Source organism: Sturnira hondurensis, unplaced genomic scaffold (genome assembly GCF_014824575.4).
Source record: "Sturnira hondurensis isolate 20B ecotype Veracruz unplaced genomic scaffold, ASM1482457v3 Scaffold0013515, whole genome shotgun sequence".
Classification (NCBI taxonomy): domain Eukaryota; kingdom Metazoa; phylum Chordata; class Mammalia; order Chiroptera; family Phyllostomidae; genus Sturnira; species Sturnira hondurensis.
In genome coordinates this window covers 7,818,144-7,936,475 of record NW_028086146.1, presented here as the reverse complement: position 1 = coordinate 7,936,475, position 118,332 = coordinate 7,818,144, and the positions used below count along the sequence as shown (strand labels likewise).

The following is a 118,332-nucleotide window of genomic DNA, read 5'->3' as shown; positions in this document are numbered from 1 at the left end:
CTTCCAGGACTTCCTGGAAGTCTATTTCCTTTGCCAGATTGGGGAAGTTCTCCTTCATTATTTTTTCAAAAAGTTTTCAATTTCTTGCTCTTCCTCTTCTTCTGGCACCCTTATGATCCAGATGTTGGCATGTTTAAAGTTGTCCCAAATGTTCCTAAGCCTCTCCTTGTTTTTCTGAATTCTTGTTTATTCATTATGTTCTGGCTGAATGTTTATTTCTTCCTTCTGCTCCAAATTGTTGATCTGAGTCCCAGTTTCCTTCCCTTCACTGTTGGTTCCCTGTATATTTTTCTTTATTTCACTTTGCACAGCCTTCACTTCTTCATCTGTTTTTGCAACCATACTCAACCATTTCTCTGAGCATTCTGATTACCAGTGTTTTGAACTCTGTATCTGATAGGTTGCCTATTTATCTCTTCAGTGCTTAATTTTATTTTTGGAGCATTGATCTGTTCTTTCATTTGGGCAAGTTTGCTTTGTCTCGTTGTGGCTGTTACATAATAAGGGGCAGCGGCATTAGGTATTCACAAGGGTGAGGCAACTCACATTACTGCGTTCAGCACTGTATGTGGGGAAAGGGTCCAAGAGGGAACAATGCTTGATTCTCCACTGGCTTTCAGTCTCTTTCCCTGCTACCCATAAGCAAATTGGGCCCTTCTGGTGCTGATTCCTGGGTGGGTGGGTTTGTGTATGTTCTAGGACCCTGTGGGTCTCTCTAGTGAACTGTCCTGTGAGGCTGGGAGTTTTCCCTGCCTCTACAACACCCACAGGTTTTTACAGCCAGAGGTTTTGAGTCTTTCTTTTTCCATGCTGGAACCCTCAGTTGCGTGCTCTGTCTCACTCCCCAGTTGTTCCTCCCTGTTTATCCACACTCGAATGTGGGACCACCCAGTCCTCCAGTCACCACCTTGCCACGCATCCTCTCTGCTCTGGCCACCTGTCTCCACTCCTTCTATCAGTCTGCATGAACATTTCTTGTTTAACTCCTTCATTGTTAGACTTCCATTCAATTCAATTTTCTGGCAGTTCTGGTTATTTTTTTGTTTTTAAATTTGCTGTTGTCCTTCTTTTGGTCATGGGAGGAGGCAAAGTGGATCTGTCTATGGCTCCATCTTGGTCAGCCCCCCCTTTTTATATTTAAAAATAGCTTGAAGCCCATAAGAATTTACCCACAAGAATGACTTGCCGGGGCTCGCTTGCTCTCTGTGGCAGACGCAGCTCTATCTCCTCTCCAAGACCATGTGGGCCAATAGGACAGACAGAATACATCATATTGTGTGGCTGGGTTTGCTTTGTATGTGTGGGAGGGTCATGTGGGGGAAGGCGCTAGTCTCCACAGCATGAACTCTGAGAGGGCAGCAGTGAGTGCCTCAGCATTTCATGGCCCGCCCCAGAAATGATGAGGAAATCCAGGGGCTGTCAGGCTACTGAGGCACCAGGATTAGGACTTTCTTTTTCTTTTAATTTACTGATTTTAGAGAGAGAGAGGAAGCAAAGGAAGAGAGACAGACAGACAGACACATCAATTTTTTGCTCCACTTATTTATGCATTCATTGGTTGGTTGTTGTATGTGCCTTGACCGGGGTTTGATCCCCCACAACGTGGTATATTAGGATGAGGCTCTAACCAAATGAGCTACCCAGCAGGGCATGGATTCGGACTTTCAGATGAAGAGGGAGAAGGAAGACCTCTGGCAAGGCAGAGAGTTGGCTCTAAGGTAAGAGAGTTGAAATATATGTGGTGGGTATTGGGCCTTTATTTTGTGATTGGTTGTGGGTGCTTTTGAATGAGCCAAGGTTACTGAATGTCCTTAGCCTGGGTGAGAGTGGAGGGTGATTTATTCTAGGTTCTTCCCCAGAGGAGGTCAGGATGAGAGCAACGTTGAGGGGCTTGAGCCACAGTCTTTTAAAGACCTTCCCATCCAGCCTTGGGAAACCCAGAAGCCCAGCAAAGAAATGGACAAAGGATTTTTTCTTTTTTCCTTCCCACTCTTTCTCTTGTTTCTCCATTCCTTTGTTCAGGGCCTCCGTTTTCCAGGCACTGTGCAATGCTTCACAAGTACATGATCATGTGGGTGTGAAGAGTGAAGACTCTAGAGTGAGAGCTGTTAGATTTGAACCCTGATTCTGCCATTTACTGGCTGAGTGACTTGGGCAAAAAACTCAAGCTGGTTGTGTCTCAGTGTCCTTCTGTGTGAAATGGAGGCAAAATTAGTATACACTTTGTGACATCATAGATAGATGACTCCACACATTTAAAGCACTTGAAATTAGTGCCTGGCATAAAATAGGCACTCTGTAAGTATTAGTTGTATTAGTATTATTATTCTCATTAAATTATTTGCAGAAAGCCTTTTTCTTTTTTTTCCCCCACTAAGGACACTGAGGCTCAGAAAAACAAATGTGTATCAGAGGCAATTTCCAACCTGGTTTGCCTTGTCTCTAAACCTCTTGTTCACTGCCCCTTGGTTGTCACCTGACTGTCCCTGAAACTGGTGCATGCTGGGTAGTTCAACCTAAAGGGTTTGAAAAGTTGAATTGATTATTCAGTAGAGTAACAGGACAATTAAGGTTCCTTGACAGAAGTTGGAATGAGGTGAACCACTCCTTGTTTAGGCCAACAAAAGATGCTTTCTGCTCTTATTTCCTGTCATTGGAATATTATGTTTGTAAATTGCATTTTTAGGAAGCCCTGTCCCACTCCAAAATAAATATCCCTGTTCCTTTTTCTCCGGGAATTAGAATTCAAATTGGTATCTTGAACTGAGATAAATATCACCCCTATTTTAGTGCGATGGCTTCTAGGAACAGACTGTATGTAAGAGGAGCCGTTGTTGGAAGTGCTGGGTTCATGGGGAGAGTTCCTTGTCATGAAAGTTCATTTCGTCTTTGCATGAGGAAATTCAGCAGAGGCAAATGATGACATCCTTTGTTTACCAAGTCATGCGGCCTCCCAGCCCTTACAAATAACTAAATTGATTCCATAGCCTTGCATGGAATCACTCAATTTGTATTTATTAAGCTCCTGTGTTGGGCTCAGTAGTGTACTGGGCCCTGTGAGGGAGAGGATGGGTTGTGCTCAGGAGTGTGAGATCCACTGGAGTCTCCAGACTTAGGGCAATGAGCTGTTTCATGTGTGATTATCAAAAGGCGTTGCAAACTCAAATGCTTTCAGGACCAGGCAGGACCTATGACTGTCAGAAGCAGTGGGGTTTGAAATAATGGTGAGTGCTGGGGTGTTATTACACTTCCTTCACCTCCTGCAAGGTGTTTAGATTCTTCAAATTCAAACCTAAAACAGCAAAAGGCTCTGTGGCCACATAAACGTGGTCTGAAGCTGGATCTTGCCCACAGCCACCAGCTGGACTTTTATTTAATAGTATGAAATAGTAACAACCGAATTTGTGGAACTTTATTTATAATCAAGTCTCATATTGATTAACTTAATGATACCAGGCAATATCTGATTATGGACCAAGATACTATTACTTCTCTAGGTTCCATTTGGCAAGAAATAATGGAGTCTTCGGGTCAGGTGCCAAGAACTTATTTTTGACATTAAGGAATAGAAAGACCAGGTGGACAAGAGGTTTGGGGGAAGGTTTGGAGTCTAAGGAAGGGTATGTGTTTGGAGAAAAAGGGAATACCCTCTAAGGATATCTTCTGATGTGTCCTAAATATTGGGCCTGGTATTTTAGACTTTGTGCTGTAGACAGTAAGAAACCATTAGAGTTTTCGGATGGGAAGTAGACAGTTAACTTGATGACCCTGTTCAGGGTGGTCAGGGAGTGGGTAGGAGCTGGCAGCAGGGAGACTTTAACAAAGCCATTGAAGAAGTCTGGGAATTAGAGTCTGGACAGGGTGGGAGGGTCATAGAATGAAAGGAGTTCATTAAACATGGAGAGTGGGGAGAAATCACTGGGCACCTTATTTTAATGGTGCTTGAATGGTGTGGAGGAGGTAGAGGGTGAGTCTGGCTTTAAAAAAGAAATAGTTAAGTCAGAATGCCTGGGCTGAGTTGCAAAATGAGGGTGAACTATTTAATCACCGGGAGTGAAATATTGATTGAGAGAATAATTTACTCTGCAGATAGAAGGTCACAGTGTTCTTCATTTTGTAGATTCACATTCTTCATGACATGAGGTGAGATGAACTCAGGATGAAAAGAGCAAAATGGGCCAAATAAAGCCTTTTGGAGAGGGATTTGTTTTTCATGGTGTTTTTTGGTAGTAGGGTCAGAGTAGGGAACCCTCAGCATTATAGGGTGGGGGTGCCATGAGGCAGGGTGGGTACTAGAGGCAACGGGGGCCTTCTCTTCAATGTAGTTTTTGTTACTGTTTTCTCTGAATCTTGTTCCTGTTTTGAAGGTCTTGTCGTAAGTAGAACTGAGGATCATCAAAGTACGCATTATTTATTTGAGAATGACAAGGGAAGAGAAAATGCAGGAATACACCATGTTGAGTAATTTATGGTTGAAATGAAGCTAAGCCACAGACGACCCACTTCACAAGGAGACAGCCCTGCCACGCAGGCTCCAAGGGGAGGGATTTGAACAAATGAATGAACTGCTGTAGACCTGCCTTGTCACCTCTGACCTCTTAGGGTCAAAGAGGGTCAGAGAAATTGTTATGATCCTAAGTTACAGTAGAAATCTTGGTGATTTTGAAAATGCAATATTCCATTTAGGAAAAGAGACTAAAGAAGAAATTTACAAGTTTGACCTTGGGTAAGTTCAGTTTAAAAGGATGGTACAAAGGTCAAAAGGAAATGTCTAATAGAAGTTGGAGATGTAGAGCTGAAGTTTGGCCAAGAGGGCAGGGCAGGCGAAACCAAGGGCAGCTGTAGATTTAGGGGATACACATTTTTATTAATCATCTGAATAAAGGTAGCACTGGGGGCCATAGTAGTGGGTGAATTTCCAATGAAGAGAGTGTAGAGAGAGCGACCAGAGGAAATGGAGCTTCTTCATTCATTCCACATTTGGGGGATCCCTGTGTGTCTGGCACAGGTGGGGTGCCTGGCAGAGACCAGGTCCACAGGAAGGGGGCAGCAGGAGGAGGTCACAAAAACTGCTGAAGGGCAGGGTAGTGGGGAGAGGTTTGGGGCAGAACCTTGTCATGTCTTAGAATTCAAAGGGAGAGAACTTGGTGGAAAATGAGCTAATTAACAGTGGCAAATATTGCAAAAGAGTGAAAATTAGTGCCTGAGAAACTGCTTGTTGGATTTTACCAGTAGGACATTGGTTTGTTTACCTTGGAGCTTATAATGTTCCTGATCTCAGAGGAAATGCTTCCAGCTTTTCAATGCTGAGTGTGCTTGCTGTGGGCTTGTCATGTAAGGCCTGGATTATGTTGGGAAATGTTCCCTCTATTTCTAATTTTTAAAAACTTTTTATCATGAAAAGTTGTTGAATTTTGTCAAATGCTTTTTCTGCATTTATTGAGATAACTGTGCGATTATTACCCTCATTTTGTGAATGTGATGCATTGCATTTATTGATTTGTCTATGTCGAGCTACTATATCTCAGGAATAAATCCCACTTCATCATGGTGTATGATCCTTTTAATGTCCTGTTGAATTCAGTTTGCTAATATTTTGTTGAGGATTTTTGCATCTACATCTGCCAGGGATCTTGACCTGTAATTTTTTCCTTATAATTGTCCTTGTTTGGCTTTGTTTCAGAGTAATGCTGGCCCTGTAAAATGAGTTTGACAGTGTTTCCTCCTTCCTCTACTATTTTTGGGAACAGTTTGAGAAGGATTGGTACTAACTCTTTAAATGCTAGAGATTACCAGTCAGGCCACTGTGACCTGGACGTCTCTTTGTTGGCAGGTTTTGATTCCCCCTGCTTTCGTTTGGCTTCCGTTTGCATGGAACTTTCAGGATCTGGAAGCACCATATCTCAGTGGTTAGGAACACAGACTTTGGAATCAGGTGGGAGGTCCACCTGTGTGCACTTGGGCACCTTAACCTCTCTATGTCACGGTTTCCTCATCTGGAAAATGGAGGGCAATACTACCTGCCTGACAGGAGTGTTGAAAAGAAAAACAATGAAATTAAGCATGTAAAATAGTTAGCAGTGCCAGGGTTATAGTTAACACTTGGTAAGTGTTAACAATAATTATTATTTGTCTTGAAAAATTGAGGCCCCCCATATTTGGGTTAGACTATTCTAGCACTCCTGGCCTTCTCTGACTCTCAGTGCCTGATAAAGAATGTTGACACTGGAGCCAAATTGCTGGGCTACCTATTCGTGTGTGATCTTGGGAGAGACTTCCTTAAGCTTTTTACCACTTTCTCATCTATAGTACGTCCCAACGTTGTTGAGATTAAATCAGTTAGTATTTGTTAAGTGCTAAGAACAGTGCCTGCCATATAGTAACTGCTGTGCACACATTCGTGAACTAAATAAAAGTGAGTCTCCTCTGTGTTGTTGTGGCTGTTGTTTCTTGTGGGGAGACATGACAGCCCATCCTCTCCTGTATGCACGCTGGTAGGGGGAACACTCCTCCTTCAGCGCCCACGGCAGTTAGGTGTTAGGTCAACACCTTAAAAGAAAGGGGACCTTTATTTGCCTTAGAGTGTCATTTCTATGAAAGACGAGGCCCAAGAATAGGGTAGGTGGCCGTCTGCCTGGAATGGTATGGGGGCGAAATTTTCTTAGTGCCAGAAAGGCAGCCTGAGTGTCCTTGCAGCCCGAGACCACCGTGCTGAGTGTACTGCTCATGTTCTCATTAACTGCAGGTAGCATATTGTTCTAACCTAACTGGCCCCTCCTGACTGAGCAGAGTCTGGAGGTTGTATGTGTTTAATGTGAAGTTGGCACGTTCCTGTCTGGCTGAATCAGGAAGTGGAAGATTAGTTGGTAAATGCTAGGAATTAAAGCCCGTTTGGCATGCTGCGAAGACAAAAGCAGTTATTGAGGCAGGATCAGCCACTGTCCCTCTGTTGCTAAGGGCGACTGCTCATATGCATAACATAGCTCTGAGTTACACAGTAGTGGTTCTCTGACACCTGCCAGACCCTCCCAGTTTCGTAAGACCTAGACTTTCATCATCCTCAGATTCTTGTTGGAGAGCCTTCCCTTGACCTCCCCCCACCCCAGAGTCCTCAGCTCAGGCAGTTTTTTTCTGTCCTGTTATTATTTTTGCCAAGCTAAACTGATGACTTTGGAAACACAACACGAGGACTCCTTAAATGAAAGTCACATTCGAATGCTTGGAGGATGATCAAAGTCATCTTTAAAATGAGCACGGCTTCAGTACTTCGTGAAGGTGAGTCCATGAAGTACAGCACTTGTGTGGTGGTGGAGGGGTGCCTTTTCCCCTGCAAACACCCTCCCAGGACCACACATTTCATTTCAATCAGTCTTGTCCTTGCCTCGGAAAAGGGATCTTTCCACACCATCTGAACAAGATACAGTGCACCCTGGCTCGTGCCTCGTTTCTACCGTTGGCAGCCAGACCTTTGACTCTGAAATACCCAGCTGCATTATTTGCATTCCCTCAAATGCCCTGACATCAGAGACAAGAATGCGACTTCGCATGACCTTGCTGATAGCTATTGAGTCAATGAGGAACAGCAGCTACTAGAGTCTACAGTTTGGAAAATGTGTGTGTGTGCATGCATGTGTGTTGGGATCCAGATACTACTATTCAGGAGTTTGGTTGATTCTGGGCCTTTGTTTCTAGTGTCTTTGCCTCCATCTTTCAATAAGCGGTACTTCTGTGGGGGGAGCACCTCTCTGTGTGCTATCCTGGTACTGCTCTGAGGAGGGCAGTTTCCCGGCTGCAGGCTGGCGAGGCCTTCTAGACGTCAGACTCTAGAAGAGGCCACTGCTTTCCTTCTTCTGCAATCAGAACACCAGAAGGGATGTTGATTTTATCTTGGCTCTGGGGGTGTACTAATAACTGTTCTGAACTATGTGTTATCTTAAAATTGGCAGACCAAAGAGAGATTTGCAGATGAAACCACAAGTGTCTCCGTAATCCTGGAGAGATGTCCTCCAAGTCACACATGGCACTGGTCTCTCTTAGTAGATAGAAATGGAGCAGTTGTATGGTCGATCCTAATGCTTTCTGAGGAATTTGGTGGCATTCTTCACCCTGGGCCAGTCATCTCCATTCATGGTCAATAACTTCAGACACTCGTGAGCAATCACCTAATCCAGTGGATCAGTGTATGTTGTTCCCAAAGCTAATTTAACAAGGCTCACTTCTTTGTGTTATATGGATTTTACTTAAAAAGTTAAGATTGCAGGGGAGGGAGGCACATTCCCTACCACGGGGGTATTTGTAAAACCCCACGTGGAGCCCAGAACTAAGTCCCAGCATGGGGAGTACAGTCGCACGAGATATACAGGCTCAGAATGGCAGACGTGAGCCTCATGTCACTAATTTCAGGACTTAACAAAAAGGGGTGACACATGAATGTGCCTCTCAGCCTCACATGCAGCCTGATCACAAAGCCCCCTCTCTGTCTCAGGCCACAGAAAAGAGGATTGCAAACATTTTTCGTTTAGTCCTCATGCGATACTTTACAGGGGAAAATATTCTAAGTCTTATACTATTCATTTTTAAATTTTATTTTTACTTTCTTTTTATCATTGACACTATTACAGACGTCCCTATTCCCTATCCTCCCCCACCCCCTTGCCCACCTCCACCCAGCTGCCCTCTTCCCTCTGGCCATCACCGCACTGTTCTCTGTGACGACGGGTTGTATGTGTATGTTCTTTGCTAAATCCCTTCACCTTCTTTCATCCAGCGCCCCCACCCCTCCCCTCTGACAGTTGTCAGTCTGTTCCATGTATTCACACCTGTTTCTATGTTGTTCATTAGATTCCACACATAAGTGAGGTCATATGGTATCTGTCTTTCCCTGACTGGCTTATTTCACTTAGTCTTATGCTATTTAAGTGAAAATGTCCTACTTTCAGAGTTTCCCCTTCATGGAATGGGAGTTGTTAATATATTAAGTCTCACTAGGTTCGATGTACTGTTTGCTCTAATAACTCAGTTAATGCCAAGTGACGAAAGCTACAATCCTTAATCATATCAGTGACAAAGGTCCCAATAAACTGGATAGCAATTGAAGTTGCATCTCTACGGATTTTGCATGTAAATGGGGGGTGACGGTGTAGGGCTCTTTTTCTAGGGGAACACACTAGTGTTTATCCAACACATTATGTGACAAAGTCTCTGCTAAACGCATCTTACACATTTTCTCATTTCATTTAAAGCAATCTCAAGGGGTAATATTTATCACCATTTCACGGAAGATTAAACCAAGGCCAGATTATTGGCAAGGGCCACAAAGCTGGTAAGAGGCCAGAGCTGTGTGCCTATTCACTGGTCCTTTGCTGGGCAGTTAAAAAGAATACAGAATATTCTGTTGCATAAAACCCTCTAGAATTCTGCCAAGGCTCTGCATGACCAGTTCCTCTTTCTATTCCAGGAGGGAAGGTTCTTACACACCCGCCAAGCCAACGCTGTTGCTAGCCCGCTGCTATATTATAAGCCACACAGTTTCCTCATGCTACTCTAAGAATGGGATGTTTTAAATGAAAGGTCTTGTATCCAGTGGGCTCAGTAATATTTGCTCAAAAGTAAGTCATATCTAGCACTGGTAACGCCATTCTTCTGCACGTGAATATACTCTGGGTGAGATCAAAATCGTACAGGGGGAGGTCCCTACTCAGGTTCGCTAGTTTTTCCAAACAGACCTCTCTCTTTTAAAGGTTCATGGTGTTGGGTATTTTATCCCATGTTGCCAGAGAGAAAACTGTTCTGAATTAGTTTGCCAGGAAGTGATATGCATTTTTATGAGACACCGACTGTCTCAGTGGGGCAGAGAGACCTGCCGTTCCCTTGTCTCCCACTCACTAGCAGGTCCCCTTGCGGAACCCCGACATGACTGAGGCTCCAGGCGGGACCGTGCCACCCTTCAAAGAGCTCTCTGAATACAGCCACTCATAGTGTGCAGTGACATCTCAGATGGCAGGGTCAATCCTCCGGGGAAACCAAGTCACCATCGATACGGCGGCTTTCGCCCACTGTAATTTCCAACCAAACCTACCTTCCTCTTCATCGTAGTCAAAGTATGGGCAAGCTGTTCATAATGACACTGAATTTCAACCTTTTAATCCCCACTGATGGATATGAAGAATTAAGATTACTTTCCCTCAAGCCCTGCTTTTTAATTTTGGAGCATAAATACAGTTTTGGAAATGATAACCTATGTACTGTCTGTACTAACTGACCACGCCTCCACCTTCCCATGTCCGCCTAGGTGAAGTAAAGAACAGATAGAAAAAGGCAGGGAAGGAAGAACGATGTTTATTGAGACTGAAATGGAATATTCTCTTTGACGAGTGAACAGCACAGTGTGTGAAGAGGTCAGTTACAAACTGACTCCAAAATGAGGATGACCTGCAGTTTGGGAACCACTCTGCCAACTCCAGTGCCTCGAATCGGAGAACCGTGCAGCAGGGTAGACTGTTTGGCCCAAGACAAATTACTGATTAACCACATTATACTTAGATTGACTATCCATAAACAACACCAGTCTTTGCATTTTAAAACTCACATTCAATTACTGGTTCTTATTTATGATGTTTACATGTCAATCCAGTATCATTCTCTTACAATTTCTGGTACAAGTGGTCAATACTGAGCATTTATTGACTTTTCCATGGTCTTTGGCACAATTTCTGGTTTTTTAAATAGGAAAGTACAGGCTTACATGGGCTACTCAACACTGCAGAAGCACAAGTATTTTGGATCTCAATGGAAACACAAGTTTATGTTAAGCATTATTTACAAGATGTGAGCTGAAGCACAGACCTTAATAAGATTTCATAAATTAGCAAGAGAATGACAAAGGATGATTTTAATAAGCTGGGCCAAGATTACCAGACTACCAGTCAGAACAGGCCTCCCTGGAGGAGGAGACAAGTGACATACAAATGAGTTTTCCTGAACTGCTGAGCCCAGGGTTTCAGGTTGTGGGATGTACCCTGCAAGAATCAGGGTGGGATAGTGCTGTTCTGGTCAGTGTGGCTTGATCAACCTCTCAAATCGGTATTAAAATACAACTTAGCTGGTAAGCGTGCCACTGTTGCATGGGCCCTAATGGGTACAAAAGGGCAAAGTACTGTCATTTTTAAGTAGGTCTGACTGACTTTGGTAGAATGAAGCCTTCTAGTTGGATACAGACACACCCAGCCTTATGTGAGTGACCCCTTTGTGTATAATCTTATACAGAGCTGATGTGGATTCCCTTCCAGCAGAATTTGGAAGTTGTAATGAACGGCTGTGCCACCTCAGGGTATCAGCCTGATATGTCTGTGCTTTGGGGCAGACTCCTAGACGTGAAACGGCCGAACGCCACCCTTACTCGCCAGTGCTCCCAAGAGAGGAGTCTGACAAGCCCCAAAGCAGATCTGGACTGGAATCATCATTATTCAAGTATAAGGAGAGCTCTTTATTTCACATTGACAGTTCGATTCTGATCTCTGTCGGACAAATTATATGAAAATAGTATTTACACACATATATACCTAGCTCAATACTGAACACTGGGTAGTAGTTGCCAGTGTCCCGTACAGTACATTGACAAGAGAACCTCCCTTCCTCCCAGACCCGATGCCCACCTCACAACTGCTGTTGCAGAACTGTGTTGGTCTGTTTTCTTTCAAAGCAGTGTCTTTGAAATTGGCCAGAGATGAGTTCGAAATGGACAATTTGGCACATTAACTGGGGGAGGGGGTGGTTGAGATGCATTGTAATTTATAAAAACGTGAGATGTCACAGGAATTCCATGCCAATACAAAGCCTGAGTAAAAATTTGTAATCAGTGACAGAGTATTTTTTTAAAAGCCCTAAACACTGGTCTGTGCATGAGAAACCAATTTCTTTTTCACATCCATTACCTACTTCCAACAGCTGCTATGTTACATGCTTCCGAACTTTATCATAGAATTTTACAACTCTAAATAATACAGCTTTCCTTTTAATCAGTTTCCTTTTATCTTACCCCACCCCCAAGTCCCAGAACCTGGAGAGCAAAAGCTCTGAGTCCAAATATAGAAAATAATCTGAGGTCTGTAATATCAGGTCAAATGTACAATTGTTTTTCTTTCCCTCAATGTTTGAAATTGCTAAGAGATGTCCTTCATCATTCCCAGTCATCTGAAGCCCAGGGCTCTAGAACTGTGAGGTCTGGGTGAACGAGACGGTGTCAGATTTGTCTATGGCAAAACCTCCGTTGACATAGGACTTCTTGGTGTCTGAGTCTTCATTATTGAGTGTCGTGGTTTCCACAGCAAAGGGGTTCACGAAGTTGACTTCAGATGAAACGCTCATCTGCTCCAGCTCCTTCTTGGACAGCTTCTCCACGATGCCTGTCCCGAATGTATCTCCGAGGACGTTCACCATGGTCCTGAACCGGTCCCTGGGGGAGGCAGAGGGTAAGTCAGACAGGGGACCCAGATTTCATTTTCCTTCACCGCTGGAGAGAAGAAAGGACCTGAAGTTGTAAGTTAAGCAAATGCAGACAGTGCGGTCTCCCGGCTGGCTGACCAAAGGCTGCTCTCCGCACAGGCCTGGGGCAGACAGTGGTTCACAAAGGGACAGAATGAGCAACCCCCCCCCCCCCCCCACCCATGCCTGAGCTCCCNACCCCCCCCCCCCCCGCACCCATGCCTGAGCTCCCAGTAAGTCACAGTGACTCCCATAAATTCGGCACTAATACCCCTAAATTCCCTCTTTTATTCCCAAAGAAATGGGAATAGTATTCACAGATTATCTGGGGGGAGCTGAGGAAGAGTCAAAATTTAGTAAGTCTGTACTCCCTGAAACCTATACAATTAACCAATGTTACACCAATAAATTCAATAAATTCAATAAAAATGAGTAAATACATTCAGTCAATCTGTCACTTCCAACCCCTGACTTGTGGGCATTTCCAGGAGCTCTTCTGGCTCAGGCGAGAGAACTGGGATGTTTTGTGGGTGGCGTATGTGCCACGTGTGTGTCCCTGGTGTACTCGTTTCCTCACCACACTAGGCCACTCCATAAATGAGCCAGCAGAGATGCCACAGAGCAGGGTCAGAAAACACAGGTTTGCCTGGGAATGGCTTTCTCCTCGAGGCACCCCCAGTTAATCTTAACTCCCAGAGGGTGTGGAGAAGAAGCTGAAGGCAGGAAGTTGTGTGGGTAAAGAAGGCACACTGGTGAGAGGTTGCTGGAGTATAGTTGGTAGGAACTATGTGCATGAACATTCTTGTGGAAACTACACCTGCAGGGCAGAAAAGGTCAACAGTGCTTACCCATGTGCATTCTGGATGCCCTTCTCCATCAGAAAGAAAAAACTGAAGCATATGTCTCAATGGTAGGGCACCTTTGCAAGAAAGGACCTTGTAGAACCAACCAGCTACTAAGAGGGCCCCGCATGGCACAGCCTCCCAGGTTCAGGAGCTTCTGCTTTCTGAAGTCCTTAAAGTCTTTGAAGAAGATTTGATCCTCAAACCATGTGGAATGTTTCTGTTCCCCTTTCCTCCATCTCAGCAGCCACTTGCAAACTACACAGCCCTGGACTCCTCAGTAAGCTTGGGCTGGTTCTGAGTGAAGGCTCACTAAAGACCTACACTTCCCCTGATGGCCAGGGGACAAAGCCAGACCTAGAGGCTGGAAGACCAATGCACAACGTGGGTGTCAACCAAGGAGAGAGCTGGGAATCAGGCTCATTCCAACTTTCACCTTGGGGGTAACAAAAGGCATATTCTTACTCTTACCCTGAACATATCACAGCTGCTCTGCTGTGTTCCTCAGGTGTGTGTGTGTGTGAGAGAGAGAGAGAGAGAGAGAGAGAGAGAGAGAGAGAGAGAATGAATGAATTGGAATTGGTTGAGGCCTGAATGGTCTTACCCACTCTAGTTTTAACAAGACTTGCCTTTTATTGAGCATATACTGTCTGCCAGACACCATTCTATATTAGCTGACTTAGTCCTTACACCAACCCAATGAGATAGACAGAATCCTACCCATCTTACAGATAATGCAACTGGATCTCAGAGAGGTTAAAGAACTTACTCAAGGTCAAAAGCCAGTAAGAAGACACCGAATGGAGATTCAAACCCAAGTCAGTCCTACTGCAAAGCCTCTGCTCACACTGCTGCCCCTGATGGTCTGATGCTTGGGAAGATAGGGTGATTTTGAACCAGGTGGTTCTGACCTACAGCTAAGATAGGCTAGGGTAGCCTATGGGGTTTGGAATGTCTGGTGCCTTCCCTAGTTGCATTTTTTTAAAAAGGGAAAAATCTGTAATCCTTACTGGAAGACATTTTTTCATTGCTTTTAGAGAGAAAAGGAGGGGGGGGGAGAGAGAAGCATCAACTGGTTGCCTCCCACACCCTGCTGGACCAGGGGTCACACACACCTGGACCAGAGATCATACCTGCAACCTAGATGTGTGGCCTGACCTGAATCCACAACCTTTTGGTTATGGGACAACACTCCATCCACCTGAGCCACACTAGCCGGAGCCATTCCTGGCTTCTTCACTTTATTAGTTTGTGTTTATTTCATCTAATACCCAACTCCTAATCTTGAGCATTACCAGGTATAATGACTAGTACAGGGCACTGGCTTTTTAAAATCACTGCTTAAAGTTATGAGGAATTAATTTTTAAGCATGTTATCAGATGGCCTGGTCAGAGGGAAATTAAAGCAGCAACAGATGGCTCATTAGGCAATCTGAGGAGAGAATGATGACAGACTGCAGATTCCACATGGCGGCTGGGAAGCCCGCCTCCCCATCCGGCAGCAGCAGCAGCGCATTTATTCCAACTCACAGGAACCAGTCGACAGCAATGATCAGGGTGACATCCTCAGTGGGCAGGCCCACGGCGCTCAGCACGATCACCATGGTCACCAGGCCGGCCTGGGGCACACCAGCAGCTCCGATGCTGGCAGCTGTGGCTGTGACGCTGTAGCCAGAACACAACAGCATGAAAGGAGTTAGACACCCACTTCTTCCAATGGTTTTCGGTTAGTCCCAATGGCTGTTCCTGCTGTGTCCCCAAATTAGCCAGCCAGAAGCTGTTATCTGCTGAGTGCCAGCTCTGCCTCATTAGAGGGCAGGGAGAAACTGAGGGGAGCATGATCTTCGTCCAGGGGAGATACGGCAAATCACTCGAATGCAAGGACTGCGTGAGTGGTGCACAAAAAAGTGAGCGAGAGAGAGATTTAGGAAGAAGACAGAGTTTACCAACTGGGGTGTTTATGGAAGGCTTTATCTACCCATTCATCCAAACAAGTGACAGCTACCTCCCTACCTGAATTCTTTCTCCCTTATCCCATCCACTTACCCAATCATTTAATGAGCATGTAATACGAGCCAGGAATCTATGTTGCCTTGAAGGTCAGAGGGATAGTGGAAGGGCATTTTAGGTGAAGGCAAAACTGGAAGCGTTCAAGCAGATTTTACTCACCTTTTTGACATTACAAAACTCTTTCTCTCTCTGGGAGATGCCCTTTTGGGCAGTGCATTGAGAAATAGCTATGACTCCTGTCCAAGGTGTAAGCCTTTACTCCTGACTGCTCCGTTTTGCCAGTGGATTCACTTTGTGCAAAAGAAAGATAGATGTGGAATCTAGGTGAGGCAGCCATGTGAAATTCATTACTACGTATTTAAAAAGATCCCTCTTGGGCAGATAAAACATGGCACTGGGAATTTTTCCCTTTGGAATGTATAGTTTTTCATCACCAACTTCTTTACTTAAATCTGGTCATGTTGGAGGAAACAAGGGCTGACCATGCCTTGAAAAGTCCTCATAAAGCCTCAGAGTTCTTATGAAGCTGAGTCTATTGCCCATTCATCTGCCTAGCAATTGGTCACAGGCGGTGTTTGAGGGTATGGTTAAACTCAGGCCAGAGTTCCTTGATAAGTATATCTTTCCTCAGTGGTTGTCACCACCCAACTTCCAGTAAATTAGAGATTTTTGGGGTGTTCCAATTCCTCTCAACATTTCAGGTCTGCATAATCCTTTAGATCTGATTTGACTTATGTATTTGTTAACCCTGAGTTTATTTCAATGCTTGTTGAAAAAATTTAAACTGAATGCATTGAGGGTTTTCTGTGTCAGAAGTAATATGTACCCATGTCCACAGATCCCTCTCAGAACCCACAACACATCAATGTTAACGATGTGGTCCTTATAAACCTGAGGCTGTGCTTGGAACTTAAAATTGCTTTAGTCAAAACTCTGCTTTTGACCATGACCTGGCTTACTAAACTTCAGCTATTTAACTGGCTTTGGTCTGAAGTATAAATCTTCAGATAAGGGAAGAAATTTTACTGACACCATGTCCTTAGGCAAGTACTTCTCTGAATCTCTTTCCCACCTGTTAGATGTAAGTGATGTGTTTCCTTTGCGGGGCTGCTGTGAAGACTCAGTGAGGCAATACATGTAAAGCACCTAGTGCAGCACCTGGATATAGTAGATGCTTAAAAACTGACACCATTTCTGCTACTTCAGCAGTGGCTGCTATTCTATGACCACTGCTGCTAGTATTATTACTACTACTGTAACAGGGTGCAGCCAGGGCCTCCCCAAAAGAGAGGTTTGTAATGGGGTACAGAACTCAGGGTGTCCGAGAAATACTAAAAATATAAGATGTCCTCAGCCCCACAGTCTGAACTGGGGGATGGGACACATGGAACAGGGCCACGCAGAGCTATTACGTACAGCCACAGCTTTGCCGCTAACCTCTGGCATGGTCATTTAACACATCTATGACCTTTAACTGGTTTTATAGATATGTTAAATGGCTGCGGTTGTGTTTTGAGCCAGAGAGATGGGAGTGACTTCCACCCAGGATGTAACTGGGAGGCAACTCCCCCTTGGTTACAGCACCTGTTGAGAGCTTGGAGATGGTTCAGTCCAAGCCACGAGGCCGTGCCTACCCAGACTTTCTATGGAAGGCCAGGAAAGCTGGAAAAATATGGGAATGCTGGCAGGTGTAGCTGACTGTGGGAGGAGTCAGAAATGGGGCTGCAGAGGAAGACAGGCATTGGGATTTAAACCCAGGCACAACAGCCATACGAGGGGGCCCCACACAGCTTTGGCAAGAGAGGGAACCATGCAGGTTCGGCGTGGTTTGGAACCAGGTGGCTTTGGGGCTCCCTTTGCCACACAGCCTAGGAAGTGGAAAAGCAATATATAGCAGTGACATAGAGCTCTCTCTAAGCAGTTTGGAAGAATGCAGGAGAGACACTGCGGGAAGGAAAGGGGCAAAAGGACTCTTGCTGGTGGGCCAGGAGAAGGTGTCACATGGGTTTGGATTAAGAACTGGAGATCCCGGCAACACAGCAGGGATTACTGGGAAGAACTGGGGGCTGCCTGAGCCACAGACTTCTATTGCTTTTCCTGAGATGGTTCCCTGGACTGGGCAAGGGGGGAAGGAAGGACTGTGTGTCTGTGGGTGTTTTAAGGGACTTTTGGGGGGGGTGTTTTAAGGGACTTTAGGGTTTTAATGAGGACATTAAGTCATTACTCTAAGTCTGTATAACTTTTTGAATAAATACTTCCTTTCCTTTTCACCAATCTCTGACATTCAGAGATGTGATTCCCTGGTGGCAGGCAAGGCGAACCTAGTACAGGGGGACCCCAGAAGGGGGGTCCATTTGGTAACACTGCCACAAAAGCAACTACTAGTACTATTACTGCTACCTTTCCCCTCAAGTTCTTTCTGGGCCCCAAATGTTATCATTAGCTTTCATTATAAGAAAATGTATCCTAGTTTCAGTCAGTTGTAACCTTTGGTAAATGAATGCTACAAAAAAATCACAAAAGAGTATGTTTTGGGTGGACAATGCCTGTATTTCTTTGATGTCCAGTCCAACAGGGCCACATAAAGAAATAAACTATAGGCCCAAAAATCTCTTTAACCACCAACCACAACAGTAACTTGTACAATTAAAAATAACATTCACTAATTCATTATCTCCTGGTCGAGCCAGAGAGGATGTTTTACTTTAAGTCAGGGATTACTCTGGACCTTGCAGATCTAACTGGCTCGGGGCCAGCAGTTACCAGCCAAGTCAGATAGAAGGATATACCAGAGCAGGGAGGAGGTTTTTATGTGAATTATTTAGCCTCAAGGCCCCAAGTTCATTCCTCCAGCAGGTTTTTTTCTTTTTTAAAGGTTAGAGAGATATAGGAAACTTATGACTGAGGCAGAGGGAGGGAATTCATCACAAGGTGGCAAGTACCCAAAACACTGGCATCTCATACAACCACTCCTTGGAAATCAGCGCAGTGCAGCCAGGATTCCACAGCCCGAGGTGAGGGAGGTGGGAAAGGCATTTGGGAGTCTAAAAGTAGCAACTGCTGGAACCACAGTGGCTGTGGCAGGGGCTCCCTTAGCCACGGACACTTCTCCACAGCTCGTGCGGCCTCCACAGAGCTGCCCAGCGGATGAGCCAGATGGCCTAGTTTGTACTTCAGCTAATTTCAAGAAAACTTCAATAAATACTTTATGACCTGGGGTTGGGGAAGATTTAAAGATGTACTGTACTGTTAGAACTTATTTTATGCCTGGAACTTATGCCTATGCCAAGTGCTGGGGACGCAAGAGTGAATTAACTCTGACATGTTCAGGTCATCCTTGAGTAGGTTCAGGGACCCCGTTTAGTCATAATCTTCCACTCTAAACTGAAGTCTCTGATGCACTCTAATCGCAACCCACACTCCGAAGCTGCGCTGACCAGCAGAACATTCTACAGTGACAGGACCTATAACGCCGGCACCTATTTCTGCAGCAACGGAACCTTCTGTGTCTGCTCCACCCAATTCGTGTGTGTAGCTCACAGCCACCGTGCTGAACAGAGCTGCTCCAGACGAACAGCTCTCACAACGTCACTAATGACATTTTCACCATCGACTTGAGAAGACAATTTCGGTCTCCATTTGCAGTATTCTCTGCAGTATTTGGCTCCAGTGACCATTTCTTCCTTGAAAATCTCTCTTTTCTGGGTTTCAGTGACACCGTGGTTTCATGGCCCTCTTCCTAACTTTCTCTCCTTGTCATTCTTCTTCTTGGGTTCTTCCCTCCCTGCCTGCCTCTCAGGTTAGGATTGTCCAGGGTTCAGTCTTTGGTCCTGTTCTCCACTGCGTGGACTCTCCCTAAGGAATGTCATCCATTCTGAACATTCACTGAGTGCTCACCATGGAGGCATCATCCTAAGCATTTTATACGCATCATGTAACTTAATTATCACTTCTTGGATAAAATGTTGGTATTATGGTTATCTTCATTTTATGGGTGAGAAACAAACTTAGAGAATTCAAGAAACTTGGCCGAGTCCACAGCAAATCATGGTAAAACTCATATTCAAACAGATGACTGACTATCAGGCCGAGGACTCTGGCTTCTGTATCTACAGTTAAGACCTCACTGCTCACTGCCTATGTCCACCTGGGTGTTTTAAAGGCATTTCAAATGCCTTTAGGACAGGGTCCAGAGAGGAGAGGGGAGAGAATCATAGGGGAAAAGGGGAGGGACTCACATGAATAAGTATAAAGGACACATGGACAATAATTAAGGTGGGGGGCAGAAATGGGAGGGAGGTGGGGAGCACTGGGGGTGGGCAGGGCAGGGAATATAAAACAGAAAACTGTACTTGAATAAGAATTAAATAAAAAATAAAAAACCAAAAAAACCCCAAATGCCTTTAGCTGTGTTTAGTCCTGGGAAGAGACTTTGTAGACTAAGAACATCACTCCACCACTGGATCACTTGTGATGTTCCTTCACGGGTGACTTTTGCTAGAGGCAATTCTAGTAACGGTGATGGAAGTGCGTGTGACCCCAGGCCTCACCTGACAGTGATGATCTGCCCGATGCCCAGGTCCAAGCCATTCAGCTGTGCAATGAACACAGCTGCCACCGCTTCATAGAGGGCAGTCCCGTCCATGTTGATGGTAGCACCAATGGGCAACATGAATCTGGTGATCCTTTTGTCCACTTTGTTCTTTTCTTCAGCACAGCGGAACGTGACAGGCAGTGTTGCCGAACTGTGTGGTAAAAAGACAAGGAACTTACGGCTTAGAAATGCAGGTCCTCAGTCCCTGCCTGAGGAGACACTCCTATCCCCAAAACTAACCCCAGAGACCAAAGCATGCTGGCACTTCTGGCAGGCTCAGAAATCAAAAGGTGCTACGGCTGCCATTGCTCCAAGTTGCAGCATAACCCTTCCCGGGCTGCAGGCCATGCCAGGAGGGCAGGACAAATCCAACAGGGTGAAGAAATACGTTCAAGGACATGGGAAGAGAATATGGACATTGTTTCTTGAATTCAAGGCAGCTACAGCATCCACACGCTACAGTCAGTGCTTCATCGACTGTGGTGGGAGTTGATAGGCGTGGCCCAGAAACAATTTCTCGATGCCCCCTTCTGGTTACCTGGAAGAGATCATGAGGGCCGTCAGGAGAGCCTGGGCCATCCCCATGGCGAATCGGAAAGGGTTCTTTCTTACAATTATGAAATATATCAGTGGGAGAATTATAATGGAGTGGATTGCAAGTCTGTAAACAAGAGAGAGAAACAGGTTCATAAGTGATACCACCTCTCATTAACCTTTTTTCAAACAGCTTTTTTACTCATAACATATTCAACTTTTATACTGACCCAATGAGAAAATGAGAAGTAGGGCAGGAATACATGTCTCCATTCCATATATGAAGATAAGAAGATTCACTCAGCAAATGGAGCATCTTGTCAAAGTTAGGTGCCAAGCCAGTGGCTGCACCCACATTTCAGAGCTCACAGAACAGTCACATCACGCTTCCCAGCCCTGTACACACTATTCCTGCTGACTGTGCTCAAATGCGTTCACTTCCTTTCACTTCTGCTGCAGAAACCTAACTCCTCCTCACAGGCTCCATAAAACTTCCCCTCCTTCAGGGAGTCTTCGCTTGCCTTTCCACATCCAGCCGACTCCTCCCTACTTAGTGACTCCGTGGCCCCATCCAAATCTCTGGTATAGTCGTTATCACAGCCCTTGGCCACTCTGGTGGCGCCCACTGTCTAAGAGGGGAGTGAGGAATGCAATAAGGAGGAGGACATCCCTGCTCTTCTGCAGTCAGGACTGACACTCTGTGTTACTCCTGTCTTCCAGAACTATTCCTTGCTTCACGTGGAAATATGTAGGTTACCCAAAACAGGAGCTTCAGAAATGAGACCAATTATGCAGATGCTATGTAAGTGGCAACTTAGAGGTTAAAGATCAGTTATGTGAAGATAACATAATCATTGAATATACGGTTCCTGGAGGTCTAGAGAGAGGATCTTCTGGACAAAGGGCTTGTGGCTAAGAACCATGAGGGACTGACTGATGTAGTTTTCTGTTAGAAACCTAGCAAGGGTAAGAGGACAGAAATCAGCAGAACCCCTCTATGAAATGGCTCGGCACAATGCACCTCAGCCCTATCGCTGCCTGAACACAGCCCCTGGCCTCTCATAGGTTGATGGTCCTGCCTCCCTTAGCACTGGGGCCCTGGGATATGACTGACCCTCACACTGTAGGAACCCAGGCTTCTTCCCTGTTGGCCATCAGGACTATGCTTTTGGTAAACACAGGGTAAGTAGTAAATGTGCAGTGGAAATTCCCCATGGTGGTCAAGTTCCAGTAAGTGGGCTGATTATTCAATTTGGGTGTGCGGGGCACTGACCTGCATGAGTCAAACTGGTGATGTTTACTCATTCCCGTGGTCCACATTTCTCAGCACATGTGACGTATCCTGCCCCTGACTAGGTATCTGGGGGCACCATTTATAACCCATCCCCTTGGCAAACCAATAACTGGGCTGAAATAAATATGTAAATGACCTGTCTCCCGCTGCCCTTCAGCTTTACACAATTCCTACCAGCCTGAACATTTCCCCAGCACTCTCTCTGGCCCTGTGATGACGCAGGGGGTGACAGCAGTCACTAGCCCCACCAATAGGCTTGCAACCAACCAGCCATCTTGCTCTTACTTGCTTGATTTTTATTTAGGCCCCGCCTAATTTCTTTCAGGGTCAGGGTGCATGGGAGTTATTATTACTTGCTTGGTTAGTTAGTTTATATGCTTGAGGAAGTGAAGGCCTGGAGAGAGCCAAGACTGAATACCAATGGGTTTTGCTCTTGTTTTAAAAAATTATTTGAACACAAGTAATAAAAGCAGTGACAGAGGCTGGTCCAGGCTGTTCTGCCAAGATCCGGCAATGAGCACAGTGAGATCCACCTCCGGCACAGCTGTTAAAGGGCAGTCCTGCCCCCCACCATGCCGCTCTCTTATCGCTGAACCCCGTCTTCCCCTGCACGTGGGAGAGAAGCTCATTTTAACCAACTGAAACCAAGCCCCTCATGAGTTCAAGTGAGGTTTCTATTTCTCCTCTTGTGTCTGACATACCCAGTGAGGACGGTGGCCATGTACATGCCCAGCTTGCGGAATATCTCCCAGTCTTCCACTTCTATGATCTTCCCAGCGATCAGGAATACAATACCGAATGGCATGTAACTAGAAAGTAAGCACAGCATCAGCAGGTGTTCCCTCGCGGTGGGATTGTTGGGGAGGAAGCAAGCCAGGGCCTGCACCTCGGCTCTGCACACACTCTCGGCCGGCAGCAGCGCAGCACACACGATGACGCTAGGCTTACAGTTTCACCTCCGCTTCAGGCCCTGGTGACCACAGTGGCTCCAGGTTTCAACACCTGTGCACACCCTATATTCTACCCACCTAAGCTACCATAATGGGACAAACTTGGCAAGAAGGTGTGGTTATTGTGCACCTGAAACCTATATAACTTCATGAACCAATGTCACCTCATCAATAAAAAAGAAAAAAGAGGCCGTGGTCAAACTGTTGTGCAATCCATTCCTTGTTCCCAGTACACAAACATTTGACCAACGGTCACATCTGAGAGGTCATTTTAGCGTGTTCCTCCAAAGGCAGTCACTATGCTCCTTCTAGCCATAGTCATCTTGTTTCCCAGGTAAACGTCTCAGCAACAGAGCAATAGGGTCAGTAGCAGGGGTGGTCTTAATGGCTGTTCACGGGGCTCTCATTACATGCTTTGTGTTGGCTTAAGTATTTTACAGGCATCAATTCACTTAGTATATATACTTCTCCCAACCCTAGTGGTAAATTTTATTACTATCATTTTTAATAGATGATGGAGCTGAGGTTCAGTGGGATTAAGTGACTGAAATAACTGAGCCCTTTATTTATGTCACTGTCACGTCTACACTCTGGAGAAAATAACGTTAAACCAGCTCGATGTGAGTGAAGGGGGACAGAGGACTCGGAGGAAAGCTGGACTCTTCAGCATCTCTAGACACAGGGCAGACACTCCAGCAGCTTCTGTCTGGATGGGTCAGTGCTCTTGCCGCACCTGTTGTAAGTACTTTGAATAACATTTCTGCACGGGGCCTAAGAAGGAAAGCACTTGTGTTCTGACGTGCAAGGAATCCCTTCCCATCATTCCTTCCTAGTCACTTCTTACACAAATGTTGGATGGGCATAAGATGATGGAGGGCTTTGGTAGAGAAGACAATGGCTGGTATCTAGACCTCTGTAGTGACAAAAGTAGTATGTGCAATGACTTAATACTCCAGTGCCTTGATGGTCAGGGTTCACCTAGAGAGGGTGAGTCAGTTCAGAAACAAAAAACTCTTGGTTCTCATATTGAGGGGACAGTTTTGGGGGGAAGCAAGATGGCAGTAAGGGGCATTTGCTCACCACATGATGATCTGAACGATTTTCATGGTTGCGTCGCTCAGAGCACTGAAGAAATCCACCAGAATCTGCCCCTTTTCTCCCATTTTTCCAATGACAAGTCCAAAGACGAGGCAAAAGATAATTAAGCCCAGGACATTTATGCCATCTGAATACATGCCTACGATTTGGTATTCCTTTGTTTTGTTCTGTGGATTGAAACCAAGAAAATATATTGATGCATGATTATAATCTTGTTAGACTGCACAGGCATTACAACAAGAAGATACAATAGCCAAACATAATAAATAGTGATTTACGAGTCAGAGTCAACAACACTTTGGGGAATTTAACTAAGAAAACAACCCCACCTACAACTACACACATATCAAATTTTTACTACCCTCACCCTTAGCCATTGAGATTTATGTAAAGTGTTCTTTTTTCTCTTTCTCTCAACAAATGCCTATTTGAATATTTCTTTTGAAGATTTCTTACTCTGGGATGTTTTTACATTTTTAATAAGAACTTTAGAATCAAGGCATTTTCAGGGTTATTTTAACTACTAGCTACATTTGGAAGCTGCATAACAAAGACAGGAATTAATAATGTTGGAAACGCAGTATTTACTAGTGTGGACTTTTTAAGGACATTTTACTATTTTATGCTGATAATGAAGCATGGGAACATTCCTTACTGCCACTAATTTGGGTAACCAACAGAATTTTGGAGATATAAAAGTTAACCAGAGTCATACTACTATGCACCATGTCTTTGCTTTATCCTGGGTGAGAATAGCATGAGCTTTACTGAGAGATTTCTAAAGGACATAATGTAACCGGATGAGCACCTGGGGTACAGTCATTTCTTAATGATTGATTTAATTGAACAAATATTTATTGAGCAGCTAGTGTGTGCCAACTGCATAAAGTCTTACAGCATCAGGTTTTACAGTGCAGCTGGAGACACAAAACTAACCATAAGAAAGATAAGCCAATGATAGCAAGATGGTGTGTAATTAACTGCATAGCGAAGCTAAGAGTTACGGGTGTCATATGGAAACTGGGGAGATGAATGAGGGTTGTGAGGTTAGGGGAAGCTAGGCCTCAGGAGTAGGCAGCCAAAGGATGCAAACATACTCCTAAAAAGTGGTGAACAAAGGCAAATGCCATCATGCACTGGACCGCTGTACCTTGCCTGGATAAGTCCTACCCACCCTTTATGACACCCAAACGAATTTAAGCCAACCAGCGGAATGCCCCAGAGTACTCTGTTCTTCCCTATCGAATATTCACCACTCTTCACATGAGGGCAACTGCCACATCTGTCCTTTCACTATTCCAGTCCTTTGTTCAGCAGGGACTGGCTCATGGAGGTGCTCAGAAAATCCTTGTGGAACCACATCACAAGGCAGGAATAAGGAGTAATTGAAGAGGTGGATCTGGATAGAACAGAGGGGGCCCGCTGGGAAGTAAGCTTGGAAACTGGGGACATGCCAAGTTGTGGAGAGCCACTGAACCTATCAGGGGAGTTAAGGCATTCTCTTTTTATTAATCCTCACCCAAGGACATGCTTATTGATTCTAGAGAGAGGGGAAAGGAGGGAGAGAAACATCTATTTGTGCCTTTCTTATGTGCATTGACACAGGACCAAATGCACAACCTGGGCATGCACTATGACCGTGTATCGAACCTGCGACCTTTTGGCTTTGCAAGATGATGCCCAACCAACTGAGACACATTGGCCAGGGCAAGTTAGGGGCATAAATTCATTCTGCAGGAGGAAGCAGGGAGCCAACTGTGGCCTATTTAATTTTAATTCCTGAGTCTACTGAGTATTTCTCTTTTCCTTAAGTCTTTCCTTCCTGTGTGACGGCAGAGAACATTCAGGACAAATCTACTATAGGACTAAAAATGTACTATATCAGGCCCATACATTCTAGCCTCCACTAGTGAGATCCCCAAAGCCCTCAAAGCCCATTGATTTTAACGATGAGTTTATGGCAAATTCTTGGTGGCAAAACATACCCTGAACTGAGATAAGACTTCTTAGGGTCTATTTCTCTTACTTGGCAGAATATTCATGCACTTGTTGCAATGCACAGATGTACCTGATTCTAGAGTGCTGTTGCCAATACTAAGGATGGCGTGTGACGTGTACACACACCACCTGGCCCATCCAAAGTGGACAACTCTGGTCTCTGAAAGGCATCTGGGCAGAGAGTTTCAAATAAGAAATTGTGGGCCTGCATTCTGTGTTTACATCGTCTTGCAAATCTACAGTGGTTCCCAGAGATGCCCAACTCAACTCTGAGGGGGCGCAGAGGGGCAGAGGTGGCAAGGCTCATTCTCCTCTCCATGTGGTTCAGCTGCTTCTTACTGCTCTTGGTAGTTATGTTCTACACAGTGGTCACCAACACTGAAGTAGTGAATATTGAGTTATTCTTTTCTAGGGAAAATGCATAATTAAGTTCCTGGGAACCAATGTGCACAACATTTCCATCAAATAAGCAATATACAATCTTACTTTATGCCTGCTGCTGTTCAGAGTCACCTTTTTTAACTCACAACCAACACACTCATGCCTGAATGAAGTCTATCTAATATCCTACGTGCTCCATAAGGCAAATTGCAGCCTTCTTGCATGTAGGTGCCACAGACAGCACTTTAGCAGTACAGGGCATTTTACACAGTGAAATTACTGAGAGAAGTATAAAACTGTGGAAAATGTGGCATAAACACACCACAAAAAGATACTTGTTTTTAGTATGAGAGCTGAAACAACAAGGCAGAGGATAGCCTTGTTTAACCTCAGCTGGGAACATATGTGCATTGGGAGACTTAAACTTTTCACCACTCTTAGCATATCTACAGATGACACATGAAAGCGCCTCAGGTGTTGAGATTTTGAGGTTGCACACAGTTTAGCAAGGAGGTGAATTCACAAATGCAGAAGGCATGAATAATGAAGACTGGCTGTATGTGCACGCCCCGCTCACTCACAGCTCAGCCCCTGCCTCCTGGGGCGGGGTACAGGAGATGAGGAAGGAAGGGTACCTTGGACACAGCAGTAGTCATGACGGCTGTGACAGATGCTTGCGTCGTATTCACCCCTGGCTCACTGGGAGACTCCACTTCCTTACGCGTGGTTTTATACTGCATGTTGGAGGGGGGGGGAAGACAAAGAAACAAACAAAAAACAGTTCTTTAAGCATCTGAGGTTAAACCCCAGGAATATGGTTACTTTGGGCAAAGAAGCACCATGGGAAGGTTCAACCTCTCATGCCTCTGTTGACGCCAGGTGTTGACAGAACCTCCTGTGAGGCTTTGGAGCCAAAAGAATTGAGAAAACCCCTGCCTCCCACAGCCACCATTCAATGCTGTCAAAATGTTCTCTCACTTTCCTAATAAGGGAAAAATTAGTGGAGCAATAATGTGAAAGAAAGTACAGGTTTTATTTATAGGTACGTTAGCAGATAGACTCCACAGGAGTCCTGTCATTTTTGTTTCTATTTATGTATTTATTCATTTATTATTTTGATGCCGACAGAAATCTCATGACTTTGATAAATGCAGTTGCTACGACTTTAATAAACACCAACAACTATAAGGTTGTTCTGACCTCAGCAATCCTTTTAGGGCTGTTCTGCGAGGTTTCTGTTGAATCCCCTGTCTGGTTCTGTGGCGCTTCCACAGAGAGGGTTAAGGAGAGCTCCTGCACCATTATTCCAGGCACCTACGGCACTCCTCCGAGGCTCTGCCAACACGGAGAACCTTACAAGTGACCACTATGGCCGAACCGCAGAGCCACCCCTGAGACAGAGGTGGTTCTGTGCTGCCTGGAGGTCGGCAGTGAGCAGTTTCATTGCCGTTTCTGTTGGTGTACACAAGGGTCTCTGTGCATATATTGATATAAATGAATTTAGCAGTCTGTGATAGACTCAGCTAAGTGCATAGACAAATGAGAGAAAAAGACCTGAAGAAAATGGAGCAAAGAGATTTTTAAACTTTCCTAGAGATAAAAACCATCATGGTTTTGTTATGCTGTTTTGTAGAATGCCAGCAATGGAGATAGAATGACTGAGGAAAATACCAGATACCAGGGACACCGGCCACCCACGTGGGTCAGACACTAATGTCCCTGAAAGAGGAGGAGGCGGGCTACTTTTTTCACCGCTGACAGCCTAAGGTTCTCCACAAATATAATGTGGTCCTCCAAAATGCCATGTTTTAAACACCTGTTGTTTGCCGGTTTTCTGACTTGCTCTGTTGGAGCCCTTTTTGGGGGAAAAGCACAAAGGAAAGGGAGCAATCTGAGCCATGACAGGCACTTAACTGCACTGTGACCCAAGAGCAGGGGTCCTGAACACAGGAGTCCCCTGAAATTCCTCTGTTCACGGGTGTACTCTCTGCCATTTTTGGTGGCCTAACTCTGTTTATTGGGTCACAGCAGGAAAAAAATTTAATTGGCAGCAGGAAGAGGGGAGTGATATGGACAAAAGTCAGTGTTATTACCTGCTGAAAACAGGCCTGGACGAGGTTCTCGGGGAACATATTCCTGTTGGAGACAGGAAGAGCAGGGTTATGTTAAGGCAAGAGCTCTGTTTTGTTTGTCACACCGCACACCCTGGTGGGGATGAGCAGAACATAGAATCAGTACTCTGGTTTCTCGGCTGGCTTTTTTGCATAATACTTCCTTATATTAAGATGTATTTTTCCCTGCTAAGCTTCAAACAAGTACCCAGAAAGCTCTCCGAATCAGCCATGCCTTAACCAACTCACTGAGTAACTGATGTGCACGCTGTCCTGGATGAAACACCACACTGGCAGGCGGACAATCACCGTTAGGAGACTTTGTTAATATTCTACACAATTCTGTTCTCATTCACGAGAATGTATGCTCACCAAGAGTCCATTGCAATTCTTCCCAAATTCTTTATGCCAATTGCAAATTATCATTGTAATTACTAAATAAGAAGTTATGTAAATCAATGAAATATCAGTGCAAAAAGAAAGGTATGGTTTCTATGAAAACTAAGCCAAATGCCTAGAAACTCAATCAAGACGAGTGACTAAAATTTCTATAGTTAAATTAGGCATGGGAAGCCAATTGAAAGGAAGAAAAACTGTAAGGGTTTGGCACTCAGCTTTGCCTGCAATTTCTAAGGCTTACTTTGCTCTACTTTGTGGAAACTGAATCTGGATTCAGGGGTGTACAAACTTTTGGCGCCTCTGGGCCACACTGGAAGAAGAGTTGTCTTGGGCCACACATTAAATACATGGTGACATGTAATCACAAAAAAATCTCATAATACTTTAAGTAAACTTATGATTCTGTGTTGGGCCCCATGTGGCCTGGACACCCATTAGATGATGCATTTCTGTTGCATTCAGCAGCATATGTAACAGAAATGATAGAAAATTACAATCAATTCACACACTCAAGAAAAAGATCTTGACCCCACATAAGAAATTTGGCAAATAAATGCATTAAATTTTATTATTTTTTAAATTAATTTTATTTATTTATCTTTAGAGGGGAAGGAAAGAAGTATCAATGCATGGTTGCCTCTCATGAGTCCCCCACTGGGAACTGGCCTGCAACCCAGGCATGTGCCCTGACTGGGAATTGAACTGTGGTTGTTTGGTTCCCAGGCCCACGCTCAATCCACTGAGCTACACCAGCCAGGGCAAATTGCTATTTCTTAACTGATCAACTTCCAGCCCTGATTGCTTCAGATTAAGATGCTTTTTCCTGTACAGTTAAAAAATGTTTTTCTTCAAATGCACTTCCAACTGACCACCCAACCCAGCCCAACGTCTTAATGCAACATGTGCACTTTCTGCATCTCTGCCCATCTTCAGTCCTAACAGAGGAGCTTATCCCTTCCATGCCCTGCTGGAACCATGGCCTGGCAAGCAGAACTGGCTATGTAATTTGCAGGGTCCAGGGCAAAATCAAAGTGCACAGTAATTTAAAAATGATTAAACATTTCAAGATGCCAACAGCAGAGCACTAAACCAAGCACGGCCCCGTGCGATCACACGTGCTGAACGCCAATGAAGCCACCCTGCTGGCACCACACTCACCTGATCAGGTCTAACATGGCATCCACCGTACTGACGTCGGGGCGGCTCCCTGTCCTGTCAATTTCTTCTACATTCTGGCTGACACCAGGCTTGATGGTCACCACCAGCACAATACCTGTGGTCAAGGATAGCACCCACAGAGCATTACGACCTTTCCAGGGCACCTGCCACCGCCTGTACATCCTTCTTTGAACCAGTGTATGGTGGGACCAGGCGGGATGGGCATGAGGACCCTGGGGGCAGCCAAAATGCCGAATCTCCACTGCAACCTCAGCAGCAGCCTTAACTGCTTTCCATTTAAATGAAGCAGAGGGAACGTTTCAAGTGTTTAAAAAAAAAAAAACTTTTTTAAGGTTTTATTTACTTATTTTTAGAGAGACAGGAAGGGAGGAAGAAAGAGAGGGAGAGAAACATCAGTGTGTGGGGGAAACATCGATTGGTTGCCTCTTGCACGTGTCGCATTCAGGGACGGGGCCTGCAACCCAGGCAAGTGCCCTGGCAGGGAATTGAACCAGCAACCCTTCACTTTGCGGGACAACGCTCAACTGGTCGAGGCTCCTGTGTTTTTTTTTTTTAAATTCTGTATATTCCAGAACTGATTCTGGAAACATTGCTGATGAGAATTGTTCTTTTTTTCTTTTACTTTGGCTTATGAGGTCAACCTAGGCAAGAATTGGGGTGAGGGTGATCCCTTTTCCAACTCAGGTCACTTGTTCAGTGTTTTCCTGACCCTTTTACCCACGGATGTTGGTTATTTCCAAGAGGGTCACACAGAACAAGCCTTATCTTCCTTACATACCACAAGTCTGGAAAGTTGTCATGTAACCCAAAAAAGCGTTAGGGCTGAGAATAGTGTTGTCCCACGTGACTCTCCAGGGGTGGAATGAGGCAGAAACAGACAGGAGTTACAGGGAGATCATTCTTCTCATGGGGAGGAAGAACTGCCTAAGCAGAGAGCCTCTGACACCACCCTTTTGGCCTTCAGAGGTCATGGGTTCCTGTCACCTGAGTGTCAGAGCAGAGGTGGGAAGCTGTAGGAGAGACCAAGGCACTGGGGGTTGTTTGATGGGAGAGAAGTGAAGGGAAAAAAAAACCCATGCCCTGTATCACTCCTCCTCTATTCCAAGAGGGCAGGGCTTCAACGATGCCAAATGGGTCAGTTTTGCAAGTGGGAGGAGTCACTGGGAAATGGAAAAGCCACGAGTGGCCATGGCCCACTCTTCCCGCTCAGGATTGTGGAAAAGATGTACATCCAGCTTTTTCCCCTTTGTGTTGACCTCCCTCAGGCACCGCATGAGGAGATGCAGCCTTGGTTGAGTTGGGGTTCAGGCCCTCCTGGGCTCCTGGTGTCATAACTCTAAACCCTCACCACTGCTCATCGGCTCATTAACGCAGAGTTGCAAGGGTCAAGGCTGGCTGCACCTGAGTACATTCCCTTCCCCTCTTCCCATTTTGGTCGCCCCTCTTAAAATATCACACAATGTCACAAAGGACGGACCATACTTTCCTCACAAAAGGACGCCAAAGGTACAAGAGCAGCTCTATTCCCTGAGAACGTGCTTCCTATTTCAAGTGTAATTTATACTTGGCAAGGCTCAGCTGTTAGCTCCCAGTACAATGTGAAGTTTGAAATGTACTCAAATGCTATCTTTCTGGAAATCTTTTTTAATAATACTCAACTCCACTATTACAGACTAATCAGTTTAAAGATTTTAAAAGCTCTCGGCTTCACTTCCTTCTCCCTAATGATCTTGAAAAGCCATAGGACAGCCACCCTCTTTCTGTTTATCACTAGAGGCTTTAAAAAATTTTAATTTATTTATCTTTAGAGGGGAAGGGAAGGATAGAGGGAGAGAAATACCAATGTATGGTTGCCTCTCATGCATCCCCTGCCAGGAACTAGCCTGCAGTCCAGTCATGTGCCCTGACTGGGAATCGAACCATGATCCTCTGGTTCGCAGGCCCATGCTCAATCCACTGAGCTACAGCAGCCAGGGCTACTAGAGGCTTTAAGAAAGAGCACCCTGGCTGAAATTCAGTCAGCATTCTATTTTAAGGTGGTGTATAGACTTCAAGCCAAAAAGGTTCATGGTAATGTAACAATACCACTTTCTGATTAAAAAAACAAAAACAAAAACCACGAGCATTATTAAAAGCCCAACCCTTTTAAATGAAAACTTGCAATTATATAGAGGAATAAAGATTCGGCAATAAATTTTACCTAGAATGACAGCGATGACAGTGGTACAGAAATAATATATGACGGCACGTAGACCAATTTTTCCAGATATGTTGGAATCCAGTGCAGCAACACCTGAAAGAGGGGAGAAGTCAAATCACTTTACTTTCTAAAAGACTGATACCCAGGACTAGTAACAATTCGATCCTGATGGTGTGAGAGAGTTGAGAACTGTTGCTGGATCTGCTACTCCTGTTGCACACATTTGGGTGAGATGCACAGGGTGAAAAAAGCACTTCGAAATTCCAAACCCAAAATTAAGAGATGCGAGCCTCACGAGGGGCACGTTCCCTGACTGGCAAACCCTCACTGCCGCAGCCCCCGGTGACGTCCCTCACCCCTCTGGCCCCTCGTGGGTGGTGGTCATGAGACACGGTCAGAGGGAGTGCCCCTTGTGCGTCTGCTCTGAGAGCTTCACCCAGATTTGCACATATGCCGCTCCGCATCCTTTTGGAATTCCGTATCAAGGAAGAGCTTATTTTCAAGAACTGAGATACTTCTTTCATCACATAATGAAAATCATATAACCCCTTCTGTCTTTTGTCAGGAAGCTCAGAGTCAAAAGCTAAATTTTACATGTGCTCGTAAAAGTAATATATGTTCATGAAGATTATCTAAAACACAAAGAAAAATACAAAAAAAATCACTTCAGTTCATCCACCATAGTTAATATTCTGGTGAACTATCTTCTAATATTTTTTTCATTTTTGTAAACACAGTTGAGATAATTTTATAGATTTTAATCCTCTTTCTTACTACCACTATATTATGATCTTTTTCCCTTATTGTTATAAACTCACCCTGAGGATAATTTTAAAGGCTTCTCTCATGTGGCTGCACATAATGTATTTGTCACCCACTTACGCTGGATCTTTAGGTGGCCAAAGTCAGTAAGCCAGAGTAATGTCATTTAACCATCCTGGCTGGCATATTTCCTTCTTCTTTTGATGATTCTCAAATCACTTCCATGTTAATTTTATTGTGCATGGCTTTGATTGTTACATACCTTAAAACTTCCATTTTAAAGAGGCAGCATATAAATAAAAATTGTACGCGGGCCTGCGAACCACACGATCGCGGTTCGATTCCCAGTCAGGGCACATGCCTGGGTTGCAGGCCAGTTCCCGGCGGGGGACTCACGAGAAGCAACCATACATTGATATTTCTCTCCTTCCCTTCCCCTCTAAAGATAAATAATAAAATCTTTAAAAAAATTGTGGAGAGCATAGGTGATTTAAGAGGTATAAGGCCATATTGTTAGATGTAGTTTCAAATGGTTTTTGACTGCCAATAAAATTACTGAACGCTGCCTGGGCAGCAAGGGTTGTGTAGAACGCCAAGGACAGCTGCAGAGGTGGGAAGCGTTCAGCCCTCCTTGTTAGAAGGCCTTGCCTCCATCAAAGAGGCTTATATAAATGGAGTTGATGACGCAGCTCTGTAAGTAAACTGCACGGAGCAAGCTGAGAAGCAGCTGAATCATCTCTCAGTGAGCTATCATTTGGAGGTTTCAGACTATCCTGCCTGATTTCCAAAAAGAGAATCACATTCTGAATCAACTGATCACCAAAGAAAATGATTTTTACGAGATTTCATTTACCTTTAGAGAGAGAGGAAGGGAGGGGAAAAAAGAGGGAGAGTAACATCAGTGTGAGAGAGAAACATCAATTGGTTGTCTCTCGCAAGTGCCCTGAGAAGGGACGGAACCAACAGGCATTCGTTGTGACCAAGGGACTCTTTGCTTTCGGAATGAGGCCCAACCAACTGAGTCACACCCATCAGGGGCAAAGAAAACTAGTTTCCTGAGCCTGTATGATGTGTGGCTTGTCCCACACGGTTTGCAAAACCTGAAGTACAGCATGGCAGGAAACGTGGAGAGGTTGCATCAGCAGGCACAAACAGCTTTACAGTCACTCCTGTCTATTCTTTTTAAGTGACTGGAGGGTTATGCTCTTTACATATAATTGAACATACTTAATACAGGAAAACCCTATAAGGAAGCTATCATTTCTCAATCTAAACACAACATTCCTCTGGCCACTGATTGCTTCTTTGGAAGTTAAAATTTTGAGAGGAGGGGCTCTGACTTCTTTAACAGCCACCCAGGATGCTGTTAAGGGCCCATTCACCAACCTCCAAGACGAGGTTGTACAATTACTCCATCTATATCTATCCATATTTATCTATCTATATATATGATGGGCATATTGCAATCGTCACATCCTGGAATAACCATAATGATAGACGCTATTCTCTTTCTTTGGGAAAAATACAGTTTGGTGTGCTCAGGGGGAAGGCAGAGGTGGAAGATGGTAAGGCAATAGATGGTAATGGAAAAAATACAATAAAAATAAATAAATGAATGAATAGGAAGCAAAGCAAACAATAATGCAAACATGTAAGTTTGTTAAGTATATCATATGATTAATAGTAATTATGTATAACAATATGCTAGGTTAAAAAAAACAAACAAGAAAATCACCAGATTAACAGAACTGAGTAACCTGCATGCAGGCACCTGCATGCCTGACCCTAATAGAAGATGTACTTTCAGACACACTGGCCTTTGGTAGACGTCCAATTTACCAGATTCCAACCCCAAAGATGCTGATGAGTGACAGGCTCACAGGGTGGCCGCAGAACTGCTCTTGAGTATGTGCTTCACGCCCTCTCAGGATTTTCTTTCAGCAGTGAAACAAATTAGATCTACATGGGTAACTGTTTCCAGCACACGTCAATATGTCTCAATTTGTCTTAATGTTTTGGCCAAGGGCTGGTGTCTCTGCTTCTATTCCAGGACCCAGCTGCCAATAAAAAGCTTCATACTAATGATTCTCGGTGGTAAAATCTTAAACAAATATACACCCCAAAGAGTCAGTCAGCTCCTCCCTGCCCAAGTGCAGCAACTAACCTGTCATTATTTTCAGAAAGAGCTTTGTTTTTCATTCCTCAAATTTACTGCAGTCCTATAGTTGTCCTGGACATTTCGGAAATGTATTCAAACCAGCAATTGTATTTCTCTGCCTCTCTAGGGTTGTCCTTCTACTGCTCCAGTCATCACTGACTGGGGGCAGAGCTGACCCTGAATCCAGGCTTGTGGACGAGTTATAAGCTGATGTTGAGGATGGGGCGGTGACCACCAGAGAGGGAAGGCACATATGCAGAGAAACAGCCTCATCTTCGAAAGCCTCTATGAAAGGAACACTACAGAACTTAATTTGAATATAAAATGCCTGTCTGAAAGGTCTAAATGTCCCACCTGCCAATAACAAACGATGAGGACCACAAGGGTGACACCAGACACCATGTATGGAGCGATGACTTAATGTTGAGTGCATCATCTTTAATTCTCACTGTAGCCCTAAAAGGCAGGCATTATTCCTCCCATTTGATAGAGAAGAAAGCTGTAGCTAAGAAAGGCTAAGTAACGGTCCTGCAACTGAATGACGAAGCCAGGATCCTGAACCCAAGTCTGACCCCAAAGGCCACATTCTTACCCACTGCATCACGCTCGCTCTGTCCACACGTTACTGAGTTCTAGATTAGTGCTGCCCAACAGAATCCCTTTGATGATGGAAATGTCTTCCAGTTGTGCTGTCCACTGCAGTAGACATGAGCCACATGTGGCTAGTAAGCAACAGAAATGTGTCTACTGTGAGTGAGGAACGGAATTTTAATTTTAACTAATCTCAATTTAAATAACCACATGTGGGTAATGGCTACCATATTGGACAGCATGACCTCTAGCCCTTCCCTGAGTGTCCAGCATTGAGTGGATGCTCACCAATGCTGAATGAACAAAGTCGAGCTTGGCTCAATTACGAAACTCAGGACACTCTTTACCGGGCCAGCACAGGGGCGGGGGAGAGAGTAAAGGTAAACCATCACCTGGTGCGCATTTCCATCGCCACACTGACCACGTTGCTCTAAGGCCTGAGGCTTCTTTTTCTCTGGTCCCCAGTGCATCAAACAGGGTGCTCTGTGAGTGTTGTGCCCCGGAGACAGGGGTACAATCCAGAATTGTCCTTGGAAGTTAGGGGCACCTGCTAGCTCTTTATTTTTCACTTTGGGAAGAGGCTCTGATGAGCTGAGGTGCTGGCTCCTGGCCACAACAGTAATAATCTATTAAACTTTTCAGAAAAACACCACAAAGGAAGCAATTGTGTGGGCTAAACAATAGCACATTTTAAAAATAAAAACTCAAGGGCAAAAGACTCCTCCGAGAACTCTCTGATTAAGCTTACCGCCCACAGGAGAACAAAGTTTTCGTGACAATCTCTCCATGTTGCCATTAGGGTGTCAGAACTAATTGCTACTGGAAGCTTTTTTGGTCTGGCATTTGATGGTGGTTACTAATTGTGAATGGAAACAACATCCAGGAAACTCGCTGGTGCATCCTTGTGTCCAGATGACTCCTGTCTCCCTGTCACCAGCAGAGAGGCCACCAGCACGGAGGGAAACAAGCACTGATTAGCTTCGGTGGGACAGACTGCGCTCAAATCCTAGCCTTCTCCTACCAGCCTTAGTTTCCTCATCTATGAAATGGAGGTTTTAAATGACTCTGCACTCTAAAGGGTAACTGTGAGGAGAAAGAGAGCCTCATCTGTTACAGCTGTCGTGAGCCTTGAAAACACCTGTGACACACCTGGCAGAGCACCTAGAACACAATTTGTACTCAGTAAAAAGCCTCCATTGTTCTTGAATGAAATGATCGCCGTGAAGCCTATCACTGAGCAAATGGAAGGCATTTAACAAGGGTAAGCTCATTCATTCCCTAACTCTGTCTTCCATAATCCCTCTGTATTCCCTCCTCACAGGGTCACTAAAGAGATCTTTAAAAACATAAATCAGGGCCCTGGCTGGTGTAGCTCAGTGGCATGAGCGCAGGCCTGCGAACCACAGGATCGAGGTTCGATTCCCAGTCAGGGCACATGTCTGGGTTGCAGGCCAGTTGCCGGTTCCTGGCAGGGGGCTCACCAGAGGCAACCATACATCGATATTTCTCTCCCTCTCTCCTTCTCTTCCCCTCTAAAGATAAATAAATAAAAATCTTTTTAAAAAAACCATAAATCAGGGCATTTCACATGCATGCATAACCTTCTGGTACTAGAATAAAACGAAACCCTGCAGAAAGGGCGCTGGCCTGCCTCCCTGCCCCAGCTGGGCCACCTTCCCTCCCATCACCCCCTCTCCCCCTGGGGCCGACTGAGCTCCCCACCACTTAAGGGTTTTTCATAGGCTCTTGCCTCAGCTGGACTACTCTTCCCTACCCTTCATTTGGCTACTTTCACGCCCTTTCCTCAGAATCCTTCCCTGAGTCTGCAGAATGAATCAGGCTCCTCTGTTTTCCTCACTTGCATCTTGTTCATGTCATGTTTCACATTTTTTTCATCAATGGGTTTATTTAACACCTGCCTTTCTCACTAGGCTATAAAGTAGCTCCTTGATGGCAGGAGACCTAGAGAGCGGCCTGTTCGCCAGTGTGTACTCAGTGGCCAAGTGCACAGAGAAGCCTGACAACCACATGGGGACTGAATGATTAACCTAGTCCTTTAGATTCAACTGCCTGCCCCCAGGACCCCTCTTCCCAGAGTCTGGCTCCTGGGCAGCAGAATGTTCCAGAATGGAACTCAAGAGCCTGTGTCAGTCCCAGGGTCTGTGTGACCTTGCAAAAGCGCCTTACTTTCTCTTCAACCTCCTGTTTCCTCATCTCTAAAGATGGGTAAGATCCCACCCACTGCACTACTACACTAGGTTTCTATGAGGATCTAATAAACAAATTCACTGCCCACGGAAAACAAGGCTGGGTATGATCTCACTCTGTTAATCCAGGGTACAGGGAAATCTCTGAAGCTGGGATGGAAAAAGGGAAAAGGCAGAGAGGAGCACGCAAAATATAGCCCATCTACTTTCTTTAGAGACATTAATATAAGACGTCCCTTAAAATAGTCCTATCACCAGCATACACTGTTCTCTGAAGTTAACAAAAGAACCTGGTCCTCAGGCAGAACCAGCTAAAGGTCACTTTGCCGCCTCTGTCAGCAGGTCCACATTTGATGTTCAAAACATGTCAAGAAGCAGCGGGTTTTATCCACTCATCTACTGACGGGCACTTGAACTGCTTCCATTTCTTGGTGATTGTAAATAATGCTGCAATAAACATAGGGGTGCTTACATTCTTTCGAATTCGTGTTTTGAGTTTCTTCGGATGTATTCCCAGAAGTGGGATCACTGGGTCAAAAGGCAGATCTATTTTTAACTGACGGAGGGCTCTCCATACCGCTTCCCACAGGGGCTGCACCAGTCTGCACGCCCACCAGCAGTGTGGAAGGGTTCCTCTTTCTCCACATCCCTGCCAGCACTTGTGGTTCATTGATTATGAGACATTTACACCATAGAATACTACTCAACTGTAAAAAAGAAGCAAATTTTAGCCTTTGTGACAGCACGGATGGAACTGGAGAACCTTATACTATGTGAAATAAGCCAGTCAGAGAAAGACAAATACCATATGATTTCACTCATGTTGTGGAGTCTAAGGAACAAGCTGAAATAACAAGCAGAATAGAGAAAGACTCATACTAGAGAGTGGGATGAGAGCTATGGAGGAGTTTGTTGGGGGTGGAGGGACTGAGCAAAAAGGAAGAAGGACTCGTGGACATGGACAACAGTGTGGTAATTGCAGGGAGGAGGGGACACAAGGGGGATAAATGATAATGGGAAAAATACAGTAAAAAAGAAGAAAAGAGATATAAGATCATGTGACATAAAAGAAGGCTATAAGCTTATGTGATCGCCTATAAGCAAAAAACAAAAGCAAATTAAAAAATTCTGCACTCCTCCCACCAAAAAACAAAGCAGTGCGTTGGTCTCCTGCTTTCTCAGCAATCTGGGGAGCTGTTTTAATACTTTTTCTAATCCAACAAAGTGTTGTGGTATTTGCACCAGGACCAGTTTCTTAGGAGACCCCATGAGCTTTTAGAAGAGCATAAATACAAGCATTAAACACACCTCAGAGGATCTGAGGAACTCAGCCACTGCCTTCAAAGCTTGTTATGAATGCTTTGACAACAGGATAGCTGAAAGGTTAGCGAAACTTTTGTGTTTTTTTACCACAATGTAATTATTATTAAGTTCTTTCTTTGCGAAACTGGCAGCTCAGGCTTCTGGGTTGAAGTTACTTGAAGGCTGGTGAACTTTATAAACCAGTGGCAGAGTAAGTCCTCTTTATACTGTTTTCATTTCTAGAACGGACGCATTGTGTGAACTCCCTCGTGCATGGCGCAGTTCTAATCCTGGCCCTATAGTTTGTAATGCCAATGCACAGACTTTATCTTCTGTGGATGGAAAAAGGGTCCACGGAGGTAACCCCCCCAGGGTGACCTGATCATAAATTCCCAACTGGGTAGGTCGTGGTGGGTAGTCATGTCCCAGGCATGTAACAATTTTAGTACAAGGTTATTGTCTTTGCCTTAAGCAAGCCCTGTGCATTGTTTTTGTGCAATTGGTTAACATACCTTTGTGCATGGGTTAACATACCTTTGCAATAGGAATAACCCCCCCTGACGAGAGAAACTGCAAAACTGTCATTCTCTGGAGCATTTGAGATCTTGCTTCCTGGCCACTCTTGTCCATTTTGCCTCAAATAAACTCTTGCAGAAATTGTCTACAGGTCTGGATGTTTCTCACATCAATACTTCTGACAATGTTAGAAGAGAGTAAATGGAAAAACTAGAGAGCTTTAAATGCACCACCACACAGTACTATCATTTTCCTATTTTACAGCTGAGGACAAGTTAAGCAACTTGTTCCAAGTTTCGCAGTCAGTTAACGGCAAAGCCAGGACTCAAACCTGGGCAGTCTGGCTGTTATGGCTGTGCCCTTAACCACTACACTCCCTTCTCCCTCTACCTATGTCTGTTGATACTAACAAAGATTCTTTGCTTGACCAAACTTTAGTCAGGCTCCTGAATCTTCTCCTAGGCCCATTTACACCTCCTTGTAAAGTCTAGTTTTAGCAAGAATCCTAATTTAATTGGAACCCTTCATTCTTGACATCTGATCACTATGGGTGTCTAATTAGGTTCCTTGTCACCCACCATCCCCCAGGTGATGTGTGGGCAACCCTGGCCTGCCTTCAGTATGAATCAGGTTAGGGCAGTTTAGCCAGAAACGTCCTTACCCCTGACGCTTCCTCTTAGTAATTCATCTACTATTCCCTTTGCTCTGCTGGCTGGCCCTTAGTTCCTTCTTGCTCATGCTGTACTCATTCGGCGTTGAGCTCAGTATCAGTTCCCTACTGCAAAACCCCACTGCAGGGGTCCCTATACCTATCACAATGAGCTGGAATGAAAGTCTGCCTGACCATCTTTACCAAGTGTTATTTTCTTCGACAATACTTCCCCACTGGAAGATTGTTGATGGTGTCCCCTTGGAGAAAACGGCACTGGAGGTTGTCAATGCCATAACGTGCTTCCCCATACCTACAGGCTCAAGTCCAGACCCTCAGGAAGGCACACAGACCTCATGAAGCCACACACTCGCTTTTCCATTTCCATTCTTCCTCCCCATGTTTCTGGCATTCCAGTCAGTCTCACTGTCCTCCCAAGATGCCATGCCTTCTGCTATTTTCTCCTGCCTGGAATGCCCACTCCACTTCACCTGATTTTTAACTTCTCTTCAGCACTCCACCTCAGTCCTCCCTGCTGCTGTCCTCATTCCCACAAAGCACTTATCACACAGCATTGCAATGGACTCCCCTTCCTTATGGGACAGGACTTTTCTTTGTGTCTAAGTGCCTAGCATAGAGCCTAGGACAACAAAAATGGAATGAATGAGTGAATGAGTGGTCCCATGCCCATGCATTCAACACCTAGGAATTTCCTTAGAATCCCTGCAACGTTTCTCAGTCCTTTTTTTTTTTAAAAAAATTGTTTTTTAAAGAAACAGAATTAGGTTAACTCATAGTCAAACAGAGCTGTGAAACCAGACTAGTACCAGTTGAGGCAGAAGGAAAGTCTGGTGGACTCACCAGGCTTTACTATCTCAGAGAGAGGCTAAAGCAGGGATACTTTCATCCTGTCACTTTTCATTTTACTACTGTTCCAAGTGGTACATTCCCATTCCTTATACACCACGTGACCCCACCTTCTTTGGACAAATGGCATTGTAGAAATGCAGTTAACACAGCTAAGTCCTTTGGCTTCAATAGCTGTGTTCTAACTCAACATAAATTTAAAAGAAAAACTATAATTTTTTAAAGAGGAAGAGGAAGGGAAAAAGAGGAAGTCAGAGGGAGAGAGAGATTTGTTATTCCACTTATTTATGCATTCACTGGTTGCTTCTTGTATGTGCCCTGAATGGGGATTGAACTTGCAACCTTGGTGTATCAGGATGATGATGTAACCAACGGAGGTATCTGGCCAGGGCCAGAACACAAATTTCTTGATGGTCTTAGGGAAATGTTTACGTCATGTGTGCGAAGCTGCTTAGGCAATCATGTTTTCTTGATTTCCAGACAAGGCTGTGAGGAAAGAGAACGGAGGTACACTTTGAAATGCAGGCAGAACCTATTTGCCCCAGATGTTGCAAGTGAGGCAAAGGTGTTCATTCTCAGCCTTTATAATCTTAGGCTCCAGCATGGAGTTTTAAGTTTATAAGCCACTTTGAAATGGCAATTTTCATAGAGACCAATTTTTATAAAATACCACCAATGTTTCAAGAAAAGCATGCATACTTTTCCCCACAGCTGAAGTTGACATTAAATGCTCTTAGCTACCTAACAGTGAGCCGTACAACTAAGTGATGTATTGATTTTCTACTCTTACACCTGTTTTTTAAAAAATATTTTATTTATTTACTTTTGAGCGAGGAGAAGGGAAGGAGAAAGAGTGGCAGAGAAACATCAATGTGTGGTTGCCTCTCATGCGCCCCCTACTGGGAACTGCCCTGCAACCCAGGCATGTGCCCTGACTGGGAATCGAATCGGTGACCCTTTGCTTCACAGGCCTGTGCTCAATCCACTGAGCTACACCCACCAGGGCTACTCTTACACCTTTTTGCCTAAGAAGGGACTCATGGACAGACCTGACTGGCAGAAGACTTGGGGTCTACCACCAGGTGGGTGGCAGAAATCTCAGCCTCTCCTGGATGTTTTTCTATTGGTCTGTTTTTATACAATAGGGATTAAAAGTGTTTGCTGAATAAAATAAACCCCTTTTCAGAAGGGCATATGACACAGTTTTTTCCAATACAGGATGTGGGCCAGTTTCCAGGCACACAGATGCTTATAGGTTAATGAATACATACATTTTTTTAAAATGCCATCCCCAGCCCAAGTAATCCAAGTGTGTTATCTACAGAGCTCAAATGTAAAAACAGGAGTCTCCAAAAGCCTAGACTGACTTCACTTCATCTTGCCCCATCCCTGTGTCCTTCAGGTCTCAGCAGGGCCTCTAGAGTCACTGCTTGGTATGCCTGTATTTGCTCAGTGTGTTGGTTTATTTTGTCACCTGGATCCCACATCAACTAGACTGTATCTTGAGAGTCAGAATCTAATCTCTCATCTCAGCAGGGATCAGCACCCAGCTGGCCTCCCATTCTTTTGTAAGCAAATGTTTTGCTGGCACAGAGCTATGCCGCGCAGTCATGTCCCCATTGTCTGTGGCTGCTCTCCTGTGTCAGCCCATTGGGTGGTTGAATAGAGACCCTGTGGCCGAACAAGCCCAAAATATTCACTACCTGACCCTTTATAAGATAAGCTAGCATACTCCCATTTGAAAATAAACTGACTCACACAGTTATTCTCTATCTGTTTAATAACTACTGTTTATATCTAAGCTTTTAATTTTTTTTTTCATTAAAATGTAGTAGAAAACCTCTGTCCTGAGAGATGAGATCAAGCCCTACAAATTTTGAAATCCTGATGCAGAAGTTGGAGTAACAAACATTTAAAAGTTGGGAGCAGTTTAAAAAATATTTTTTCATAGTGGAATCTCAATTCATCTTTGGATACACTCCCCACAAAGGTAACTCCATTACTCAGCCAGTGCCCTGTGGAAACTGGGGAGTCATTGACAAACATCACGAGAGTTTTTATATCGAAATCTTCAGGGTTAGGACCAATGACTCCGTGGTTTGAGGTGGAGGTATAGGAGTTTTCTTGGCTAGGTTAAACTCGGAATGCACGGAGCTGCAAACTGGTGTTGGTTCTTGATGAGTCAGCATTTGTAGGGAATCCAGAGTAAGATACCACAGTTGTGGGTGGGAATGAGCATCTTGCTCTGGAGGGGGAACTACGCACAGGAAGCAGCACAGACTGGGCATAGACTAAACTAGATGGAGTCCAAGTCCTCCACGTTGGGTGGGTGTGCCACAACCCAGACGGTACTAATGGTATTTGTTCTGATGGGTCTCCTGATGGGGCCCACCGGTCAAAGCCAGTCCCTTGGGGCTGTGACGGGGTTTCCTCTGAAGCAGATATTCCACGATGGCGATCACTGCAGGAAGAGGTTGCTCCTGCACCAAGACAGGATGGAACTTTTTGCTCTTAAGATCTAGCACTGGGTGATGGGTCTGGGGTGCAGCACTGCAAGAACATCTTCGTGTGGAAGAATACGCTGGCCCCAGACTCACAGAGGCAGGGACAGCTAAGCAGAGGGGCAGCCCTCTTAAGGGACCTCGAGGCTCTCGGAAGTGCCCCTTCAGGGAGCAGCTTGATGTTGTTGTTGTTTTATCTTTCATCCCTCAATGTTTCATAAAACGTTGTGCCAAATGGCAGCCTAGTCACAGCTGTGCTATGAAGATTTAAATTCTCATTCCTATGTTTGGATGGAGAAGCAAAGTGGGGAGTTCCTCAGACACCAGGGGCGGCAGCTGTGCCCAGCGGAGCACTTCTGGCCCAGTGGCCCATGGCAAAGCAGCTGGAGTGGAAGAGATGGGGACCTCCCCGCTGAGCATAACATCCTGGAAGGATGCTCTGGGAACCTCTGGATGCGGGAGCTGAAGGGCTGTTTCATTCCTGAGCTGGTCATAGGAGGCTCAAGTCATGGTAAGTTTGGTATGAAAGAAAATGAGACCTGAATTTACACTCACTGGCTGGTGAGACCTGGACCAGGGTTTTCCAGAGCCACAATTCTCAGGCAGGTTCATAAGCCACTTCTCCTGCTATTTCCCTCATGGTTTGTCATAAACACAGCTTTCAAACCTAAATGGTAACAGGGCCCGCATTGTGCGTGGCACACATGTGTCACTGGTATAAATTATGGGTAAAATTCTGTGAGTGCCTGCACTGTCTACAAATGTCCCGAGATTCTGTCTACTGTGCCTTCTCTCTCTCGTTTTAAGGCAAATTCCAACAGCCATTTCATCCCTACAAAATCCTATATGCGTTAAAAAAATAGGGACATTTTCTTACATAACTAACATCATTATCACCACTAACAAACTTATCAACAATTTCCTGGCACCATCTAATAGCCATCTATATTCAAATTTCCCTGATTAACATGACATCTTACTCTTACCATCACACGAAGATATGAGGGATCCATCACACAAGGGATTCTTCTTGTTTAAACAAAAAATAGCTATAAAGTATTTTTATGTCAGCAGAGGCTTTGATGGCAGAGGGCTTTTTTCCCTACTTGTTAGTCTGGCAAGAGCATCTCTTTTATGCAGAAGCTCAGATTTTTAGTCTTGGGTCTCAATTTTTGCTATGTCTCTATCTTTAGTTTTTGTGTCCTTAGGGCTCACACATTCAACTCTCTCCAGCTTCCAACATGCATCCTCTGCTGGCCCAGTTAATGTACAAAACAAGCTACTGATCTGTTGGACTTACAAAGGCTTTTGAAATGTGGAAACAGCTCGTTTTGTGTCTTTACCCTACTGGCTGTGCAAGGTGGGTAGGCTGAGCTCCACTGCAGGGTTTCAGAAGGACCGCACACCAGGTTAGGTGGCATGGAGTTGCGGGGACCTGGCAGAGCTGGGGAGGAGGGGCAGGGAAACTATCAGAAGCAAGGCCGGAGGGGTACCACACAGGATCCATCCCACCCACTTCTTTCTTTTGTAAAAAAAAAAGAGAGAGAAAGAAAGAAAAGAAAATACTAAACAAAACAAACAAAAATAATGTGTTTGCCTTAAAAATGTAAAGAAAGCCGAAGGAATCAAGTTTTCTTACTGTGCAGATCTAACCATTGTTAATGGTTTGGTTTTGATTTCAACTTTTAATAAAATTTAGATTGTAAATAACATGCAACTATGTAGTTTCTTTAATGCTCCCACTTTATATATTTATATATATATAAGAAACATTTCCACATCTCATTAAATGTTTCCAAAACAAGGTTTTATATAGCTATATGGACTCCTAACTTTGGAGTTGTGGAATCCATTTCAATTGCTTGTAACCTATCACCATTATTTTATTTTATTTTTAAAAAATATTTTATTGATTATGCCATTACAGTTGTCCCATTCCCCCTTCACTCCCCTCCACCCTGCACACCCCTCCCCCACCATTCCCCCCTTTCATTTATGACCACATGTCTCAAGTTCTTTAGATTCTGTATTTCCCATAGTATTCCTGCCCTCACCCCTATCTATTTTCTACCTACTGTCTATGCTACTTATTCTCTGTACCTTCTCCCCACTTCTCCTCCCCCCACTCCCCTGTTGTTAACCCTCCATGTGATCTCCATTTCTATGGTTCTGCTCCTGATCTAGTTGCCCTCTTAGTTTGCTTTTGTTTTAGGTGTGGTTGTTAATAACCTGGTTTGCTGTCCCTTCAGAGTTCATATTTTTAACTCCTTTTTCTTAGATAAGTCCCTTTAACATTTTACATAATAAGGGCTTGGTGAGGATGAACTCCTTGAACTTGACCTTATCTGAGAAGCACTTTATCTGCCCTTCCATTCTAAATGAAAGCTTTGCTGGATAGAGCAATCTTGGATGTAGGTCCTTGCCTTTCATGACTTGGAATACTTCTTTCCAGCCCCTTCTTGCCTGTAAGGTCTCTTTTGAGAAATCCGCTGACAGTCTGATGAGAACTCCTTTGTAGGTGACTGTTCACTTATCTCTTGCTGCTTCTAGAATTCTCTCCTTCACTTTAATCTTGGCTAATATAATTATGATGACGCCTTGGTGTTTTCCTTCTTGGGTCCAACTTCTTTGGGACTCTCTGAGCTTCCTGGATTTCCTGGAAGTCTATTTCCTTAGCCAGACTAGGGAAGTTCTCCTTTATTATTTGTTCAAATAAGTTTTCCACTCATGGCTGTTCCTCTTCCCCTTCTGGTACCCCTATAATTCAGATGTTGGAACATTTAAAGATGTCCTGGAGGTTCCTAAGCCTCTCCTCATTTTTAAAAATTCTTGTTTCTTCCTTCTTTTCTCTTTGGTTGTTTCTTTCTTCCTTCTGATCCACTCCCTTGCTTTGAGTCCCAGTTTCCTTTCCATCACTATTGGTTTCCTGTGCATTTCCCTTCATTTTAATCAGTTTAGTCTTCATATGTTCCTCTAATTTGTGACTATAATCAACCAATTCTGTGAGCATCCTGATCACCAGTATTTTGAACTGTGTATCTGAAAGGCTGGCTATTTCTTGGTCACTTAGAATTATAGGCTCTGGGGCTTTGAGCTGTTCTTGAGTCATAATGTTTGGTCTGTTCACACTTGTTATGTATGAGGGGCGGAGCCTTAGGTGTTCACCAGGGCCAGGTGACCCAGTTGCTGGGTTGTGAAGCTGTATGTGGGGGCAGAGTCAGAGAGGGAAAAAAATGGAGTTTTGCTCCACTCCACTCTCTCTGATTTCTGTCCCATCTGCGGTTTCCCACAAGCAAATTGGGCCCCTCTGGTGCTGGTTCCCAGGTATGTGGGCCCATGTACTCTCCAAGACCCTGTGGGTCTCTCCAACAAACTTTCTGTGGGCCTGGGAGCCTCCCCCGGCCCCTCGACCCTGAGAAAGTCTATCCAGTTGGTGCTTTCAGGCTCTAATTCCCTTTGCTGGGGCCCTAGCCAGAGCAGTCTGTCTCACTGTTCCCTCCTTTGCTTGGTTTATCTGCGTGCGAATGTGTAACCGCAGCCAGCCAGCTGCCCTGTGCCCTCACTGGGTCCGCCCATCCCACGCCTGGGATCAACCAACTGCCTCTGCCTCTGCTCCTGGGTCGGTAGGAGAGAACAATCTTTCCAGCCCGACCCCACTGCACCACTGACTCCGCCCCTCTTACCGGTCTGGCTGAGTGGTTCGTTGTTGTTGGACTTCTGTACAGTTCAATTCTCACTGTTTTGGCTGCGTTTTTGTTTCTAAAACTTAGCTGTCTTTAAATTTAGTTGTGGGAGAGGGCACAGTGTTTCCACCTACGCCTCCATCTTGGCCAGAAGTCACCTATCACCATTATTTTAATAAAAAATGCTACCATGAACACCCTTATTTTAATAAAATATGGTACCATGAACACCCTTGCACCTAAATCTTTGAGCATATCTCTGATTATTTCTTTATGCTAGACTGCACGAGACAGAATTTTAAGTGGAAAGACCAGAACATTTTCCAAACTGCTCCCCAGAAAGTTTGCTTCAATTTATATAGCAACCAAAATGTATGACTGAGCCTATAACCTTGCCAACACTAGTATTATTACTTTTTTCTTTTAGTCTGACAATTCAAAACATGAACATGGCATCACTGTTCCATCCTACTTTGTTTGTGACCCTTGAGCTTTTGGCCCTTTTACTGCTTCACATCAAAGATGTGGTAACGGCTCTGCTCTCTAAGGCTTGTTTAACTGCTGGGGCTTTAGTGAAGGATAATTGTCAGAAATTACCAGACCTGTGCTATAGGTACAAAACCCAGCTGGGTTATGTGGGTGGGAATGCTGAAGGTTGTAAATCATTTCCTAGAATATGTGCAAGGATGAAGTAGCACCAAAACAGCCAGACTGCAAACATCTGACTAGTTGCTGACTGCCAAGAGCAGTAATGTTTTCAAACATCCAATATCATACAACTAGTAATACATGTATAACCTTTTCTTCTAAAACCTAGTTTACTTCATGAGTTTTCGATTTGCTGCCTGCTTTGGATCAAACTTCCACACCTTCCTCTATAGACACTAGATTTAAATAGTATTGATCATCAGGTGGCTTATGAGCTTTGTGTAACTGCATGCAAAATACAGTACATATGTACAACTGTGACCATTTTTCTTGGGAAATAGTCCAAAACTTTCATCATATTCTCAAAGGAGCCTAAGAGAAAAAAAATTACGAGTCTTTGATATGGTGAAAATACTAAAGGGTTGTAATAGCAGTGCTTACAGGGGCCAGAGGTTGATATAAATTGAATGAGAGATTAGGCAATAGGGAGTGGTGGAGACTGCGGCATCCTGAAATGCATTTACTCTAACTAAATAGAATAGCTGTCTTTGAGCTCCAAACCACTGTTGGTGTGTGGAAACATAGGTTCATTGTTTCTTGATCTTAATTTTTTTCAGAGGAAACTAGAAATCTGGATGCTTACATAAAAATCTTCAAAGTTTTGTTTTTTAAAGATTTTACTTATTTTTTAGAGAGAGAGAAAGGGAGAGGGAGAGAAAAATCAATGTGCAAGAGAAACAATGATTGGTTGCCTCTTATACATCCCCAGTCGGGGACCTGGACTACAGCCCAGGCATGTGCTATGACTGGGAACTGAACTGATGACCTTTTGGTTTGAGGAACAATACCCCACCCACTGAACCACACCAGTCAGGGTGAAATCTTCCAAATTTTAAATGCTTACAATAAGTTCAAGTTAAATAAATAAACATTGTATGGCACCAACAACTAGTCTGCTGATTTGGCCCTCAAGATGCAGGGCCTACAAGAAGCCAGTAGCTCAAAACATAATTAAATTCATAAATAAAATAATTAAAAGCTCTCTTTATGTTTGTAATAAGCAAACATCAAGACCATTTAAGAACAAGGCTCCCAAAGAATTCTAGTCAGATTCGTTTGGCCTTTGAAAAGTTCAATGGCCAAATCTACAGCTTTTCAAGCCACGCGGCTGCTGAGCACAGAGGCCCTGACAGCGCCCAGTGCTGTCTACAGATCAGCCCCTGGTGTCCAGCAGCAGCGGTGAAAAGTGTTCCAGAAGAAGGGATGTCAAGAATCCCAATATGACTGCATAACCACTACACTGTACACCTGAAACTAATACAAAATATTCTGAATGTAAAATGTTATTGAGAAGTAAAATTTAAAAAGTCCCAACTGCATATTTATATAAAAACTTGGGTTTCAAGCTGACAACACTAGTAGACTGTTAAGTCACGTTTTGTTTATGAAGTACAAGAAACTATGAAATGAACAGAGCAGCTTGCCAGACCCAGACAAATAATATTTTTGTAAACCAAATCAATCTCAATCTCGATCTACATAAGGGAGTTGGCTTTTTAAAGGGAAACTGCAATATAATGATCACTAGAGAAAAATCATTTTCAAATTCAACTGTGTCACAAGTTCAGATGTTAGTATACTAGGCTTTTAATACATGGTGCAAACCCGTAATTGAACCTGTCCCACGGGATGTGGCTGCTGGCGCCTGGGCTAATTTCCAGGGCAGGAATGTTGCAAGTTCTGAGCTGTGTGGAGGAGTGGAAGTGGGTGAGGAGAAGGGGTGAAGACCCTGAAGGCAGCTGCTGAGAGGACGGACGGCAGGACAGAGGGCAGGATGGCTGCAAGTTGAGAAACAAATGAGTGACCTACAGAAAACATGGTGAAAACTGACAACCACATTTCCCCTGAGAACACTGGCTGACATTTCAGTGGAAAAAAACTTGCCTTTTTTTGATTTTTAAACTTCTGTGCCCTGGGTAGTTTTTATAGTATGTCGGTCAAACACAGATTTGATCTGTGGTGGAGAGCACTACAGGCAGCGCAATGCCACAAAGCAATGTCACTTTGTGATTAATACAGTATTTCCACTCAAGTGAATATTATACACTTTCCAGGCAAGGAATGTGCGTGTGTGCATGTACTGTGCACCAAAAACATTTGGATTTCCCCCATAATTAGAAAAGAACAACGTAAGTGAAATCTCCTTAAATAATCGCAGGGAACATGAGTTTTCTCAAAGTACCTGTGATCATACTGGATATGATCAAGGGCAAAATGATGAGTTTCAGCATCCTCATTAGGATTTCTCCAGGAAACGCAAAGTAGAACTTCTCCAGATTAGAGAACTTGCCGTATTCTCGAACCAAGACTCCTATGGCAATCCCTAAGAAAAACAAAAATGGAAAAGAAAAAAAAAGAATGACTGAGTTCTCTTGTATACATTTCTATGGAAAAAGACTCACCTATAATGCAAATTTTAATGAAGAGAAACAGTTCAGAGAATCTCCCATGAGACTGTAAATTTTAGACTTAAAAATCAAATCACATTGTGATAAGTAGAAAGCACACATTGTATGGTAAATCTGTAAAAAATATTCTTCACATGAAAAATTTGTTTTCATTTATTTTCCTCCAATCATCTATTATAATGACAAAACATCAAATATACTGTGAGAAAATAAGTTAATATGTTAGCCAACCCAATATAACTACTTTGTTTTTATACACCACCCTTATTCTTTTTCTAGCTTAGATATCTTATATATTTTATAGCTTACATACCAATTTAAATTTTCTCCTGTTTTATCATATTACTCTTTTCACAATTTTTATAAAAAGCTCTTCTGTTTATGTAACTTTTATCATTTTAACAGCACCATAAGATTCAGTTGGTTTGATATATTTACCATATTGTTGAACTCTAATGCTCTGCATTCTTTTCAGTCCTTTCTAGAAATGACATGTTCAAGTTTGTCTAATCAAGAGACTTTAAAAAGTTTCTAGTCTTGAGTAGTACCTTGGACATTTAGGCCTCTAATTATGCGAGTAGGGGAATGTTCAATTTCAAGAAACATTACACACTCTATAAAAGCTTGCCTTAACAAGATGTCTATAGGGAATCCTTCCATTGTGATGACTTTGTAACTCAAAATCACAAATTTTAAATATTTCTTCTTTATTCTCTTCCAAATGATCCTAGTAACATCCAACTGCCCTACACTATCCCACTCTTTAAATACCCCCATTCCCAACCCCTTCTTTTTAAACCAGCTACTGAAGATGACTCGTAATCGTAAGTAAAATGGCATAAGGGCAGGCAGATTCATGGGGGCTGTTGCTGAATGCATATGCTCATTCACAACTCCGAAAGTTCCGCGTTGTTGGGCACAGTTAAGAGTTTTAGGGCAATGAAGAGAGATGTGAGTTATAATTAATACTAGAATTTTCATTTAAATTCAGGTTTACTTCCCATGGCTATTAGTAGACCAAATAGTTGAACCTCACAAGATACATCTGTGTAGTAAACTTATTCTTATATTAATTTTATATTCGCATATATTTTACTTTTGCCTTGATCTCTTTCCTTTGTGCATGCATTGCTAAATTTCTGATCAGCCACTTTAAATTTGGGGAGGACCAAACATATACACATAAACATTTCTTAAACTGTTTTTTAAATATCTTAAAAAACAAGAAGCCAGGATCATGGCCTCTTCCCATGGACAAAACCAAGGGGGGGTGGGACCAGGGGAGGGAGGTGGGGAGGGCTGGTGTGGGGGGAGTGGTGGAGGGAAAATGCAGACAACTGTACTTGAACAACAATAAAAAATAAGTAAATAAAACACATTAAAAAATAAAATAAATACTTCATGCTGCTATACTGTATGCCCGAAACTAATACAAAATAATATTGACTGTAAACTGTAACTGAAAAATAAAAATTTTTACAAAGTTTTAAAAATTATAGCTCAGACAGAAAAACTATTATCAATCCCTTTTGGTTTGTATTTCAAAACCTAGTATTAAAGACTCCTGAGTGGTTAAGATATTTAAAAAACATTTTAAGTGAACTTAAAAAGCTTTTTGTGCTCACTACCTACTTAATAAACTGCCTACATTCTGCTGTTCTATATTATGTGGTAAGGATACTCTGTAATGCTCAGCTAAAAAAAAAAGCAAACAGACATTTTCTCTCACACTATTGAGATTGCTTCAAGTAAATTTCTGGCTGGTATGTCAAAGAGAGCTCTGTACGTGAAAATAAAGGAGATGTGTCTGTGCTCAAAAACCAGCCACAAAGCGCTCTGTTGAGCAGCAAAGAAGCCAAAGCGCTCGGATTGTGGGGTTTACATTACTAACAATTAACTGTGCTTCCAATCACCTCCACCCAAATGAACGCTGGGCAGTTAGAACGACTTGTGCTTGCTTTTTCAGTGTTTGGCCAGATGTGGGTCTTTATGGCAGAGATAAAAGAGTCACCACAAGGAGTCATTTGAAAGCAATGAAAGGTGACAGGCACTATAAATAAATAGGTTACTGTATTTAGTAATGAAAGCTTTCTCTCAAGCTTGCTCTTGAGTTATCACAAATTGCATTCCAGTATTTCTTTCTTTTTTTTAACTGAAAAGAAGAATATAAAAACCAACCAAGACCTGGAAAAGCAGTCGGGAGCTTCACTCTGAGCCCCACATGCCATCCCTGGGACCCTCAAGTACAAAACATAGCTGGCAAATGACCTCAGACAGGTGTTATACCTAGGAAATGGGTGTGCTTTTGTTTGGTCTTAAACGAGTTTGGAAAAACTGGATGTGGGATAAGAAAAATCACTGGAAGATTTTTCAGGTTCCAAGGTGAAGTCAGGATCTTGCAGGGCACAATCCTTCCCTACTTTCTTCCAGAGACAGAATCTTGGTCTGGATTAAGGAGCGTGGAGAGGCCTTCAAAGCAAAAGGCAGCATACTGGGAATAAGTGCCCATCTGGGGTCGCACAGGTCAGACCCACCTGGTGAGCCATCTGTGAATGGAATAGCTCTGTGGAGTCCTGCAGCAGGGCCCATAAGGAAGCCTGGAGGTAAAACCATTACCTAGACCTCTGCAGCCCCCGGAAAATACTAAGAGCTCATTCCCAGGCTGCCTTCCTAAACACGGGCAAGATCCCAAGCAGGTACTGAGGCAGCTTGGGAAGAACTCGGTGTTAGAAGGACGGGCTCCAGTTCTGCCTCCACCACTTCTAAGGTGTGTACCTGGGCCATAACTTCAATCTTTCCCAATAGCCAAGAGCTGGGATTAGAGGTAGGGGCAAAAGGGTTGGACCAGGTGCCTTCAAAGGACCCTCCTAATGCCTAAAACGCTGTGATCATCTCTGAGCTGGGTGTCCTCAACTTCGAAATGTAGAATCATAGGAGCAGCTCGTTTGCTCCTAAAGAGCTGGCGGTGCTTTCTCCAGTTTCCACACTAAATGTTCAGTAGCTGGCAAACCAGGAAAAGGAGAAACTAGGGAGGAACGCAATTAGGAGCTCAGCTAGAGATTTCTTCTTTAGGTTCACGTGCATACATTTAAGCTTAAAAGAGGAGTGTCATCTCTTCATGTCCACATTGTCTCAAACAACGGCTAGTTCAGCAGCCTTATCTTGGGGGCAGTGGGAGATTCCCCCCCCCACTAAGTTTATGGAAAAATTATTCGAGAAATAAATATGAAAATCAAAATAAACAAAAAGCAACAATTACATGAACAGGTTGAATTACATGAATTACATTACAGGTTGTGGGTTCAATCCCTGGTTGGGGTGTGTACAAAAGGCAACCGATCAATGTTTCTCTCTCTTTCCCCCTTCATTTACTTCTAAAGTCAATAAACATATCCTTGGGTAGGGACAAATAAATAAAGAACTCTCATGTAGAGATATGTATGGAAAGAGATTCTGTCTCGCTGGAGAATCCTGATTGATACAGTGGCATATTTGTCTGGCTTCTTTCACTTAGCATAACATTTTCAAAGCTCACCTATGTTATGGCATGTAAGGGTTTCTGTCTTGTTTTTAGTATTTTTCATTTAATAGTATATAATAAATATTTCCTCACTACACATCTTCATCTTTTAAAATGCTGGATAATGTGACTTTGGATGCACATATGTCTGGTCCATCACCCAACTGTTACACATCTTCCCATTTTTGCTGCATGTTACTGATTTTCCTAACAACCAAAGGGTACGGGTACAAAAGAGGACGTAGGGGATTTAGCTATTGTACATTTTCACATGCAAGGGAGGAAAGCATATTATACACTTTCTTTGTAGTACATACATTTTTTTAAAAAGCAGTAACAAATCAACACTTGTTAACATCCAACTAGATGCCACGAACTGTACCAAGAGCTCAAGGATGGGGGGGGGGCAGGGGGCGGAGTTTAAAATGAGAATACAGTTTTATCATTATTGCAATAATAAATGCCTTCCTTCATAGATCTGTGGCTAGTGGATCTGTCTGCGGTCAAGGAGGAATGTGGTTTGCATGTGCTGTCGGTAGCAGGGGTGGTTAACATCGCGTGGTCCATTACTGTCTGTCTGCCGCCTGCAGTGGAAAGTCCGTGTGGTCTGGGAAGGCTCTAACAGGTTTCTGCATATGCCTCTACTCATCAGCATGTACCACGTTGTTTGTGTTTGAAATTTTGACTTACGTGGTGTTAGTCTGGATGTATTATTTTGCAACCTGCCTTTTCTATTGAGATTTTTTTCCCCTTTTATCTCTGGGGTTTATTCACATTAATTCAGGTAGATCCATTCTAAGTGCTGCTGAGTATTCTATACCACACTCCTATTTTGTTTTTGTTTTCTATATAATTAACTGCTGCTCTTATCTAATGATTTTTCCTTTTTTTTAAGGTGTATCCTTTTCTTTTTCTAATTTTTTGAGTTGATTGCCTACCACATTAGCTTTTTTTGCCCAATATATTTACTTAAGAGTATACATTTCCTTCTAAATTCTGTTAGTGTGACAAATTATTAGTATTTTCACTGTTTAGTTCTAAATGTCATATAATTTCTGTTGTAATCTCTTCTTCAAACTACATTTTTAAAAAACATGCTTTTCAGTATAGTAATATTTGGGAATTTAAGGGTTTTTAAAAATTCCTTTTTATCTCTCCATAATATATTTTGATGAATTTTCTTAGACCAGTTTTCCAATTTACCAGTCCTTATTTTAGTTTTATCAATTAGATGTTTAATTCATTTATTAAGTTTTAAAACCCTCTGTCACTTCTAGAATTATAGAATCCTTTTCCTACAATCACTTTTCTATTTTCCAGTTTCTATTCCATTTGTTTTTCTTTAATCTTTTAAAATATCCTTAGTATGTATTCTTTCAGACTCTTGTATCATCTCCAGTTTCGGGAACATGTATTCTCACACGCCGCAGGCCAAACCCACGGAGGCCAAGAAGAGGAGGGGGAGGAGGTTCACACAGACCGACAAGACAGAAACGAACAGAAAATAACACGTGCTGGCGAAGATGTGGAGTACTGGAACCCTCCTACACTGTGTGTATGTGAAATGGTGCAGCCTCTGTGGAAAACTATTTGGCAGTTCCTCAAAAAATAAACACAGAGTGGCCACAGGACCCAGCAATTCACACCTACATATATACTCAAGGGAAATGAAAGCACATCTTCACACAAAATGTGTACATGAAATGTTCACAGCAATGGTATTCTTCACAGGCAAGATGTGAAAAACAAACTATTAACTGAGTATTAGATCAACAAAACATGGTCTATCCATACAATGGAGCATTATTCAGCTACAAAAAAAGAGCGCCATACGGATGCACGCTACAGCATCGGTAGTCCTGCAACACTTCATGCTCAGTCAAAGAAGGCAGATACAAAAGGCCACACACTATATGACTGTATTCTTATGATATGTATAGAACAGGCAAATTCATAAGGACAGGAAGTAGATTAGTGGCAGCCATAATTATGATAAGGATGAGGGCCAGGACCTAACTTGCTAATAGGTTTCTTTTGGGGGGTGTTCTGAAATGTTCTGAAGTTACATAGTGCTGATGAATGTACAACACAGTGTGCATACTGAACACTACACTAAACTGTACACCACAAAATGGTGAGTTTTATGTTATACAAATTGTATCTCAACTTTAAAAAATACACACATACTCTCAAACTAAGCCGACTTAAAAAAACAGACAGTTAAGAATATTATATACAACTTATTTTGATTTGTTGACAATTTGATGGCTTTTTCATGGGGTGGAAGAGAAGATAAAAACATAGGGGATCATTTTTTTCTTTTAATTATCATACTAACAGCACAAAGATTGTCAAAGATGTGGCATTTTGTTCAAACTGCCACTTAGTAGGATACGTGTCAGCTTACCAGATCTGAAGGCTTCACCATCTGAATCTAACAATTTGAAAACCCAAGTGAAGCCAGACATTTTGTTAAAAGCTCAAAAGAAGATAATCAATTTTTTTAAAAAGTTGTGATGCTAGACTAGTTCATAGTCCACAAAGGTGTTTAAGAGCTCAATTTTCAATTACAGGGCATAAAAATAAATCAAAACAACCACAACCAACAGAAAACCAGGATTATTCTGAGAGCAGTATGACCTGCAAATTCCTGCAGGAAAAGAAAAATCAAACTAACGTCCTAGAAAAAAAAAGTCGCTGTCATTAATTAATCACTTGCATCCTTGCTGTATTTTCCTAAGCTCTGTGGAGTGAAAACTCATTGTCCTGGTGCTCATGGATTGCCTTCAGGTGAAGAGAAATGTCCCATTAGAAATTCCATCTGTCACCCAGATCTGGAGTTTCGTCTGCTGTAATAGTTACGAGCTGTGTGACTTGTAGGGAAGCCACTGAACCCAGTGAGGTGTCCACATCCTCATCAGGGGAACAATAGCTTTGTCGAGTGGCTCTGGGTGTGTTCAGTGGTTATAATGAATGCAAAGGATTCAGCCCTACCCGTGTCCCACAGGAAGGCCCAGTAAGTTTTATCTACGGCGGAATAACAACATTCGATAATAGCAGCAGCAAAAGGGGGAAAAAAAACAGCTTTCAAAACTATATCCTGGTGTAAGGAAACAACAAGCAGGAGCATATAGTGGAACAAGGAGCCAGGAGGCTGGATTCTAATTCCAATTCTACCACATAATTTAGCTGCCATTTAATGCTTTCGTGTTTGGTTGCTTCACCTAAAAACTTCAACGAAGGTTATCTCAGAAATGGGGGAAGCAAATGAGAAAAATGTATGTAGGAAGTCCTTTGTGAGCTAAACCAATGTCTTGTATTCTTCTCACTTTATATTGTATTTATCTCATTCTTAGTTGTTTCCATGTTCATAAAGACCATTCAAATTATAGAGAGATTAATGGTGGAAAATTTGGGACCTGAAGACATACTCCCAGTGGAGTGCTGAACAGAAACTTCTAGTATATAGAGTAGGCAGAAGCTCAAGTTTTATTTCAGCTCAGCTCTTAATTGTCTTCAAACCAACAAGCACTTATACAAAAAGCAGTGTTAGCAACATGATGGGAAGGCGCTGCATCCTAAGCAGACAGAATAGGGAAAATATGATGAAAGTCAGATACAGCTGGCACTTGGGAGACCGCTTGCCCTTCATTTCCTAGCTCCTGGGACAGTGAACAACAGCCTTCTGGTGCTTTCTTTTTTCCACCAGGCAAGAAGGAATGTTATCTGCCTCAGGGACTTGGGATAAGGATTACACGGAATCGAGTACAGCGTGAGAAAGTTCTTTTCCTCTTCTTCCTCCTTCCCGGTGGATTCCGCCCTGAGACCGGAGTTGAAAGGTGCTGGAGGGAGCAGAGTGATCTGGTATTTTTCTCTTCCCTGAGAGACACAATGGGACTGCTGGCTGCTCCGCCTGAAAGAGGCCACTGACCCGGCACTCACAGGCAGTGGGGCATAACTTTCCACCCACCCCGCTAGGAAATAAGAACTCCTTGGTCGCCTTGCCTAAAATCAAAAGGAGGGACTAATCCATTCTTAAACATGGATTTTAAATGCATCTTAATTATTTTCACCACTTACATCAAAGATTGCCAAGTGTTCAAGGCAAGGAGTTTGGGCAGTAGTAAGAGACCCAGGCCCCTGGGGTCTGTGGGGGTCCCCACAGTTCCAGCTGAGCACCATCACATGGAGATGGTGGTCTAGGGTGGCCTCATTGTCTGAACTTTTAACAGAGAAACTAAGAATCTGGGTTGTTGAGTAAAAGGAGTGGGAGAGAGAGAAGGCAAGACAATGAGAAACTCAGATCCATGAGCTGGGTCAGGGAAGGGTTTGATGAGATGATGATGGTGCTTCATTAAATCATTGGTTTCCCAGAGAAGAGGAGGTCAGGTAGAGCCATGTTGATTCTCCCGTGTCCCCACTGTCTTATCTCACCTGTTTGCTCAAACTAAATCCACCAGACTGGTGCTCAATGTGTCAGGAACCAGCTGATGAGAATTGTATTCCCCTGTCCAGACGTTCAAGCCTGTTCAGGGTTAAGTTCACAATGGTGCCTTTGGAAGGAAGGCTGGGGTGAAGGGCTCAGCTCTGAAGTCAGACACACTTGATTTGGAGCTGGCTCTTTCAGAGACTTCTCTTCCCTGGTGGCAGTTCGCAAAGGAGAAACCAGGCCAACCCTAGTACCAAAGAGGTTTTCTACCACAATCTGGAATGGAAGGCCAATTACAAGAACATGGCTTGAATTCTGAAGGACATTTTCAGGTGGCTGAAGGGAAGGAACTGTCCTGACAACTTCAAGTACTCTTACTTGAGAAAGTACCTGCCGGAGGAGGGTGGGGCACAGAAGCAATCAGAACCCAGTCAGTGCTCCCCACATGGACTGCCTGGCCTCCAGCGGGCAGGGGATTCTGACAGCCTGCAGCCTGGAGGGACATGTGGGGGAGAATGCTTGAGGTGGGCAACCAAGTGCCCACTCTGGCTGGAAAGATAACTCTTTTGCCAAGAGGATGCTGGGACCCAGAGAAAGAATTCTCTGACTGAAACAGCCTAGGGGTAAAACCACATGGATGTCTGGAGGAACCCAGCCAGGCTGAGTAAGCGCTCCATCTCTCCACCACTGGACATTCCCCTCCACGATGATGTTGGTGTTTGCCAAGGAGTTTGTATCCCAACCTCTATCTACTGCCTCATTCAGTCTCCCAAGTGCTAGACTCAATAGACAACTGCCTTCAGGGAATCTCTGCGTGGATACTACCTCTGCCTGGATACTAACCTAAGAAAATTCAATACAGCTTTCCTTTTCCCAGAAGACCTCTTAACTTTTTCCTTCTGGGTTACCCTGGTGATTTTAAAATTGGTCCACACATTATTTGACACTCCCATCAGGAGGTGAAGTTCCTATTCCTTCCCTTAAACCTGGGTAGGCCTTTGTGATGGCCTTAATAAAGAGAATGAAGCAAAAGTGAGGTTCTGTGGAGTTCAAGGCTAGGTCAGAAAGGGCCAGCTTCTGATGGTTTCTCTTCTTGAGACAGTCACTGAGGTATCATGTATAAAGTCCAGCTACCCTGAAGTTGCCACCTCGGACAGACCACATGGGGAAGTCAAAGACAGAGAGACAGAGACCAGAGGAGCCCCAGCTGCCCAGCTGTTTGAGTCTTCCAGATAGCAGACAAGCAGGTCACGGGTATTTAGTTACTTCCTGCCTCAGCAGCTGCCTCCCTGTGATCATAAAAGAGAACCAAGGGAGAACTGCCTTCGTAAGCCAGGCAACTCTCAGAACCATAAGGGGTGATATGACATGATGACATGATCACTGTTACGTTGAGCCACTAGGTCTGGGAGTGATTGGTCACACAGATAGATATCTGGAAGAGTTCCCTATCCCCCTAAATTGTGCCGTCACTGTGAACAGTCTTGGAGGGCTGTGTAGACTATATATCAGGTACTGGTCTAAGCATAATTAACTCTGATCCTCACAACAACTTTATGAGTTAGCTTCATTTTCAGGTGAGAAACTGAGGCACTGGGAAGTGAAGTACCTTGACTGAGGCCCCACAGGAAATAAGTGACACAGCTGAGATATGGAAGCAGCCTGGGTACACTTTGGGGACACTCCAGATGACTCCCTGTCCCATGTTCTACTGATTCTACTGGCGAAAAACTCAGATCCGTCTCTCCTGCCTCCATCCTCACGGACAATGCCCTGATGCAGGTCCGCCTCATTTCTCACCAAGACCACTTCATCAACTTCCTAATGCTCCTCCTGCTACCAGTCTTGTCTCCACCAATTCACCCTCCAAACCAAAGCCAGTGTGCATCTTTCCAAGATGTAAATGTGGTCAAAACATTGCTTAAAGTCCTTTGAATAATCCTGCCCAGTGTTTCAATTCTGCCCAGTAAGCAGGGCCCTGAGCCTTTGCATATTGCTCCCTGTGCCTCCACACTTTTCTTATCCTGTTAGCAACTTCAAAATTCGGCTCAAGGGTGTTTGGAAAGCCTTCCCCGACTCCTCCATCACCCATGTGACATGTGTCCCTGGGCCAGATAACCAGGCAGGACTTGACTGGCCTTGCAGATATGGAGTTAAGAAATTCCCTTCCCTTCCACTCCCAATAGTGCCCAAAACAATTAGAGTATATGGATTGGATGCATCAGGCCACTGGAGGCTTTGCTCTTCACAGAGATAAGAACACACCAGAAAGGCAGAATTTCCTCACCATGCAACACAGACCACCTCTTGCAAACAGTGGTCTTGTCTATAACACCCCATTTTTAAAAAGATTTTATTTATTTATTTTTAGAGAGAGGGGAAGGGAAGGAGAGGGAAACATCGATGTGAGTAACATCAATTGGTTGGCCCTCATATGTGCCCCAACCAGGGACCAAACCCTCAACCAAGGCATGTGCCCTTATCAGGAATCAAACCAGCAACCTTTTGTTTTGCAGGATGCTCCCCAGCTGGGGCAGGGGTCCAAGAGAGAACAATGGTGCTTCCCCAGCTTCCCACAAGCAAAGTGGGCCCTTCTGGTGCTTATTCTCGGATAGGTGGGTTTGTACACTTTCTAGGACCCTGCTGGTCTCTCCAATGAACTCTCCCATGAGGCTGGGAGTTTCTCCTGGCACCTCAATCCCCACAGGTATTTTCAATCAGTGTCATTTTGAGGCTTTATTTCCCTGCTTTGGGACCCTGGGTTTTGGGGTCTGTCTCGCTTCCCAGTTTTGCCTGGTTTATCTGTGTGCAAATGTGGGAGCACCTTGTGTGCTGTACCCCTCCACAATCCACTGCCTTGCTGGGTCTGCCCGCTGCTGCCTGTGTGCCTGGGGTCTGCCAACTGCATCTTTGCTGAGAGTCCTCTCCACCCAGCCACCCAACTCCACCCTGCCTACTGGTTTGGGTGAATGTTTCTTCTTTAATTCCTTGGTTGTCGGACTTCCATATAGTTCAATTTTCTATCGGTACTGGTTGGGTTTTTGTTTCTAAATTGTTGTTCTTCTTTTGGTTGTGCGAGGAAGCACAGTGTGTCCACCTACATCTCCATCGTGGCCGGAAGTTGGCTGTCTTTTTGAGAATGTCAGGTAAGTAGAATCCTACTCTAGGTAGTCTTTTAAGATTGGCTTCTTTCACTGGGCGTAATGCCTTTGAGAGTCATCCAAGTTTTGTGCATATGGATACTGTGCTCCTTTTTCTTGCGGAATGAATCACATTTTACGGATGGACTGTAAATGTTTATTCTTCCACTCAGTGAAGGATATCTGGGTTGCTTTTTGTTTGGGGTGAGAATCTATAGGGCTGCTAAACATTTGTGTACAAGTTTCTGTGTGAACACAAGTTTTTCTTTTTCTAGGGCAGGTGTCCCCAACCCCCTGGCCTAGGACCAGTATCACAATCTGGGTCTGTTAGAAACTGGGATGCACAGTGGAGGTGAGCTTGAATGTAATGCACTTGAACCATCCCCAAACCATCCATACCCCGCCCCCCGGCCCCACCCCACCTCACCTCCCTGGTCCATGGAAAAATTGTCTTCCATAAAACCAGTCCCTGGTGCCCAGAAGGTTGGAGACCACTGTTCTAGGGCACAGACCTAGGAGTGGGGCTGCTTGGTCATTTGTTAAGTGTGTATTTAACTTTTAAGGAGCCAAACTGGTTTCAGAGTGGCTGGCTGTAACATTTGATATTCCCACCAGCAATGTATGAGTACCCATGAGTAAGAGTACCAGTGTCTCCCAATCATCAGCACCTGGTACTTTCTATCGTAGCCATTCTAATAGGTATGTAATGGGTATCACACGGTTTCAATGTGCATTTCTCTAATGCCTAAAAATGAACAGTATCTTTTTGTGTGTTTATTTACCATCAACTTATCCTCTTTGGTGAAGTGTCCAAGTGTTTTGCCCATTTTTAAAGTTGGGTCTTTTATTTTCTTATTATGGAGTTTTCATAATTCTTCATACATTCTCGATACAAATTCATGTTATGTTGGATATGTGATCTGTAGTTATCTTCTGGTGTACAGATTGTTCAAACTCCTCCCCCCTCCAGCTTTACTGTGTCACCAGTGACAAATTTAAAAAATTGCATATATTTAAAATGTACACGACTTCTGCCAAGATGGAGGCATAGGTGGAAACACTGTGCCTTCTCCCGCAACCAAGTTTGAATACAACAAAGGTTTGGAGAACAAATACACAGCCAAAGAACAGAAAATTGAATTATACGGAAGTCCGACAACAATGAACCGTTCAACTGGGACAGTAAGAGGGGCGGAGCCAGCAGTGGAGCAGGGCCAGGCAGGAAAGATCCCCCGACCTAGGCGCACAGGCAGCCCAGACCCAGTCAGGGTATGGGGCAGACTGACTATGGTCGCACATTCGCGCACAGTGAGACGGACCGTGGAGGCCCCAGCGGACGAACCCAGTGGTGGAGGGCTGACAGCAGAGGCACATTCGCATACAGGGAGACGAACCAATTGGGCCCCAGTGGTGGTGGCAGCGGCCAGAGGTGGCAGACTGGACGGCATTGTTCCTCTTTGACCCCGCCCCCACATACAGCATCACAACCCTGCTCTGGTGAACACCTAGGGCTCCAATCCTGATACGTAACAGGCACAAACAGTTCAAAAGCTGGCTCAAGAAGAACTCAAAGCCCCAGAGCCCATAACTCTAAGCAACCAAGAAATAGACAACCTCTCAGATCCACAGTTCAAAATACTGGTGATCAACTGGTTGATTTTAGTCACAAATTAGAGGAATATATGAAGGCTAAACTAATTGAAATGAAGGGAGATGTCCAGGAAACCAATAGCGATGGAAAGGGAACTGGGACTCAAATCAATGGAATGGACCAGAAGGAAGAACGAAACATACAACCAGAAAAGAATGAAGAAATGAGAATTCAAAAAAAGGAGGAGAGGCTTAGGAACCTCCAGGACATCTTCAAACGTTCCAACATCCGGATTATAGGGGTAACAGAAGGGGGAAAGAAACAGCCACGAGTGGAAAACTTATTTGAACAAATAATAAAGGAGAACTTCCCCAGTCTGGCAAAGGAAATAGACTTCCAGGAAATCCAGGAAGCTCAGAGAGTCCCAAAAAAGTTGGACTCAAGAAGGAACACACCAAGGCATATCATCATTACATTAGCCAAGATTAAAATGAAGGAGAGAATCCTAGAAGCAGCAAGAGATAAGGGAACAGTTACCTACAAAGGAGTACCCATCAGACTGTCAGCGGATTTCTCAAAAGAGACCTTACAGGCAAGAAGGGGCTGGAAAGAAGTATTCCAAGTCATGAAATCCAAAGACCTACAGCCAAGATTGCTTTATCCAGCAAAGCTTTCATTTAGAATGGAAGGGCAGATAAAGTGCTTCTCAGATAAGGTCAAGTTCAAGGAGTTCATCATCACCAAGCCCTTATTATATGAAACGCTAAAGGGACTTATAGAAGAAAAAGAAGATGAAAAATATGAACAGTGAAAGGACAGCAAACTCACAGTTATTAACAACCACACCTAAAAGCAAACCAAGAGGACAGCTAGATCAGGAGTGGAACCATAGAAATGAAGAACACATGGAGGGTTAGCAACAGAGGAGTGGGAGGAGGAGAAGAGGGGAGAAGGTACAGAAAATAGCATAGACAGTAGGTAGAAAATAGATAGGGGGAGGGCAAGAATAGTAGGGGAAATATAGAATCCAAAGAACTTGAGACACGTGGTTATAAACTAAGGGGGGGAGAATGGTGGGGGAGGGAGTGTGCGGGTGGAGGGGAATGAAGGGTGGGAATAGAACAACTGTAATGGTATAATCAATAAAATATATTTAAAACAATAAAATAAAATAAAAATGTACAGCTTTATCAGATGTGTTCATTCTCTTAACAGTGTCTTCATACAGCAAAAGTTTTAAACTTTTTAGTAAACCCAATTTATCAATTTTTTTCCTTGATAAATTATGCTTTGGGTAAGGCCTAAGAACTCTTTGCCTAACTGTAGGTCATGAAGATTTTTCTCTTGTTTTCTTCTACAAGTTTTATTTCACTTGTTTCCTTTAGATCTATGAAACATTTTGAGTTGACTTTTGTGTAAAATGTGATGTTTAGATGGAGGTTCTTTCTTTTTCCTTTTTTGCACATAAGCGTCGAGTTGTTCCAAAACTACTTGTTGAAAAGATTGTACTTTCTTCTTTGAACAGTTTATACACTTTAGTCAAAAAATCAACTTGGACATATTCTCATGGGTCTAGTTCTGGAATTTCCATTGTTTTTATGATGTACATGTCTATCCCTTCACCAATACTACAATATCTAGATTACCATCTTAAAATGGGATGTAATTTTTTCAACCTTCTTCTCCTTTTTAAAAATTATTTTAGTTATTCTAGTCCCTTTGCGTTTCCATATAAATTTTAGAATCAGCTTGTCTGATATATCTGTAAAAAATACTCCTGGAATTTTGACCAGAATTGCATTAAATCTATAAATCCATTTGTGGAGAACCACCATGATTATTATGGTGAATCTTTGAATCTCTGAACAGGTATGTCTCTCCATTTTTTAGGTTTGTAATTTCTTTCTTCGGTGTTTTGTTTGTAATTTTGAGCCCACAGATCCTATGTATATTTTGTTTTTTATATATGTACACATACACATATATACCTAACTTTATTTTTTGGAGATATTATAATATTTAAAATTTTCTGTTTCCAATTGTACATTGTTAGTATGCAGAAACAATAACTGTTTGTGTGGGTGAGTGTGCTAATCTTGCATCTTGCAATCTTACTAAATCACTTATTACTCCTAGGAATTATCTTCTAAATTCCTTGGAATATCCTATGTAGACAAAATAATGTCTATGGTGAATAAGAAGAGTTTTTTTTTTTTTTCTTTAAAATCTATGCCCTTTTTTCTTTTTCTAACCCTACTGCACTGGCTCAGGTTTCCAGTGACATACTGAACAGAAACAGTGAGTGAAGACACCATTGCCTCATTCCTGATTTTAGGTGGAAAGCATTCAGACTTTCACCATTAAATATGATATTAACTATAGATTTTTCTTTGTAGAATTCTTAAGAGTTTAAAGCAAAAATTTAATTGTAGTCCTTGCTTAATTATTCTCCCCCTCTTTCAGGATTTAAAGTGGTTTCTGTCTAAATTTCATGAACTTCAAAGTATGTGGTTAATATCTAAACAACTTCCAATGCTTCTATAGCACTATGAATTCACTGACACAACCTGTGAATATGTACTGACTGTCCTCAGGAAATAGCTCAGGAAAACGAGAGACGACAAAATCAGGACATGTGCTGTAACCGCCACTCTGGATCCACTGCCCTTGCCATAGCGGCTCACCTCCCAACTCTCACCGTAAGGTGGAGCTGAACCAGTAATCAGTTCACAAGGGGGTGGGGGGAAGCGCACGGGGCGGGGATTAGAGAGCAGGATGGAATGTGAGAGTGCCTTTGGCCTGGCCCATCAGATAATCACCTTTCCTTCGTCCTAAAACCCATGGAAGAATGGGCATACGCCCGGAGAGGGCTGAGTGCAGCCCAGGCTCCTGTTTGCACCTATAGGGGTCAGAACTGCCTCTCCTCTGCCTCGTGTAGAACAGGAAAACGGAAACCCTCAGCAGTGCTGGCGGTCATGGGAGACTTGTCTGAGAGTGGAAACAACACGGGAGTGCACAGACCATGTGTAAACAAAGAAAAGGTCACGATGATATTGTTTGAACCCCTGAATCCAGCTCTATTTCAAGCCGGTTACTATTTCTGAGTTTCTGAGCTATCTGACTATAAACTCTATGCCTCATCCCCAACCTTTCTGGCTTAAACCTTTTTGACCTGGATTTTCTGTCACTTCCAATTAGAAGAGTTCTAAATTACAGGTGGAGAGAGAGGTGTCACTGGTATCCTGGGTGCCTCCTCTATCAACCACGCCTGCTCTTTTTGGAGGGAAGAAAGGCTGGCCGATGTTGGGGCAAGGCCCTCTAGATGTGGAGGCCTAGGGGACGGGTCTGTGGGACAGGGTCAGGCAGGAGAATGGTGATGCTGCTATGCAGTGACAGAAGTTAGACGAACCATTATACTGATGTCTCGTTTGCCACCAGACATCATCAGACTAACTTCTTTGCCATTATTCACAGAACTTGTATCTTTGTAACACTTTTAGCTTGGCACTCAAAGCCACAGGGCTCTTTGCTGGTTATTTTCCACTGTGTATCAGATTTACTGTCTGTTCTTCTTTACCCTGCTTTGGGTACCAGGAGGCTGATGTCTACCAAGTGTGTAGTGTAGGCTCTCTGGCCTTGGCTGGGTTTACCCAAGAAGGGACCCATACAGATGGAAAGAGAGAAAGGTCGGAGCATCTATTGCCTTCACTCTCTCTCTGTCTTGCCACAGTTCTAGCAGTGGCTGTGATCCTCTGTGGGCACACAGGGCCCCTCTGCCACAGCCCTAACCCTCACTGGACTATGGTAACACTGCCCGCCGACCCTTGCCTATTCAGACAGAGGTGAGGTAGCAGCTTCTCACAGTTATCAGCCCAGGCTGTGCTGCATTCCCTGATTGGTTCCCATAACTGCCTAACTCTGTAAATTAAACACCTAACTCTGTAGTCCCTAGATTGAATCTGTTTCCCACCAGGCCCTGGACTGACACAGGCCTGCACCATCCTCAATCTCATTATCCGGTTGCAACAAACTCACTATTTCTTAAAGATGCTCTTGCAGTTGTGCCCTTGTTCACACAGGCTCCCTTCTGAGGAAAACCCTTTGCCACTCTCTTTGTCTAGTGAACTCCACTTACCCCCCCCAAAACCTAGTTACAGTGCCACCTCATCCAGAAAACCTCTCCTATGCTCTCTGCCCAGGAGGAATGTCTCTTGTCCGGGCCCTGCTGAGCTTCACCTGCATCTATTATCCCTATAACAGACCTCTGTCTCCACGTGCACCTCACCCCTCTTAAGTTCTTGAGGCATAAGCACTCTATGCTCACTTCTGTGCCCCCCATGGCTCCAGGCCTTGAACTTGACACCCCACAGGTATTTGGTTAATACCTGCTGCATTGAACTGAACCAGGAATACATAGTAAGCACTATTCAAAGCATGTATTACAAAGGCAGGAGAGAACAGAGGATGCCATTAGCAGAGCAGGAAAGCTGGGCCACAGAAACATGTGTACAAATTCTGCCACACTGTCCCAGGGCTTCAAACCCAGAGGTGCATCACAAATATGGCTTTTCTAGTAACTCCTGACTTGTGAAGCTGTCTTCCTTTGACAATGGCTGAGGTAACGCACCCACGAGAAGTTGGATGCCTGGATCCTATGCTCTAGGACTTGCCCAGGCTTCCTGGGTTCCTGGAGTCCAAAGGGCCTGTTGGATTCAAATGAGAATGAGGCTATAGAATTAGCCCTCAGGAACCCACCCTCCAGCAAGCATCCAACTGGTTTAGAGGCCTAGCTTGTGAGTGAACATCTCCACCTGGAAACAAACAGACCCTCCCTCTCCCCCAAAGGTATGCTGGCCCCACACGAGTATGTCTGGGTTATTTCCTGCGATACATTGACTCATGGGTTCTAAAAAAATCTTTTTTTTCTCTTTTCTTTTTAAACCTCTGGTCTACTTTCTTTATTTTAGTTCTCTTTTTTACCTTCTTAAAATGGTTTATATCTGATAATCTCATGGGTGATTCCACCTATCAGCTTTATGCATTCCTGTGAAAGACCTTTATCTACTTTGTGGCCACACTCTATTCTCTCCCAATCTGGGTACATGGGCAAATATTTGGCCTCCAAGGCACCGAAGGAATCACAAGACCCCTTATGCTGATATGTCTGGTTTGGGAGGCTCTGGAATCCTCTGCTTGAAGGACACACCTTTTCCTCAGCTTTACCACCAGATTTCTGGGTATACTACCTCTTTGTCATGACCAGTTTTACAACCCTTGTAAACGCCTTCTTGGTTCATTACACAACCTTAGGATGCCTTCACTCCAGGTCTAAATGAAATCTGAGCACCTCCCCAACAGTGTGTTTTAGTCAGGGGCAACTTGAGAGCAGGGACGGAGATTGACCTCTGGTGGAAATAAATCAGTCCTGCTGGACTTTCTAGACCTGTCACAAGCCCAGAATTCCCAGTCCGAGGAACCTGCATCCAGAATACTAAGTCCAAGTAACTGGGACTCCCTGACTTTCCTCAGCCTGTCCCTCATCTCTGCTTCCACAATTTGTGTTACCTTGAACTCTGTTCTCTACGATCCCCAACCATGTGGCCTGCCGGCCAAGTGTTTACCCTGCTTTCCTAACTTCTACGGAGCCGTAACTCTGACCTTTCCTTGCACTCCAAGAAGGACTGCGGAAATATTCACTTTCATCTTGAAGTAGTTAGGACATATTTGAAGAATTTTACGATATTCCTTAAATTAAAATGCAAGTGGTCCCCAGTGCTGTGAAAGGCTGGGTCAGGAATTTCTGTCTGTAAATACCTCCGATGCCTCTCGAAATTCCGACTGGAAGAATAAAGGCGAAGCCAGGCCAGCATGTTGGGTTATTTGTGAAAGGAAAGAACATTCATATATAGAATGTTAAATAGGTCACGCATAGCCACTAAAAGGGGCCCAGATGCCTTTTCACCCAGGATGAGAGCAGGGCTCCAGAAAACACACGGAGATGACATCATCTACCAGGGTCTTCAAACGTGGTGAGTAAAATCTTTTCACAGTATCCCCGAGGACTTTTACTCTTGGAATCTCAATGTTTTATGTTTGTGAGGACCTTCAGCCTCCATTCTCAGGATTGCCCTAAAACAACAGATTTCTTTGGGGCATGGGCAGAGGCTATAAAAGAAGAGAGAGAACCTGTGTGGAGGGAGAAAGAGAGAATCTAAGCAAAACTCGCAGCTGCAGCCCCCCTCCCCCACTGCAATCAGGAACGCTTTCCCTAGAGCAAAGCAGGCTCACCGCGCCTGTCTGAGCACAGCCGTGTGCACACCCCAGAGAACTTCAGGGTCCTAGGTCTCAGAGTCAGTGAGCCCGGACTTCTATGGTTACTCACTTGAGGTTAAAAAAGCAACCAAACCTTATTCCATCATTTCCACTTAAACAATAGTAGATGCAAACATTTAGGGGTTTTTTTTTTTTTGGTTTGCTTGTTTTTTAATAAACATGCTTGTTGGAGATTACTAGAAAATACTGATATTCAGTGTAGGTGGCAAACCAGTCTAAGAGGAGATTTGGTTATGTTTCTCAGAATCTGTGGGTTCTGAACTGGCAACAAGATCTCAATCTCCATTTCTCTGTGGAACTCAAAATCTCGTTTATGTGAGAAAACCTCAGGATATTCTTCAGGTGTCAGAAAAAAGAAACAAACGATAAAGAAAGCAGAAGCAGAGCAAACCTGTTATGTCTCCTGGTTGACAATTAACTTTTGCTAATTAAAAAAAAAACCAAACCTATCTTCAGACTCTTTAATGACCAAGTTTAGTGTTTATCCAAGCAGAATAGGCAGCACAAACAGGCTAATTAATTACTTATCATAAAAATAATCTCCAGACAGGGAGAAAAATGGGCAGAATATGGACAAGGATGTGAACAGATGCACGGAGGGAGAAAAATAAATTAACTAAAAGACACAGGAGTTGTATAGTCAGCAATACTGTAATAACTGTGTATGCTGTCAGATGGGCACTAGACTTAGTGGGGTGATCACTTCGTAAGTTATATAAATGTCTAATCACTACGCTGTACATCTGAGACTAATACAATATTGTATGCCAACTGTAATTGGAAACAAAGACATGGGACTTGCTAACTACCACATTCAAAAAGACTCTACCACCCAAGGCTGACTCAGCTCCTGGCCAAGACCAAACTTTGGGAAACCAGATGGATGTTCCATCTGTTCTATCCCAACGAACCCTCTGAAGACTAGACTGGTTCTGGCACTGGTTTCCTGAGAAGCTCTCAGGTGCTGCTCAGGGTGGAGAGATGGCCTCCAGTTTGGTGGTTTTAGGGCCACGCTGAGCTTGTACTAAAATGGCTTCAAAGCTCTTAAGAGACCAAGCTTGCTCTTCTGGGACCCCCAAGCTAGGAGTGAAGTATATTTAGGATGTTTCAGCTTCTGTAAAAGTTCCCCAGGGTCTTCACTCAAAACCATACAACTGAGCAGGTAGCCAGGGGGATCAGTGGAATAGGCTTGTCAAGGATTCACTTCTTACTCAATGAAGGTTTTGTAATCAGTCAAAAATATTTCAGGGCATCTCCTGTAAGTAGGTGCAATGCTATGAGTAGGAGAGACCCATATAAAACAGCATTTTTCAATCCTCAGGAAACTGAGGTAAGAAAAAGAAGTTGTGAGAATGTATCAAATCACAGTTCCACAACTATTCCATAATGATGATATCGGACGTAAGATAAGATGAAGGCCTCAGTACTCATCTCTTCATCTTTGCCTGGGTTTGTAATCTTTCCAATCTTCAGGTCCAGGAATCCTAGTACACTTGTCCACGGCCATACCTGGTGTCCTTCAGGACTCTTTCTCCATTCTGCCTCTGGTGGCGGAAGGCCCAAGGTGCACTGTGGCTTTCTCAGGGCACTTAGCACACAGGCTCATGTTAGTGGTATCTGTGCACATTCGGCCTCGAAGAGACTAAGACAAAACACACTCTTCAACTCTGCATCTCTTGCCAGTAACATCAATACTTGTTCAATTTAAATTGAGTTCCTAATCGACTGCTAAATGAATAGATTTTCCCAGCAATGGACGATACTTTTCATCTTTAAATTTCCCTTTAAATAAATTTCATCATTAAATTCCCTTTAATTAACAGTGGCTGTCTGGAGGACAGTTTGGGGGATTCTGAGACCCTAACAAAGCTCTGTGGTAAAGAGAGCTGTAAGCAATCAGTGACATCTGCCCAGGGCAAGATCGGGAGTGGGGTGTCAATGCAGTATAATTTGGGAATACAAATTAAGGGTTATTACAACCCAGCAAAGGGAAATGATCTCCCCCTGAGCAGTCGGAAAAGTCTGTATGATAAAAGTAAAAACTAGATCCATCTTCAAGGACAGGTAGGACAACAGTGGGTGAAACACATGAGCAAAAGTACTAGGGTGGGAAAGCACAACATATCCTGGGAAAGCAACTAGGAGACAAGTTTGCATAAAGGATTTGTGCAGGAGCAGAATGCAGGAAAGGACCAAATCCTGTGGAATGTTCCAAGTTAAGGGGCAGAATAAAGAATAACCAAGAGACAGAGACAAGTTGGAGCAAGAGGGAAGATAACAGGCTTCATTTAGCTACTGTCCAAGAATGAAGTCTACAAGAATGATTTTTAACTTTCTATTAGGTATATCGAGGTTTGCTATGAAGGAAGAAGCCTTGCTTAATGGTTAATAACCTCAGTTTTGGAGTCAGACAGCCCTGAGTACAAATCCCAGCTCCGAATGACCTTGACCCCGTAATTTAAGTCTTGTAAGTTTCCATCCCTGTATCAGTACAATGAGTAAACTTCCCACCTCACGGTGCTGAGGGTCAAATGGGAAAGAAGTGTGCACACATCTCATAGTAAGCCCTCAATAAATATTAGCTATTATGTTTGTTTAACCATAAGAGAAAGAACTTTTCAAAATGTCTCCCTCATTGTCTCATAATTTGGAGAATCTTACATGAAACCTATATAGTGGTTAAGGGGCTCAGACTAATTGCAACAGGGCACTCTTTGTTGCAATATGGGGCTGTTTCCTCAGCAGGATAATGAATTTTTGCCTTCTAAATCTATCTGTGAGCTAAACTATAGCTCCAACGTGAATTATTGACTCAGAAAAGTATTAAGTATATGAAATTGAGAAAAATCAGTTTATTTTCCAGTAATGGGAAGAGGCTTGGACTTAGACTTTCTATAGTTAGGCATTCCTGGCAATGGTGCATTTTTTTGTTGACTTAATTCTTCACTGAGTTATAAGTAACCAGTTAACTGTCAAGCAATAAAACAGTGGTAAAAAAAATTAATTCTATGGTCTCACTGAAGTTGTCTCCTCTAAGGGTTTACCTTAGTCGAGTCACTAAAAGTAGTTTTAACCATTGAGTGCACTGAGCCCCAAAAGTTGTCTCAGTGCAGTCGTAACAGTAAGCACGCAGTACAGATCCCCTGGAAGGTGCTTGCTGAATCAATGTGCTGATCTCAAAGGCCATCTCCTTGCTTCCACGTGCAGACCCAGCAAAAAGTCACATGATGCTAGTTTGGGGACCTGTCCTAGTCATGTGAAGATCTACTGTGACAACTGTCCTGTCTCTGGACATGGTTAGGGACTCTGCAACCAAAAGGGCCCTGAGAACAAAGGCTTCAGCTTGAGCATGGAGTGCCTGGTGAGAGGGTCTGATCTCCTGAGTGCTGGGTTGGGGTCTTGGGATGGAAAATGAACCACAGCATCCTCCACTCCTGACTGAGTGGCACTGCTGCCTTGAGCTCACACAGCTGGGCCTCGGCCTGGGAGAGGAACAATCGGACACACAGCACAAGGTCCATCCATGCAGGAAAGTACGGGAGTATTCACTGGAAAGGAAATACCCTACCTCTGCTGGTGGAACTGGCAGTCCAAACCCACGGTTAGTAACATTGCTGGCAAACAGTGAGTCACAGAAATAGTTCCTTTCCATTAACAGAGGTGTTACTGTGGAGCGGACTAATTGCAACAGGGCACTCTTTGTTGCAATTTGGTACTGTTTCCTCAGCAGGATAATGAATCCTTGCCTTCTAAATCTATCTGCGAGCTAAACTATAGCTCCAACATGAATTATTGGCTCAAAAGCAGTGTCTCCAATATTGCCTGCTATTAGAGGCATGCTTAACATTCAAAATAGGAGCGGCCACTGCAACACGCGCTACTTTTACAGACGCTGCTGTGAGGGAGTTTAAATGGGCCACTCAATGTCAACTAAAATGAGTGCATTTTCTTCGCATTTTCTTCGAGAGAGCTGGAGTCCCCACAGCACATGTGACCCCAGATCTCCAGCAAAGGGAGAGCTGCAATTCCTCAGGGGAACAGAGTTTCCCTGGCACCAGGCCAGTGTGTCACTGATGCCCTCCCTACAGGACAGTTATTTTCATTCCCAGCTCTGTTAAGGTACTCACAATTCTCATAAGTAATTAATGTGGGAAGCTTTCTTCCTTTACCAGCAAGTGCTCACATGAGCATGCGTATGCTCTCAAACAGCTGATTCCTAATCCCATTTATTCACACGTTGTCTGGCTAACCCAGGGTTTTCCACCCACCCGAGGTACTACATGAGCTCTACTACATCCTGATTTAGCATACGATAATTTTCTTCGTCTTGTGTCTTCATTTGAAGCTACCTTTATTTCTTCTGTCTGTGGCTCAAATTTTGGATAAATTCAATTCTGTAGTTTTATTGTATATCTGTAAACAACATATCTCAGGTTAAGCAACACCTAACAAAATACTGAATATTTATCAACCATCTTTTTTTCTGAGCACTAAAGCTGAACACAGACACATATACACAATCCCCTCCCTTTTCTCTGCACGTAAACCATTTATACAGGCCTCCCAAAAGATGCATTAAGAATGTTTATACTGACTTCCGGCCAAGATGGAGGCATAGGTGGAAACACTGTGCCTCCTTGCACAACCAAGTTTATGAAAACAAAGTTTTAGTAAAAAAAAAACACAACCAAAACAGACAGAAAACTGAACTGTACAGAAGTCTGACAACAACGAACCATTCAGCCAGACCAGTAAGAGGGGTGGAGCCAGCAGCTGGTGGAGAGGGGTCACACAGGAAAAAGTGGCCAGGACGACCCAGGTGCATAGGCGGCGGTTGGCAGATCCCAGGCACAGGGTGGCAATGGGCAGACCCAGTGAGGGCGACAGGTGGCTAGCTGACCACGGTCACACATTCACACTTAGATAAACCAGGCAAAGGAGCAAGCAGTGAGACAGACTGCACAAACCAGGGCCCCAGTGACGGGAATTAAAGCCTAAAAGCACCAACTGGAAAAACTTTCAGGGGTCGAGGTGCCAGGAGAGGCTCCCAGACTCACAGAGTTCATTGGAGAGACCTACAGGGTCTCAGACAGTGCACAAGTCCACATATCCAGGAACTAGCACCAGAAGGGCCCAAAATCCGAGAGAGAGTGTGGAACGAGCACCACTGCCCCTCTCTGACCTTGCCCACACATACAGCTTCACAACCCAGCAACTGGGTCACCCTGCCCTGGTGAACACCTAAGGTTCCTCCCCTCATACATAACAGGCGAAAACAAACCAAAACATTATGGCTCAAAGAAGAACAGCTCAAAGCTCCAGAGCCAATACATCTAAGTGACCAAGAGATAGCCAACCTATCAGATGCACAGTTCAAAATACTGGTGATCAGGATGCTCACAGAACTGGTTGATTTTAGTCACAAATTAGAGGAACATATGAAGGCTAAACTAATTGAAATGAAGGGAGATGCACAGGAAACCAATAGTGATGGAAAGGAAACTGGGACTCAAATCAAGGGAGTGGACCAGAAGGAAGAAAGAAACATCCAACCAGAAAAGAATGAAGAAACAAGAATTTGAAAAAATGAGGAGAGGCTTAGGAACCTTCAGGACATCTTTAAATGTTCCAACATCCAAATTATAGAGATACCAGAAGGGGAAGAGGAAGAGGGACAAGTGGAAAACTTATTTGAACAAATAATAAAGGAGAACTTCCCCAGTCTGGCAAAGGAAATAGACTTCCAGGAAATCCAGGAAGCTCAGAGAGTCCCAAAGAAGTTGGACTCAAGAAGGAACACACCAAGGCACATCATAATTACATTAGCCAAGATTAAAATGAAGGAGAGAATTCTAGAAGCAGAAAGAGATAAGGGGACAGTCACGTACAAAGGAATTCTCATCAGACTGTCAGGTGATTTCTCAAAAGAGACCTTACAGGCAAGAAGGGACTAGAAAGAAGTACTCCAAGTCATGAAATCCAAAGACCTACATCCAAAGCAAAGCTATCTATCTAGCAAAGCTTTCATTTAGAATGGAAGGGCAGATAAAGTGCTTCTCAGATAAGGGCAAATTCAAGGAGTTCATCATCACCAAGCCCTTATTATATGAAATGTTAAAGGGATTTATCTAAGAAGAAGAAGATAAAAACTATGAACAGTGAAAGGACAGCAAAATCACCGTTATTAACAACCACACCTAAAACAAAAGCAAACTAAGAGGACAGCTAGATCAGGAGCAGAACCATAGAAATGGAGATAACATGGAGGGTTAGCATCAGGGGAGTGGGAGGAGAAGAAGGGGGGAGAAGGTACAGAGAATAAGTAGCACAGACGGTAGGTAGAAAATAGATGGAGGAGGGGCAAGAATAATATGGGAAATATAGAATCTACAGAACTTGTGACACACGGACATGAACGAAAGGGGGGAAATGGTGGGGGAGGGGGTGTGCTGGGTGGAGGGGAATGAAAGGGGGAAATGGGACAACTGTAATGGCATAATCAATAAAATATATATTTTAAAAATGTATATAACTCTGATGCGCAGAGTCTAGCACTTAAAATAATTTCTAAAGACTTGTTTTATAATTTCAGGTGATTTTGTGTGAGGGTTTTGTGTGACAGACTGGAGGCATGTATTGGGTGTATAAAACACCCCCAAATCAGTCTTTTCAGTGATTCCCTACATCTGATGGGTTCTGATTTGGTTTCAAAGATGAAAGCACCAGATCTAGGCATTCAAAGCCCAAAATTCTTTTTCTAATTCTTCAATATGTGGAACTCAGGCCAAGCCAGCTAAAGGACTTTTTTTCTAAGGTACATAGCAGATATGTACAAACTACATATATTATATCTTTATTGGAACTCTTATTACTCCTCTAATGAATAATCTAATACTGACATAGAGTATGATCTGATTAATAGCCCCAAATACAATTTACATGATTATATTCAAGTCACTGGTCAAGCATTTCAAATGCAGAACAACTGACTCAATGTCCAGGTCATTTTATCCTCTGGTAATGACCTTTAACCTTCCCTCAGTTCCCCATGGAAGAATTCCTCTGGCTCCTAGCAATGAACTGAGGAATCTTAAAGCTAGGAGGAACTGCGAGAGATTTCCTTTCTTTCTTATTGTATTTTTCCATTACCATTTGTCCCCCTTATATTTCCTCTCTCCCACAATTACCATACTGTTGTCCCTGTCCATGTGTCCTTTTTCCTTCTTGTTCAATTTCTCTACCCTCTGATCCCACCTCATAGTTGTTAACCCAGCTCTCCATCTATGAGTCTGTCTCTATTGTGCTTGTTAGTTCAGTTCGTTCATTAGATTCTACATATGAGTGAATCGTATGGTATTTGTCTCTTTCTCTAACTGGCTTATTTCACTTAGCATAATGTTCTCCGGGTCCATCCATACTGTCACAAAGCGTGAAATCCATTATGTAAATGTCCCACAGTTGTTTTATCCACTCACCTACTAACACAAGGTCAGTAAGTAAGTATTCAGGACACATACCACTACTTCCAGACCCTACGGCTTTGACAAACATCAGCAATCAATTTCAGAACTTTTGTTTTCAATCCTTTCTTAACAAACATATCCCACCTATCAGGGAGTTGGCACAAGAATGGAATTCTCTTTGTTCTTCTAGTTAATCTAAATCCCTCTTCTTTTTGATAAGAAACAAAGACCCAGAGAGTTTAACTATCAGATGTATTGTCTTACATAGCTTTTATGAGTCCATTACTTTATGGAGTCATTTTATTTCCTGGTGCCTACTAGGGGTAATAGGAGTGCTTTTCCCCCCAAGGGGCCTATATTTTTGTTTTGAGGAAGAAAAGGGAAACATTCTTGATATACATGTAGATTATGTGTTAATCTTTCTTAAAGATGCAGATCAGAGGAGGCTGAAATGAATTTATGGCAGAAATGAAGTTTGAGTTAAACTTTGGGCTCATTTATTCCCTCAATAAACAAGGACATTTTACTAACTCTCTGGGTCAGAAATGACTCAACAATTCAACAAATGCATTAAGCCTACCAGCCCTGTGACAGGAGCTGTGGAGGCCCAGAGAAGCACCACAGAATTCCTTCCCTCTAAGGTTTATAGGTCGGTCAGTACGAGAGGCAGGAAAATTAGAATGTATTCTAACTACAGGGTAATAAATACCAGGTAGATACTGGTTCTGTACAATGGCAGAACATAGTAGTTCTTTTCAAGCTGGTGTCCCCTCTAGGACTCCCTCTTCTGCTAGAGGTTACCACCTCCTTCTCCTATGGACCAAATCCAGCCAAGCACCAGCAGGTTAACCCACAGAAGACGGAGCACAAATGTCTTTTCCTTTCCACTCACACTGCAGCTGCCCAGCAGAGATCACCATCTCTCCCTGTCTGCATCTTAACAGGAATCCCATGGTCGGTCTGCCCACCTGCACATTTGCCCTCTTTGGATCCATTTTCCATATCCATCCACCTCAACGATCTTTTCCAAGCACAGTTCTAACTGTCATTGCCCAACTTGATCCCCAGGACCATGTCTGAACTCATCAGCATGGTATTGCTGACCCTATAGGATCTGGCCCCTGGCCTCCTCTGCAGCCTGGCTTTTTTGATTTTGCCATGTCACTCAATTATACCCCCTGCTCCAGTCACACCAACTTGCTTACTCAGAAGTAGGAAGGGCAGAATTTTACAATAGAAAGAAAACCAGGGCAGCTTCATGGACAGTAGTGTAAGGGCCGGTCTGAGCCCAGAGTGGAGACCAGCCTGGCTGATCAGTCTGGCGAATGCCCCTGGAGCAGTGTTCCTCCACCACACACACTGCAATTCTGAGAGTCCTGCGGAGGCGCATCTCCTCCCCTTTTCAGTCTCACTGCATGGTACAGAATCCCTTTTCTCCCCACCCCAACACAGCACTCAGCATGATGACTACGGCTCTCAGGTGGGTCTGCAAGGAAATGGGGAGTAAGATGTAGGAGGAGAAGGAGAGGAACAGGAAAACTTGGTGCTGCCAGTTATTACTAGAATCGCAGTTTTATGATCAATATAATGGCAAAAATGCCTATAGTAACAAAAAGAGTTTTCAAACCATGTCCTAAGACTTCATTAGCCACGACAGAAAGATCTGTGTAACAATTAAAACACATAGGTTAACTGCACTAGCCTCTTAAACTGGCACCATCTCCTTTTCTATCTTGCCTCTGCAGTCTACCATCAAAGCTGCTGTCAGGGAGAGCCAATACAACCAGACCATGTCACTGCTCTGCTCCACATCTTTAATGGTTTCCCTTCTCCCAGTAAAAGTCAAAGCCCTTATAACATAAGAGCTTACACCATTCTAGTGCTCCCTCCAAGCCTCCCATCTCATCCACTTCTCCTCACTCCACCCACTGCCCTTTCTCAAAGAAGCCACGAGGCTCCCCAGATATCTGTTCCCTCCCCTCTTTCCTGTCTTAATTCAATTGTCACTTTCTCAGCAGGGTCTTCCCTATAATCCCATTTAAAACTGCACCCTCTGGTCTCCTCCCCGCTTGGTGTTACTCTAGAGCACTCTCACCATCTAACATACTCTATTCTACTTGATCGATTTACTGTTACTGTCTACCTCTCTCCACTTGAACATGTAATTTCCATGAGGACAGGGGTATTTATTGATTTGTTCACGGGCGTATGCTGTCACTCCAGAACAGCCCCGGACGCACAGTGGGTGGCTAATATATATTTGTTGAATGGACAAATGATTTAAGTGTTGGTTACTGCGGGTATATTCCAAGGCTGAGCTGATTAGAGGCCCAGCAGTACCAGGCCCTGGATCTGCCAGAACAAATGGGCTTCATGGACAACAAAATACATTTTGAATGCTGTGGCACACAAGGCTCTGTGCAGGTGATTGCAGAAACAGAAAAACAGAGCGAGAGAGCATGTCCCATGACTCAAATTAGCACCACCAGAGGTACACGATAGTAGTTCCGGCACAACAGACACGAGGAGGCTGAGGCAAGCGTATTACTGAGAATGTGAAGGAATTGTTCTTGGTTTTAGACAGTGGAATCTGAATCCAAAAATGATTGCTTCCTTCAGTGCAACCATTTCTAGAAAGTTATTCAGAATATTATTCAAAGAAAGTTATTCAGAGTCAATAAGCTTGCCAGCTCTGTCGTGTAAATGACATCTATTTCCTTTTCTGAAAACCTGTAAGCTGAGAATCAGCTTTTCCAAATGACTGAGATGAAGCACAACCTGTCTGTCTGTACAAGAAGATCAGACTTTCCATTGCAAACAGGGCGAGGTCCCCATGAACGCTTTACCCGCATCACACACAGAGTGACTATCACCGGGGGACTCGGATCAGAAAGCTCTGGCACAAAGTCTCACACAGCAGTTGTGCTCAGAGTTCCCGCTTGGAACACAAAAATCCTTCCCTTGGTTTCTGCCTGTTCAACAAACTGAGAATCAGGCTATGGGGCACAAGACAAAACAATTAACCCTTTCCATGTTCTTTTAAAAAATGAATAACGCTCTGGAGGCTGGTATTCACTTAGACTGGGTATGTCATCAAAACACTTGAATCACCTTGAACTCTGTAGTATAGGGCAGACACTAAGCAGAACAGAGAAGTATCATGAGACTTTATTTCATAAGAAAATATTAACTTCCTCAGAATCAAATTATTCATATTTACCTTAAAATAACATTTATCAAGTGCTTATTATATGCCAGGCACACAACTGTGTTTTTCACATTCTATTAACCAACCCTAATAACAAATGAGGTAATGATAAATATCCCTATTTTCTAGATGAGGAAATTGAGGATCCCAGAGAACAAGAGATTCATTTAAATGGTAGAGCCTGGCAGTGTCAGAATTCAAATCCAGGACTCTTGACTCTAGGCTCTGGGCACATTCTATCACACTACAGGGGTGGTAAGAATTGTCATGAAAGCAATGAAAATTGTTCCTAATGGTATTTTAGTAAAGGTCTCTCATCTAAAAATCCAAGATATTATTTCTAGGACCTTGTAGGCTTTCACAGAAATTAACAAAGATGATTATTTAACTCTTCAATCTTATCTTGTGAATAAGAATTTGAGAAAGTGTTTAGCACTTATCATCTCCTTGTCCATGAAAAGAATGAACTTCCACACGTAATAAAAGACATATTATGTCTTGAAAAATCAAAGGCTTTAAGCTGATTCATACTTTGGCCCCTCATTTTATTTATTTTTATTTTTAAAAGATTTTATTTACTTTTAGAGAGAGGAAGGGAGGGAGAAAAAGAGGGAAACATCAATGCATGGTTGCCTCTCATGAGCCCCCTACTGGGGACCTGGCCCACAACTCGGGCATGTGCCCTGACTGGGTTCACAGGCCTGAATCCACTGAGCCACACCAGCCAGGGCATGGCCCTCATAATATTTTAATAATCAAAATATTTTAAAGTGTCAGGGCTGCTGACTTATATCAGGGACCAAACATTTCAATGGCTGTAATCAGAAGGTGACACTCTGTCAGGGTAGTTAATAAATTTAAGAGTTTTTATTTCTTTAAGATCCATGTGCTAAAGGGTCTAGAAAGGAAGCCACATGAAGGTGTTCGTAATTTTCTGTATCGTTTAAGATTATAAAAGTAAACATTATAACCTCCTAAGGGCTTATGGATGGACTCAGCGTCACTGCTATAAGTTAGCTGAATTTCACTTCTGGCTAAACCAATGAGCTCATGTAGTGTTGGGAACTGCACTGCCTGGTTTCAGGAGCTGTAAACCCCCCAGAGACAAGGCTGAGTGAGCCACCTTTGGACTGTGAGCCACTAAGAAGACAAAGCTTACCTCCCTGGCAGGAGCGCTGCTTCTGCTTCATCCATCTCTGGCCCCCAATGCTTGGTTAGTTAGTCAATGATGGGTAAGACCCCTCAAAGGGGGGGCAACCTAAGCCAGACATGATCACTTGGGAGGCCTTCATGGAAGGACTTGGGGGGCTGCAGCAAAGAGGAGGTGATGGACCCTCAGTCCCCGGCTATTCTGACATAGCCTGAGTCCCCACTTCTGTCTGGGAGAGGCACTTCCTGGCTCTAATCCATTTAAGTCTAAAAACCTATGACCAGAAGGGCGGTGCAGCCCTTTGCCAGCTAGAGTGGTTCCAGGGTGATCGAGCATAAGAAAGAGTTCCTAAAGTCCTGTGAAACCTGCTTTGCTAAGAGTGTTTTCATTCATATGATAAAGGTCTCGAGCAGGAAATGAGTATGTCTCCCAAAGTTTTTGCAACCCCCTTACCTGACAGACACTGACTCAGACTAAGCCCTCAGATTTCTTTGAAATGTTATCTATCATTTGATTCTTGCTGCCTGACATTGATTGATGAGCTTTACCTGTATTTCTGTATGCTATGAACCTAATAGAAGCCGTTGAGGAAGGGGCTCTTGGTTCTTCTCCTTTGAGAGATTGACCACCTCTCCTCCCCAAGCAGATCATGTCTTGGTAGTTTTATTTTCATCTGTGGCGGATGGGGGGACTTGCATGCAAAGTTTCCCCCACAATGTAGACTACACAAACAGGTATAACTTCCACACAGGCCTGGTCCTCTGAAGGAGGAGGGAAAAAGGAAGACCCTGGGAAGTGCCTGTGATGGATGGGCACACTAGGGGTGGCCTACGCTTGACACTTCTCAGACCAGGAGCAGAGGCACTAGGGGACTCTCCCATGTTGCTCCTGGAGAGGTAACTGTCCAGAAAGACTTCAGCTTTTCATTTTTATTTGTTGATTTTCCCTTCTGAATAAAGCTCTTGGCTCACATTAAAACTGGAGGAAAAAAAGGCCCTGGCCTCATAGTTTGGCTGGTTCATCCAGATGCACCATTGTTATGGGTTCAATCCCTGGTCAGGGAACATACAAGAATCAACCAATGAGTACATGAAGAATGGAGCAACAAATCAATGTTTCTCTCTCTCTCTCTCTCAAATCAGCAAACTAAAAATAAAAAATAAAGTAGAGGAAAATGACCATCAGAACTGAAGGCCAGGTCTGCAAATAGGCATGTAATCCCTCTTGACCACAAAGGCGTTTTTATGCAATAGGTTCTAAAGGCCAGAGAACAACTGTTCAAAATCCTTTCCAAACCAGGAGCACTTGGTTAACAGGTGAGTATCTCGGGAGAATCCATGACTGAAAAGGCAGGATTCCACTTCCACAGGGAAATGCCAGCCTAGGATTACCACCTCCCTGCCCCCAACTGTTCTTAAACTGAGACTTAACATTAACTCTGGACTCTTATCACAAGGAAAACAATGAAGGACGTCTTATCTATTCAGCTGCAGGGAAATCAAATTACTTTCTTTGTAGTATCTGTTATTTAAACATTTAAGCAAGATAATCTTCCCTAAAAACACTCTAGGCCACTTGGCCATTCTACAGGCAGATTCAGACAGAAGAGGTCAGTGGTCAAGGCTTGGTTCTCCACTTCTCTCCTTTCCTCTCAGAAATGGCCTCTGCTACGGCAACTGGAAAATGTTATTTATTTACTACAAACCTGAGTTTGCTTTGCACAAGGTTCTGGAGGAGCAAATATGGGGAATTAAAATGGGGAGCAGGCAACACCAAACATTTTGAGATGCAGAAACAGCGGGTGAAAGGTTGGGAGAGGGGCAGGCTTCCCTCAATCTCCCCCAGGAAACCCAGCTTCTGTTTCCAAATGGGAAGGGTGACTTTGAAGGAGTATCACCTGCTGCGTGTCCTCAGCTGTGTGAACTCACAGAGTAAAGGACACAGACATGGCTCCAACCCAAAGAGGAGCATCCCAGAGCCTAAGTTGTGAAAGAGACAAACCGGCAGAAATTCAGAATCTAAACAGGAAGAACTCATACCTCTGAGCAATGGCTCAGACATCCACCTAGTCCAGTGATTTGTCAGGAGCGAACCACTTCAATACATTCTTGTTGAAAAACAAGCAAATATGACTTAAAAATAATTTTCAATGGAAAAACGAAGCGGAGAGCAAGGAAGCTTAGGGAGGCTATCTCCACACATTGGCAGGGAGTAAAAGGGAAAAATCTGGGTTCTCCTAGGTCTCTTCTCCCTACCTCCGTGACCTCTGAATTTAGCACGCATGTGAGCCTAGTGCAGACAGTCGGTGCTCGCTGCCTGGGAAGGCACCTTTTCAGGCACTGCCTACGGTGATGAAGGGCAACGCCCCCATCCTACTGCCCCGGCCATCCCTGAGGCTAAGGTGCCTCTTCCAGTCCAAATGAGAACTGTAATCCACAAGCTCTGTTCGGGCAGCGTGGCTCAGGCCAAAAATTATGAGGAGAGCAGGTGTAAAAAAAAAAATTAAACCATGTTTGCTTCCCATATGGGAAGAACTGAAAGCTACTTGCTTCCCTTTCCCCCTTCCAAACCCTTTAAACCATTTTTGGGTAAAGCAGGAACCGGCTGCTCGTGGAGCACCCACAGGGGAGTTCCGGAAGAGCTTTGTTCTTGGCAAGCAGAAAACAATACCCTTGAGGGGAAGCTCCCGCATGGAGTCCAACGCCGAGCAGGCGCGGAGGGACCCGAACACTGGGTGTGCCAACGCCTGGCCCACCCTCGAACACCCCCTGCCCTGCACGGGGCCTGGGCTCCGGCGGCGCGTGAGGGTGCGCGCGTCGCCCACCCGCCACTCTACTCACCTAGCACCACCGCGGCGACGGTGAAGAGCAGCAGCCAGTTATTCTTTAGGAAGCGTTTGAAGTCGCATCCCTTCCTTGCCACTTTCCTCATGGCGGGCGGTTGGGCTTGGCGCCGCGGCCAAGGCGGCGGCGGCGGCTGCGGTGCGCGGTACTTGGCCGGGCGGGTCCGGCCCGGAGGACAGGCGGCGGTTCCGCGGCGCAGTGCGGGCGAAATGCCGGAGGTCGGGGAGACGGTGCTGTCACTGCCGCTGTCACCGCCGCCGCTGCCACCCGAGACTGCGCGCGCTGCGATTTCAGCTCGATGAATACGCGTGGTGGGCGGCCCGGCTCCTCCTGCCGCCGCTGGGCTGTACGGCGCGCGTGCCAACCAGCGAGAAAGGAGGGAGCAGCGGCGAGAGCAGGCAGGCGGGCAGGTGCGTGTGTGGAGCGCCCGCGGTCGCGGTGGAGCAAGCGTGGGAGCGCGCCCAGCGCGGAGTGTAAAGCTAGGGCAGCGACTCGGGAATCCTGTGCCCCGCCCCACCCTCCTCCTGGAGGGTCTCGCCTTTTTTTCCCTTCCCGGCCAGGAATTTCGTATTTAGGGTTTCCTCCTCCCGGTAATCCAGAGAGGGCGGAGCCACTGACCCTTCGGGTTTAGCCTTTACTCTGCACAACTCCTCCCGTCTGCTTTCTCCACCCCAGCCATTACCAGCGCCCCACCGCAGGTCGTGGTACCCTTTCGGGTGGGGAAAGTTGGGGGAAACTGAGTTCTGCCTTGGGTCCCCTTTGCTTCCCCAGGTCGCATCTAGGAGGAGGGAAAGACTTCTGGCCGAGAAGGCAGTACAGGATTCAGTGAACTTTCACTCCAGGCCTCTAACCATCTCGCCTCCCTCCGCCCTGGGGGATTATTAACTCTCCTTGTTGAGTACCAGGAGGTGAAGGTCCAACAAGATCCTCAGTAAACAAATGGCTTGGGGTGGGCCCTCTTAGAACTTCACTTCTGCTCTTTGGGAATGGCTCTGTGGCTGACAAAAGCCTCAAAACTGTGAGACTTGCCAGAGTAATCAGGACTGAGATCCCGACCTAGTGATTGTGAGAAGGAAGTGGGCAGGCCCCTCCCTGAGGCCAAATGCATTGGAGAGGCAAACATGAGAGTTGGGAGAAACTAGGTAAGTGGTACCAAGTACGTAACACACTGCAGAATTAGAAAATTAGAATTTTCTAATTTTCTTCTATTTTACCCAGTTTTCTTGCCGTTGTTTACACAAACTGTTGCCCTCTTTTCACCACATCACCATCTTTGCACCTCTAGACTGCCTTCTCTTTAGATTTACTAACATTGAGTAACCTTGAATGTTTTTGCTATTGTGGAACCTACTCTCTCATCTCGGAGGTTGGAAGATCCCACCAGCTAGATTTTCTGGTGACTAAAACTCCACCATTAGAGAGCTTCATTGTTTTGGGTTAATTGATTCAAGTATCTTAGAAGAGATAATAAATGAAGCTTTATGGACCAAGGGTGTCCATCCTGTGTCCCAGGATGGCTATGAATGCGGCCCAACACAAATTTACTTAAGTTTTTATCAGATTTACTTAAAATATTATCAGATTTTTTTTTGTTTTCATTAGTATTTGTGTATTTATTGTGTGGCCTAAGACAACTCTTCTTCCATTGTTGCCCAGAGGGGTCAAAAAGTTGTACACCCTTGGCTATGAGTGAGTTTTTCAGCTCCTTTCCAGAAAGTAAGTTTTGAGAGAAGGGAGGATAGAAGGATATCAAGGTCACTGTGTGCTGAGAAAGACATGAGGAAATGTCAGGAAAAGGGAAACTATCAAAAAAAGAGGAAACAAAGATATTCATCTCACAGTAAAAAAACTAGAAGTACTCAGATCTCCAACATGAAAGAAATAGTAAATATATTATGGAACTCCCATGCAACAGTACACTGTGCAACCTGTATAAAGGAAGTTTATGAAATTTCTAATAGACTAGGATAGCATGTTATAACACTATGAGAGAAAAAAGATTAAAAATGTATATACGATTTGTTCACAGCTATGTAAAACAAACATATAAAACAAAACTATGGACTTAGAAAAAAAGTCTAGAAGGAAATACACTAAAATTTTAACAATGGTTATCTTTGGTAATAATATGTTTGATTCTTTTTGCTTTCTGTATTTTCCAAAATGTTTATTTAGCATACCCAGGCCCATTACATTTGGGGGTAGAGCAGTATTTCAGAAATAAACAGGCCCTGAAGAGAGGAAAAATGTGGAAGAACTTAAAGTGAACTTTTTACATCAATTTTTTGAGGTATAGTAAGACAATTACACTTGGGGTTTGGGGGTAAAATATGTAGGTTTAAATCTCAGTAGCACCAATTACTGGTTGAGTGGCCTTGGGCAAGCCACTTAATTTTTGTGTGTGTCAGTTTCTATACCTGTAACGTGGGGGCATTAATAGTTATCTTAATGGGTTATTGTGAGAATTGTGTATAATAGACTTAGACCAGCACCTGATGCACAGGAAGTACTATCACTGGTTTTAGTTTGAGTCAGCCTGGGTAGGCAGCTTCTAACTCCCTCCCTCTTTTTGCCTGCCTTTTGTATACACACCCTGAACAACTTCAGAAGTACAGGATCAATATGGATCAGTAGTCATTGCTTTTTAGAATTGCAATGAACCCTAAATCTCTTGCACGTTCGTAGCAAAAGCCCATATAGTGCATACTTGTTTTATGCTTATTTAATTATGCAAATTTAGAATAATGCAATATTAAAAAGTCTAAATATATACACTTATTTTGAAATAATAAAAATCTCCTAAATTGGAAATAAAACTTAAGAGTCCCAAAGTTCAAAGTGCATGGGCCAAATGAACTATAAACTGCATTTATGCTATTGCCACATGGCTGTTCTGCTTTAGCTGGTAATAAAAAAAAGTAATAAGTAATAATTCTGATACACTTATCATGTGCTAGGCATTTTTTGAAACCACTTTATACACATTAACTTATTTGATCTTAACAACAGCTTAATGACTATTGATTGCTAACTCATGGGGCTGTTTGAAGAATCAATCAAATGAGATACTGTGTGTTATCACCTTCGTTTTAGAGCTGCGGAATCTGAGGCAAAAAGAGGTTAAGTAAGATGCTTTGATTCTCTCCATTAATAAAAGGAAGAGCAAGGATTGGACAAGGTAAACTGTCTCAAGCTAAATGCACAAATCTGCACCTTAAACCACTACCTCTTATATGAGGAACAAATACAGAATTGTTATGGGAAAATTACGCTTGAGTTACATGAATATTACTTTATGCAAGATCTTCAAGAATCCAGCCATCTGTATCCAGGAGACACCCAGATATCCTACCATGCTGTGTTCCAGTGGAACTATGTGCATTTTATGGGGCGGTGGTTGAAGCCTTGAATTTCTTGTCTTCATGGCTGCTACTGGCACCTAATTTTATGTGATTTCTCTGCTTAAGACAATAAATGTTATCAGAAGCATCACTTTGGGGAGGAGGTAGAGTAGAGACCCCCCTGGTGCTTAAATTCCATTCTTTTACACTCTTGGCCTGGCATAGTCATGGCCACAAATGATCTCAAATTGGACATGTGTTAAGAGGCATTTCCCTCTTCCTAAGGGGATCTTAGCACTCAGTTCCTGGGGGGGTGGGGGGTGGGGGGGGGAAACTTACTCTCCTGCGATAAGAATTTTAAGCCAGGTAAAAAGAATTTTTAGGATCCCTGCACCCCCACCCCCAATAGAATGTTAACATCTACCTTTTTCCTGGTCCCTCAAATTCCTTCATCTTGCCAAGACAGACCTTTGGTCAATTCTTAGTAGATTACATTTGGCAAGCATTTTGTTTTGTTTTGTTTTGTTTTGTTTTTTGTCATTTGTTTGTTTTTAACGTTTTAGTAACTGGCATTTCCTTTATTGTTACTCTTTTAAAAAAATTGTTGACTCGTGAACTCTTTTGTTATTAAAGAAAGGAGTCTTTGACTTTGCCACACAAGGTTAAGCCAGCAGGTGACAGCCTGGCTTTACATATCAATTAGGGTAGAGATGAAAGAAACATACAATTAAAAAAAATTTTAAAGACATTCAGCAACAAAAAGTAAGGCATCAGCTTCTGAGCATTATCTCTAGAAATAGTTTGCTGGGTATATTCTACTATCCCAAAACATACTCAGCTGCTTTGTCCTCGTGCTGTGGTAATGGGAGAAGGAGGTCATGGGGTAGCAGGGTCTCCTTCAGTATCAACAGCTGTGCAGCCACTTAAGACCAATGGATGCTAAGAAGGATGCGGTCAGCATATTCAGACACCCTTTTTAGCAAATTCTTCTTCCTCCAGTTTTGATCTGGATTTAATTTATCTCAGACTTATAAAGAATAAGAAAAATTGTAGTTAATTAAATCTTCACAATAATTCTCCAAGCAATATTTTATAAAGATGATTTGGCCAGAAGAAACTTACGTATTAGTTAGATGTCCTTGAACTCTTGGATTCAACAGAACTTTGCTCCATTGGCATTATTGCTCACTCTGAGAAACTGAAGAACAATCCCATTTTGTTTTAGAATATGAAAAAAGTTATCTGCTTCATAGAAGCTGCATGTCCTTGAACAAGTCATTTAACCTCTCTGAACCTTAGTTTCCTCACCTGAAGATACTATTTGAAGTAATAAACACAAATGATCAATACATATTTGAAACATATGAAAAAATTTTCATTCTCACTAGTACTCAAAAAATGAAAATTTAAACCAATATTTGCTTACCAGCTGAGTAAAGATATTTTAACATAAAATATTTTAAAATTCACAATTATAAAATTTGTAATTTTAACATCATAGATTGTAAACTTGGAGAAGGTGTGGAGAGATGGGCAATGCCACACACTGCCGGTGATCCTAAAACTGCTCTGACTTTCTTGAGGATAATGAGACATTTTGTCATGTTTTTCATCAAAAGTATTCTTTCAACCATCCTACCTCTAAAAATTTACACCAAAAAAATACCAAAGGGCTGCTCATCCCAGCTCAGTTGGAAACAACTTAACTGTCTAGTAAAATTGGCTAAAGTTTGACTAAATATAAATTCATTGGTCTAAGTATAAATGTGTTTCGATCAGTCATAATCATGATTCTTTTCCTTGTTTAAACTGTCCCATCTTTGGCCAGTGGGTGTCCCTTCGTTTTGGCTCCTCTGTCCTTTTAACAGGACCATTTGTCTTCAATAATATCTCTATTTTATGGATCAGCTAGGTGTCCCAAGACCATCTCATACATTTCTTGCCCTGGAACTGTAATTGACCACTTTTCCAAAGGGTCCGGGTTCTTTCAGTGGAAAATAATATTTGGAAAATACAGTCTTGTGGATAAGGGGATTTATTGCTACTAGGTTGTCTATATTGCTAGACCTTTTTCATGGATAGCACTCAAAAGTACATATTTCAAAGTAATACACAAATAATGAGCACATGCTAATATTTCCTATTAAAATTTTTAATTAGGTAAAATATGTGTAATAAATTTTATCATTTTAACAATTTTTAAATGTATGGTTTTGTGGCATTAAGTACATGCCCATCATTCTGCAGCCACCCCCACCATCTATTTCCAGGATTTTTCATCTTCCCAAACAGAAACCTGTACCTATTAAACACTCACCTTTCACTCCTTTTTTCCTCCAGCACCTGGAAACCACCATTCTACTTTCTGTATCTATGAGTGTTTGTCCTTTGTGACAGGTTTTTTTCCACTGTAGCATAATGTCGTCAAGGCTGAATAATAGTCTATTGTATGTATATACCACATTTTGTTTATCCACTCATCCGTGGATGAACTCGGATTGGTTCTACCTTTAGGCTATTCCGGATGATGTTGCTATGAAATAGGTGTACAAATCTCTGTTCAAGTCCCTGCCCTCACTGCTTTGTGTATATACCTTGGTGTGGAATTGCTGGATCATATGGTAATTCTATCTTTAATATTTTGAAGAAAATTCCTGTTAAAGGTGAGATCGTATGGTATTTGTGTTTCACCCCCTGGCTTATTTCACTTAGCATATTGCTCTCCAGTTCCATCCATGCCGTCACAAAAGGTGGGAACTCCTTTCTTTCTGCTGCATAAAATTCCATTGGGTAAAGTACCATAGTTTTTTGATCCGTTCATTTACTGATGGGCACTTAGGTTGCTTCCAGCACTTGTCTATTGTAAATTGTGATGCTATGAATGAACATTGGGGTGCATAAGTTTTTTTGGATTGGTGTTTCAAGGTTCTTAGGATATAATCCTAGCAGTGAAATTCCTGAGTCAAATGAACAAGCAAGCAAAATACAACCAAAGACACTGAAATTGAGATCAGGCTGCCAGTGACCAGAGGGGAGTGGGGAGGGGACTATAGGGGGAAAGGGTGAAGGGTTTGCAGGAACAATTATAAAGGACACATGGACAGTAACAAGCGGGGGTGGGAACAGGGGAGGGAAGTGGGGAGGGCTGGGGTAGTGGGGAAGGATGGGTGAAAAAGGCAGAAAACTGTACTTGAACAATAATAAAAATGTTTAAAAAATAAAATTAAAAATACAACTGTTAAAAAATATTTTGAAGAAGAGTTATACCGTTTTCCACACCATTTTACGTTCCCACCAGTAATTCATAGGGTTCCACTTCCACCACATTTTTACCAGTATCTGTCATTTTCTCTTTGTTTTAATAGTAACTATCCTCATGAGTATGAGCCAATTCAAATTTAAGACTTCAGGGTTTAGATGAAAAATTTTTAAATTATATTTTATTGATTATGCTATTGCAATTGTCCCAGTTTTCCCCCAGTTTAATTAGTGTAGCCTTTGTTTCTGACTGGATATTTTTATGCTTCTGAGGTCCTCACTAAGTTCCTTGAGCATCCTTTGAGCTCTGCATCTGATAGATTGTTTATTTCCATTGTGTTTAGTTGTTTTTCTCTGTTCTTTCATTTGGGCCTAGTTTCTTTGTCTCCTCATTTTGGCAGCCTCCCTACATTTGTTTCTTTGTATTAGGTAGAGCTGCTATGACTCCCTGCCTCAGTAGCTTGACCTAATGCAGTAGGTGTCCTTAAGGGTCCAGTGGCACAGCTTCCGTTATCATCCAAGCTGGGTACTTGAGGTGCACCCTTTGCGTGGGCTGAGTGTACCCTCCTCTTGTGATTGAGCCTTGATTACTAGGGGCAGGTCAATGGGAGGGATTTACTGAGGCCAGTCATCTGCAACGACTGGCCATAACCACTGACCATTAACCTCCACCCTCAGTGGAGGATCAGCTATGCAGGGACAGGGTGGTGGTGCTCCAATGTGGTCTGTTGCTGTCCACTGAGTGTGCCAGCCCTGTGGTTCCCCAGGTGATGCAGGACTAGGTCAGCTCTCTTCTGTGTTTTGTGGGACCACCCTGCCTGAGTTATGAAGCAATCTGAGATGGCTGCTACTTATGCTGGACTTGGAGATTCCCAGGCAAAGCTAAGCTGTGAATCTAGGCTAGTTGCTGCTAGTGCCAGGCCTGGGACCCCTTAGCAGGCCTGGGGATCCCAGCTTAGGATTAAGACCCCACTCTTCTCAGGGGCATCCAAATGGCTGTTTAATTGCCCTTCCCACACTACTGCCTGTGGGTGCCCAGCCAGCCCTCTTGAGCCTCCATCACACTCCTTACCAGTCAGTTAGTGCTCACTCAGACTGACAGTTTGTCTGTCTGAGGTCTTGCTATTGTTCAGTTGTTTCTTCTGGGTGATTTCTCCACAATTTAGTTGTAATTCCAGATTGGTCCTGGGAGGAGGTTAGTGTGGCTTCCCTTCACTCCTCCACCATCTTCCCTCTCTCCAATTTCTTTCATTGCCACTGGGCTGGCTATTCAAGTTTTCTGTTTCTTCTTGGGTCAATTTTTGATAATTTGACTTCCAGTGAATGTGTCCATTTTATCTAAGTTGTCCAATTTATTGGCATAAAGTTGTTCAAAATATACCCTTTTATTCTTAATATCTTTTAGTTCTGTAGTGATGTCCTCTTTTTCTCTTCTGATAATGTGTTTTCACTTCATATTTTTCTTGATCAGTCTTGTCTGGGTAGGAGCTTGTGAATGTTATCAGCCCCTTTCCCCTAAAACCAGCTTTTGGGCTTATTGATTTTCTGCATTGTTTTTCTATTTGGTAGGCCACATTTTGACCTTCCCTCATCTCTGTAACCTTGTACTCTAAAATCCTGAGTGCTTGCCTTGGCTATCGTGGCTCAGTGGATTGAGCATGGCCTGCAAACCAAAGGGTTACTGGTTTAATTCCCAGTCAGGGTACATGCCTGGATTGTGGGCCAGGTCCCCAGTAGGGGGCACATGAGAGGCAACCACACATTGATATTTGTCTCCCTTTCTTTCTCCCTCCCTTCCCCTGTCTAAAAATAAATAAACAGGACTTCCGGCCAAGATAGAGACATAGGTAGACACACTGTGCCTCCTTGCACAACCAAAATAAGAACAATCACCATTTAAAAACAAAAAAAAACCAACCAATACTGACAGAAAATTGAACTGTATGGAAGTCTGACAACCAAGGAGTTAAACATATTGATCCAGACTAGTAGGAGGGGCAGAGTCAAAGAGCCGGGACAGAGAGGGCTCATGGCAGGGTGGCTGGTGGACCCACCGAGGTGGCAGATGGTGAAGGGGTTCAGAGCACAAGGCGGCTGGCTGGCCAGGCGGTCCCACATTTCCCATACAGATAAACCAGACGAAACTGGGGAGTGAGACAGGCCACGCAACCCAGGGTCCTAGAACACTTAAATAAAGCCTCAAAACACCAATTGAAAACACCTGTGGGGTTTGAGGTGCCAGAAGAAACTCCCAGCCTCACAGGAGAGTTTGTTGGAGTGACCCACAGGGTCTTGGAACATACACAAACCCACCCACACAGGAAACAGCACCAGAAGGGCCCAATTTGCTTGCAGGAAGAGGGGCAAGTGACTAAAATCCAGCAGAGAGCAGAGGAAGTGACATTGTTCTCTCTCTGACCCCTCCCCAACATACAGCATCACAACCCAGCAACTGGGTTGCTCCACCCTGGTGAACACCTAAGGTTCCACCCCCTCACTACATAGCAGGTGTGTCAAGACCCCCAAAAAATGGCCCCCGAAAAAGAACAAATCAAAGCTCCAGAAAAAAATACAACTAAGTGATGAAGAGATAGCCAACCTACCAGATGTACACTTCAAAACACTGATAATCAGGATGCCCACAGAATTGGTTGAATTTGGTTGCAAATTAGATGAAAAAATGAAGGCTATGCTAACTGAAATAAAGGAAAATTCACAGGGAACCAATAGTGGTGAGAAGGAAACTTCTCAGGGAACCAATAGTGGTGAGAAGGGCCTCAAATCAATGGAGTGGACCAGAAGGAAGAAAGAAACATCCAATCAGAAAAGAATGAAGAAACAAGAATTCAAAAAAATGAGGAGAGGCTTAGGAGCCTCCAGGACATCTTTAAACATTCCAACATCTGACTTATAGGGATACTAGGAGGAGAAGAGGAAGAGTAACAAGTGGAAAAGTTATTTGAGCAAATAATAAAGAAGAACTTTTCCAATCTGGCAAAGCAAATAGATTTCCAGGAAGTCCAGGAAGCTCAGAGAGTCGCAAAGAAGCTGGACCCAAGGAGGAACACACCAAGGCACATCATAATTATGTTAACCAAGATTGAAGATAAGGAGAGAATCTTAAAAGCAGCAAGACAAAATGAGAGAGTTACCTACAAAGGAGTTCCCACCAGACTGTCAGCGGATTTCTCAAAAGAGACTTTACAGGCAAGAATGGGCTGGAAAGAAGTATTCCAAGTCATGAAAGGCAAGGACCAACATCCAAGGTTGCTCTATCCAGCAAAGCTTTCATTTAGAATGGAAGGGCAGATAAAATGCTTCTGAGATAAGGTCAAGTTCAAGGAGTTCACCATTGCCAAGCCCTTATTATATGAAATGTTAAGGAGACTTATCTAGGAAAAAGAAGATAAAAAACAGGTATAGTAAAATGACAGCAAACTCACAATGATTAACAACCATACCTAAAACAGAAAGAAAAACAAACTAAGCAAACAACTAGACAGGAACAGAACCTCAGAACTGGTGAACACATGGAGGGTTATCAACAGGGGAGTGGGAGGAGCAGAGAGGGGGAAAAGGTGCAGAGTATAAGTAGCATAGATGGTAGGTAGAAAATAGACAGCAGGAAGGTAAGAATATGGGAAATGTAGAAGCTAAAGAACTTATGACACGTGAACATGACCTAAAAGAGGGGAATGTGAGTGGGAGAGGGTGTGCAGGGTGGAGGGGAGTGAAGGGGGGAAATGGGACAACTGTGATAGCATAATCAATAAAGTATATTTAAAATAAACAAAATATTTTTTTAAAATCCTGAGTGCTAAGGCAATTTTCTAATGATGTCAAATAGATTAATGCCACGAAATAGATTTTATTTTTATACATGTTTTTCTGACTATAAGTTCTCAGTGGGAACATGTTACTTCATTACAGCCAGAAGCAGAAATCTGAGAGGAATAGTTTTGGGTGGCTGGTATTGCAGGTAGAGCACTTATTTGAAGGCAAGATTCAGCTTCAGACTTTTCTCTGTTGCTTACTAATGCGTTGTTAATAAGCTTAGGCTGTGAACTTGATAAAGCTTTAGTTTCCTTGTATGTAAAATGGGGGTAGCAATATCTTGCATCACAGTTTCTGTAAGTAGTAGGCAAATTCAACATGAAACTTTTATGAATCATGACAGATTTCATAAGTATAGTATAACTCGTTTATATTTACTTTTTATTTATTTTTAGCAAAATGGGTTTATTTAGGAACAACAAAAAACTGTAATTTGGGATATAGATATGCAGTCTTATGGTGAACCAGGCACCATCTATCCTGAGGACAAAGCAGAGAAACACTCTTTTATAGAGAAAATGGGGGTTTGAGAGGGGATGTTACACACAGAGTCCATTGGAACAGACTGGGAGTTGGAAATGCAGTGGTCTTTCATTGGCTGGGTTGTGATAGTCTCATTGGCTGAGCTGTTGCCAGGCTAGGGAAAACCTTCCTCCTGCTGGGGTAGTAACTTAGAAAACACCTGATGGAGATGCAAGTGTCTTCCTGTTTGGGGTAATTGACAACTAGTGGTAGGGCTGGAGAGCTCCACCTACAGGCCTTCCCCACTACAACTTACATGAGGTTTCTCTGTTACTCTTCACAGCTTTATTCAAGGTTGTGCCCATTTGAAATGGGGTCACAGAAGAAGGGTTGAGGGATGGGGGTGTGGCTGCCCAGGAGACATTGACACCAAGTCCATGCTGTATGCTCAGCCTTGTTCTTCCCGCTGGCAATACACGCCGAACTCTAGCATTGGAGCTTTGTACGAAGAACTTTGTGAGAAATGAAACTGCCCAACAGTGGAGGAACAAGTTGAAAGACTGAAGCCCTCCCAAAGGTAGCAGAACTCTAGCCTCTGCTGGCTGAGAGGGACATCTCTAGACCTGACCCCTGGCACCTACACAGCTCCCAAGGAAAACATGAGTCAGGGGCCTGGCCTTCTGCGCATGGTTTGTGCAGTGACGAGTCTGGTGGGCACAGTTCAGTTCTGCCCTGCACACTCTGGTCCTGTTTTCCACAGCAAACATGATGTTACAGTTTAGGGGAACAACATAACGTTTACTCACTTTCTGCTTGAATGGCTCAGGAAGTGCTGTGGAAGCCTGTGCCACCTTGAGTAGTGAGAGCAGGTGGATAAAATTCACTCCATGCTTCTCCTTACTGGCTCTCCTCACCTCAACCTCCTCCTTATCTCAGAGGGAAGTAATAAGTAGCCCAGCCCTTTGAAATCTCAAGGTTATTGGGTCCATAAGATGCCCTTTCTTAAGCCTTTTCACTTTAATTGAGACTGAAAGAAGATGGTTAGGCTTATCATTCGTATTCCTAAAAGTCAGTTTATTCTGGTATAATTTCCATACAATAAAATGCAGCCATTTAGAATGCAGTAAGGATTGAGTGATGTTTACACCCACATAACTAATTCCATAATGCAAATATGAAACATTTCCATAACCCTCCACAGTTTTCCAAGTCCCCTCAGTCATCCATCTCCCTGCCCCTCACCCGTGGCTCTAGGTCCCCACTGATCTGATTCCTAGCACCATGGATTAATTGTGCCTTTTCTGGAGTTGTATATAAAAGGATTCATGTGGTGTGTACTTTTCTTGCCCTACTTCTAGCATTCAGCACAATGCTTTTGAGAGTCACATAATGTTGCATGTTTCAGTAACTTCTGGGGGAGGCAGGTCTTTTTTTCCTTTTTTCTGTTGTTTTCACCAGAAAAATCTGACTGAAAACACATGAAACACAGGATTGTTTTCATTGGTAGTTTTTCAGTCAACCGAATTTCTTGCCTAGGTAAAAAATCTGGCATCCCAAGGACACCCTGGAGGACCCCAGGGAATGGGTGTAGGCTCACCCCTTACATTGTCCGCTGAGGCCCAGTGTCCCCAGGGTCTGTTATTAATGTGACTCATATAATTTGTACCACTGAATGTCTTGAAGGCAGGGACTGAGTCTTTTTTATCGTGATTCCTCAGTACTTAGCACAATTCCTGGAATATATTTCAGTGTTTAATAAACATTTGTTGACCTGAAACAAAGCCATTTTACATTAATGGTTAAAATTTTCACATACTGACCCACAGTTATTGACAACATCTGAACTGAGCTTGATCATGCTGAATTGTTAATTGTTATTTAGACTAAGGATATATGCTATACTATATGTAAGTTTCCTGTATTATTATAGGATTATCCTCTTTCTGGCTGCAAGAGAAAAATGTGCTGAAAGATCTATAAATGGTGGGAAGTCTGAAAGGATTGGCTCGTAAAAAGAGGAGGTAGAAAAATGCCCTGATATGGGTAATGCTATAGATTGAGTGTATAAATGTAAACTGAGGTTCTTAAGAGATTTGTCACTGAAGTTTGTAAGCTCTAATCTTGTGGCCCCATCTCTTTAATGGGTGCCCAACCTTTTGGCGTCTCTGGGCCACACTGGAAGAAGACTTGTCTTGGGCCACCCATTAAATACATTCAACACGTAATCACAGAAAAATCTCATAATGTTTTAAGTAAATTTACAATTTTGTGTTGGGCCACATTCAAAGCCATCCTGAGCCACATGTGGCCCTGCAGTTTGGACACACCTGTGAGTCTGTTCAGAGGAATTAACTACTCTACTTACAGATGACAGGTTTGCATTTTACCCTAATGCCATTTCTGTTTTTTTTCTCCTACACCCATGCATATCTTTCCCATGAGTTTTAAATTCAAGGTGAAGCTCATTCAGGCTAGGTCAGTGTTCCCCCAGCTTCAATATTCTGCATATCACCTCCATAAGTCTTTTCTACATCTGTGTACCACTTACACAATTTACTTAAGAGTTTCTTTGAACTTTTTCCCCCCTTAGTGAATGTGTCTTAGTAGAAACTTAATATCACTATCACCAATTGAAAATCAGTACCACTTTCCATGCTCTCCCTTCTCTGGAGCTCACCTGCACCTTCCTTCTCTCCCTCCACTTCCCCCGCCTTGCGTTACCTTTACCTTCCTCTCTCCTAAGCTCTGAGAACTTGTCTTTTGCCTCTGTAACTTATTTCCTAAGCCCCTTCTACTTCTTCTATTTCTGTAACTTTCTAAATAGACTTCCTCATAGTTTGAAAAAAATACCGCTCTCTGAGATTATGGTTAAAATAAATAATAGTGAAAATGAAATTTTATTAAATGCTATAAAGAGACCATTGCCTCATGATTCTGAGTTATAGGCCCGCTCTCTTTATGAAAATAAGCAACAGTTAGAGAAGTGTTAAATCCTTTGTAAGCTGAGTTATTATTCAGGATAATAAAAAACTTGAAAAAGAATGGAAAGGGAGTGATTTCTTCACTATGTTAATTCATTTAATTTAATAATTTGCCAGCACACCAGCTAAAAATATTTTACATATCACACTTTGCAATGTACCAGGTTAGATCATCTCCAAGATTTCTTTCAATTTTCAGTATTTATGGTATTTCAAATATTCTCCAGTATTTGTGTAGTTCTTCCTCCAGTTCTCACTGAAACCGTCCTTGACTTATACCTCATGCACAAATAATTCATTTTTACCAATGACCATCTCCACTCTTAGTGCTGAGACTCACTATAAAAAAAATTGGGAACTTTATGCAATAATTAGAAAAAGAGAGAAACTGAAAATCAGGAAGTGATTGGGAGAAGGCAACTCAGACAAAAGTCATCCTGCTTTCTTGACCTAGAATAGTTTCATCTATTTTCTCAAACTATTTTCTCATCTATTTTCTATTTTCTTTTTAGTTTCTGATGACATTTTCCTTTTCTTGCACTTTCCCGTTGAGAATTAGTTGAGTTAAAATATATAAGCATTCTCCACAAAAGCAAATGTCTGTGGAGGATTAAGAGGTTATTAGTCCTGCACGCCTTACTATAATCCAATCTGTTTATCTCCTTAGTACCTGAGATTACCTACATTGAAGGAAAGGGAATGAAATAACTGATGAGTAGTGCATTTTGCGAGACTAGGGGAGCATAAGAGGAGAGATGGTTGTCTGAGAAGTCATGGAAAGGTAGATGAGACATGAAAGAAGTCGAGTCTCAAAAGTTTAGTGTAGTTTAACCTTTTCTCTACTTCCCCTCATTCTCACTCTATCACCTTAATTTCTGTTCTAGAGACCCAGAAGTCAAATTAGAATACACATTATGTAGTTTACTTGTTAGGTTAAGTTAACTTGTACACGCTAGGGTACTCCCACCATTAGTAAAATTGCTTCTAAGGGAAAATGTAGTGTGTTCTGTGACATGGTATTGTATTTGGTAACCTGAGAACTGTCTGTACAGTGTTCTACACACAGTGGGTAATTAAGATGTATTATTACCTCTGTCTGCCTTTGTAAATCTCCAGTGGGACAGAAAATGTCAGGGAGGTTATTTAGTACGGGCGTGGATTTTCCCAAGAAAACAGTTCAGTTACGTATATAGTGTTGCTGTGCCTTTTAAGTCCTGCAGTAGTTTTCCTATCACGTTAAGTGCAGTGGTTCTGATAGGGAAACTCAAGAGTTAAAGATTTTAGCCTTAGTTGGTAGGCTGAAGTGATTGATGCAAGTGGAAAGCTGTTATTCCAGGAACTGGAATGCATGGCCACGTGACTGCAGAAGGTCCACACGCAGTTCGACCTTTGTGCCTCAAGGGGGTCTGTGAATTGTGTTCCAGGGAGGGAACACTTGCTGCAGGGAAAGAATTGGTGAGTAGCAGCTAAAGAGATGCTAGGAAAATCGATGCTGCTGCTGCTGCTGGACGGCACCTCTTGTCCTATGAACCATTTTTCCCAAACCCCTTACCTACCCTTTTTTCTCCTTCTAAAAAGGTCAGCTAGAAATGAGATGTTAGCACTGAGGGGGTGGGCTGGGATGGGAGTAAAAGACAGAAAAGTGTACTTGAACAATAATAAAATTTTTTTAAAAAGATGGTTTTTGAGAGTACATAACCCTCCATTTTCCGATTGTTGGCATCTGAATAAAGTGTCCCAAAAGACTGAATCCTTGTCTTTATTAAGTAGTTTTGGTAGTGACAAGCAGCATGAATGCTGACTTTTCTAATTTTAGTTTTTCTGATGACTTTGAAGCAGGCTGTTGATCAGTGCTTTTCAAACTGTCTATGGTGAAGGACTAGGATTTTTTTTTTTGTCTCTGATCTGTGGCAGACCAATCCTGGTATGCAACTTGGGCCATGTTTGACTCACCATGCTAGCCTAATGACACACTGAGTCTGTTACCTAGCTAGACAAGTCGGTCTTGAGCTTGGATGTTCTGGCAATGTCAAATTGCATTAAGAGCTTCTGAACACACATTCCTGATTTCTGGGTTCATCTCATTGAATATTAATGAAAAGAGTTCACAGACCACACTTTGAGCAGATTTGATGTGGTAGGTGTGCTCTGAGAGTTCCTCTTATAAAATGGCAGGACCCCTCCAACCCTCGGGAGTCCTATTTATTGACCTAAAATTAATTTAATCTAATGGTGTGTTACATCAACAAAAATGACCTCAGCACCATTGGTATGCAGTATGAATTGGTATACTCGTGTTGCTATTCTCATTCTTTTGAATTCTACTGTGGGTGGGACTTTCCTCGCAAGTCCCCCCATGTGCTGTGAATGAAAGTAAACAAGACAGAGACATGATGTGATCTGCTTGGGGAGGAGAGGTAGCCAGTTTCCCAGAGGAAAAAGGCCTTGAGCAGTGGCCAGTTTCTCAGGGGAAAAAGGCCTCGAGCCCCTTCCTCCAAGGGCTTTTATTGGGTTATAATACACAGGAATACAGGGTGGCAAGGATCAAACAGTAGATAACATTTCGAAGAAATGTGAGGGCTTAGCATTAGTCCGAGTCTGTCAGGAACAGAGTTTTAGGTTTTCCTGCTCGAACCCTTAACATATGAACGAAAGCACTCTTAGCAGAGCAGGTTTCACAGGTTTATCAGGAAGTCTTTGTGATGCCAGATTTTTCCCCAGGACATGCTCTAGCAAGGCAAGGAGCTGCACCCCTCCCCATCAGGTATTCAGGCTTAAGTGGATTAGAGCCAGGAGGCGCTTCTCCCAGAGGTCATGGGGACTTGGGCTTTGTCAAAGCTGGGGAGCAAGAGTCCATTGCTCTTTGTTGCAGCTGCCCGAGTCCTTTTATGATGACCTCCCAAGTGATTGTTTCTGGCCTAGGTTGCACCTCCTCTGAGCGGTCTTACCTGTCAAGGACTTCCAACCATGCTTTGAGGGCAAGGAGGAAACTGAGGCAGCATTTGCTACCAGAGACAAGGTTTGTCTACGAGGCTCACATTCCAGAGGTGTCGCTCACTCATCCTTAGCCACAGGGGGTAGAGTTACAATTCCTGAAACCAGGCAGAGCAGTCCACAACACTCTACCAGAAAATTAGGAACCCTTTAGAGCTTACTCTAATTAAGAAATTAAGAAGTTTACCTTTCTTAAGGTAAATTAAGAAAATCTGTAGAGCTTACTATAATTTTTTTACCAATTATTATTTATATTATATAAACATGATATGAAAATAATTTATAAAGATCTTTCTGTCAGGTTAAGTTATACTGCAGTAAGAATTGATCTCTGAAATCTCAGAGCTTTATAACAATGCACATTTCTTTCTTGTTCATTCTCTGTGTCCATCATGGGTCTGTTTCAGCTCAGCTCCAATTTACCTTCATTTTAAGACCCACGATGAGGAATTAGTCCTAGTTGGGACACTGCTGGTCTTGTGCGCAGGGAAAAGAGAAGCTAACACCCTGGTGATGCCTCCTAAAGTTCTACCCCAAAGTGTATGCATTACTTTCCCTCATATTTCAATGGCCAGCAAGACACACAACCAAACCCAAAGTCAGTGAATTAGGGATGTGTAACTTTCCAGCGGGAGGAGCCTGGAAGGAGTGGAGCAAAAAATTTAAACACTAATAACATCTGTGACACTAACTGTTAAAATTGAGTGGGACTTGGGGGAAGAATAGAGAGGAATTCCATAATCAAGAAAAACAGAATTACTTTTACTAATTTCAACACTAGGTTGAGAACATTTTACTCTCCTTTTCCAGTTTTATTAAGATATAATTGACATATAAATTATATTGTAAGTTTGAAGTATACAGTGTAATAATTGATATATGAGGGAAATGTATATATTGTGAAATGATTACCACAGTAAGATTACTTAACACAGCTATTATTTCTCATAGTGATATGTGGTGAGAACTTTTAAGATCTACTCTCTAAAAAACTTTCAAATATATTTCAAGACTAGGATCAAGGAGCTTTTCTCCTATGTTTTCTTATAGGAGTTTTATGATTTCAGGTTTTGCATTTAAGTCTTTAATCCATTTTGAGTTGATTTTTATATATGGTGTAAGATAGTGATCCAGTTTCATTCTTTCCTGTGTGGCTGATTAGTTTTCCCATCACCATTTATTGAAGGAGCTACCTTTTCTCCATTGATTATTTTTGGCTTCCTTGTTAAACATTAGATGACTATATATGCATGGGCTTATTTCTAGGTTTCTGGTTCTGTTCCATTGACTTATGTGTCTGTTTTATGCCCATATCATACAGTTTTGATTACTATGACACTGAAATATGGTTTGAAATCAGGAAACATGATCAGGAAACATGGTCAGTGCACATACCTAGTTGTGGGTTTAATCTCCTGTCCCAGGCAATTCCTGGTGCAGGCGCATAGGATCCCCAGCTTCTGCGTGTATGACAGGCAACCAATCCATTCTTCTCTTTCATGAATGTGTTTCTCTTTTCCTCTCTCTCTAGAAAGCAGTGAAAAAATGTCCTTTGGTGAGGATTAAACAAACACATGAAAGAAAATAAAGCCCAATATGATATTAACTCAAATTATACCCGAGTCTTCAAAAATTTGGCATCTTTCATCTCTATTTGCATGGTTTATTGTAGAAGATAAAATTATCACAGAAAAAGAGTAACATATTTCTGTTCTGAGACTTGTCAGAAAATTACTTATTTGGTAAAATAAGATAGGACATCTACAATTCCCAGCAAAAAAGTCAGATTGGTTTTAGCAGTTATTAAAAATTCTTAATTCTCTGAGGATAGGAACAACATTTCCTCAAACCATTCTTCAAATAGGGCCAATTTCATAGCAGAGGATTAATAAATTTTGTTAAACATCTAACTTACAGTCATGGACTAATTGAGCCCATTTGGGGTTAGGACTTCAAGATCTCTTACATGTTAAAAATACTTCAGATCAGAAATGCCTTGTCAGAACTTGAAAGAAAGAAGAAGGACAAATCCCCATGCACAAAGATGTGTAGAGGAGAGAAAAAGAGGAAATGTCTTTATTTACATCCTTGACAATGACTTTTTAATTTTTCCTTTGAGCCTATGCTAGTCCTTTGAGCTCCTTTTGGGATGGCTTTTTCTACTTTCTGTTTTGAGAGATATTAAGAGTGTATTTTCTTAAGAGTTCCCAATGCTTAAACATGGGAAGAATAATTGTGTTGTTTTAGCTGGAATATCCAGCTACTTTAAATACATGTTTGTACATCTTCTTCATGGGGCACAGTGCAGCCAGGGAGCATGGCCTGGAGAAGGACCTGTGTATGTCCATTTTGGCAACATAATGGTAACCCATTATGTGTGTGCAGAGTTCATTCACCACACTCTCTTATTTGATCTGATTTTGACACCACTTCTGTGAAAGTAGGACTTTCAACCCCATTTTATAATTGAAGATTAAGTTACAGATCCAGTGTTGGGGAGATCCATGGTGATCTCCTTCTCTTTTTCTCCTTTCCCCATCCACACATATCTCAGGAGTGCCCATATTCTTACATGACAACCTGAGATCCCCCACTGTTGATTAGTCTATCACTGACTCATCAAAATACTCTTCTCCTTGGTCATAGTTTATTGAGCTGAGGGTTAGTACTTGACCTGAACTATGTTAATCAGGGTTTATCTTTAGGATTTTAAAAACTGGAACTGAGAATTCCCCTCTTCACTGGCATAAGCTGAGAGAGCATTTGACTTAATCATTCCACTGAAAACAGCTCTTGCCCTGGCTGGTGTAGCTCAGTGGACTGAGCCTGGGCCTGTGAACCAGAGGATTACAGTTCGATTCCCAGTCAGGGCACATGCCTGAGTTGTAGGCCAGTTCCCAGTGGGGGACACAGGAGAGGCAACCATACATTGATATTTCTCTCCCTCTCTCCTTCCCTTCCCCTCTAAAAAGATAAATAAATAAATAATTTTATAAAAACCAGCTCTTGTCCTAGTCACCTATGACCCCACTGTGGTCATATCTAGTAGTCAATTCTCAGGCCTCACTTTCTCCATCATTCTCCATGCTGCTGCATTAGCATGGTTGATTACTTTCTCCTCCTCCATTTTCTCCAGGTGGCTGTGGGATATCAGTCTCCCTTGCTTGTCCTCCAGTCTTGCTGGCCATTCCTTCTTAGCCTTCTTTGTAGGCTTTACACCTGCCAGAGGGTATAATCAGTCCCTTTTATAAGGATATATTTTCAGGCTCTGGAAAGGAAAAAGCAACTTGTGATCTTTGAGTGCCTTACTTCATAATGATATTAAGAGGGTTTTTAAGAAAATAATTACATAAAGGATGGGAGAAATCCAACAATGTTAGGTTAGAGTGAATGTTAGAGGTAACTTTATACACCCAGAAAAATGATATGATCTATCCAAAGTAACTTGGTTGGGGTTAGGGTTAGAACTAGAACCCTAGTATCCCAAGTCACTTTGACCCTTAACCCAGGCTCTTCTTACCATATATAAGATGCCTAATTCTTCCTTTCTTTCTTGTCCTTTCATTCCCACTCTGTTATCTGAGGTCACATGCAACTATGTAAACCCTATTAATAATATCTCCACCAATAAATTGTGGATAATGTATTTACTTATCCACAGTGAGTGTAGTGACACATTTTAAATGAACTCAGGATAACTGAAGACTATAATATAGAAGGCAATCTCACACAAACTGTGAATGAAATATAAATGAATCCAAACTCAGCAATTTATGGGCTCACCCATGTGAAAGAATAATTACTTTAGAATATGTCACAAAGGCAGGTTTAAGTCTCATCGTGAGTAGACTTTTTAATATTCTTATTTAAAAATGAGAAATTATTTCCTCAGAGCTAAGTTCTACTTGGCAGTAATTGTCCAGGACTCTGGAAAAAGTTATAATTTAACCAGTGAAAAGGAAAAACACTAAACACTTCTAAATTCTTGATAGTTTTAGAAGGGTAACTATATAAGAAGAAGGAAGATTTATAACAAAAACTAAGGAGAAAAAAAAATATATACCTTCACACATGCACAATTCTAGGTAGTATAAAATCAAAGTTTCTTCAAATTTGGAAGATCCACTTCAGGATGCCAATAGGAACTGTGTCACCTCCAACTCTTATGTCCTTTTCTGAGTAATCCCTCTCATGCTGAAATCATGAGAGAAATTAATTGGCTCATTTTGGAATACATCACATCCTCTGACTCAAAGACAGCAGGGTATAGTCTCTGAAATACATAAATGGGGATGTATTTACCAAAATAAGAGGAGATTCATGCTGGAAAGGGAGAAATAACAGGTGTCCACTACTGTCCCTTAGATTTGTCCCTTTGCCCTTTCCCCCATGTCCATAATGTGTTGAGAAATAGCAGGTATAGTGCAAAAGGATCTAGACTTAGGTTGCAACACTCTCTATAATCTTTGACAAGTCATATTTAACCTTTTTGTGCCTTAGTTTTCTTATCTGTAAAACTAGAGAGGGCTTTAACATGTTGTTGCAGAGATTTCTTCCTGCTTCAGATGCTAAGAATTTATGGTGCAAACTTGGGTGCTGTCCATAGTTCTGACAATTTAAAATGAAATCTTTATAACCACAATGAGTAATTAGAAAGCTTTATTATGCTATAACCCAAAATAGAGTTTTATTCTGGTTAGACATCAAGATTCTGAAGGCCGGGATTCAAGTAGCCACTCAGGTTGGGGTGATAGATAACTGTGGAAGAAATCTTGGGACTCAGAATTAAGAGATGTGTAATACAGTGCTCATCTGTGTTTTGGTCTGTCTGGCATTCATTGACCCTTCTTTTGCTGACAGCACCACAGTGATTTTCCTTTGGTTAATCAGTCATCGCCCATTGGTCCCTATGATTCTGGAAGAGTTGACTTCACCCTCCACTTTCCCTCCTCCATTTACTCCTCATCATTTCAGTGAGGGATTCTAGTTCTGTAAAAGATTCCAAACTGGGATGAATTATAGGAGAGCTCTACAAAGTTGGCTTTAGTATCCAGTACCAGTTAAGGAAAGCTTAGCATCTTTGGAATATGATTAAGACAGAAACAGTGAAAAAGAACATAAAACAGAGCCAGGAAAAAAGAGGACCTGGAAGTGGAATAGGCTGGTCTCAGGTGCCAAACCGGGGGCTGCAATCAGGAAGCTGACTGCTTTCCACAAACTCCCATGAAAAGAAGAGGTGACGTTTCCTGGATCCCTGGGGAGGGTGTTCTCTATGAAGCCACCCATTGGAGAGAAAATTTCAGCACCTCTTTCAGCATATTAGACTCAAAGACCATTCTAAAAGCAGAGGGAAGTTCAGGATGGAAGAGATTAACTAAAGAGATTTACTCAAGAGATTAACACTTGAGTAAAAGAGTTTAATTTCAGTTCAACATTAGCTGAGATTCTGGTTGGAACAACAGATATAAAAGTACTCAGAGTACTATTAAGCAAAGGCAATGATATGGATGAACACATTGGCTGGTATTGGGTTGGGGAGCATGTTCAGGGACAATGTTCTGTTGCAAATAGTATCCGAGTCATCTTAGAAGAAATATAAGAGTTATGGCAGAGAAGTTTATTACAAGTCTAAGGTACAACATGAACAAGGAACAAGGGTAGTAGAATAACAATAAGTGGGCATTTTTGTAAGAATCACAGGCTGTTCGGTGTAGCTGCAGTCTAAGCCCAAGGCAAGGAGAGGATAGGAACTGAGCTGGAGAAGGGAGCAGAGCCCAGATCTCGAAAGGCCTTTAGTATGTTGAGAAAGAATTGAGCCATTTCCCTGTAGATCAAAACTCACAGATTGGTATACCATGGACTAATTTTGACCCTCAGATATTTTGTTTAGCCTATACAGCATTATTTTACAAATTGAAATATCATTTAAAATTGGGTATCACATATCAAAAAAATCTAGATTTCTGAACTTTCTGGAAAAAAATGAGATCTGGCAATATTAGGCATGCATGTTGATAGGGTGAATATTACCCAGAAACAAAATACTAGCTATCTTCTCTGACTGGGACATGTGCATTTCCAATTTCTCTATAGTCCTCAGTTTTCTCCACTGCTTCCTCCACCAGAACCTAGCTTATCTCTTTCTATCTGCATGGCCCTTGTAGTAAAGAGAGTACCTGAGAAGGTCTTAGATACGTGCATTGGAAGTTCGAGTTGCCCCCAATATGCTATATGTTCATGAGTAGGTCATTCAGTGCCACTGGTCCTCAGTTTCCTCATTTCTTAAGTCCAGACTAATTTATTTCCAAGGTCTCTCTATGATTCTATTATAAACAGTGATGGGAAAAAAACCCACTACTTTACATTTTTCAAAAATTTGTATACTTTTTCACATCCCCTGTAAGATAAATACTATGTTCCTGATTGAACAGATAAGTAAAATGAGGTCCAGAGGGACAAAGAAACAAATCCTGTGCCCTTTCTCCCACACCACACTATACTGTAAGACTATGTTTGAATTTCCCTGTTTCTCATAATCATAACCAGGGTGGTACATAATCGTTAAAATAACAAGATGCAACCAACCAGCATGTATGAGATAAAATATATGGGATGCAATTCCAAGGTAATGGGCCAGATTCCATATAATAAGCAATAAGTAGTCTTAAATATATATTTTATTTTATTTTTTTTAGATTTTATTTATTTATTTTTAGAGAAAGGGGAAGGGAGGGAAAAAGAGAAGGGGGAGAAGCATTCATTGGTTGCCTCTTGCACATGGGGACTTGCTTCACAACCTAGGCATGTGCCCTGACTGTGAATCAAACCAGTGACCTTTTGGTTCATAGGCTGGTGTTCAGTCCACTGAGCCACACCAGCCGGGGTGCCTTATATATATTTTAAATCCTTGTGTTTCTTGTAAGATATTTTGGCATCCTGGGGAGGAAGGAGTTAAATCTGATCTCATGAGAAGGATGTTACTCAATTTTGTCAGACAGTTTATCTAAGCATAAAATCTTTGAAGTGATTTTGTAATAAAAACTGAAGACGATTTTTAATCATCAGATTCGGTAAAGCCTGAATTAGAATGAGAGGGTGTGTCTGCCGGGAATGGGAATGCAGATGTCACTGGTTCCATGTACCCCAGGGGCTTTGGCTCTTCTTATGTGTTCATCTGAAGAGGAAATCATACTTCTAATGTTGAATGTCTTGCTTCCTTCATGATAACCAACAAGGTGATTAGAATACCAGCCCTGTGAAGTTCTGTCCAGCAACCAGGTGTTTTGCTTTATACAAATGAATTTCAAGTTACTGGAAAGAAGAGGCTAATGGAGTTGTAAAAGTTTATCTTAATGATATGCATGTGGTAAACAGACTAGAGGCAAGAGCTCATCATTCCTATTTATTCAGGAAAAGTATGTAAATTGGAAGATAATTAAGATAATGATGCTAATCTAGCCAGAAAGGCAAAGGGAAAGCTTAGGATGTGATTACATATCACCTCTGATGGGGGAACAGAAGGGCAGTACTTGGTTGTTTTTTACTGTGTGTGGGAAACATGGTAATATTATGATGCTCTTGTGAATCAACATATGTGGTATATGTTATTTTCCAGAAGAGTCTTTGTGTGCTTGAGATGCTGCTTAATGGAGGGGCATCCTGAGCTGAGTGAAAAAACATTAAGAACACCTTTCAAATGATCATTTCCCATCAGCTTCTTCTGGTCATCACTCCAATGATCAACCAAATCAAGAGATTTCTCTTTCTTTCACTATGGCCCCACCCATTACTCCTTTCTAGGGCTCTTCTGTGGTGAATCACCAGCACATCGCACAGCTTTAATCTCCTTGACTCTTTGTGGAGGAGTTTAGGATAGAACTTCACTATAGCCAGACAACGAACACAGCAGAACTATGATGGGTCCAATCTGAGATGGATTAACATAAATAGGCTTCTTTGAACTTACCTCTTTGAACCCAGGTCAGCTGAGATATTTCCTTTTGCACTTGGGAAAAACAAGGACCTTTCTTCTGAGTTTCCACATCAATCCAGAGTTTGGGTCAAATCTGCTTTCTTTGTAATCATTTGGCTTAGAAGTTTATTATTCTTTTTCCTGGACCTCGCACTCACTTCTTGAACTTTCCTCTAGAAACTTGTTTGACAAATACATTTCTGAACAGTGTCCTTTGATTCCTTCAATCCCACCTTGGCCCCTGTTTCAATCCTGGTTATTTCCTTCTCCATCATAGCTCTCATTTTAGTCTGTTTAGTTGAGTAATACTTCTTCTTTTGATCCTTCAAGAACCCTGCATCTTCAATGTTTATTCTTCTAATTTATCATGAATGAGAATTACCTTTTACAGGAGAGATCAGACTTCTGGTCAAGTTAGAAAAGTAAATTCATGTTTTGACACAAACTCCTCTGCTTCAAAATGCAGATATGACAGATAAAATATAAAAAAAAGAAAACAAAAACATTAAATTGAGACTTCTGTGATTGCAGTGCTCATAAATTGAAATGGTCAAATTTTAGACATTTTATTTGGTTAAATATTGGTTCAATGGACTAAAAACATAAGATAAATATTCCTGTACATCAGAAATGAGCAACAGTGTAAGTGATGAGTAGGGCTAGAGTTCCAGGCTTGCTGAGCTCTGGGTCTAGAAGCAGGCAGTACAGTCAGGAGCTTGGCTTTTCAAGTAACAGGGACTTGAAAATGTTTCATGGGAGTTGGAGAGCTGGACATGGGATTGTTACTGGAAACCAGGAACTGAAATGAACTCAGTGTTTCATGAAAAGATGATTAGGAGGGGGGAAAAAGCCTGCTACCAACTAGTGGTTGGAGCCTATGCATCCTGACACTTGTCCGATTTGGACACAGCCTCAAGGGTTTAACCTGCAACTGAACCAAGCTTCCTGATGACAGTGACTTGATTGGCATTGTCCCAGGTATCACTCCAGGGCATCTCTGAACTGTCCTTATGAGGCTGGGTTCTTGCCTAGGGTCTGGGGCACCAAGTGGAGGCAACTTCAAAACTCTTAGAAAGAGGGACAGCACAGAGGGAGAAAGGAAAATGAAAACAAAATCCATTCCATGTGAAATAAGCCTGAAAATTAATAACTATAAATTTATAAAGGAATCTAATAGTAAGAAAAACATGAATTCACTATAGATGAGATTGATTTATTAATTTAATTTTAAGAATTTATCTGACAAAGATTTTGTTTAAGGTACTCAAGAAGAATAGGGAAGGCATAACGTTATGGAAAATAAGAAATTGTAAAACAAAAGTAAAAGAAATGTAATCTGAAGTGAAAAAGGATAAATTAGAAATAAAAGGATAAAATAGAAAACTTTTTTCTATTAAAAAATAGAAAAAAGGCTTTGAAATACAAAACTTTATACTTGTAGGGATAATTAATGAATTGGAAGATAGTACTGTAGAATTCACTCAGAACAGAGAGAAAAAGAGAACAGAAAATTAAAGCATGTTGAAGAGGCAATAGACTGAGGTTAAGATGGAACAGTTGGACTATTACATACATTTTGATTTCATATTATGACCCCCTGTATAAGATTCTTAAAAGCAGGCCAGACAATGCTTATATTTAATGAAAATCTACATACATTGTAGGATTATAAAAAACATGAAATGATGAACACCAAATCCAAGATGGTCTGTTTCTTCTGAAGATCAGAGTGAAAGCCCCACATTGCCGCCTCCTCACAATTTATTTGGCTCATTCCACCTCCTTATGAATGTGAGCATCAGTCTTTTTGCCCTCAGAGCTTCCTGTGTTCGATTGTGCGGTGGGGCGATTTCACTGGGACTGGACAGAGATAGTCTATTTGTCCTCTGGCCTTTCACTTACTTTTAAGTAATATGATTTTTATTACTAAATCAAACACTTCAGTCATATCTATAACTTTTTTCTTTTATATCTAAAGAAAATATGGCAAAACATTAAGATTTATTAGGGTAGTATGATGGGTACCTGAGCATTCATTATTTTAGTCTCATTATCATACTTCATTGTAGAATGGAATGGTTTCGTTTGAAAGAAATATATGAAATTTTTTGAAAAGCCATGTAGTTAACATCAGTGCTTGAAGCTCTGGCTCTGGAGTCCTATTACTTGGGGTCATCTCCTAACTCATCAGCTACTGGCTGCATGATGGGAGGCAACTTGCCAAACCTCTCTTTTCATGCCTCAGTTTCCTCATATGTAAAATAAATATCTGCATGATGCCTTCTTCATGGAAGTACTTGGGGATTAAATGAAAGCAATTACTTATACAAGTATATAGAGCTAGAAAAATAAGAAAATATAGATATAACTCTGGCTGAGTTGTTCAGTTGGTTGGAGCATTGTCCTGCACACCAGAAGGTTGTGGGTCCAATTTTCCAGTTAGGGCACATACCTAGGTTGCAGTTCGATCCTCAGTTGGGGTGTGTGTGGGAAGCAACTGACTGATGTTTCTGTCTCACATTGATGTTTCTCTCTCTCCCCTCTTCTTCTCTCTCTCAAATCAATTTAAAAAAAAGAAAATTATAGATACATAAAAAGAACAAAACAATCTCATCCAGATCATATTAATACCTTGGTTCATAAACCTACAGTCTTCTTTGTGGATATACACATAAATATACCCTAATAGATCAAGCCCCTCATGCAGTTTTGGGTCCAGCAAGCAAAAGTAGTGTTTAAAAACTACAAATTCTCTATTTGCCACCTTAACAAAGCTATATTTCAACAGTAAGTTTTCACTACTCTCTTTCCACTTCTATTCCATTTCCTCCCACCCTGATGCTGTTCTCACATCCCCTAGAAAACTCTTCCTTTTCCCCAGTTCAAGACACCTTTCTTCTATAGTTCAGCACTTTATTATATAGATTTAGTTACCCTTTACATGGAAGTCCTCCTTTTTCTTTTTCTTTAGTTCTCCCTGTCTCCATTATTCTGATTACACATGACAAAACTCAAAGAAAAAAGAACTCTTCTTAAAGAAAGATGTCATGGATGGCGATGCTATAGGTAGCTTGGCATCTCTCCCCAGCACAAGCTCAGCACTGGGCTCATGGTGGGTATGGGGTTGTATTCAGCATCTTGTTTACTTAAACCGTGCATTAGGAAGAAACCCCCTTCTCAAGGTTTTAAATTTTTGATGGAATCAGAAAAGCTAGCATGTCTTCTGGAGAGCTGGAAATAGAGTTACAATAAAACTTCAAGCCACGCTGGAGATCTATAAGGAAGAAGTACTGATTGATTGGCTTACTTCTGGGAGAAGGACAATACTGGGCTTCCAAAGAAGGTTTCTCCACATGCATCCATCCATCCATCCTTCCCTGTAGCAAATATTTGCTGAATATGCACAATGTTCTGTGATCAGATGATTTTAGTGTTTGTTGGCCTGAGATGTTGGCCTCCCATTCTCTGTAAAACTTTTGTTTATTTTTAACATCTCAGCTCAGATATTATCTTTCTGGAAAAGCTTTATCTGACTTCATAGGCAATTTTAGGTGCCTCTTATGTACCACTTTGACCTGGACATACTCCATTAAATAAATGATAACATTATACTGTGAGCTCTTATTTCTGGTGGACTGTCTCTGCTCTCACTGTCGCCAGTGCAGTATCTGGCACACAGCAGATATTCAACAATGGTTGTGGAATACATGAATGAATAAGTGACTATTAACACTAAATATCAGAATAAGGCACTGGCTTTGGGTCCTCCTAATTTTTAGGCTTACACTTAATTGCAGTTTAGGTAGACATTACTTGAATATCAGAACAGATTTCTCCAGCAGCAGGTAGTAGAAGGGATTCCTGGACAGAAGGCAGTTAAAGCCAATGCTTTCAACACTGATGGGTTCTGACAAACAAGTCCAACAGGCTTGTATCAGTTAGGGGTCAGTAGTTTTTTTCCCGGATCCAGAAATGAAGGTCCAGCTAAACACATTTTTGTCTTCATGATTTTACCTTAATGCAAGTCCTTTCTCAGTATCCAAATGGACTGGCATAAAATTGAGTCTATATTTTATCATGGCATATTCTTCCAAGACTTTAATAGTTGGCTGTAAATCTCTATATACATTAACTAAGTAATTCTTTCAAGGAAAGATTATTTTAGATTAATACAATGATAATCAGAACATGTTGGTTGGGTAAAACAATTCTCCTTCACGGATATTTAAAACACCTGATAACCTAGCTTCTGCAGACTAATCTGGGATTCTAACTGCCATTTCATATACTGTGTTAGAACACATCATCTGTATTTCTCACAAATTTACAAACAGATTTTTGGAACACAGGACTTGAGTATATACTTCTCAACAATTTCCAATGGCTTTTTATTGCCATTGAACTTTAAACCTGGTGTTGAAAGTATTCTTACCTTTATAAACTTATGTCCCACAATTCCTTCACATAACTCTATGCTGTTCACAGCCAAACTGAACTGCACACACTTATTAAACCTGCAATGCTTCCAGCTGCAACGTATTTCCTTAAGCCATTCACTTACTTCTGTTTGTTAAAATCCTGTTCTCCCTCTGAAAATCAACTGTTTTCTTTCCTGATCTCCCTCAGTTAAGTATTACCACTTCCTCCTGTAAATACCAAAGGTACTTTATTTCTGAATTTTAAAAAAAGTGACAGTGTCGTTTATCAAACAACTTCCATACACTAATCACTTCACAGACATTGTTTAGTATAATCTTCATGACAGTTATATGGAATTGACACTAACCTTACATGTGCATCTTCCACAGTGCTCGCTCTTTCTCTGTCCACTTTCTGAATGCAGAGAGGGACGACGTCCTAGAGCAGGGTTTGGTAACCTGCCTATTTCTGTAAATAAAGTTTTATTGGAATATAGCCATGCCCAGTCATTTACATATTGTCCATGGTTGCTTTCATGCTACGGTGACAGAGTTGAATAGTTGTGACAGAGACCACATGGCCCACAAAACCTAATGTATTTTCTATGGCCCTTTACAGAAAAAAGTTTGCCAACACCTGGAGTAAGAGGATGGTGAAACCACATGATGGAAGGATCTGTGGAGTCCCTGATTAATTCTCTGGAGCAGAACCCATCATTTCCCCACCTCACCGACCTGCATTGCACTGTGATGGATGGAAGTAAGAAGTATTTTTATTCTGTTAATACATCAAAACTACTGGGTTATTTGTTCCAGGAGTTAACCTATCTTCACTAATACAAGAGCAATGTAAACATGTTAGCTGCCCAGGACAGCAACTCAATGGTTCCTCTTCCCATGATCCAGGAAGATGTGAAGGTTGTTACTGAATTCTCCTGTAGGCTTCTGATGCCTTTTAAAAATTACAGATGAGTATAAGAGAAATATGCTCCACAAAAGTACTTTTGTGAAGGCCATGGTGACCGAGTTGCTAGTGATTTAATTGAGTAAATGAACATCATAGGAAGAAATGTCCCAACAATGTCAGAGGCATGCACGTAGTTGCAGTTCAGGTTGGGAAGGTCAAATTGAGAAAATCTGTGAAGCTCTTCTACATTCCAGGCACCTCCAGACTCAGAGGGACTGAAACTGAAGTAGACATTTATTTGATGACAGCTTCTCTCTTGGAAGAGCAGTTTGTGACATCCTTTTATTCTTCCAGTGAAAAACACTAGAGAAAGGAACCCACAAAAAGATGAACTTTCCCATGATTGCTGGCATGTGAAAGTGACTGTCATGTCCCAATAGAAATTTGAATTAAATTAAAGGCCATTATCCACTTATCTTTGGATGGTATTTCCTTTGGAAGAACAGCCTAGCCAGCAATCTACACTTTCTCCAACAGTGGGTGTTGGGTTCCTTGCTCATTGCCTTCCTCAGGGATCACAGAATGAACCTGTTTATCCTCCTACAGTTGTTTCTTTGCTTTAACAGAACATGGAGATCTTGGAAAAATAAAGCCAGTTATAAATTAACTGATCCTATCTTCTTAGTTTCATGGACCCATCAAAGTTCATGTTGGATACTTATTGCCAAGATTACTTAGGAGGGCCCTGCCCAAATACTTCCTAGGTGGGGTTCAAACACAGGTCTGTCCTGACAACAGAGCATCTTCCCTGCTGCTTGTATTCATCTAGGCTGGAGGTTGCAAATTGGTATCAACAGCCCACATGCGTCCTACAGACATGTTCTGTTTGATTTGCACCATGTTTTAATAGCAGAATGATTTTATACAAAAGTCCAGATTTCAACTTCTCTTAAAAATTAGGATAGTCTAAAATTACTGAGCTCACACTCCCATGTACCAACAATAATTTAGAGCTAAAATTAGGTGGCATGAACCTTCCAAATGGATGGGGTTTGCAACATTCCCTCTTATCTTAGCTCTGTCACACCTTAGTCTTTGCTATCTGCCTGGTTTCTATAGTCATTGGAATTCCTGGCTCTCACTCCAGGGCTTCTTACTATCTTTTCTGCTTATCTCTCCCTCTCTCTTTTGTTAAATAGAGGACTGAATTTGGAGTCAGATAACCTGGATAGGCATGTTAGATCTATCATTTTGTGACTCTGGGCAAGTCATTTGATATCTCTAGTTTCCATGTTCATAAAATGAACCTAAAATGGTCTAAAGCAAAAGATTAGCCATCTTAACCCATGAAAATTTTTTTTTAAATTTAATTGTTGTTCCAGTACCTTTTTCTGTCTTTTACTCTCATCCAAGCTCACCCCCCCCAACAGTGCTCTCTACCTCCCTCCCATTTCCACCCCCCTTAGTTTTTGTCCATGTGTCCTTTATACTTATTCCTGTGAATACTTCCCTTTTTCCCCTAAAATTCCCTCTCCTCTCCCCTCTGGTCACTGTCAGCCTGTTCTCTATTTCAGTATCTTTGGTTATATTTTGCTTGCTTGTTTGTTTTGTTGTTTATGTTTCTGTTACAGGTGAGATCATATGGTATTTGTCTTTCACCACCTGGCTTATTTCACTCAGCGTAATGCTTTCCAGTTCCATTCATCCTGTTGCAAAGGGTAGGAGCTCCTTCTTTCTTTCTGCTGCATAGAATTCCATTGTGTAAAGGTACCATAGTTTTTGGATCCACTCATTTACTGATGGGCACCTAGGTTGCTTCCAACTCTTGGCTATTGTAAATTGTGCTGCTGTGAACATTGGGGTGCATAGGTTCTTTTGGATTGGTGTTTCAGGGTTCTTAGGATATACTCCTAACAGTGGAATTGCTGGGTCAAAAGGCATATTCATTTTTAGTTTTCTTAGAAAATTCCATACTGTTTTCCATAGTGGTTGTACCAGTCTGCAATCCCACCAACAGTGAACTAGGGTCCCCTTTTCCCCACAACCTCTCCAACACTTGTTGTTTCTTGCTTTGTTTGTGATGGCCATTCTGACTGGTGTAAAGTGGTATCTCATTGTGGTTTTAATTTGCATCTCTCTGATAGCTAGCGATATCGAGCATCTTTTCATGTGTCTCTGGATCCTCTGTATGTCCTCCTTGGAGAAGTGTCTGTTCAAGTCCTTCACCCACTCTTTAATTGGGTTGCTTGTTTTCTTAGAGTGGAGTTGTGTAACTTTGTATAATTTGGATATTAAACCCTTGTCTGAGGTATCATTGGCAAATATGTTTTCCCATACAGTTGGTTCTCTTTTTATTTTAATACTATTTTCTTTAGCCATGCAGAAGCATTTTATTTTGATGAGATCCCATTTGTTTATTCTTTCCTTTATTTCCCTTGCTCTAGGGGACTTATCACTAAAAATGTTGCTGCATGAAATATCTGAGATTTTCCTGCCTGTGTTCTCCTTTGGACTTTAATGGTGTTATGGCTTATACTTAAAGCTTTTATCTACCTTGAATTTATTTCTGTGTATGGAGTAAGTTGGTGCTCGAGTTTCTTTTTTTCTTTGCACGTAGCTGTCCAGTTCTCCCAACACCATTTACTGAAGAAGCTATTTTTACTACATTTTGTGTTGCTGCCCCCTTTGTTGAATATTAATTTACCATTAAGACTTGGGTTTATTTCTGAGCTCTCTGTTCTATTCCATTGGTCTATGTGCCTGTTTTTATGCCAGTATGAGTCTGCTTTGATTACAGTGGCCTTGTAATACAGTTTGGTATCAGGTGTTGTGATCCCTCCTACTTAGTTCTTCTTTCTCAAAATTGCATCTGTTATTTGGGGTCATTTATGGTTTCATATAAATTTTTGAAGTGTTTGTTCTATGTTTGTGAAATATGCCATTGGTACTTTAATAGGTATTGCATTGAATCTGTAAATTGCTTTGGGTAGTATGGACATTTTGATGATGTTAATTCTTCCAATCCATGAACACAGTACATGTTTCCATTTGTTTGTGTCTTCCTTGATTTCTTTCCTCAGTGTTGTGTAGTTTTCTGCATACAGGTCTTTTACCTCCTTGGTTAGGTTATCCCTAGGTATTTTATTTTTCTTTTTGCTTTATCGAGTTAGATATTTTTCTTGATTTCTGCTTCTGCTGTTTCATTGTTGGTACACAAAAATGCCTTTGATTTCTGGATACTGACTTTGTATCCCACTATTTTGGCAAATTCATATATTAGGTCAAGAAGTTTTGGGGTAGAGTCTATAGGATTTTCCACGTACACTATCATGTCATCTGCAACCAGTGACAGTTTTGTTTCCTCCTTTCCAATTTGGATGCCTTTTATTTCCTTTTCTTTTTCTTTTTTTAAAAAGATTTTATTTATTTATTTTTAGAGGGGAAGGGAAGGAGAGAGGGAGAGAGAAGTGTCAATGTATGGTTGCTTCTAGTGGGTTCCCTGCTGGGAACTGGCCTGCAACCCAGGCATGTGCCCTGACTGGGAATTGAACCGCGATCATGTGGTTCGCAGGCCCGTGCTCAATCCACTGAGCTACACCAGACAGGGCTTATTTCCTTTTCTTGTCTGATCACTGTGGCTAAAACTTCCAATACTATACTGAATAGAAGTGGTGAAAGTGGACAACCTTGTCTTGTTCCTGATCTTAGTAGAAGAGATTTTAGTTTTTGCCCATTGAGTATGATGTTGGCTGTAGGCCTCTCGTACATGGCTTTTATCATATTGAGGAATGCTCCCTCTATTTCCACTTTGCTGAGTGTTTTTCTCATAAATGGGTGTTGTACCTTATCAAAAGCTTTTCCCACATCTATTGATATGATCATGTGATTTTTGTCTTTGCTTTTGTTTATGTGATGTATTACATTTACTGATTTGGGAATATTGAACCATCTTTGCATCCCTGGGATGAATCCCACTTGATCGTGGTGTATGATCTTTTTAATGTATTATTGGATGTGGTTTGCCAATATTTTGTTGAGGATTTTAGCGTCTATGTTCATCAGC

At 42.7% G+C, this 118,332-nt stretch overlaps 1 protein-coding gene across 1 annotated transcript; it reads right to left on the bottom strand.

The window, feature by feature from the left end:
* Positions 1–10,322: 10,322 nt before the first annotated feature.
* On the bottom strand, positions 10,323–84,633 carry SLC1A1 (solute carrier family 1 member 1). Its single transcript, XM_037061761.1, has 12 exons — positions 84,100–84,633; positions 50,200–50,340; positions 32,074–32,166; positions 29,853–29,967; positions 28,278–28,320; positions 26,820–26,918; positions 23,788–23,972; positions 22,459–22,566; positions 20,468–20,590; positions 19,886–20,080; positions 14,856–14,990; positions 10,323–12,454 (listed from the first exon to the last, which is right to left on the bottom strand). The coding sequence occupies exons 1-12, from the start codon at positions 84,188–84,190 to the stop codon at positions 12,208–12,210; spliced, it is 1,575 nt and encodes a 524-aa protein (XP_036917656.1). The 5' UTR covers positions 84,191–84,633; the 3' UTR covers positions 10,323–12,207.
* Positions 84,634–118,332: the final 33,699 nt, after the last annotated feature.

Bases quoted from the DNA above. Each gene is read 5' to 3' on its own strand.
- SLC1A1 (XM_037061761.1), bottom strand. From the start codon at position 84,190: ATGAGGAAAGTGGCAAGGAAGGGATGCGACTTCAAACGCTTCCTAAAG. The intron at 28,321-29,852 runs GTGAGTGTGGTG...TGTCTCCAACAG, and splicing joins GCCATGTTAGACCTGATCAG to GAATATGTTCCCCGAGAACC. The intron at 22,567-23,787 runs GTGAGCAAATGC...CTTACTTTCTAG, and splicing joins ATCGTTCAGATCATCATGTG to TTACATGCCATTCGGTATTG.